The sequence below is a fragment of the Magnolia sinica genome, chromosome 14 (genome assembly GCF_029962835.1).
Source record: "Magnolia sinica isolate HGM2019 chromosome 14, MsV1, whole genome shotgun sequence".
Taxonomy (NCBI): Eukaryota; Viridiplantae; Streptophyta; class Magnoliopsida; order Magnoliales; family Magnoliaceae; genus Magnolia; species Magnolia sinica.
This window is the reverse complement of record NC_080586.1, coordinates 14,383,316-14,527,494: the sequence shown is the minus strand read 5'-3', so window position 1 is coordinate 14,527,494 and position 144,179 is coordinate 14,383,316. Positions and strand designations below refer to the sequence as shown.

Sequence of the window (144,179 nt, the reverse complement as noted above, 5' to 3'; positions counted from 1 at the left end):
AGAAACTTGAGTCGACTTGAGCCTGAGATCATGATCCTAGCTCGGCCCTCGAAGGAAAGGAAACTGGAAAAGTATAGCATGACCTTTACTGAGGCAGACTCCCGAAGCATCCATCATCCACATGACGATGCTTTGGTCATCATCGTCACAATCGCTAAGCACAAACTCTTCAGGGTCCTCATCGATACAGGATCGTCCGCTGACGTTCTATTCACCCAGGCGTTTGACAAAATGAGCATCGAATGGTCCGCATTACGGCCTGTCCAAACTCCTCTCATTGGATTCTCAGGTGGACAAGTCCAACCCGAGGGAATCATTCAGCTCGCTCACTGCTGGGGACGCGCTGAACCAAGCAACAACTATGATCGACTTCCTGGTAGTCGACTAATCTTCAGTTTACAACAGTATTCTCAACCGTCCTTCGCTTTGTCTTCTCCGAGCAGTAGTTTCAACATACCACTTTTCCATGAAGTTCCCGACTGATTCAGGAGTTGGAGTCGTCAAGGGAGATCAACACGATGCCCGGTGTTGTTACGCCACCGCCTTAAGAGCTCCATTCAAAGTAGCGACGATCGAGTGTCTGGATCCCCGTGACGAAGCTCCCGAACGAGGCCAACCGGTGGAAGACCTTATCCAGGTCCCTCTGGATGAGTTTGACCTCTTCAGAACCGTTCGAATTGGTTCGTCCCTAACTCCACCGCTGAAAGAGAGGTTGATGGCCTTACTGCGCCGATACGCCGACGTCTTCGCATGGTCATACGAAGATATGCCTGTGATCGACCCTTCGATTATCACTCATTGCCTCAACATTGATCCGACCTATAAGCCGATTCGACAGAAGCGGCGTGCCCTCGGCCCCGAGAGGTATGCCGTCATCAAGGAAGAGGTCAACAAGCTCCTTAAGGCCAAATTTGTCGAAGAAGTGTACTACCCCGACTGGGTAGCTAACATCGTGCTCGTCAAAAAGGCAAATGGGAAGTGATGGGTTTGCATGGATTACACCGACCTAAACAAAGCCTGCCCGAAGGATAGTTTTCTTATCCCCAGGATCGACCAGTTGGTCGACAGTACTGTGGGGCACGAATTACTTAGTTTTATGGATGCCTACTCAGGATATAACCAGATTGTAATGCACCCCTCTGATAAATCAAAAACTACCTTTGTCACTGATAAAAGTCTTTATTGTTACCGATGGATGTCATTTGGTTTAAAGAATATAGGGACGACCTACCAAAGGTTGGTCAATAAAATGTTCACCCAACAAATAGGGCGGACGATGGAAGTATACATTGACGACATGCTCGTCAAGAGTATTAAAGCAACTGAGCACATCGCCGACCTCGAAGAGATGTTCCTCATCCTCCAGAAATACCAGATGAAGCTGAACCCAAGCAGGTGCACGTTCGATGTAGTCTTGGGTAAGTTCCTCGAATTTCTAGTCAGCCAGTGAGGAATCGAGACAAATCCATATAAGATCCAGGCTCTGCTCGATATGGACTCACCAAAGAAGATAAAAGATATTCAGCGGCTGAGCAGAAGAGTCGCTACGCTTAATCGCTTCGTGTCCCGAGCCACAAACAAATGTCTTCCCTTCTTCAAACAGTTGAAGGGTCGGCGGATGGTGAACTAGATAGAAGAGGGTGAGACAGCCTTCCAGTAGTTTAAACAGTACTTGGGATCGCCATCGCTTCTCTCCAAGCTCGAGCCGGGCGAAACAATGTTGATTTACTTAACAGTATCCGACGCAGCTGTAAGCTCGGCTCTGATTCGTGAATATGAGGGGAAACAGTTTCCAATTTACTACATCAGCAAAGCACTAGTCCCGGCAGAAACATGATATCCAACTTTGAAAAAAGTGGCCCTAGCGCTGGTTATCTCTTCTCAACATTTGCAGCCGTACTTCCAAGCCCATTCAATTGTTGTTTTGACCGACCAACCGTTACGGCAGATACTTCAGAAACTAGAAGCATCCGAATGCCTCACTAAATGGGCGATCGAACTAAGCGAATTCGACATTCAGTACAAGCCCCGAGTCGTAATCAAAGGACAAGCAGTAGCCGACTTTATCGTTGAAGTCACACAACAGTCCGAGCCAGTCGTGGCCGACCCTCACCAAGTTGATCTGCCTGGAAGCTCGGTCGATGCTCCTACTTCAGAACAATCCGATTCCGCTTCCCATCCCGCACAACCCCATTGGCGACTTTATGTTGATGGTTCATCCAACTCTAAGGTAAGCGGGGCAGGGGTCGTCCTGAAAACTTCCGATCATACATGCATGCAGTATGCCTTGAGACTCAGACTTCAAGCTTCCAACAACACATCATAATATGAAGCACTACTCCTCGGACTTCGTTTACCGGCCAGTTTGGGGGTCACTCATCTTGATGTATACAGCGACTCACAGTTGGTCGTCAATCAAATATCTGATGCCTACCAAACTAGGAAAGAGCCGCTGAAGGCTTACCTCCAAAAAGCAAAGGAACTTATCGGCGGTTTCCAACATTGTACCATCATCCAAATCCCACGAGCAGAGACTGCCCAAGCCGACTTACTGGATAAGCTCGCTACAGCTGACGAAGATGAGATCCCCAGGTCCGTCCCAATCGAGTACATCACCAATTCGAGCATCGACGAGACCGAGGCTGCAACCATACTCCCCGTTGATTCAGGACCCTCTTAGGTTGATCCTATTATTCGTTACCTTGAAGCAGACGAGCTACTTGAAGACCGAGCTGAAGCTCAACGACTAAAGATTCGATCCGCCTGTTACACCTTCCTCAACAGGATATTATACAAGAAAGGATACTACGTACCTCTGTTAAGGTGCTTGTGACCAGACGAGGCCGACTACGTCCTAAGGGAAATGCACGGAGGTATGTGTGGAAATCATTCTAGAGGACGATCCTTGGCTCGTAAGGTCATACGGCAAGGGTATTATTGGTCAACCATCCAACATGATGTATAGAAGCTCGTCCAGAGCTATGACAAGTGCCAAAGGTTTTTAACCGTCTCTCGACAACCACTCGAAGAGCTCACCCCTATGGCTGACTCATGGCCTTTCGCTCAGTGGGAGATAAACATCATCGGATCTTTTCCTATGGAAAAGGGACAGATGAAGTTCGCCATTGTTGTCATAGATTATTTCACCAAATGGGCAGAAGTTAAACCATTGGCCAAGATAACCAAGTAAAAAATCGCCAACTTTGTTTGGAAAAACATCATCTGTCGATTTGGTGTGCTTCGGACCATCATCTCCGACAACGAGAAACAGTTCGATAATAAACAGTACCGAGAGATGTGTGAGAACCTCGGAGTCAGAAACGTATATTCGTCTCCATGCCATCCTCAAGCGAACGGCCAGGTCGAAGCCGTCAACAAAATCATCAAACAGCATCTCCGGACTAAACTCGACTGAGCCAAGGGAGCTTAGGTCGAGGAACTTTCGAAAGTTCTATGGGCCTACCGAATATAGCACGGACCGCAACAAGGGAGACCCCGTTCTCCTTGGCATACGGATCAGAAGCCGTCACCCCGGTTGAGATTGGACTGTCGACCGCTCGAGTAAGCTCGTTCGATGAACAAGACAACAAAGAACTCCTGGCGCTCGGCCTCGATCTCTTGGATGAACATAGAGAACAAGCTCAGCTCCGGACTATTGTCCGTCAATAGCAAGTGTCGCGATTTTATAATGCCTGGGTTAAAGTAAGAAGATTCCAAGTTGGGGACTTGGTCCTTCGAAAGACATTCCAAAACACTAAGGGCGTGTTTGGCTAGACCAATCCCATGGGATTAGGAGGGATGGAATCGGTTTTAAGGTAATGATGGTGGTGTCAGTGGACGGTCGGACGTCCCATGGGATTCTTACAACCCGGGACCAAAATCGCAGGCCAGTTTGGATACTCACAGGCATCTTGGACGAGTAAAGTGATGCCGTTTGGATGCACATGGGATTGGACAGAATACAGTGAGGCATTCTTATAAGTCGTCCCATGCATATCTACCTTTGTCGGTATTGATTGTACGGATTTGACTTATTCAAAATGGCTTGGCTACCCCTCTCAAACCAGCCCCCTTGCTGGTGGTCGGTGCTGTGTGGGACCCATAAAGATGTAAGTGTTTCATCCATACCGTCCATACGTTTTTATAGTTCATTTTAAACCACTACAATAAAAAATTTGGCCTAATCCAAATCTCAAACGGACCACGTTACATGAAACAGATTTTAATGAGTTTTATGCATTAAAAACTTTGTGGGCCCATAAAAGATTTGGATGTAGCTGATCTTTGTTTTTTCCCTTCATCTGCGTCTGTTGTATGTACTAATCAACATATTGGATATCATGTGAACAGTACTTTGGGGATTTAGATGATTTTAATGGTGAATATCCATTTTGGCAGTTTTTTTTGGTGGTGTGGTCCACCTGAGATGTATATCCTTATCATTTTTTGGTATAGAGCCCTGAAACTGAAGTCGAAAATGGATGAACTGCATCAATTAAGATAAGTACATGAAATAAACTTGGTAAAGCAGGAATTGCATTCTATGTAACATAGCATGATGGTATGAGTAAGTCCAGTATGATGATTGTTTACTAGGGAAATCAAGTGACTAAAGTTTGATGACAATATACAGAATAAAAAACACAACTACAATACCCGTTAGCAATGCAGCTAACATTTTGCCCCTTGACACGTCGGCATCATCCGTTGAAGTCGCTCGAGAAACTACTGTTCAGGTCATCTGTTGGGTCGACGACCATGACATCCCCCAGGAGGCGAGCCCACATCAATGTGTTACATAAAACCTGATCCATTGGAGAGCTCCACTTGCTCTTTGCTGCTTGGAAGAGGGGTTCTGTAAGGGATTTGACTGTCTTTTCTCGCGGTGAACATCGCGTAGGTTAAGCAGGGGACCGAACGGGCGACTGTATCAGTGTGGATGTATCAGATAAACAATTGTCCGACATTTCACCTACACAAAATAAAATATTATGTGCCCTGTTATTCAAACAATCAAACCACCCAAGTTCACATGTGTAAAGAAAGTCGGAGAGTTTTAAACAAATTATACAGTTGATTAACAGGAAGCAAAATAATCCTTGTCCACTCCATTTAGTTACAACACGTTTGGTGTAATGTACTTCAGACGTCAAGACAGAACTTGCAAAAAGTAAATAATAATGTAACGGCTATCTACTGTACTATCTTGTCCTACTATTACATTGCACATCTGCCCACATTCGCTCTGCGATGGCATCCCGCACCCTAATCTACGCTTCTTTCTCCATTTGATTCGATCGAAATAAACATTGTTGCTCGTCATGCGTGGAGACCTCGGTGGGTGTAGGGTTACCCTCCACCTCGCCTACTGATATACCAGCAGCCTGTAGATCTTCACCGCAATCAATATCAGATAGAATGAAATTATATAAGATAAAGCAAGCAATGACAACTTTCCCTTGTGTTTTAAATGGATACTGGATTGCTATCTTCAGTATAAAAAATCTACCCTTCACTAAGCCAAAACAATGTTCAATTGCATTCGGCGCTTGGGCATGACGATAATTAAACAGCTCCCTCATGTTCGACGGTGCTCTGCCACTTCGATACTTTTGCAAATGGTATCGAACACCGCGGTAAGGAGCCATAAATCCTAGCGAATGGGCATATCCAGCGGCGACTACGTAAAATTTTCTTACACATTAAAACTAATGTTACATTAAGCGTATCAGATTGAACCATTAACTATCAAAATGTATTCCAGTGTAACGATTATAGTGATCTAATATTTGGACTGTCAAAGGATCATCAGTTCGAGTCAATGCATTGTGTAGTACCCTCGCGTCTAATGCAGAACCTTCCCAGCCGGCTAGCAGATATAATATCAAATGAGTAGGCTGTAAGAACATTTTGGGACAAAACCCCTTTCCGGTTGCGGAAGCAAGCATGATCGGGTGCTGGAACATGCGCTGGAATATGTGTACCGTCAATTACACCAACACAGTCTGTGTACCGTCAATTACACCAACACAGTCCTATGGTGTGTTACATGTGAATTAAACTGGCATGTATTTGTAAATTGATGAACGAAAATGAATAGTATAGTAGCTAAGAGACCTTCGAAAATACTTATACTTGGAAATATGAAGCCCAATTTTGATTTGTTTAGAGGTCGGTGGGTGGCTCTTGTCCGACCTATTTCACGTAAATAGGGTACAACGATACCACCGCATCAAGAACGCGATGAAAATACCGGCTGACCGTTTCACCCAAGCAAATGAAACGATGCCCTATGACACGATTGCGAACATTATGGCCCACCGTGTGTAGAAAAATAATGACTTGTTCTTCAAGATTGACATTTCGACTATCACGAAGAAGTGTCTTCTCACGGAGTTAAGAATATAGAAAGAAAAATGCTTCTCGACTCATCCTGAGTTAGGTAACACAGTCCCGATCAGTGGCCTGAATAATTGAGTTAATGAACCTTGCCCGCTCATCATCCCCAAAATGTATCGGTTGTTTAAACATGTAAGCTCGGCAGTATTCTCCAACCGCTACCACACAAGCTGCCACCACTTGAACGACCACGGCCCTACGTTCGTCCTCCTCCTCTTTGCTACCCATTTAACTGGGTCACCTACACCTAGATGTACAATGTTGATGGTTTAATAAATATCTTCACAACTCCTACTCTTCTACTGCGTTTGGTCGGTATAATACAAAGTGCAATTTGGTCTTGTAGGGTGTTTGGCAAGTATAGTACAAAATGCAATCTGGCTTGTCATTTTCTAAAAGTTGGAGTAGCAACAAAATGGAGTAGCATTAGTGTGCAGGGAAAACCCGAGGTCACTCATAAGTTGTTCTAGTGCTGCTCCTACTTGCATTGGTTAACTTGGACACTCCAAGTGATCAATCTGAATTGTCCATTAAGTCTAGAACACATTTCATGGGCCGCATGCAAAATCACACTGATTAGATGATCCAATCGATCCTTGAGTTGGCCTTATTTTCTATAGCTATCTTCTTTCCAGACCATGGATGGATGGTTGCAAATATCAATTGCCTAATAAAAGTGATTCTTTAGAATGAATAACAATCCATGATACTGTTTTTCACAAAAAAGATGAATCAAACTAGCTATATTTTTGGGTTTTCTATTTAAAGCTCAACCAAAGCTCCTTCTTAAAATCCAACAAAAAAACAGTAATATCTGTGTTTGGGAAAATACTATTAAGCTCTTAGAAAAAGAAAAAATCTCATAAACCCAGTTCAATAATCAAAACCCAGAAATGAATTCTATAGTCTTACACTTTTCTAATAGATATTATAGCAGCAGAGAATAAGAAGAAGAAAACAAGAGATTTTAGTTTTCTAATAGAGATTACAGCAGCAGAACACAAGAAGAAGAAAACAAAAATATCCACTCTTCTAACAGAGATTACAGCTGCAGAACACAAGAAGAAGAAAACAAAAGAAAATGGTTTTTCTTTATTCTTCTTTTTGCAGATTGCAAATGCAAGATGTATTTACTTGGAACCTCAGACACAACACTCATATATGATGAGAGAAGCAAAGCACGACAACAACAATTTGAGAAAAAGTACAAATTGCAAAATGACTCTAAAAAAAGTTATTAAATAGATGTATTTACTTGGAACCTCATATATGATGAGAGAAGCAAAGCAAAGACCAACTGTACAAGAAGGTAATGGATAGCTGTCGGTTATTAAAAACCACTCTAAAAAAAGTTTGCCCAGTATTACTACATCACAACCCTATAATTGGGGTGTGAACAGTATTGGTATGCCTATTGACTTGCATGTGTTAACAGATTAGTAATTGATGGATTTTCTATGATGGGTTACAACAGACATGTCTCCTTATGATGAATGTAACATCTACAACAGCAACAAAGTTACCTAATAATTTTTACTCAGTGAAACAAACATGCTACCACTCTTTGCCAATATATAAATGATCGACTATATTTTGTGCCTGAGCTTGTTAATATATGCGCACATGAAAAACACATCACACATGTTAACTCAATGATTGCAAATGCATAGCTACTTATCTCACACACGTTAATTCAATGATTGCAAATGCATAATTATCTGTTTCACCAAAGCCATCACTATTAGTCAAACTAATTTAATTTTAAGGTAAATGTTTTACTAGGGAAAAAACAATTCAACATCTACCTAATGGCTGCTCCAAACTAGGTCATTTTCCTATTTAAAATATTTACTAACCTGTGTATTAGGTTTAATGCATCTTAACACTACCCAACCAAAGCAGATGGTGACAAGATTCACCCATATGCTAGATGGTGACAAGCTTTTTGAACCAATTATCTGTTGACAGTCATCAGTATGCTACTACAGCAATTTGAAGTTGCTTGATCTTCTTAAATTGGATTGCCGTTTATTTAACTGGCATCACCAAACTTCAATCTTAAAAAAAAAAAAAAAAAAAACAATAAAGAAAAAAGATGACAAGGGTTTGAACCATTTCACATTTAATAGTCAGCCTTCTGTATATTGCGTGACTTATATCATGTTTACATTGCCTTGCTTGAAAACTGCAGTTGTGTAGGGCCTATTCCATGTCTGTATCATTTGCTTGAAAGATTTGTGTTGTAGGAAACTAAAACATGGAAGTCAAGATAAACATTATGATTATCAGTAATATACACCATGAGAAGTTATCATGTTGGCCCAAGAGTTTGGGAGACAGAGATGCCATTCCAATGGAATGTGTTTGTCATCTCTAGACTTTCTAGGTTTTTTGTCTGTTGTTTTTTTTTTTTTTTTTTTTCTTCTTCATAGTTGTTGATGTTAGTTGGGTTCTATTTTTTAAATATAGGCCGAGGCTTGCTTTCCATCCAAAAGGGTTATTTGACGAAAGCAAGATAGCATCTTCATAGGAATCCAAAGCCATAGCACAACTGTGGTATTTGAATGGAGGATGTCCTAAAGGCACCATTCCCATCAAAAGAACAAAGAGCGGATATTCTAAGAGAAAGCTCAGTGAAAAGATAGGAAGAAGCACAAAATATCATTTTGAAGCCTCTTTTTCTTTACTTTGGTTTGCCTAATTGTTCTGTTATTTTAAAATTTTATTTTGAGAGTAGCATGCAATTGCATATGTAAAAGAAGATAAATACATAGAATAGAAAGTTTTTTTCAGTTTTCCCGACAATGCATGGGTACACATTTCCATAAAAAAATATTATAAGGATTTTAAAACAGAGAAAATTCATATGTATTGTTCTAAACTCCAAAAATTAATCACTGATGTATTGTACTGGCAAAGAGCTATTTCACGTCCAGGTGACAAACCATTGAAATACTTCAAAGAACCAAGTTCAAGTTTGAATCCTACTTTAGGTTCTTGAAGGTCATTGACAACGGATTAAGACCACATACAGTGAAGAGTACAAACAGGGAACTATACACTGTTTCCTGTTTTGTGCTTTGTACAATTTACCAATAAGAGAAATATGCTCAGCTGCAAATATTAATCAATCAGTGCCTTCAATCAAGATTAATTGACAATTACAGATTGATCAATTCAAAGCAAAGCTTCTTTCACTTTATGTGATTATTAACTATAAAGTAACAAATTTCTAACTACTTGAATGCAGTTAGCAATGCATTTCAAATAACCATATGGTCTTCCAAACAACAAATGCGTTCCAAACAGCATACCCATTTAATTCCATATCCGATGAATTTCTATCTGTCCAGCCTTGTAGTTCATATTCATTGGCCTAAAAACATGCCACCTTATTCCTCACACGGGCCACACCATGCAAAAGAATGCCCAAAACAATTGTTTCTATCAATAATTTCTTGTACATCCAGTCCATTTGAGGATACATCCAGAACGTCAGGCATACCGTTACCCACCTGATGCAAAGCTTGGCAAGCATTCTTGTACATCCAGTCCATTTGAGGATACATCCAAAACGTCAGGCCCACCGTTACCCACCTGATGTTAGCATGCGTGCTTGCATGTGGATGGACAGGGCTCCATAGGCATGTGGGTTTAGGAAAGTTGTTAGTGATGCACAGTGAGTTCGATTTTTCCAAGCGTGAAAAATGGTTTATGAAATCTAAAGGGTAAATCAGTTATTGTGATTTACCCAACCAATCCACACGACCTCAATTATTTTAAATTGGGCCATCTTGATCATGTGGAGCATTTTCATGATAACTGGTTTCCAATTCCTCAAAAGAAGCTAAAAATCCCGATCTAGCAGTGAACCCATCCAAAAACTGATTTGAAGACATGTTCATCAGCAAAAACAAGGCACAAACACAATAGAGGTTGCAAAAACCTATTTTCCATGAGTTGGTTTGGTTACCTACCTGCAAAAACTGACCATCAACACTCTAGCTATAAGACCCGTATCCTACTCTGTACCGTTCCGTATGCTTCCGCGGTCCTTCCGGTCGAATTCCGTTAACTCACGGCCTATATTCGACATTTGCGCGCCATCCTAAGCTGGGTCCTGTATACCGAAGTCGGCTCGATCCAAAACTTGTATCATAGCGACCGCACTGTTATGCGGTTCCAACGCAGCGACTCGCGCACCGAACCGATACCCTGGCTAGAAGATGTGGGCCCACGTTCATTTCGAGAAAAACACCGCGTGTTACAAATTTTAAGAAAATCTCTACAACATGTCCCATCAATCAATCAATTAATCAATGTTAAGTACAACCATACCTCAAGTACAACAACCCATCCCTCTTTTTCCACAAGTCAACCCTCTCTCTCTCGACCCATTCCTCTTTTTCCAAAATTCAAACACAACCATACCTCTTTTACAAAATTTTCAAATAAACCCATCACTCCATCACCTCTTATCATTCCCATTACCTCACTCTCTCTCTCATTTCTTAAATCTCCCAAGCAACCCAAACTCCATATGTCCAACCTCCTCACTCCCAACTCCAAGTGTGGCCCACTCTTCCCACCTTCTAATCTTCCATCTCAACCTTCCAATCATCATCTACCACCATCAAAACCCCATTAACCTCCATCAAAAGGCAAGCTAAGGAGCATAGGAGCCTAAGAGAGCAAGGAGGAGGCCTAGAGGTGGGTGATCCATCGTTAATTTCAATTTTAAGGGCCCACTTGTTGTGGGACCCACTTGATGTATGCATTGTTTAGGGAGGGCCCATAGTGGCGGGGTCCCTCCCTTTCTCACGTGTCTCTCTCTCTCTATCTCTCTCTCTCCTTTGTTATGGGTTTGGTCCACTAGATCCACACCGATTGTGGACCCACTAAGATGGATGTATTTTATCGACGCCGTCCATCTGCCTTATCCATGCCATCCAGTGGGCCTAGATGATGAGAAATCACAAATATCATGTTGATCCAATAGGTGGGCCATGTCCATGTGGGACCCACCATGATGTCTGTGACTACCCGTGTCGTCCAGCGTCCCTGGACACTAGACGTAGGTAGTGGGAAGCATGGAGTGCGTGTACTGACATGGGTGTGTACTAACGGCTAACAAAAAAAATATTTAGCTTTTTTTTTTAGTGGGCCGCTCCTACAGGCCCCACCTTGATGTATGTACTTAATCCAAGCCGTTTATCCTTCTCCTCAAATCATTTTAGGCGTTGAGCCAAAAAATGAACTCAATCCGAGTTTCTGGTAGGCCATAGTATAGCAAATAAAGTTTTCTACTGTTGAAATACACTTTGATGTTTCTGTACATCAAAACCCATCCAATATTGGACTTGACGGGTTTATCGTGAGGCCAAAAAGACCAATGGGCGGGGCGGATTTCCTTGATGTAGGCCCCACCTAGGGAAAACTGTAGAAAAATATGATTTTTTTTTAAAAGAGGAAACAACATCAGACCCTGTTGCTGCTGGTGCAGCAGCATCCTCTACCTGGTGACGGTGGCCAGGGACTCACGGCCCCAGCTATGGGCCCCACCGTGATGGGTGTTGCCGTGCATTAGGCGGGCCCTTAGGGTAGTGGGCCCCCTCCTGAAAAATCAGACGTATACAAGCTCTGGTGGCCCACATCACAGGAAACAGTGAGGATTGACGCCTACCATTGAAACCCCTTTTCGTGGGTTGCAGAAGTTTCGAATCAAATGTGAAATTTATTTTTCCTTTTCACCCAGGTCCACATGACCTTATCAGCCGGTTGGGTGAAAAATAAACATTACGGTGGGCCCTGGTCCGTGTGACCTCACCCACAGGATGGGTGGAAAATAAACAGTACAGTGGGCCCCAGGTCTGAGTGGCCTTATCAACAGGTTGGGTGCAAATAAACATTACTGTGAGCCCCCAGGTCTGAGTGACCTTATCAATGGGTTGGATGGAAAATAAACATTATGGTAGGCCCCACATGGGACCCACTGATGTATGTATTGTAATCCACACCTCCCATTAGTGTGGGCCCCACCATGGGTATGTACCTCATCTATGTCGTCCATCCTTTCAATCACCATGGGATCCACCATGATGCATGTGTCGCATCCAAGCCGTCCAACCATTTTGAAGGCTCATTTTAAGGCTTGAAATTAAGAATAAGACAGATCTAGGATCAGGTGGGCCACATTTCAGGAAATAGTGGGTCTGAACGTCCACCATTAAACCCTTGGAAATTCTAATGGTGGAAATCCTTATCACCATTTATATTTGAGTGTGGCCCATTTGATATACATGTGGCCCATGTGGTGTGGCCCACTTACCATATTTATGACCCATTGTTAAGGCCCACCTTGATTTGTATAAGGCCCGTTGTTGAGGCTGCCTTAATAGATATGAGGCCCATTGTGACGTATGCAAGGCCCATGTGATTAGGCCCAACTTGATGTATTTGTGGACCGTTGTTGAGGCCCACCTTGATATATATACGAGACCCATGTTACGAGGCCCATTTAATGTACCTGAGGCCCATGGGTAGAGGCCCAATGAGATGTACGTAAGGCCCATTGAAATGTGATTCCACCATGGTTTACGTGATGATCTTGACAGCGGCTATGCCTTGGGAGCAATGTTGGTTTGATGTCCACATTGTAAGGATGATGTTGGTTCAATGTCCGCATTGTCACTCTCCCTAGGGCCCATTGTTAGGCCCATACTGGTAGTATGTAGGCCGTTTAGGCTCATCTTCGTTATGAACAGAGCCCATCACCACATAACATGTCTAGTATAGATCCACGATTCATGATCATATGCATCATATGTATGCCTGATGTGAGCAGTGACTGGCCATAGCATATGCCTTCGGGCAGATTGTTTATGGGCTCCCTGATAGGCGGAGTTGCCCTTCATGAGTGTGCGGTACGCACAGGACTGTTGCATGACTGGTAGTGTGATTCATGCACTTCACATTTTTATGACATGATTACTATATGCCCTAGCTACATCAGGGTTATGACCTCCACAGACACATCGTGGATGCCAGGATCGGATACCGAAAATATTGTTACTAAGCATCGGGGCGCCATAGATGTCCCTGGGTGAAAATTCCTAAACCCGATGGTACCAGAGGATGACTCCAACGTCGAGACCGAGTGGATATATGAGCGTACGAGGGCCGAATACTAGGAGGTCACGTCTCCCACTGTGTCGTGGTCGGTTGGAAAGGGGTGTGGCCTTACTCGCCCGAGAGTAGGGGGCAATAGTAGGCTAAGTTTGACCAGCTCATGAATGGGTCCATTATCGACGTGCCAGATTGGTATTAGAAGACTATTGGACAGGCAGATAGTGAAGTTTCTTACGCTCGCTTGGACTGTATAGATGGGAGAGCGACAGTGCCATTTGGAGTGTACTAAACCCCGGTGATTATCCAGAATGAGAACTGTAATGATATACGATGAGGATTGGCATGCTTGAGTTACATCTCGCATTGCATGGCCGTGTTATGACCAATAACATTCATATCTTACACCGCATAGCCTTGGTACGGCTGATTGCATTCATGTACTCATCACCATGATTCCGCATTACTCTGACCTTGCATTCTGAGCACGCTTATATTGCGCACACACTTACACTACCTTCTAAGCTTTCTATAAGCTTATGCACGATCGATGCGTGCAGGTGACGCCAGGACGAAGTCGTAGCCTCGTCAGAGTTGGAGCGTGCAGTCGAGCTTTTGGAGTTTCTGTTATTATCATTATCTTGTATTTCCCTTTCATACGCATTGTACTCAAAGTTTTGATCATAGTAGATTTTGTGATAGCATTCTTATGGTTATTGTTCGTAGGTTATACTTATGGTTATGCTTATTACAAATCAAATTGATATTAGAAATCCCCCTTGTAGGATTCCAGAATCGGAACCTAGTAAATAAGTGTTAGGAACCGAGAATGGGGTTCTACGGAGGCTGTTAGCGCCGGATTCGATGATCGAGAATTTTATGAGCCCGGTTTCTGAGTTTGGGGTGTGACAGAAGTTGGTATCAGAGCATAATTTATGAATAACCGAAAACAACATCACATGTTTGTTATGAGTTTAGGTTTCGAGTGTGTAACCTTCCGATTGAATTCCCTAATGTGCGATTCTCAAGGTTGATCGGCGTCCTTATTATTCCTATAGGACATGCCGCGTAGGAGAGTGACCCGATCGACTCCGCTCCACCACCTAAGGCTCCAGCTTTACCACCTGTGGCTCCTACTCTAACTCCAAAGATCCTTGCTCCCCAGCTTGAGGATGACGTTTCTCCACCTGATGCCGGTACGGATCCGACCGTGCCTGTGAGTGCCTCGCAGTTACAGCAGATGTTGCAGGTTGTGACTGTTGCACTTCAGGGGTAGGGCAGGCGCCCAGTTGTTTCTTCAGCCTAGGTCGAGCAGGAGCGCGAGAGTGCCCTTCTTCAAGAGTTCAGACAGCTTGATCCTCCGCGTTTCTAGGATGAGCCAAATCCGACAGCAGCTGAGAGGTGACACTTCGATGTGGAGAAGATCTTCGATACTATGGTATGTACGACCCAACAGCGAGTTCGGTTGGCTGTATTCCTTCTCCAGGGTGAGGCAGAGCACTAGTGGACCTCCGTTACCCATGTCGCAGGACCTGACTATGTCTGGACATGGGAGGACTTTATCGACCGATTCGAGGAGTAGTACTTCCCTGACCACATTTGTCGTTAGAGAGTACTGGAGTTCGAGACTCTGGTGTAGGGGGACATGTCTGTGGCACAGTACGCGGCTCGTTTTGTGGCGCTATCAAGGTTTGCGCCATATTTGGTTGATGATGAGGGGCGGAAGGCCCGCCGTTTCAAAAACGGCTTACGTTACGATCTTCGAGGCCGTGTGATTGGGCACGTGCTCCCAACTTTTTAGGCAGTAGTGCAGAGAGCTCAAATTTACAAGACAGAGTGGGCCAACACACAAAGCGATCGAGATCAGAGGAGAGGTCGGAAGAGGTAGGCCCCCTTAAGTAGCTTCCAGCAGCATCGACGCCCACAAAGGCACAAGAGTCACCCACCTGCTTGATCACCCGTAGCCCTAGCAGCACCTCCAGCGCCACCCCACCAGCCATTTGTAGGGACCTGTTTTGGATATGGTGGGACAGGGCACTGCTTGTCTGAGTGCCCTCGCCCTCATCTGCAGTAGTCGAAAGGGCCACAGCAGCCTCCAGCACAGCAGCGACCTCAGAAGCAGCCTCTAGCACAGCAGCGACCCCATCAGTAGCGACCTTAGCCACCTTAGCCGCCGAGGCCCTAGCAGCAGCAGAGACAGCAATACAGGGCACCGCAGAGGCATCAACAGCACCAGGGACCTCAGAGGGGACAGGCACCGCCCCAGCCAACTTAGGCTAGATTCTATGCTGCTCAGCAGGACTCGCAGTCATCCAGAGGAGTCGTTGAGGGAATACTTTCAGTCTCTTCATGCATCGCCAGAGTGTTATTTGATTCTGGTGCTTTGCCTCATTCATGTTTGAGGATTTTTGCTAATCGACTGAATTTTCGATAGAGTCTGCTAGTGAGGGATTGACCGTATCGACGCCTTTGGGGAAGACTACAGTATTAGGCCGTTTCTGTTCGTCTTGCCCTGTTCTGGTCAGTGATATCTTTTTGCTCGGTGACTTATTTGTGATGTCGATAACAGATTTTGACGTTATCTTGGGCATGGATTGGCTTGTCGAGTACCACGTTATCTTGGACTGTTCCGCGAGGACAGTTACGTTCTACATACTACGCTTGCCGCAGTTTTAGTTTGTTGCCGAGCCCCGAGGAGAGTCATTGTCTTGCTTGATGTCCTATGCCGTTGAGGAGCCTGTTATAGCTTGTATTGATCAGTGGCCGATTGTCTGTGATTTTTTCGATGTGTCCAGGAGATTCTAAGATTACCGCCGCATCGGCATATTGAGTTCCAGATCGATCTCGTGCTTATCTCGAAGGCCCATACCGTATGACACCGATGCAGTTGCGTGAGGTGCAGTGACAGTTGGATGAGTTACGAGAGTTGGGATTCATTCGTCTGAGCAATTCACCGTGGGGAGCGCCGGTGCTCTTCATTAGGAAGAAGGATGGTTTATTGAGGCTCTGTGTGGATTACCGCGAGCTCAACCGGGTCACGATCAAGAACAAGTACCCGTTCTCGAGGATAGATAATTTGTTTGATCAACTGCAGGTTGCACAGTTCTTTTCGAAGATTGACCTGCGTTCCGGTTATCATCAAATTCGAGTCTAAGAGGAGGACATCCCGAAGACAGCTTTCAGGATGCGTTATGGTCATTTTGAGTTTCAGGTCATGTCCTTCGGACTGACTAATGCACCTGCAGTCTTCATGCAGTTGATGAACGACGTCTTCCATCCACATCTCAATTAGTTTGTTGCGGTCTTCATCGACAACATTCTGATATATTTAAGGACCCGTGAGGAACATATGCAGCATTTGAAGATCGTTTTGCAGACCCTCCGTGCCCACCAGCTGTATGTAAAGCTGAAGAAGTGCGAGTTCTGGCGGGAGGAGGTGAGATTCCTCGGTCACGTGGTGACGAGGGAGGGTGTCGCAGTAGACCCCTCGAAGGTTAAGGCAATACGTCAGTGGGATCAGCCCACGACTGCGTCCGAGATCCGTAGTTTCCTTGGTTTAGCGGGATACTATCGGCGTTTCATTGAGGGCTTCTCCCATATTGTAGCCCCGTTGACCAGGTTAACTTAGAAGGGCGTAGATTTTATTTGGATTGACACATGTGAGTAGGCATTTGTGGAGCTGAAGGACCGTCTGATGTCCACTCCTGTCCTCATTCTTCCCTCTGGGAGTGATGGATTTATTGTATTTACCGATGCCTCACGTATTGGTTTAGGCGTTGTCCTGATGTAACATGACAGACTTGTAGCCTTCGCATCCCGTCAGCTCAAGGTCCATGAGCTGAACTACCCCACACATGACTTAGAGCTGGCAGCAGTCATTTTCGCACTGAAGGTGTGGAGACACTATCCCTATGGGGTCAGGTTCAAGCTCTTCTCTGACCACAAGAGCTTGAAGTATCTATTCTCTCAGTTTGAGCTGAATATGAGACAGAGATGCTGGATGGAGCTTCTAAAGGACTATGATTTTGACCTCCAGTACCACCCAGGCAAGGCGAATGTGGTGGCAGATGCCCTCAACTGTCAGTCACGAGGCCTGGTGGCACATATGATAATTCAGGAGTGGAGGATGCTCGAGGATATAACAAAGTACGACTTCGAGTTTGGTCTACAGTCTTCTATCGTTCAGCTATCGAGCTTGTCGGTTCAATTCTCTTTTGTCGCAAGGGTGATCGAGGCTCAACAGACAGACGAGTCGTTATAGGATTATCGAGCAGAGGCAGCATCTGAGAGTCAGACAGATTGGCAGATTGGTTCTGATGGTAGACTTCGCTTCAGAGGTTGATTATGTGTCCCGGATATTCCTGAGTTACGCAGAGATCTTATGACCGAGGCACATCGATCGCGATTTTCTATCCACCCTGGCTCGACGAAGATGTATCGTGATATGAGGAGACAATATTATTGGGCGGGGATGAAGCGCCAGATCGTCAGTTTTGTGGTCGAGTGTTACACATGCCAACGTGTTAAAGCCGATCATTAGAGACCCCCTGGTCCATTGCAGTCATTGAGTGTCCCTACGTGGAAGTGGGAGCACGTATCTACAGATTTCATTATGGGTTTGCCAAGGACTCAGTACGGTCATGACGCCATTTGGGTTGTCGTGGACCGTCTGACAAAGTCTACACATTTCTTTACGATTCGTACGACTTGGCCTTTGGACCGGCTTGTGAGGTTATTCATTAAGGAGATTGTGAGACTGCACGGTGTTTCAGTCTCGATTGTTTCTGACCAAGACTCGAGGTTCACGTCTCAGTTTTGGAGGAGCTTTCAGAGAGCGATGGGGTCTATTTTGCAGCTCAGCACTGCGTACCATCCGCAAACCGATGGCCAGACTGAGAGGGTCAATCAGATCATTGAGGACATGCTTCGAGCCTGCGTGATTGACTTCGAGGATAGCTGAGATGAGCATCTGCGATTAGCTAAATTCGCATACAACAACAGCTATCAGGTGACCATTGACATGACTCCTTTTGAGGCATTGTATGGCAGACCGTGCAGATCTCTGAGTTGTTGGACTGAGGTCGGTGAGCGGCGTCTCCTAGGTCCCGAGCTTGTGCAGCAGACGTCAAAGGTTATCGATATCATCAGGTAAAGGATACGCACAGCTCAGAGCTAGCAGAAGAGTTTTGTTGATTGCCGGCGTTGTCCCTTGGAGTTTGATATAGGGGACCACGTGTATTTCAAGGTCTCGCCTATGAAGGGCGTAGTTTGATTTGGAGCGAAGGGCAAGCTTACCTCGAGATTTATAAGACCTTTTGAAATCACTAAACGCATTGGCGTCGTGGCCTATTGACTTGCCTTACCATCTCAGTTGTCTGACTTCCACAACATTTTTCACATCTCTATGTTGAGGAAGTGTGGGTCAGACATCGTTCCAGTTATTGATTGGCAACCGTTGGAGGTTCATGAGGACGCTTCTTATATTGAAGAACCAGTTCGTATCCTTGATCGGAAGGAGCAGGTCCTCCGGACCAAGGTCATTCCCTTGGTGAAGGTTCAGTGAGGTCACCATTCTATTGATGAGGCATCATGGAAACATGAGGTTGAGATCTGAGAGCGTTATCCCCATCACTTCGATGATTGATTATATAATGTATCTTGTATGTTGTCTCCAATTTTATATAATGATGATGCCTTGTTTCTTCTTTTATCATGAATTATGATTACTTGTAATGATTGTAAATTTTGAGGATGAAATTTTTATTTGGAGGGGAGAGTTGTAAGACCCGTATCCTACTCCGTACCATTCTGTATGCTTCTACGGTCCTTCCGGTTGAATTCCGGCAACCCTCGACCTGTATCCGACGTTTGCACGCGATCCTAAGCTGGGTCCTGTATATCGAAGTCGGCTCGATCCGAAACTTGTATCATAGTGACCGTGCTGTTGCCGCGGTTCCAACGCCGCGACTCGAGCACCGAACCGATACCCAGGCTAGAAGATGTGGGCCCACGTTCATTTTGAGAAAAATGCCGCGTGTTGCGAATTTCGAGGGAATCTCTACAACATGTCTCATCAATCAATGTCAAGTACAACCATACCTCAAGTACAACAACCCATCCCTCTTTTTCCACAAGTCAACCCTCTCTCTCCCTACCCATTCCTCTTTTTCCAAAATTCAAATACAACCATACCTCATTTACAAAATTTTCAAACAAACCCATCACTCCATCACCTCTTATCATTCTCATCACCTCAATCTCTCTCTCTTCTCAAATCTCCCAAGCAACCTAAACTCCATACGTCCAAGCTCCTCACTCCCAACTCCAAGTGTGGCCCACTCTTCCCACCTTCTCATCTTCCATCTCAACCTTCCAATCATCATCTACCACCATCAAAACCCCATCAACCTCCATCAAAAGGCAAGTTAAGGAGCATAGGAGCCTAAGAGAGCAAGGAGGAGGCCTGGAGGTGGGTGATCCACCGTTGATTTTAATTTTAAGGGCCTACTTGTTGTGGGACTCACTTGATGTATGCATTGTTTAGGGAGGGCCCATAGTGGCGGGGTCCCTCCCTTTCTCACGTGTCTTTCTTTCTCTCTCTCTATCTCTCTCTCTCTCTCTCCTTTGCTATGGGTGTGGTCCACTAGATCCACACTGATTGTGGACCCACCATGATGGATGCATTTTATCGATGCCGTCCATCTGCCTTATCCATGTCATCCAGTGGGCCTGGATGATGAGAAATCACAAATATCATGTTGATCCAATAGGTGGGCCACGTCCATGTGGGACCCACCATGACGTCTGTGACTACCCACGTCGTCCAACGTCCCTGGACACTGGACGTAGGTAGTGGCAAGCATGGAGTGCGATACTGACATGGGTGTGTACTAACGGCTAACAAAAAAAATATTTAGCTTTTTTTTTGAGTGGGCCGCTCTTACAGGCCCCACCTTGATGTATGTACTTAATCCAAGCCATCCATCCTTCTCCTTAGATCATTTTAGGCATTGAGCCAAAAAATGAACTCAATCCGAGTTTCTGGTGGGCCATAGCATAGCAAACAAAGTTTTCTACCGTTGAAATACACTGATGTTTCTGTACATTAAAACCCATCCAATATTGGACTTGACAGGTTTGTAGTAAGCCCAAAAGGACCAATGGGCGGGGCAGATTTCCTTGATGCGGGCCCCACCTAGGGAAAACCGCAGAAAAACATGATTTTTTTAAAAAAAAAGAGGAAACAGCATCAGACGCTGCTGCTGCTGGCGCAGCAGTGTCCTCTGCCTGGTGACGGTGGCCAGGGACTCACGGCCCCAGCTGTGGGCCCCACCGTGATGGGTGTTGCCGTGCATTAGGCGGGTCCTTAGGGTGGTGGGCCCCCTCCCGAAAAATCAGACGTATACAAGCTCAGGTGGCCCACATCACAGGGAACAGTGAGGATTGACACCTACCATTGAAACCCCTTTTTGTGGGTTGCAGAAGTTTCGGATCAAATGTGAAATTTATTTTTCCTTTTCACGCAGGTCCACGTGACCTTATCAGCCGGTTGGGTGGGAAATAAACATTACGGTGGGCCCTAGTCCGTGTGACCTCACCCACAGGATGGGTGGAAAATAAACAGTACAGGGCCCCAAGTCTGAGTGGCCTTATCAACAGGTTGGGTGCAAATAAACATTACTATGAGCCCCCAGGTCTAAGTGACCTTATCAATGGGTTGGATGGAAAATAAACATTATGGTAGGCCCCACATGGGACCCACTGATGTATGTATTGTAATCCACACCTCCCATTAGTGTGGGCCCCACCATGGGTATGTATCTCATCTATGTTGTCCATCCTTTCAATCACTATAGGATCCACCATGATGCATGTGTTGCATCCAAGCCGTCCAACCATTTTGAAGGCTAATTTTAAGGCTTGAAATTAAGAATAAGACAGATATAGGATCAGGTGGGCCACATTTCAGGAAATAGTGCGTCTGAACGTCCACCATTAAACCCTTGGGAATTCTAATGGTGGAAATCCTTATCACCATTTATATTTGAGTGTGGCCCATTTGATATACATGTGGCCCATGTGGTGTGGCCCACTTACCATATTTATGACCCATTGTTGAGGCCCACCTTGATTTGTATAAGGCCCGTTGTTGAGGCCACCTTAATAGATATGAGGCCCATGTTATGAGGCCCATTGTGACATATGCAAGACCCATGTGATTAGACCCAACTTGATGTATTTGTGGACCGTTGTTGAGGCCCACCTTGATATATATATACAAGACCCATGTTACGAGGCCCACTTGATGTACCTAAGGCCCATGGGTAGAGGCCCAATGAGATGTACATAAGGCCCATTGAAATGTGATTCCACCATGGTTTACGTGATGATCTTGATAGCGGCTATGCCTTGGGAGCAATGTTGGTTTGACGTCCACATTGTAAGGATGATGTTGGTTAAATGTCCACATTGTCACTCTTCATAAGGCCCATTGTTAGGCCCATACTGGTAGTGTGTAGGCCATTTAGGCCCATCTTTGTTATGAACAAAACCCATCACCACATAACATGTCTAGTATAGATCCACGATTCATGATCATGTGCATCATATGTATGCCTGATGTGAGGAGTGACTGGCCATAGCATATGCCTTCGAGCAGATTGTTTATGGGCTCCCTGATAGGCGGAGTTGCCCTTCATGAGCGCGCGATACGCGCAAGACTGTTGCATGACTGGTAGTGTGATTTATGCACTTCATATTTGTATGACATGATTACTATATGCCCTAGCTACATTAGGGTTATAACCTCCACAGACACATCGTGGATGGCAGGATTGGATACCGAAAATATTGTTACTAAGCATCGGGGCGCCATAGATGTCCCTAGGTGAAAATCTCTAAACCCAATGGTACCAGAGGATGACTCTAATATCGAGACCGAGTGAATATATGAGCGCACAAGGGCCGAATACCAGGAGGCGGCATCTCCCACTATGTCATGGTCGGTTGGAAAGGGGTGTGACCTTACTCGCCCGAGAGTAGGGGACAATACTAGGCTGAGTTTGACCAGCTCGTGAATGGGTCCGTTATCGATGTGCCGGATAGGTATTAACAGACTATTGGCTAGGCAGATAGTGAGGTTTCTTATGCTCGCTTAGACTATGCGGTTGGGAGAGCGGCAGTGCCATTTGGAGTGTACTAAACCTCGGTGATTATCTAAAATGAGAACTGTACTGATATATGATAAGGATTGGCATGCTTGAGTTACATCTCGCATCGCATGTCGTGTTATGGCCAATAGCATTCATATCTTGCACCGCATAGCCTTGGTACGGCTGATTGCATTCATGTACTCATCACCATGATCCCGCATTACTCTGACCTTGCATTCTGAATATGCTTATATTGCGCACATACTTACACCACCCTCTAAGCTTTCTATAAGCTTATGCATGATCGATGCATGCAGGTGACGTCAGGACGCAGCTGTAACCTCCTCAGAGTTGGAGCATGCAGTCGAGCTTTTGGAGTTTCTGTTATTATCATTATCTTGTATTTCCCTTTCATAAACATTGTACCCAAAGTTTTGATCATAGTGGATTTTATGATGGTGTTCTTGTGGTTATTGTTTGTGGGTTATGCTTATGGTTATGCTCATTACGAATCAAATTGATATTAGAAATTCCCTTTGTAGGATCCCAGGATCAGAACCTGGTAAATAAGTGCCGAGAGCCCAGAATGGCGTTCTACGGAGGCTGTCGGCGCCGGATTCGGTTACCTACTTACAAACGTTGACAGTCAATACTCTGGCTATGAACGACGGGGAAGAAGAATGACCTGATCTCAACCAGCAAACAGCGCCCGTCAACACCCTGGCTAGTGAAGGAGGGGAAAAGGACTCACCTCTCGATCTCTTACCTATCCCCATTAACCAGCATCTCTCAATTTATAATCACATGCACGACAACTGTCGCTTGGAGTCGTCCCTTCCATCACCCAACCCATCTCCTGCGCCCGCCGTCTGAAGACCGTCTTCCATATCCATTTGCAAATCCATGTGATATGGAGGGATGACGAAACTGGCAGAGGGATTTGCCAAATCTGACTCAAGGATAACCCGCGCGGTTTACGAGGGCGGCGCCATTCGACTGTCTAAACAGTCGGTGGGATGGGATGTTCATGGATAACCCTCGAAAGTCGTCGTAATTCCATATCCAGTGCCCGGCCAAACACGCCCTAAAGAAGTCGGCGCAGGCACGTTGGGGCCCAATTGGGAAGGACCTTACGTAATTGCAAACACCATCCGACCTGGCACATATCGACTGGAAGACTTAACCGGCCAACTACCGCCTCACCCTTGGAATGTCGAGCATCTCAAGGTCTATTATCCCTAAATAGATCAACAGACGAAGCATCGCTCGAGTTCTATTGATAAACATGTAAGAAATTCATAATCATGTAAATCAAACAATTGCATACAAGGAAAAAGTGTATTCATTGATCAGAATAAGATTTACATCGGAAGCGTATCATTATGTACATCAATATTACATTAATAAAGAAGGAAAGACACAAAATGTATAAGTGTCAAGGGTCGGCGGTGTCCGGGATTGCAAATGCTCTCGAGCTCGGCGCTTGGCGTGCTTGAAGTGCCTGAAGTTAAAAAATGGAGCAGAAAGGAATTTTTCTCCGCAAATCCAACTTCATGGCTCGGCCGCTTCATCAGGAGCCAACTTAAGAGCAGCCTCGGAAGTTGCCTTGGGATCAATCACGGCCGCCGAAGGACCAGTTACAGCCGACTCAGCCTTAGGATTAGCATCCCCCTCAGCGCACGAATCACCGGATCCCGACCCGCTCTCGTCGAAGCCAGAGAGGTCGAGCTGAGGAAAGTTCTCCCTCATCAACTTCACACATTCAGCATAATCGCCTCGGTAGATACGATCCCACTCCTCCGCGAAAGATTGGGATGAGAGAAAGGCTTCCACAGCCTCCGCCCGTCCCTCATCCTGTGCTTGATCTTGCTGAATGACAAGAGCGGCCTTGGTCTCTGTTCTGAGCCGATTCGCCACCTCATAAAGTCAGACGTACTCGGCGTGACACTTATCGTATGCCGCCCTAACCTCTTCCAATCGCAAGGTCAGGCGAGTATTCTCCGTCGCTGCCTCATCAAGGGACGTCATTGTCGATGCTAAATTGGTCATCACAATAGCAACTCGAGCCTCGACGGTCGCCAGTCGAGCCTCTGCATCATTTGCACGCTTGTTGGCATTGGACAGCTCGGCGCCGGCCCTCAGCGCACATGGCACGAACTGCAAAAAAGAAAAGAGAAATTACTATCGGGTAGAAAAGTCGAATGAAGAATAAAAGATCTCATTCATTTTGGCGAGCATCCGCTCCATGGAGGACTCAAAGAGGCCGGTGAAATCCTCCTTGGTCCTCTAGCGACTCGCCCAGTGGAGGATCCCTTCGATGCTCCAAAGGAAGCCCATCATTTTTCCTTCGGCCGTCTCTCCACTAGGGGGTTCATCCCCTTCTCCTTCCACTCTCCTCTCAAAGACCTGTTCTGCAACAGGTCCTGGGTCGGAAACCGCCCAAGACTTGGGCGGAACCACCTTCGCCACCTCCGTACCCTAGTCCGCGACTTCTATGACGGTCGAAGGAAGAGGAGCAGCCTTCCCTTGGCTCTTGGAGACTGCCTTCTGCCTCTTTAAAGGCCAAGTGTCAACCCGGGGTTCGCCCCGAGGAGGAGCCCTCACCTTGGAAGGGGGACGAAGAACCGGCCGAGCTTCAGACATTTTTGCGTCAGAAGTAAGATTCAATAAGTGTCAGCAAAAAAAAAGGGAGAAATAATGCCAAGTACTAATGCTCAGCTATCGGTCATACCTATCGGAGCAAAGTCTAAGCCCAACTCAAAAAGACGCTTTGGTTGGAGAAGTCTTTTACAAGACCTCGTCTTGGAGTCCAACGCTCTCAGATCCTTGATTCGAGCCTCCGAGCTCGATCCAACTCCTAGACGGTGATCGGGGAGGAATGAAGGAACATAGACGGTCAGAGGACACATTAAAAAGGTTCAACTAACTAAGAAGGAAAAATAATAAATGACAAGTCACCTGGCTCAGAGAAAGCCTGGGGAACAAAAGGTACGAATGGCTCCAACCCGACCATCTCCTAGCGACTATAAGCCTAGAACCACTGATCCCTCCAGTGTTTGTTGGAGGAAGGAGGGTCGATTATCAGAGCTTCTCCTTTCTTTCACAAGGAGCAGAAGTAATACCAGCCAGGCTGCTGAGGATTCGGCCGCACTTGGTACAGATGAAGGAACTCGTTTATGGTCAGCATTGACTGGTCCATCTCGGCCCATAGGACTGCACAACTGAACAAGTCCCTCCACCTGCTCGGAACTATTTGCCCCAGAGCCAAACCGAGAGAGCCCAGAAGACGTCGAGCAATCTCCTGTAGCGGTACAGTGCGACCTGAAAAATTGCGACTGCCCCGGGAGGGGGTCGGTCGGGCAGTTCATTCGATCGAGGAAGGCTAAGGCCAATGGGGTCAGGAATATGATGTCCGACCCGGATTCAAAACAAGTCGTCCTCAGTCAAAACTGAGGGTACTGGCCCCCTCGATCCTTCCTCGGTCGTGGCTCTTTCAGCCGCGGTTTCATCGACCTCCTCGGCTTCGTCATCCTCGTCCACAGCAAGAGGGTTGAGCATGCCTGGAGAAGTTTCTATCATGGCCCCCCGCCTAAGAGACGAGTCAAATGCCCTAGCAGATGCCACCGGCCTTTGTGCCGGGGACTCCATTACCCTTTGCAAATGCTAGAATGCGACATCAGCACCGGCCACCATCTCCGCCAGCAACGTGGGTGGTTCAGAAGCAGCCTAGAAGCTGCTCGTTCCACCCTCGTCACTATACACTCCCTCCCGAGGGCTTATGGAGCCTAACATTGTTTAAAGTTAAATGAAAGGGAGGGAGAAAAATGCTCACCGGAGTTTATAACGACGGCCAAAAAATGCAAAGAGGGCAGAGAAAGCTAAGGCAGAGAGCAGAAAAGAAGTTGTGTGAAAAATGGGAATGGCTCTGAGGCTAGGGCATTTTCTTTTATAGTTGTGCCACATAACGCATGCATTAAATAAGGAGCCGACTCGACGCCTCTTCGAACTCCCCGGTCCGACACGTGGCGTCACGCCACACGCTGTACGGATCCGCCATCAAATGCCCTGCCACGCGCCTATCGCTCATTCGCCCCACCGCTGATACAACGGCCTCTCGCTCGTGCAGCCTCAAAAACTAAATCGACGCGTGTTCAAGATGAGGAAGTCTGCTTCGGTATTCGAGCTAGCCGTCATACCAGCAATAAACGCTCCATCATAAGCTCGGATCACGCATAATCCGACCCAACACCGATCTACTCCTCGACCTCTGCAAGTAGGCACAAGGAGTAGGGGGGCTCACTGTTGGGGGAAAAATGTGACAAATAAATAAGTCGGCTTATGGAATGGACCACTCTACTAACATGGCCCGGATTCACCAAGCGCCGAGCATGGCCGAGGTCCATATGTCCAGAGCCATAAGGCGAGACCTCTAAGGAGGCCGGTACACCTTTAAGGACACTCAAAGGGTCCTTCGGAGGCCGTTTCATACCGACCCAGTTCATGGGTTGGCTATTAATCAAGCACAGGCCAACCATACCCTGGCCTGACTTCAGTCTGGCCTATCATCTAGGTCGCCCATGGGTCAGCCATCCATCCGAACATGCCGATACTCCAAGATCGGTCGACGATCGGCCGAGCTCCGTCAGTCATTCCCATCTGGATGCTTAGAGTCGAGCTAGGGAGTTAGCACAATATCAAGATCCTCTTCCAAGATCCTCGGAAGATAACTTCCGATTCCAAAAATCTAAGAGATCGAAGATCTCAAGATCGTCTTGGATAACGATCAATCCCCTCCAAGGAAAGGTTCCAGAACCACGGGATCACATCTCCTCTATAAATAGAGGAACTATTTACAGTGAAAGGTACGAACATATATTCATTCTTCACCCCTAAACCTTTACCATTAGACCCAGATTCCAAGCCTAACTTAGGCATCAGAGGGTCCCTTGAACTAGTCAGGGTCTCCTTTGTCCTCTTCCTGTGCAGGTACCAGGTATTCAAGTGCTGAAAGGGGGTGAGCCGAAAGCTGCATCAACATCAACTATTGGGCGGCTGAGATTTTTCGGGTCTCCCCTTCTACAGGTGGCCCATGACATTAGCTTTCTGCATAAGTTGATTCATGTGCCCACTAGGCAGGGCTGCAATGCATCGAGACTAATGGACGCGGCTTGCTTGCCAACCGTCTACGGTCCCGAGCTAGGTGGGGCCCACCATGATGTTTGTGAGAAATCCATTCTATTCGTCTATTTTGTGAGATAATGTTAGAACATGAGCCTAAAAATGAGGTGGATACAAAACTCAAGTGGGCCACACAACAGGAAAAGAGGAAAAGGTGAATGGCCACCGTTGAATCATTCGTGGGGCCACAGAAGTTTGTTATGTGTCAGGCTAATATTTTTATGTCTTTTGTTCATCATAGTGGGAATAAACTTATGAATGGGTTAAATGGCATATAAACATCATGCTGGGCCTATGAAGGTTTCAACGGTAGGCATTTCCCTCCCCAACTTGTAAATGTTGTATGGCCCACCTGAGTTTTGGATCAGCATCATTTTTTGATACATGTCCTAGCATGAGCTGGAAAATTTTGGATCCGCATCATTTTTAGGTCTATGTCCTAACATGAGCCGGGAAAATGGTTGAACGGAATGGATTTCTCGTAAAGTTCACCGTGATATATTGACTAAAATAAAACATACTAGATTGTGCAGCCCCTATGGCAAAGTTGCAATTCCGAAATCTAATTGGTTGAACAATCCCAACCTCTGATGTGTGGACACTTGTTCATGGAAATAAGACTTGGATTTTTTATTTTATTTTTAACTGTCATGTAGATGTCTACATATCTGATAGCTGGATGATAAAATTGCTAGCTTCAAGTCGGACCTGTGGCCACACTATAATACTTAGCCGAGATTTGATCACATGTGTTACATGTATGCATGTCAAAATGAACTGAAGGCATTGTGACCTCAATCGTAAAAATAGATAGTTTAAGACTGAATTTAAAAAGATCGGCTATCTATCTAATCACTAATTATAAGGGATTATACGATTTGAGAAGGAGAGGATTAGTATTTTAGATGAGTTCTTTTTGTCTTGGAAGCAAAGACTTTTTATCGATCAATCTAACCGTTAGTTTAGAACACTTTCGATGGGCTACTAAGCAAAAATAACACCATTTGAATGTTCCAATCCATCTTGATTTGGCATTTTTTCTATAGCCTTTCTTTAGAGATCAAATTGTTGATTAGACCTCGTTTTGTATAAAATATATTAAGGTCCATTAATCAAATGGTTAGTATTGGTCAAATGGTGTTATATTTGTACGGTAGCCCATGAAAACTGTGTTGGACCTGATGAACGATCTGGATCATTGGTAAATATGACAGCGTAAGTGCCTTGATGCAACTAAGATCACTGTAACTTGGAAGTGCTCTCAAAACATTGGAGTATCTCTCTTGCATTATATAGGTATATCAATGGACACGGTGAAGCAATTGCTTGTCCGGCCCGGACGATTTTTCTGATGCAGGCTTGACATGGCCCATCTGACCGACTTTCATTCCCATGTCTGGATTTGATCCATATTGCCACGTGTATGGTTTAAGATGGGAGGTTGTTAGGTCATGGCAACTCTGTATGGCACTGATTGGGTATTCCGTGCTAGGAAGGAGGCTACGAGTGTATAAGTTCCATCCACACTGTCTATTATTTTGTCATAATACAAAGTCCGAAAATGAGATAGATTCAAGGCTCAAGTGGACTACCCACTTGATACCTCATTTCAACACTAAGGTCTTGGTATCGATTCCCTACTGGGGTGGCTAACAGTGAAGTGTGAAGTTACAGTGGGTGTACTAACAAGCTAACCCAAAAAAACAGAAAAAAAAGAGGGAAAAGTAGAAAAGTGGACCACAAGATGGAGATTAAACACTTACTGCTGAAATTTCTTAGGAATCACGGCAGCTTTGGATCAAGCTGATATTTGTGTTTAACCTTCGTCTAGATTCATATGACCTTAGGGTGGATAGAGTGGAGCCTTGTAAGTAGGGAGGTCAATGGGCTGGGCCCGGGTTGATCTCGGCAGAATTTGAACTATCTTGCGCCGGACTGTCGGGACAGGCCTATTCAAAATTCTGATTTTGCAGGTCTGAGGTATGGTCCACTTAAGATTTATATCTAGCTCATTTTTTATTTTTTTTGGTTTGTTCCTTAAAATTGTACCGAGAAATGGATAGACACCGTCGATAAAACTCATGACCCTTAAAGCCCCTTTCCATTCCGAGCTTGGGGTGCGGGTAGGATGATGTATCGATTTTATTCACACGGCCTATCTATTTTGTCGTAGAATAAGTAAAAAATGAAGCATATTCAAACTCAATTGAACCACACCACAAACAAGTCATAATGCTTGTCATTGAAACCAACCCATGCCCCCTTTGATGTTTATTTGCCATCCCATCTATCTGTAAGGTCATAGATTTGGAGGAAGGGAAAACACGAACATGAGCCGATTAGTGAGACGCCGGATCCAGCGAGGTGATAGGATCCTTGACTGTGGGGCTCACAGTAATGTATGTGCCTTAAATCCATACCGTCCAACAATTGTAAAAGATCATTTTATGATATAAAAAAAAAAATTGAAGTTAGTCAAATCTTAGGTGGACCACACCACATGAAATGGTCGTGATTGAATCCCTCACCATTAAAATTTGTATGGATTCTATCAAAATGTTTATTTGCCATCCAACCTCTTGATAAGGTCATGAACACCTAGATGAAGAGACCACACAAATATCATCGTGATCCAAAGCTTTTGTGGCCCACAACAAGTTTTTAATAGTCAATCACCACTATTTCCTATACTACGGTCCACCTGGGATATGGAACTTCTTCATTCTTTGAATCATGCCCTAAAATGTGCTCTCAATAAGGATAGACAACGTGGAAGTAGTCAAATACATCACAGTGGGCCCCACAGTCAGGGGTCCCACCTGATCTAAAACTTCCGTAGCCCGTGAGAAATTTTCAATAGCAAGCATTTAATCCCCCACCGTGTGGTCCATTTGAGCCTTGGATCTGCTTCATTTTTTGACTTACATCATAAAATAGTACGGAAAATTGGATGGACGGTGTAGATAAATACATCAAGGTGGCCTTCAGAGCCTCTACCTGTACCGAGGTCGGGACAGGCGCGGGTTGGTATGTAATCCGCGTCCATTTTTATACCCTTGTGTTGGGAATCTGTCTGTTCGACTCGACTCGATTTACTTCTAACGGTTTGCTCGTTGGAGGGATGGAGGAGAAGAAAGAAAGAAATCAGTAAAGAAACGAGAAGCAGGTGTGTCGACACACGTGTGAAACATCAGAGCTCTCCGTTAGGTGGGCCACGCTGTCTAGATCATCTGGGCAATTGTTTTTCTTTTCTTTCGTGTTCTTTTCTTCTTGACAGAGGAGAGAAGAAATGAGGAGGAAGAAGAGAAAGTGACCCGGGCGGCTCGCCTCAAAACCGGCCGGATCCAACGGTTCGTCATTTGGGCCAGAAAACCCGTCCCACTCGGGCGGGTTGCTGTAAAATGGAGGGACCGGCTTGTTTTATCGGCGGTCCCTGTCCAGAAAGCTCTGATCGGCTGGTCCGGTCTGGGTTTCAAAACCCTACTCGTGCCTCTCTTTCCCTCTCCTTCTTCTGAGTAATGCTAAGACCATTTGCGCTTTTTAGTGGGGCCCATTGTGCACTGATCCAGACCATCCATCTCCCAAAGCCAAATGGATCGCAGGGTATTAGATGGGATTGGGTGGGATAGAATTGCATTTGGTCCCGTGTAATTCCATCCAGCATTTGGAGAGGATGGGAATGGTTGGGATTAGGTGGGATGGAATTGCATTTAGTCCCATGGAATTGCATTTGGTCCCATGCAGGATTTCCGTGGATTTTGAAATCCACTACACATGTAGGCCCCACATTGATGCATGCATTTATCCATGCCGTCCATCCATATACACCATTTACACGTGACATTCTGGTTATATATGTGTACAAGTGAATGACATCCGTTGTGAAATTGGTCCGTTGATTATAATTCCATGGTCCACCAAACATGATTTTGCTTAATTTGGTGTTTTCCATAGCAAAAATTTTATCCCAAACATGGGATTGGATGGCTACAATACCATGGTATTCCCATACATGCAATCATTGTGCAATAATGATGCTAATCCCATCTAATACAATTCAATCCCATTCAATTCCACAGACCAAACACGCCCTAAAATCTCCAAGAGTGGAAGATCTTAGCCACACCTATCGTGGGCCCATTTACTAGCAGGATACAAGTTGAGAGGTCAGTTTTGACATAAGAATCATGGAATTGGATAGTTAGATATAATGACTTTGGTTTTTTTTTTTTTTTTTTTAAATTTTTAAATCATAATTTGAGACGCTTCTGCAGTTATCAAATGGCTTCATTCGATTTCTTCGAGGGAAATTCTTGTAAATCAATTATCCATTTGTCGTGGCAAAGATTCATATGGCATTTATGTAATAGGAGAAGATCCTTGACCCACAAACCAAATCCCCTAATCTAATACTTTCTGAAATTAAGTCAATATAAATGGAAAAAGAAAAACACCTTCTAAAATGGAATGATAAGAGCATAGATGTGTATCTTTTTTCTATTTAATTTCTTATTTTTTGTAAATTTAAACGTTTTATATGAATTAAATTGTAGAGAATTGAATTCCGGACCCCATACAATATGCAATACAGCGGTGGATCAACTTCTTTCAGGAAAAAAAAGGGCACTTGAATTCCAGGCTTAAATTTTATCTCCATCCGTATTGGCTCACCCCAACATGTGAGATGGGGTGAACTGGTTGATGGGGACATCACGCGCACACGCGCACTCACGCCGCCCCCCCAACGTACATACGCAGAAGGAGGACCCGATCATCGATTTGGCTCAATGACGACGTCCAGAGAGGGCCTCTTATCTAGAAGACTAGTTTTTGTTCAAAAAAAGTGGGACCGATAGTTAAGAAAAGCCCATCATAGGATCTCATGATCGTGGCCCACTCGTCGGATTGATTTCATATTTTAAGTTTTGCTTATTGTTATTATTTAGAACATTGTGAATGCTTTAGATTTCTCTGTTTGGTTTTTATTTTAGTTTACTTCTTCGCTAAGTAATAGGTTACGCACATGGTGCGAGTTTTTGGAATATATGGTTTTCTTATAAATAGGCACCCCTTGTAGCTTTTTTTATTAATTGAAGATTAATAAAAAAATTCTGCGTTTTCCTACTCTCTGAGTTGTGAAGCCTAATTCGGTGCGAAGCCCTCCCTTCATCAAAGGGTTAATTACCGTGGTGCGAAGCCACATCTATCCCGATTCGTCCCCATCCATCGTCATCTCTACTACCCATTTTCTACCATCCCTTCTTATCTCACTCCATCATCTATATTTTGAATCAATCATCTATTGTAGCAATTCTTCTCCCCACGTCAGAATTTCAGAATCTGGCCCTACAGGAGGGCTGAAACTTTGGCGGAGCACCATGCACAAACAGTACATCGGATCGAGCTGAGATTTGGGGCTTTTGGAGTCTATCCCTAGCCGACCAGGGCCAAGGTGGCCTTTTTCTGGATAGTGGGCCCCACATACGTGCAGCTGGAATCACATGCACGTGCGTCTGGGTCATTATTGTTGTCCAAGCGTGCGGTACTTCTCTGGTTTGTCTCTCTCCTCTCTTTCACTCCGCTTTCACCCAAAATCCCTAAACCTAACCCTAAATTACTCAAATCTCCAATTTTATGCCCCTTTTCTTTCCCTAGGGTTCCTCGAATTGGAATTTCTGAATCCCTTGGATTAGGGACTGATTACTATGCTTGTGTGGATGATTATTTTTTATCTTTGAGTATCATTTGGTTCATAATTTTTATTGATCCAGCCCTATCATGTGTAGGCCTGGAACCGCATAGAGTCCCTTTAATTGAATGTTTGGACTTTCATGTGGGATATAGAATTTAAGTAATTGTTTCTTAACTAACGTGATCTTAAGCCTGAAATCTCACATATCATATTTAATTTTCATGTCCTGTATCAAATTTGGTATCAGAGCCTAGGGTTCTTGTAGGGGAATTCATTACATATTTAGGGTTTGGTTGTTCATGTCCATTACGTATCAATTCTCATCATATATGGCTGTTTAGAGGTCCATAAACCCTAACATAAGCTGTTGAAATTTTCTGTTATCCCTTTATTTGAATTATTTTAGAAATTAACTTAGTTTTCTATTTCTAGGTTTAGAAACTTTCCTTTTCTGTTTTTTTTTAGAAACTTTTCTAATTTTTTTTTTTTTTTTTTTTAAGAAGCTTTCCTAATTTGTTTCTTTAAAAACTTTCCTAATTTGTTTTTTTTTTTTTTTTTGTTTTGAAACTTTCCTTTTTCATTTTTAGAAACTAGGTTGCTTTTTTTTAAGAAACTTTCCTAACTTGTTTTAAAAAAACTTTCCTTTTTCATTTTTAAAAACTAAGTTGTTTCTTATAATAATAATAATAAAAAAAATCTTATATTTTGACAACTATATTGCTGAATTTTGGTTGGCACCCTATACTAAACATGGAACAATTGCAAGAGTCACTAAACAAGCTGTCCCAAAAGTTGGAGTTTATGATTAAGCGCTTGGAAATGGACCAATGCTTTGAACAGCTTGATGTACGCATTACCCGTCTAAAGACCATCGCCAAAACAAACCCCGCCATTGGGGTAGATGTCCAATCTCAGGCAGGTGGCCTAAAGGATAGACAAATGAATGGAGTTGGTCAAGGAATCAGTTATGGGTGTGCACCCGTGCACCCACCCCATGAGAGACATCAAGACCACTATTTTGAGGGGTACAACATGTGCAGCCTTGTGGCTGGAGAGAGTGCACCAGAGGCTAGTGTAGATTTACCCACCGAGGTCATTCCAGTAATGGATGAGTTACGTGATGTCTTTCTTGATGATCTACCGGATGAGTCTCCCCCTAGGAGGGATATAGAGCACACAAGAACATGGGACACCGTAATACCTACAGTCGAGTTTGTGTTTAATAGTTTTGTTGATAGGTCCACTGGTCTCAGTCCTTATGAAGTCATTATTGGTTATAAACCTGAGAAACCTATCGATCTTGTCCTTATATCACTGTCCTACATACCGTCAGAGCCTGCAGAGTCTTTTGCGCATCACATTCATTCATGTCATCAAGAAATCAGGCAGAAGATCACTAATAGTAATGAACATTACAAATTTTCTGCAAACCAACATAAACGTTTCAAAGAATTCAATATTGGGGACTCTGTGATGGTCCGCATCTGGCCCGAGCGGTACCCTCCGAGAGCCGTTCGTAAGTTACACGCGCGTAGCGCTGGTCCCTTCAAAATTATAAAACGAAACGGTCTCAATGCGTATGAGGTAGATCGTCCACCTTCTATGGGAATTAGTTCCACATTTAACGTGGAGGATCTAATTATTTTTCAGGGGACCACTAATACTTTATCCGGCCCTTCGTTTACATGTCCTCATTCCCCATATTTATCCCTTGAACCATGGCCCTTTCCCGAGCCATTTTTTCAGCCTCTATCTCCCATACCTACTCCTCCTGACCTTTCTTCCCAACCTTTACCTCCCATACCTACCATTCCCGACCCATTTTTCCAGCCTCTACGTCTCATACCTATCCGTCCCGACCCATTTTCCCAGCCTCTACCTCCCATACTTACTCTTCCTGACTTTTCTTCCCAGCCTCTGCCTCCCATACTTAGCCTTCACACACTCAGAGAGGAAGTAGAAGATATCTTGAACCATAAGATAGTTTCAACGTCGGACGATGGGTTTCAGAAGTACCTGGTTAAATGGAAGTCACGCTCAACTTCAGACAGTACGTGGCTCACTGAGGAGGAGCTTTAGAGACTTGATCCTGATATCCTGGAGTGGTTTAGGAGTTTTATTTCGCCAGTGGCGAAATCTTCGTAGCCGGGGAGAATTAATGTGGACATCACGCGCACATGCGCACTCATGCCGCCCCAACGTACATACGCAGAAGGAGGACCCCACCATCGATCTGGGCTCGATGACGACGTCCAGGGAGGGCCTCCTAGCTAGAAGACAAGTTTTGATTCAAAAAAAGTGGGCCCGATAGTTAAGAAAAGCCCATTATGAGATCTCATGATCGTGGCCTACTTGTCGGATTGATTTCATATTTTAGGTTTTGCTTATTGTTATTATTTAGAACATCGTAAACGCTTTAGATTTCTCTGTTTGGTTTTTATTTTAGTTTACTTCATCGCTAAGTAATAGGTTGGGCAAATGGTGCGAGTTTTTAGGGTATAGGGTTTTCTTATAAATAGGCACCCCTTGTAGCTTTTTTCATTGATTGAAGATTAATAAAAAAAAAATCTGCATTTTCCTACTCTTTGAGTTGTGAACCTAATTGGGTACGAAGTCCTCCCTGCATCGAAGGGTTAACTACCGTGGTGCTAAGCCACAAGTATCCCGATTCGCCCCCATCCATCGCCATCTCTACTACCCATCTTCTACCATCATTTCTTCTCAACTCACCCCATCATCTGCACTTCGAATCAATCATCTATTGCAACAATTCTTCTCCCCACATCAGAATTTCAGAATCTGGCCCTACAGGAGGGCTGAAACTTCGGCGGAGCACCATGCACAAACCGTACATCGGATCGAGCTGAGATTTGGGGGTTTTGGAGTCTATCCCTGGCCGACCAGGGCCAAGGTGGCCTTTTTCTGAATAATGGGCCCAACACACATGCGGCTGGGATCACACGCACGTGCGTCTAGGCCATTGTTGTTGTCCATGCGTGCGGTACTTCCCTGGTTCGTCTCTCACCTCCTTTGACTCCGCTTTCTTCCAAAATCCCTAAACCTAACCCTAAATTACTCAAATCTCTAATTTTATGCCCTTTTTTCTTACCCTAGGGTTCCTCAAATTGGAATTTCTGAATCCCTTGGATTAGGGACTGATTACTATGCTTGTGTAGATGATTATTTTTTATCTTTGAGTATCGTTTGGTTCATAATTTTTATTGATCCAGCCCTATCATGTGTAGGCCTGGACCCGCATAGATTTCCCTTAATTGAATGTTTGGACTTTTATGTGGGATATGGAATTTGTGTAATTGTTTCTGAACTAACATGATCTTAAGCCTGAAATCGCGCATATCGTATTGAATTTTCATGTCCTGCATCACTGGTCCGTATTGGTGTTGATAGGGCCATGATGACCCTATATAATTTTATTTTATTTTTTTGAACTTGTTTCTTCATTTCAACCATATAAGAAATTTGAAAACTCATTTTACACTTGATCTAGGCCTATTTTGAGGATTAAAAACAAGATTTGAGTTATGTGCAATGAATCAAAGCATAATGAACCATTTTGGTTAAATTGGAACAAATGAAAAACTATCAGTCTTTTTTTTTTCTTGTTCTATTTCTTCATCTTCTTTTTGAAATATGTTAATAATATGGGTTGTGATTTATCAATCATGCTTGGTTTGTGTTTGAAGCCTATTTGGTTGACTTTCAACAGGTCAAGCCAGCAAATAACATCTACAAAATTATAGACTAAAGAGAGAAGAAGAGAAGAGAAGAAAAGAGAGAGAAGAGAGTTGGGAGAAGAGAGGAAAGGTGAGATAGGGTTAGACGCCCACCCTCTCTTTATATTAATATTAAAAAGTCAACATGGCAAAAATACCCTAAATAACAAAAGAAAAAATACTATACACATTCCAGTCTCTAGACTAAAATAAAAAACTTATAATAAGAAGAAATAACTAAAAACAAAGTCTAGGTGGGTCATATAGTGTACAACTCACATTTTCATATCCATTAACACCCCCCCTTAAGCTATAACATAAATGTTGTCAATGCTAAGCTTATATATGTGTAGATTCACAATGACTAAGGGCCTTGCTGAACACATCAACAAGTTTGATCCTAAGAGCGGACGTATGGTGTAAAGATTTCTCCATTGGAGACCTCACATATGAAGTGACGGTCGACTTTAATATGTTTGTTTCTCTAATGATAGACCGGATTGTTTGCAATGTGAGATGTTGCTTGGTTATAAAAAATGGCTGCGTGGATAGATTCACCGCAAACCCCATTTCTTGCAGCAGCTTCTTGATCCACACTAACTCACAAGTACTATGAGTCATTGCTTTATGTTCTTCTTTAACGCTTGATCGGCTCACAACACTTTGCTTCTTACTCTTCTACATGACTAGATTCCCTCCCGCAAACGTACAGTACGCAGTAGTAGATTGCATATCTGTTAAAGAACTGGCCCAGACTGTATTAGAGTACCCTATGATCTGAAGATGATTATTTTGTCTGTATAAAATTCCATCTTCCGACGCTCTTTTAAGATGCCGCAGAGGAGGTCTATATGGAGCAACCACATGCGCTTCTTTTTAAGGGGAGTTAGAGAAGTCGTGTGAACTGAGCAAGGCGATTTATGGGCTGAAGCAGTCATTGCGATTTTCTCTTTCATTGTTTGCTTCACTGCTTATTTAACAATGCTTCATGGTATGACTTAGGAATAAAATAAGAGGACATGGATAGGCCAAATCTACAAAAAGTGGGAGATAAGTATTGAAAAGACATTTGGAGATAAGGTGATTAATACACACACGCTTCTCTTTTCTTAAGGCAATAGGAATATCATACCTATCTTTAGAAGTCATTAGATCACTAGGCACAGGAGATGATATGGTGGATGGCACAACATGATTGGCCGCACTATCTATTCGTTTTCATCGTGAGTAGACTTTTAGTTGAGGCATAGTGGGAATGGATGAATTAGCTGAGGGAAGAGATTGGATCATGTCTTCTTTAACCGCAATAGGTACTGGCATAGCTTTTACATCAAGTGATTTACTGTCGTTTGAGAAGAATGGAGTGGACTTGAAAAAGGTAACATCTGCACACATATTTATCTTTGAATAAAAGGGTTGTAACAATAATAATGCCTTTGTGTTCAGGATACCTAAGAAATATATTTAATGGCTCTAGGATCTAATTTATCGTAGCCTGATTCCAATTGAAGAACTAAGCATACGCATCTAAAAACTTTGGGAGATGAAGAAAACAACAAAGCATCTGGGAGTAAAACTTCATGAAGCATTTACCCATTTAAATAGTCGAGGGCATCTAATTTATGGTAGCTTGACTCCAATTGATGAACAAAGCATACTCATCCAAAAATTTTGGGAGACAAAGAAAACAACATAGTACATGGCGTAAAACTTCATGAGGGATTTACCCATTTAAATAGTTGAGGGCATTCGAGTTATACAGGAAAAAAAAAAAAACACATTGTGAGTATTGCATCACTATCAAAACTTTTGGGAACGTCCATATGAAGTAATAAAGCACGAGTTACCTCAAGCAGGTGATGATTTTTTACCGTTCTGCAACACCGTTTTGTTGTGGCGTGTGAGCGCATGATGTTTGATGCAATATTCCTTAGCACTATCTGAGTGAAACATAAATACTTTTGAATTAAATTGATTTTATACTTCCATGTGAAAGGTCTTAAAAATAAAGAATAATTCATGCCTGTCTTTCATTAAATAGATAAAATCATTTGCGAAAAATCATTGACACATATAATAAAATATTTAGACCCCGATCTACTGGAAATTTTAACCGGTCCCCAATTATCTGAATGGACAAAAGAAAAAGTAACCGAACTATGCTTTTCCACACGTGGTGGAAAAGGAACACGATGATGTTTACTATGTCCGTGATTTCACACCCTATAACTGATATAGACAATAGTGAATGAATAATGCATTTTTGAATCTTCAAGGATGGGTGACTGAGACAACAATGCCATTGACAAGGAGGTATGTTCTTTTGTGTTGTTGCCAACAACTTCATGGTCAAGATAATACAATCTATCATGTTCATGTCCTTCAATTTTCTTTTCATCTTTAAAATTTGGAAAACACAATACGGAAGATAAAAGATTATAGAGCAGTCAAGTGTTTTGGTATGTTTGCTAACAAACAAAAGACTTAAAAGAAAGTTAAGGGATATAAATTACAAATGATAATGTGAGGGGAGAACTTGGATGAACAATATCCATTCAACATACTTTGGATTGTACCATTTGTCAAAGTGATAGATGAACTCGTTAACAATGTATCAATGGAGAGGAGAATGTACTAGACTCACTTGTTATAAGGTTAGATGCTCCAGAATCAATCACCCATGGAGGAGGGAACGCGGATCCTAAACAAGCCATACCTGAGGTCACAAATGTAGCCATAGGAGTGGAAGTAGTGGGAACATGTTGATTTTGTATATTTTGTTGCAACTTGGAATACTTTTTTTAAGTAAGCATGAACGTTTCTCCAGATATACATGGTCCATGACCTCCTCTTATTTCGCTGAGTATTTTTCTGATACAGAGTAGCCACTTCCTCTTCTATTGCCTGCATCCACCCCTTGTGTAAGTATGTTTCCTAACATGACTTAGGAACAGAATGATAGCCTGATAGGATAAGATGAGGTAAATTTATGGAAAGTGAGAGATAAGTATTGGAAGGACACATATTTGGAGACACTGTGATCAATGCACACACACTTATCTTTTCTTAAGGCAATAGGAATATTCTATTTAGAAAAGTCACTGGATCACTGGGCTTGGAAGAGGATATGGTGGATGGTACATCATGATTGGCTGCACCATCTATACGTTTTTGTCATGAGTAAACTTTTAGTTGAGGCATAGTGTGAATGGAAGAGTCAACAAAGGGAGGGGATTGGATCATGTCTTCTCCAACCGCACAGTTATACAGCCCACCACTCCACATCTTTTAACAACATCATTATCAAAGAATAGCCTGGTACACTACTGAATACATGTTAACATAAAAGGTGATAGATACTTTGTTTTACATTTTTGACTATTTTCCTAATGATTCTTCTTCTTCTTCTTCTTCTTTTTTTCAATTTTTTTGGGCTAAAAAAAAAATAAAATCACCCAACACAAGCCCGTATTGTCCAATACAGGACTTATATGATTCGTTACAACACATATGGTATTGTTTTTGGGCCGACTGATACGCCTCAAGACACCAATATTCAAAACCTTGTAACAAATAAGAAAACATGATAAATGCAACATCCACTAGGAATGAAGCTTCTAATCTAAACATCCAACAAGAAAAAAACTAACACGTAAGCAAAGTCCTAGCAAATAGGAGAATTTGCGGGAAGTCAGTTTGTGGCCGGTCGTGAGATAGGGTTGATGGCTGGACTCTTGGGGACCCTATAGCTGTGGATCTTCTGTCCTGCCTGTGTCAAATGTAATGATCCATACACTCTGCAAATTTGGTATTTTAAAGGTGTCGATTTTGGGCTGTCCAATGGTCACCAGAGAACTGTTTGGTTCAGATGCTGCCTGCATCAAAATGCATATTAATTTGAAACAATGCATGCCATTTCTTGTATGTGAAAGTCTTTTTCAATCACATTTTAAGATAGATGAATTTCTATGTTGTCTATTTAGTCAGCAATAAAAGTGAAATGGCTGATCGGCAACAGCTCGAGCAATCGCATCCGCTCGATCAACAGCACCAGCAGATGCAAACACCGTCGAAGGAAGACATGATAGCTTGTGTCATGGCATTGGAAGCAGCATTGCTTCCATGCTTGCCTGCAAGAGAGCTCCAGGCAATTGACCGTTCTGCCCACCCTTCTCATCAAAGTAAGCAATCATTCCCTATGTAACTCTTAATTAATGCTTATAGTGACGAACAATGCCTGAACATTCCTTGTGTAATTCTTTTAGGCCTTTGGTCTTTATTTCTTGTTGGTATGGCAATCTTTTTACTGCTTTTGGTAGCACATGCATTAACTTATCAACTTATGGTAATCTGTGAGAAATCTGTTTCCTGGCGATAAACTTGTATTATGGTGCAGTTCTATTACTTTTTCTGATTTTTAGTATTTAAAGTTTAAACAATGAAAATCCTCCTTTGAGGTTTATCTTTTTGGTCATCTCTACAAGTGGAGAACAACCATCATCCAAGTTACAGAACTTAATTTCTACTAATCTACGCATGAGTTGAATCATGCTTGACTCACTATCTAGCCAAAGTAACAGCTGAGCAGGAAGCCGTCCCTCACTGAAACCTCCCAATGGGTTAGTCAATATTAATATAGAAGGGAACAAGGGAATACCTACTCTCTCTAGTGCCATACAAGCTTTACCAACTCTGCTCGAGCCAGTGTACATCCTACTTGCACCGCCAAGTACTATACTCAATACTTGGAATGCAAGAGAGCACAAGAGAACACCAAGAGAGTGAATGGGGAAGCTTGTATGGCACTAGAGAGAAGATTACAAGTCCTGATGAGTGAGTTTCAAATGAGGAGCTCTCCTCCCTTGTATAGGCACAATAGAACTCATGGCTAGGATTGTGCTATGTGGCATTCATCCAATGGTTAGGAACTCTCTAGACAACTTCTAAATAATTCCACACAACTCTGTTTCCCACACCCTCCTAGAGATTCTAGAATGTTCTAGGATTCTCTATACAATTTTACAAGACTCTAGACTACCCTAGCTGTCTCTACACACTGTGCAATAGAACAGGCCTCATCTGTACAAAGTGAGCTAAAAATGGCCGTCATGGGAAACTTCCAAGGACATTGAGCATAGTTGCAAAAGATGTAATACTCAAAACAGACTTCATGGTTGCCAATTGCTCTTGAAGCAGGCAAGTAAAAGTTACCAATACTTGTTGCTTTCCCTGTTTTCTTGTTGCTTTTGTCTTTCATTTGTGTTTCTTTCCGTGTTTTTGTTTCTCTTGGCTGTTTTTGCTGCTGTGTTTTCAATAAAATTATCAACTTCAAAAAAAGTTATCAGTACTTGTTAAGTGCTCATAACTTCATACCTGAGATTCTGCATTTGCTCCTGAACTGACCTTATTTCCCTTTATAACTTAACTGTCACCCAAGTCCCATCACAGTTGTACCTCTAACCATCAAATCCACATTTTCCTAAGCTTTGTGATATCACGCAGATGTTGGTTTCCCAACTAAGCAATGAATCACCATATTTGCTAAGTAGGTGCAAAGATAAATAAATTTTGAAGGTTCCCCTATACCAATGCTCTAAGAGAGAATTGATCACCTACAACCAATCATAGGCTAAGATAGTGTATGACCTGTTTTTGCAAGCATTTTGCTCTTGAAAATATCTAAGATTTTCAAGGGCCAAAATGGAAACAAACATTTAGTGGGCATAAAAAATGGATTGTACTGTATTGTCGTTTGTAGTTGATCAGTTCTCGTTTTAATAAACCGAACAGTCATCAAAGTGCTTAGGTTTAGTTGGATACATTTGAACCACTGGTTTGATCTTGTCAGACTGTGTAAACAGAAAAGGAAGGAAAATAGGAAAAGAAAGAATAAAGGTAGGAACACAAGCATTTAGTCAAAAGGATTGGAGGTTAGGATCTTCTAATCTTGAAGATTTGGTTCACCACACTGTAGGTCCTTATGACCAAGGTTATGGATCAACAAACATGTACCCAATTTTGGATTGGCTTGAATCGCTGGTTTGATCTGGTCAGACTGTGTAAACTATTTTTAAAATATATATATATATATATATACAAAAGAGGAAGGAAAATAGGACAAGAATGAAAAAAGAAGGAACATAAGCATTTAATCAAAGGGTTGGAGCTTAGGATGTTCTGATCTTGGAAGAATTTTGGTTTACCACACTGTGGGCCGCTGGCAATCTGGTCAACAAACATATACCCACTTGTTTGGCTTGAGAGGCCCATAGTCCACTGGTTCGAGAGAGGGACGGAGGGTTTGGATTACCAACAAGGTCAGGGGGCATAGGGTTGGGTAGTATGTGATCTGAGTATGGTCAGGATTGTGGGATATTTATCTATAGGGTGAGGGAGAGTTTGGATTACCAACAGCTTAAAAGGGCATAGGTTGGGTTGGTGAGTAGGGAAGGATTTTGGGATATTTATATCGGCTATAATAATTAGTTACTGGATAGAAAGCTTTAAGATTTTCTTTTTAAAGATTCTTCAAATGTGTATGTAAAGAAGTGGGTAGTTCAACGAAAACCATCTTGCTCATCCCATCGAACGGCTGAACCATCCAAATGGGATGGTTTACAGGGAATTGATGATTCGATTGCATTTGGACCAGAGAGTTCCAATCATAACTTGTTTGGACTGGATGCTCCAGTCTGTTTTCTAAACATTGCTTTCTATCTACGGATGACACTAATCTAACAACCAAGGGCCTCCTTTTGCTACTGCATTGTCCTTGAGAGAGCGTCAGAGGATTCCTTTCTAGGACTGAAAGGTTTACATTTGTTGCTTTTATTACATCTGCTCAACTGTTTGGAAGAAAGCATATACTTCAAAACTACTTCAGAAGCATTGAATGGATATCTTTTTCTTGTGAGTTAATGCCAATGGTTTCACTTGCTGTACCTCCGTAGCAGAATGAAGACTTAGATAAAGATAGGTAAATGACATTTGGACCGTGAATCACAATCGGTTTAGTGTAATGGTTAGTCTTTTGGGAGGGAGAAGCTGGTCCATGTTCATTGTATTTGTGCTAGGGGTGCAACCTGGGTGGGTTGGGTCAGATTGAGGGTCAACCCAAGCCCAACCCAACCTCACAGGACCCAACCCACAACCCGACCTGTCCCAATTGCAACCTGAGGTGCCCAAACCAACCCCAACCCAAAGTCTTCTATACTTGACACAACTTGACACTAAGGTGTTTGGATTGCAAATTATCAACTTGACACTGTAAAAAGCGTCGTTACAATTTTACTGCCATTGTCTAAACATGTGATTCGGCGGTCAAATGCAGATGTCTTAGGCGACAAGGAATTTGTAGTTATTACAATTTTATATTATATTGCAGTAGAAATCTCCTATCCAAACACGCACATCAGTGCATTTTTTTTTTATATGATTTGACATTAAAGTGATGTATACATATCATCATTACAATTTTACTATGATAAACCAAGCATGGCTATTGTCAGTCAAATGTAATGTATTCAAGAGACATGTAAAAGAATTTGTAATCATTACACTTTTATAGTTTGTTACTGATTTAATTTGCAATCCAAATGGGCCATAAATACACACGATTATTGTGTAACCCGACCTAACTTGATCTATATTTGCTCAAACCGAACCCAACTCAAATCTAAATTGGGTTGATGTTTTCCAACCTGAGGACCTTGACAACCCGACCCAACTCTACCTGGACTCGAGTGGGGTCACAAGTTGCAACCCTACTTTGTGTGGCCATCGAGGACCCCTCTTGGTGATATTATTGATCTTGTCGCCCCTTGAAAAGCTTGTCTTGAACAATTGCTTGCATGGTTCAGCATATTGAAATATTTGTTTACATGGCCCAAGATAAGCCATGGCCGTTATTATTATGTGAGCTAGAACTATTCGAGGGTCTTTGCATGGATATAGGCATTTTCATTGTTCTGTTGATCCTACAGCAATGTTGAAAAATAACCTTTGTTCGATTTGGAAATGGATTTAGTAAATGGAGAGTCCTGCTTGGGCTGTGTTTGGATGCACCATTGAATCATATGTAATACTTCAGTTCAATACATAGAAAATGTCTCATTTGTAGTGAGGGACTAGCCCACATATTGCAATTACTATCATCTCAAGTTGGGGTTGGACTTGAAACAAAAGGAATTGTGAGGCAGCAGCAAGGCCCTCTAATGCAGGGGCATTTTCACACCGGGCTCGAGTGAGGTTGCTTGTGGGATGTAGGGGCACACTCGGGGCGGGTGCGGCCCACGAAGGAGGTCTCGTGTTCGAGACTCCTCACCGGGGGTGATTAATGTGCATTTCACACCAGGCTCGAGTGGGGTAGCCCGTGGGATGCGGGGACACACTCGGGGTGGGCGGCCCATGTGATTTGGGGCCCATGAAGGGGGTTCGGCCGAGGTCCTAACCCATGCGATGTGGGGCCTGGGCTATGAGATAAAGGGATTAATTCACCATACTCTAACAGTTCGAGCTTTTAGAGCAAGTGGTTAATTGTCCTGCATCAAATTGGTATCAAAGCAGGAGGTCTCGTGTTCGAGACTCCTCACTAGGGGTGATTAATGTAGGGGCATTTTCACACCGGGCTCGAGTGAGGTCGCTTGTGGGATGCAGGGGCACACTCGGGGTGGGTGCAGCCCACGGAGGAGGTCTCGTGTTCGAGACTCCTCACCGGGGGTGATTAATGTGCATTTCACACCAGGCTCGAGTGGGGTAGCCCGTGGGATGTGGGGACACACTCGGGGTGGGCGGCCCATGTGATTTGGGGCCCATGAAGGGGGTTCGGCCGATGTCCTAACCCATGCGATGTGGGGCCTGGGCTATGAGATAAAGGGATTAATTCGCCATACTCTAACAGTTTGAGCTTTTAGAGCAAGTGGTTAATTGTCTTCCATCACCCTCACTGGGGAGCATAAACAGAGTGGGTCTAGCCTGACTTCAGTCATTTCCTCACCATTGAATTGAATTAATGCAAATAAAGCCTTCATAAACATGCTTGGTGCCAATCCTTTCTTACCATCTCAAGTTAAATTAAAAGGAGTAACCTATAAAGTGATTTGCTAAGCATACATGCCACACGTGTGCCAGCATGGCATATAGGTGCCAGATCTAATCCATCCATTTGGTTAGTCTAACCTATCCAATATAAGCATGTGGGCGTCTATAATGGAAACCGGTGGATGTGTCAGAAAACTTTAACCAAGTTTTTCAGGGCCATATATTTATTTTGCAAACTGTGGCCCACCTGACTGGTGGGTCAACCTGATTCTTGGGCTAGGGCTGATCATACTGGTTCTGATGGATGGATTGGATCTCAGACCTATTATGCCATGCTAGCACATGTGTGGTGTGTACATGAACTTCATAGCACATGCGTGTGCTTAGCAAGGCTTATAAGCATCCGTATAAGCACAGGAATTGGAAATTTGACTCTTGCTTGTGTCACTTGAAAGTACTCACTGGTTTAGACAACGGCATTGTGACTTATTATCCTTCTAGATTGGGGCCTTCTATTATTAGTGTATGTACCTGATAACTGACATGTTCCATGCCGGGCTGTAAAGTTCTTCATCATCCATATATGGGCTTTGTGGGGAGAACGGAACAACCGATGTTTTCAGAATAACAGTTGGAGGGCCATGAATGTGTTTGGGAGGGCTAAATTTGATGTAATTGAGTGGGTTGCAAATATAAAAGGTTTTCAAGATTGTGATACGTTGTCCTCCTCTTTGGGCAATGTTGTAAATAGTAGGGATTTCGTCTTTGTTAAATAAATGATCATATTACCGTTCAAAAATAAAAAGATGTATGCGAGTGAGATGGGAATTATGATTAGTCACCTCCCTCATGCATCAGATGTTTGTACCATACAAATTTGAACATCGGTTTTTCTTTTTTCTTTTTTCTTTCTTTTTGGTTTATTGCAGTTGATGTTGAAAGGCATGCAAGAGATTTCATGGAAGCGGCGAAGAAGCTTCAGCTATATTTTATTGGTCTACAACATGAAGATCAACCCACCAAGGAAGAAACGCTTAGAAAGGTGGTTGATGTTGTAATCTTTATTATTATTATTAATTTGTTACTTTAATGATGTATAGGATGAAGGGGAAATCTTCCTTTAATTGCTGAAGTTGGATTCTTTGGTATTTCTGTCATATACTTCAATAAGATGTTCTCTGTTGATGGGGCTTTGAATTGTGTTTTCAGGAGATTGTGGCAATGGAAGATGAGTTGAAGATAAAAGCTGAGATGATTAAGAAGCATGAGAGACTGATACAGGGATGGAGAAAAGAATTAAAAGACCAACTTGAGAAACATATCACAGAGTTGGAGAGGGTGTAATTTCTGTTCTTGCATGTATCAATTTCGAGCACTCTGGTCAGAGTAAACTGCCATTAATGGTTTGTTTTAGTAAATGTATGGTTTTCTTAAGGAAATCAGAATTTGATATTACCACTCTCAAAAACTGGTTCAAGGGTAATTTGGTCATTTCAACTCCCAAGGATATGCAGTTCCTCATGTTTCAGTAGGTACAGGTGGGCCATGACATGGATCTAATGAGGCCCCCACAGACCGGAGGTTACGTTTTTTGTTTCTTACCGTTCATTTTTCCTGGTGGATCCAAAACTCAGGTGGTATGGATTCAGTGGCCACCGTTTGAAATATTCGTGTGGCCACAAAGTTTAGTTTTCAGTGTTTTCACTCCGAATGACCTTATAAACGGTTTGGATGGCATATAAACGTCAAGGTAGATCGCAGGAAGATTTCAACGGTAGAAAACTCTTTTCCCTGTTTTCCTCTCGTACGGCGGCCTTGAGTTTTGGATTCACCTGATTTGTGGCATCATGTCCTAAGATGATGAAAAACGGATGGACGGTGTGGATTTCTCGGAAGCAAATTGGCTGGTGTACCACACACCACCGATGTGTCTGGTGTGTTGACGTCACCAAGTTCTGGGGGTCCCAATGTCCCATCAAGAGGCATGAGTTATATCTAAACCGTCCGTCCACTTTGTAAGCTCGTAGTAAGGCTTGAGCCAAAAAATAATACAGATCCAAAAATCAAGTGGACTACACTGTAAAAAGCAGTTGAGGATTGAACGCCTACCATTGAAACCTTTATACGGGTCACAGCAATTTTGGATCAATTTGATATTTGTTTTTTATCTTCATCCAGGTCTGTGTGACCTTATGAATAGATTGGATGGAAAGTAAACATTACGGTGGGCCTACGAATGTTTTAACAGTGAGAATCATTGTACCACAGCTATTTGTGGTGTGGTACATTTGAGCCTTGGAAATTACTCATTTTTGGAATTAAGATTTAAAATGATCTCACTAAATTGTTGAACGGTGTAGATATTATAAGTACATCGTTATTAAGTCCATGTAACTTTGATATCCTTTTAACCGTTTGTACAACCTGGAGATCGAGGAGCGTCAGCGCTCGTCTTCGCACGAACTAACAACAGTTAGGTAGACTCGCTACGGAAGTGACGTCACTGAGTTCTGTAGGCCACCATGACGTGTGTTTTGTATCCACACCGTCCATCCATTTGGAGAGATCATTTTAGGAAATGAGCAAAAAAAATTAATTAAATCCAAATCTTGAGTGGACCCCACCACTAAAAACAGTAAGGGGAGTGATGCCAATCATAGAAAACTTCTAATAGCCTCGAAAGTTTTTGATCAAGTTAATATGTATATTTTTACTTATTTCATGTCTTCGTTAACTCATAAAAAATTTGGATCTCAAATAAAACATCATGAGGGACTTTTGGAAGGTTTCAACAGTGGGCGTTACTTTCCTCGCTGTTTTCTGTGGTGGGTCTACTCCAGCTTTGGATGGCCTCAATTTTTTGTATGATATCATGAAATGATCTCTTCAAATGAATGGGTAAATGGAATAGATACAACAAATACATCATGTCGGGGTTCACGAAACTCAGTGACGTCGTGACTTCAGTGGTCAGTCTAGCTAGTCAACCTGTCAGTGGATAATCCGCGTCCGGATCTGTGGACGTGGGCCTTTCGCATTCCTGCACTAAAACCTATGTGGGCCCACCGCGATGTTTATCCATCCGTGCATCCGTCTTTTTAGATCAATTTAGGACGCCGGGCAAAAAATAAGCCGGATATAATACTAAATTGTTCGGAAAACGCAAGGATTGTACGCCCACAATTTAAATATTCCCGGGGCCACATAAGTTTTGAATTAAGATAATATTAATGCTTTCAGTTCACATCAGTGGGGATGATGTTATCAACCGTGTGGATGGCATATGTCGGAGGTTTCAACGGTAGAAATTTCTCTGCCCACTTTCTCCTTTAGTGCGGCACACTTTAATCTTGGATCCTCCTCATTTTTTGTGTCAAGTCTTAAAAATGAGCTCACAAAACGGATGGACGGGTAGATTTCTCAAACATCACGGTGAGCCCCACCTAGGTTTCAGCGCATTAAATCCGCGTCCCGGATTTCTCGTGAAATTCACGGTGGGCCCCACCTAACATCCCGGTGCAGGAGTCTCCGCTCGAGACTTCCTAAAAAATAGATAAATAAAAGTCCTCACGTTACTCGCCTCTTTCAACGTCATACGCTGGTTTTCGGTTCTGACAAACGGAACCAATCAGTTACTAATCTAGACACTTGGCCTGTTGAATCCCACCATCGATGCACTGGACCCAAAACATCACTCAGATTGGATGAGAATCTCAGCGACATATTTTCAGTTGAATGATGACCGTTGTATTTCTCGTCAACCGTCAGATTAAAGTTATTCTATTAAGACGAGTTTTGGGTAACGGTGCATCCACGGTGGAAATCAACAGCCAACGGTCTAGATCATCCAACCATGAGCGCCAATTGACAGAACAGAAAAACCGTCGTACACCAGCCGCGACTTGGCTGGGACCCCGGAACTAGCCATACGCGTCCTAGCCTGACCGTGGGAACCACCTCGACATACGCGTTGTATATCTCCGCCGTCCATCCGTTTTGCCAACTCATTATATATCATTATCCCGAAAATGAAGCAGATAAAAGTCCCACATGGACCACACCACAGGAGACAGTGGTAATTAAATGCCCACCATTAAAAATTCCTAGGGCCTACCATAATATTTTTTTTCCATCCAACCTTTTGATAGGGTCTGATGAAGGGAAAACACAAATATCAGCGTGATCCAAAACTTTTAGGGCCCACAAAAAGTTTTTAATATTCATTCACCACTGTTTCCTATGGTGTGGTCCACCTGAGATTTGTATCTGCTTCATTTTTGGGATCATGCCATAAAATGAGTTGGTGAAAACTGATGGACGGCGAAGATATAAACGTATACATCTAGGTGGGCCCCACTATCAGGACACCACCCACATCCTGTGCTTCCTCGCCACTCCCGAACTCCATAGAAGAGGGAGAGATTGAATAGGAGTATGGAACATGGAGTAGTCTAGCATGGATGGAAGGATGGGATATTCCGCTTTGGTTTTACTGCTCTTCTTCGACCTGCTGCTCGTCTCTTCCACCGCCTCTAGTAAATACCTTTTCTCTCTGCTAGGGTTTTCCTTTAATTACTACAGTTTTAGTAATTCTCTGCTTTTCCATGGTTTTCCCCCCTTTTAACCTAACAATTTTTCTCTTCCTATATCGATTTCCATGGACGGACCGGATTGATTTAACATGTGTGGGATGGACCGTACAACCCCACTATTGTGGAACTAATGATCTTAATGCCCTCTCTCTTCTACTATTAATACAAGGCAAAAACCCTAAAAGAGCACTTTTTCTTTACTCAATAGCAGTTTAGGGTTTAGGGTTAGTGGTGACCCATTATGTGAAAAGACCAATCTGCCCATAACTTGCTTGTATCAGTTGCACTTATGGATGATTCATGGTGGCCTGTAAATAGGGGTGTTTTAGTCATTACACCTTAAGCATTGAAGTTGAAATAACGCTAATTCCGATGGCTGTGTGATCATAGGGTGCGTGTTTGTAATCAAGACGGACGCCATCTGGGCCTCTTCTTGTGTACGCTTGTGGATGGGCAGTTGTAGAATGGGGTGCGATTGTATCGGTCCCGCATGTGGATGGGCAGTTGTAGAATGGGGTGCGATTGTATCGGTCCCCCTTAGCTTGAAAGAACTTGAATCTTTCGTGTTGATGTCAGTGTACTCTAAGAGTTTCTGGTTCATGCGTTTGAAATCTACAAATTGTCCAATCTTGGTTGATCTCTCCACTACGCAGGGAACTTCTAATACCTTCCCAGACTCATCTAACCATCTGATCATCCAACACATCTTCAGTTGCTTCTTCAAGTTGGCACAGTACTTCTATCACCTGAATTGCTCTCTTCTGCATTCTCATTTGCCTGATGCTTGATATGAAGGATTTGTCTTACACATTGAAAATAGGTTGATCTTTAGTTTGGGTGGAAGTTCGATGAGATATGCTTTATGTTCCAATGGTTTCTTTAGGGACCCACATTCTTAAATGTAGCTTGTTGTAGGATCCTGACAGGAATCATTCAGCTTGAGGTGAACCATCACCTTGTCACCTTGAACTGAACATACTGTCGGCTGTAATTCTCATTATTAAGAGTGGTCTAACGCCTGGTTTCCCTGTGCATCCCTTTGAAATACTGCACACAATCCTCAGCTACTTGCTCAGTCTGTTTGCAAGCAGTAGACGTACTGAATTGATAGTTTGAGGTTTGAGCCCACCAACAATTTCAAAACTGGATCACCCTGTTGTGTGATTGACAGTGTTTTTGTAAGAAAACTCTACTTGGGACAAGACAAGATCCCACATGCTAATGCGATATCCTACGAGACATGACAGTAAGTTTCCAAGACTTTTGTTGACCATCTCAATTTGGTTGTCAGTCTATGAATGGTATATCTTGGCCCAAAGTGTCCTCTAAAAGTAACTCATGAACTTGACATCTCAGTTAGACACAACGGTCATATGAATTCCGTGCAAGTGGACCACTTTCTTAAGCCATGACCACATTATGTCTTCAGTAGCCCCAAGACAAAGTCTGTATTGAGATATTCTCATGTTCTGTTTAAGATTGGTAATTGTGTCAATACTGAAATGACCACCGAGGTCTCTTGAACGCAAATCATGCATACCACCTCTTGCAAAGAACCCATCATAATGCATGATAGAGCGAGTGTCATCATGTAGTGCAAATAGAGGGTAACCGGTACTAGCTCATGGTGATAGAGTGGTGAAAACATTTTCAAAATCTTCATTGACAGCGTATTTCCTTTTAATTCTTTGAATTCCACAACAGAAGCAATGTAGCCTAAAGGTGTCTTTTGCTAATCGCATCCGTTACCTTGTTCTCTACATTCACTCAATGTTTTAGGTTAAAAGTGTAGTCCACATTATATGCAATCCATTTAGCATAGTGCACACTCAGTTTCTTTGCAAGTAGAACTCATAGAACTCAATCGTTGTAAGTAGAGTAACTTTTATGCTTGTCATTGAGTTTCTCTGTGAAATATGCTACCAAGTTTTCTACTTGGTTAAGAACACCACCAATGCCCACATGAGAGGCATCACACGACACCTCGAAGACCTTAAAATATTTGGTAGTCTGATGATAGGCGCTTCAGTCATTCTCTACTTGATTTTTTGGAAGGCAATAGTCGTCAATTTCATCCAATCAGAAGGTCTTGGCTTCATACACAATGATAGGAGTCATAGTGGAACTAAAGTTGTTAATGACTTGCGATAAAAAGGTCAGTAGTATGTAACGACCTTGGACTTCGTGTATGTTCGCTGGAGTTGGCCAATCAGTGATGTGTTGGACCTTCTTTGGATTAGTCGTAACCTCTTCAACTAACATGATGAATCTAAGGAAGATCACATGAGTGCTCATGAAACTCAACTCTTTAAATTAGTGAAAAGCTTCTCTTAATGTAAAATCCTTGTAATTTGTTGAAGGTGACTCAAATGTTCGTTATGTATACAGCGGTGGATTTCCAAATAAACGGTCATAACACTTGCATCATTACATGGATGAAGGTCTTGAACACGCCGGTTGGTTTGAATAGCATAACTATCCGCTCGTACAAATGATCCTTGGTTTTGAATGCCATTTTCCATTCATCTCGCAGGTGGATCCTAATATGGTGATACGTGCTCCTCAAGTTGATCTTCGAATAGATTATAGGGTTGGGCATCATATCCAACGTATTGTCCAGTCAAGAGATGAGAAAATGATACTTAATTGTTATCTTGTCAATGGCATGACTATTGACACCCATTGACTAGTTGCCATCATTCTTTAGTTAACAACACCATAATGACATGTAGGCTAAGGCTGTCTGATGCAGGACACATGATTTAATGCTAGCATGCAACATGAAGATTTTGAAAGAGTCCATAAAGTAATTCAATTAACAAAAGATGCTAACCCACCAGGTAATTAAGAGTAAACAATACGCAATAAAATCTTATTTAACCTAAATCACACGTCCGCATGGTAAGAAATCACATAAATCAATTAAAACCAAGCCCGATGAAAGGATAGAATTCTAATTTAGCATAAGCACGTTCCACACTCAAGGGACATATTTGTAGGTTTTATGATTAGGGTTAGGAATGAGAAAATCTGAAATTCAGAAAATTAGGGTTTATAAGATTAGGGATTTTGGAATTAGGGTTTTTAAAAATTGGAGAAAATATGAAATTAGGGATTTAGGGTTTAGGGTAGCGTTATAGATGGGGAATTAAGGGGTTTTGATGCGGAAAGCAATGGAAAATCAAATGATTGAGCAGTTGTTTATATACGGTTTGCCTAGGGACTCTCACGTGTGGGTCGTTAGCTAGAGTTTTTGGTCTCAATGGTTGATATCGATTGGGGTTGAAGTTTGATGATGAAATGTTGAAGAAAAAGATTATTTAGATGGTCTTATATAGGAATGGAAGAAGAGAGATGAAGTTTTTTTGGGAAAATACCTCTTTTGGATATAAAGGAAGAGAGAAGGAAGATGACAGATGAAAGCTTCGCAATTCCGTTGAATGGGTAATGGAATCACACCACACCCAAGTTCCAAATCACATGGAGTATTCTTCAAATCACATGAAGAAGATAAAACATAGTTTTTTTTTTTCCTTCAAAATAATGGCATTAGGGCTTTAATCACACACTCATCTTTATCTTTTATAGGATCAGAAAAAACCTTTTACAAAAAGACGCTCTTAGATAAGATTCTCAATATAAAGATGCGTAATAAATTAAAAGTTGTTTCTAACTTCCTAATCTCAATACAAATATAAGGTATACCAAAATAACGAAGCATGTAAACAATCCAAACAACTAAACTATTTTGTGGCCCATGGGGGTCCACAATTTAGATGTTCGATGATGATCCAATGGTCTGATCATCGTGTCCACCCAATCCAACGGTCTGATCATCGTGTCCACTCAATCCAACGGTCTGATGTGTCCATCAAGCTCCTATATGTAGCCCACGTGCATCTTCCCAACATGGGGTCTTCAAAGATGTATGAACATGCATGTGGGGTCTTCAATTTGCCCATGTAATGGTTGTTTAGCCATAAGGAGACTGGCTCATCCCCCCTTCTTTAGTATGGTGCTCGGATGTCCACATCACTGTCATGAATAAAGCCTTTTGTTAGTAAGATAAAGTATTATTGAAAAGGTGCCAAGGTGGTGCCTAAAAGGTTACAACCCTATCTAACAAAAAATAAGATACAATTTTTCAAAGACGCATCACAGGAAGCCCATTTGACAACATGAGATATCACCCTATTGATGACAAAGTAAACATCATTCCTAATATTTTTGAAGCATCACCCCCCCCCCCCCCCCAAAACTGACCAAAGGGCTGATAGAATCGCTAACCGCCATTTCGCCCCAGCTTGCTTATGAAGACAAACTCCATGGCCCGCCTCCAATAAGCAGTCCACCGAGGCAACCATAGACCATTGCACCTTGAAAGAAGAGTACAAAATCCCAAATCCCCTTAGTAAAGGAATAATGAATGAACAAGTTATTGACTATCTTTGCATTGCCCATACATGAAACACAAATGTTCAGGATCACCATTCCTCCTTTGTGAAGGTTGTTGATGGTCAAAACTCTCTTACTCCCCACTAAGCATGCAAAGGCCACTACTTTTAGAGGAGTCATGTACTGCCATAACATCGCTGTCGGGGCTTGACCGTTGAGCAAGTGAGAACGTAACATCTCATAGAAGGAGCTAACCAAGAAACAACCCACACTTCCTTTCACCACACCACACTATCAAGCTCCCTAGTGGATGGGTTTATCCAAAGGATTATTTGAAGGAGTAAAATAAAATCTCCTATTTCTCTATCTAATAAGTTCTAAGACACGGGGGCAACCACACCTCCAAAGATCTACTAATTGACCAACATTTCGCAATTGATGTGTCCTCACCCAATGCTAAGTGGACAAGTTTCAGAAGCCCATTCATTAAGGAGGACTTCGACGCCCAAACATTCTTCCAAAATCTAATCTACTCACCATTTCTTATTGAGAAGCCTATCCTTTCCATGATTTTTGCTTTCATGCTAAAGACACCCCTCCACATTCTAGCCTATCCTGTCCACCATCCCTCCTCTTCACAAACATATTTAGAGGCAATCGATTTTCTACAAAGGGAACTTTCCTCCGTCCCAAACCACCGCCATCATTTCCCTAGAAGTGCTACTAGGCACAGAAAGTCCCTTATAATCTTTTCCTAACTATTTAATATAAATTTCGGGCATTTGAAAAAGGGTGGCATATTAGAAAACACTGCTTTAATTAGCATAATCCAGCCTTCCAATGACAAATATCTACCTTTCCATCTTGATAGCTTCCTCTTGACCCTTTCCACCACTTTGTCCCATAAATGCTTTGGAGGCTTCTCAATACACAAAGGTAAGCATAGGTATGTAGAGGGAAACGAGCCCACCCTACACCCAAACACTCCAGTTAGAATCTCCCGCCTCCCTCCTGTCCATCTTGATCCCCAACATTTCACCCTTGCAATGTTTAACTTCAAACTTGAAACCGCTTCATAACAAGTGATCACCTTATGATGAAAACTTGGTGAATTAGGGCCTATTACATTGAAATACAACAAAAAGGAAATGAAAACTTGAAAAAATTGAAGCTTTAGCCTTTTTCGATTTTTCCCATAATGGTCCATGCTGTTTTGAATCCCATCAAATCTTTTGTTTAATCCCCAAAATAGGTCAAAATCTAGTTTGATGACTTTCTAAGCTTCCTCCATGGTTCATCATCATCACCATCTAAGCCCTATCCCAACTAGTTGGGTTCAAGTCAACTACATGAATCCATTTCCGCCGTTCCACTCTGTTAAGGCCCATAATTTCAAGTAGACCATAAGTCTTTAGTTCTTTTTGTACTAACATTCCACTCCTAACCGGTCACACTTCTTGGTCTCTGTTGCACATGACCAAACCATTTGAGTCTACTTCCCTTGATCTCACCTATTGGTGCTATTCCTAAGTTCCCACGAATGAATTCATTTCTAATTTTATCCTTCCTTGTCTTGCCACTCATCCATCTCAAGATCCTCATTTCAGTTATACTCATCCGATGAACATGTGGTTCCTTAACTGCCCAACATTATGGTCCATAAAGCGTGGCTAGTCTTATAACTATTTTATAAAATTTCCTTTTAGTTTGAGTGATACATTGTGATCACATAAAACTCCAGAGGCACATCTCTATTTCTTCCAACTCGTTTGAAGTCCACGGGCAACGTCCTTCTCAACCCCTCAGCTCTCATGAATTATCGACCCAAGATATTGGAAGTGGTCATTTTGGAAAACTTATTGTTCAATAATCTTAAGTAATTCCTCATTCCCACTCCTATTGTTACTAAAATGTCACTTCATATACCTTATTTTAGTCGTAATTTTAAATCCTTTTAGATTCTAAAACATCCCTCCATGCATGTAGCTTTGTGGAAAAGGCATATGATCATGTGGGTTACGATTTTCTAGATTATATGCTCGGGAGATTGGGTTGTGGCCCTAAGTGGAGAAGAAGAATGAAGGCTTGTGTTCAATTCGTGTCCTTTTTCGTTTTGGTTAATGGATCACTGAAAGGTTACTTTAAGGTGTCAAGAAGTCTAAGACATGCTTTGTATTTGTTCATTGTTATTAGGGAAGTTTTTAGTATGATGCTTCGCAAAGGAGAGGAGAATGGGCTTTTAGTGGGTTCAAGACATCAGCAAATGGTTGTTAGATTAGTTATCTTCATTATGCCGATGATACACTTCTTTTCTGTGATGTGAAGGAGACTTTGGTTGATAATCTTCGGAAATTAATTGTATATTTTGAAGCTGCACCTGGATTAAATATTAATGTGGGCCAAGGTTGAGCTATTGGGGATCCATGTTTGTGATGAAGACCAAGTCCTCTTAAAAAATGATTGTGATGAAGATCTTCGTCGCTTTGCGAGCATCTTTGGATTTAGACCAAGTTCTTTTCCATCGACTTATTTAGGGCTTCCCTTATGCATCGGGAAGCCAGCTAGGCATCTTTGGAACTGGGTTCTTAAAAGAATAGAAAGGAAACTTGTTTCTTGGACGAGTCACTATCTTTTCACGAGCATCTTTGGATTTAGACCAAGTTCTTTTCCATCGACTTATTTAGGGCTTCCCTTATGCATCGGGAAGCCAGCTAGGCATCTTTGGAACTGGGTTCTTGAAAGAATAGAAAGGAAACTTGTTTCTTGGAAGAGTCACTATCTTTTCGCGAGCATCTTTGGATTTAGACCAAGTTCTTTTCCATCGACTTATTTAAGGCTTCCCTTATGCATCGGGAAGCCAGCTAGGCATCTTTGGAACTGGGTTCTTGAAAGAATAGAAAGGAAACTTGTTTCTTGGAAGAGTCACTATCTTTTCATGAGCATCTTTGGATTTTGACCAAGTTTTTTTCCATCGACTTATTTACGGCTTCCCTTATGCATCGGGAAGCCGGCTAGGCATCTTTGGAACTGGGTTCTTGAAAGAATAGAAAGGAAACTTGTTTCTTGGAAGAGTCGCTATCTTTTCACAGGAGGCCGTCCGACGCTTAACAATGCAACTTTTTCTAATATGCTTGTGTATTTTTTATATCTTTGTTTAAATGACCCAAAAAGGTGATGGACCGGCTCAATAAGATGAGGGGTTTCTTGTGGAAAGGTGCTTCTGATGGTATGAAGTTTTGTCAAGGGGTGTAGAGATGAATTTGGCTCTTCTTAGTAAATGGATTTGGAGATTTGGGTTGGAAGAGGAGAGGTTATGGAGGGAAATTGCTGCGAGTAAATATGGGGTTTAGGAGGATTGTTGGTTTGTGAAGTGTTCTTCACTTTATAGAGCTTCACATGTTTGGAAAGCGTTTGCAATGTCAAAACATCTTGTTAGACGGAGAATTATTTTTTCCTTGGGCGATGACCATCTCATTCGTTTTTGGGTAGATATTTGGTGTGGAGATCATGCCCTTCAAGACCTCGTCCCAAGAGTGGCGACACTTGCTACTGACTAATTCATTTCCTTGGTAAAATGTTATTTTGCGTGCAGTGGTTCAGAATCACCTTGTCGGAGGCATATGTCGGACGTGGAGTTGGGGGAATTTGCGAGGCTTTTGGCCCATCTAATGAGTGCTTCCTCTTCCCCTTCTCAATCAGATTCAATGATTGGGTCACCCTTCTGGAAAGTTCTCTGTTCGTTCTTTTGTCGAGTATTTAGGCGATGACCGCACCTTTTCTTCCCCTCCTCCCCCTTTTCATTCTTGGTTCTATGCAGCTCCTCCTAGGGTTGCAATCTTTGTTTGGCTTGTGGGGCAAAAGAATTCTCACCATGGACAACCTCCAGAGGAGAGCTTTGATTCTCCCCAATATATGATTGATGTGCAAGACGAACTTTGAATCGATCGATCATTTGTTTTTACACTGCTCTTTTGCTTCTAAAGCTTGGGCCCATTTCTTTGGCTTGCTTCACGTGGATTGGGTTATGTCGAAATCGGTTGAAGATTTCATGTGCGCTTGGCATGGAGCGGGCAAAGCCGAGAAAGCTAAGTGGAGATTGATTTTGATGGGGATTTTTAGGGCTATCTTGGGGGCTAGAAATGGTCAATACTTTCAGAATGGAAGTAGGGAGTTAGAGGAGGTTATTAGGTTGATTAAAGGGCATGTGTCAACTTGGGTTGTGCATTTAAAGGCCGGTGTGCTCGGCAATCCTTTTTTTTTTTTTTGCCTTTAGTGCAGTGTGGGGTTGTATTCTTTTCCTGCTTTTGCAGTTTGTTTATAATTTTTTTATTACCTTTTTTTTATATATAAAAATGTAGCTTTGTGTTTACTCCACTCATCTTGTCAATCAAAACTATGTCATTTGCAAACAACATATGCCATGGGATCTCTTTCTGTAAATGCCTCATTAACTCGTCCATAACCAACGGTATGGGCTCAATGCCAACCCCTGGTGCAAGCCTACATCAATTGGGAAATCACCTGTTTCTCCACTAGTGGTGCTCACATTTGTTATTACTCCCTCATACATATCTTAATCATGTCAATATACCTCTTGAAACTCCTCTCTCCCAACACCACCAAATTAACCCTCTAGGGGCCCTATCTTAAGCTTTCTCTAAGTCAGTAAAGATGACGCAGAGATCCTTCCTCCTCTCCCTATATTTCTCCAACATTTGTTTAAGAAGGAAGATAGCTTTATTGGTAGACCTCCGTAACAAAACCAAGTTGATTTTCTGATACATTTGTCTCATGCCTTAGTCTTTGCTCAATTATTTTCCCCCAAAGTTTCATAATATGGCTCATACGTTTAATACCACAATAGTTAGCACAGCTCTATATGTCTTCTTTGTGCTTGTAAATATGTACCATGGTACTTCTCCTCCATTCATCTGGCATTTTGGTCGATTTTATGATCTTGTTGAACAACTTTGTCAACAAAAATAACACTATATATGCTATGCACTTCCAAACCTCTATTAGTATACCATCTGGTCCAAGGGCCTTTCTTGTTTTCATCTTTCTCAAAGCTTCTTTTACTTCAAATATCCTAATCCTACGGAAGCATCTATGGACTCCAACATCATTTGAGTTTATACTTTATCCCTATATTCCTAAAGTGGTTGTCATTTAACAAGTTCAGAAAATAGCTTCTCCCTCATTAATGTTATTGTCTTTGACTAATATCCTTTGGCCATCGCTCTTAATGCATCTAACGTGATCCAAGTCCCTAATATTCGTCTCTCTCATTTTTGCTAGTTTGAAGACATCTTTCTCACCCAATCTATTGTAATGATCATCATAAACCTTAAGTTCAGCATTGTTACTTTCTTAGCAACATTTTTGCCTTTTCGATATTGTTCAGTCCCTTACTAGGCTTCGAAGCATGAACGTTTATCATGAATAGCTTTTTCTACAGTGTCATTCTGCCATGAGTTTCCTTATATATGATTGGCTTTTCCTTCTAGATACTCCTAAAACATTTTTTGCCTCTTTCCTAATGCACCTAGCCATATCATTCCAAATAACATATACTCCTTCCTCGACATTCCATTTTCCTTCTTCCATTATTATTATTATTTTTTTTCTAAATGACATTATTCTCTCCTTTTAAATTCCATCACCTAGTTTTTTGACACCTTTTGATTTCATTTCCTTTCTTCCATCTCTTAATGCAAACATCCAAAACCATTAACCTATGTTGCGTGGTGAAACGTTCCTGGTATAACCTAATAGTCCTTACATATTGATCCTTATGTCTTCTGAAGTAGAAAGAAATCTTTTTGGCTTATATGTGATCCACTTTTGAAAGTTATTAAATGTTCGTCTCTCTTTAAAGTTTGTTTGCTAGAGCTAGATTGTATGCCATAGCAAAATCAATGATAGCTTCCCTCTTCTCATTTCCTCTCTCAGAACCATATCCACCATGTACCCTCTGATATCCTTTATTTTCCTACATGACCATTCAAGTCTCCTCCTACAAATATCCTCTTTGTTTAGTATTTCTTGCATTAGTTCTCTGTATCTTTCCAAAGTTGTCCCTTGGTTCCATCCTCTAACCCTACCTGTGGTTCCATCTCCTCTGCTGACATAAGTTTTATTAATAAATTCCTACCACTCTCTTAACATCTACAACTTTATGCTTGAAATCTTTATCTACTGCTATCCCTATCCCATTTCTATTATTTTCATTTCCCATATACCAAAGTTTATATCCACTAATTTCTCATTTAGCCCCTTCGACTTGGCTTCCTGAACACAAGCTATGTTAATTCTCCTTTGTTTCATCGTATCTACCCACTTCGTACTCTTATTTGTTGTCAATGCTTCTATATTCCATGTGGCAAGACAAATCCTATTTTCCCGGGTTAGCTTCTTTACCGCATACTTCCAGAATGACTTGGGAACTTGCCACTTTTTTTTTTTTTAGGGAACTTGCTACTTGTTACAACAACTGGGCGTTGTTGCAGTGTCATGTCTTGGGTTGGCCTGTATTGGCCATATTGGAACCATATCGATGTCAATATGCCTCGTATCAATCGATACAACATTTCCTTTTAGGGTGGGCCAATTCGGCCCTGTATTGCATATTGTATCAGGCCTATACGGATACGATACATCTGTATCAGTATGATTCCAATATTTCAAAACTATGCCTAGAACCAAATCTGTTGCATGTTGGATATCATGCATGGCTCGGTTGGAACCAAATCTTGAAATTTGGACATACTGATTTTTTATTTTTATTTATAAATGTTAATGATGAAATTTGGATAGAATGTCTTGAAGTTCAGGTGGTGGTGTTGAAGATTCCTCCACTGGTTTTGGTCTATAGTCATGCCTCTTAAGGGTGTACATTGCTCCTTTTCCTAGCTCTCATTCATGAGCTGTGTCATTCAAGAGACTAAGGAAAGTATGAAACACTTCCTTTCCTTCTCCCGAGGCTCATCATCCTGCGTGGAATTAAGTGTAATACTCTTTCCACCATAAGCAAGGTTGTGTGTATTCGTGTGACCCAAACGGTCAACTTTCCTGCGATACAGCCATGGACGGTCTAAGAGGCTATAGCTGAGCTTCATAGGAATAACATCTTACTATAGGGTTTCCTTTTAGTGTCCCAACAAGAAGTTCACCAAGCACCTCTTAGTTACTGGAATGGATGTGTCGTTAACCTAAGCGACTTTGTACTGCTCTAGGCACTTTTCAGTTTTGTGCTTTAGCATGTTGATCATACCTTTTGAGGCTATATTCATGTTACTCCCTTCTTAAAAATTTTGCATAATTTAAGGCAAGGACAAGGGTGGAGCCTTTTTTCGGGTTTTAGGATTCGCCACCTTTAAGGGTGGTTAAAGGGAAGACTTGTTGGATTCCCAGGGTGGTTCTCTTTGATCATTGTTTGTGGGGTTGTGGGATGGTCTCTTGTCATCCTTTCCCCTTGTATGTTTTTGCTTCTTCTTCTTCTTCTTCTTCTTTTTTTTTGTCCTTTTTTCTTTGCCCTTAATAAATTTTGCATTATCATTCGAAAAGAAAAAGGAAAAAAAGAAGAAGAAGAAGAGGAGGAGGAAAAAGGAAGTATCAGTGCAAGGACAGGACCCTCAACAAAAGGCCCTGTCCCAATGGAAGGTACTAATAAATTATTGCTTAATCCTTTGTTAAAGGATCTCTATGTGGTGATCCTCCTCTATTTCATCGGACCAACCTAAAGGGTTTTGTTAAAAAAACAAAATGTCTTGTTTTGAATCATAGAGAACTGATATTAACAAGTTTTAGCGGAACTGACATTAACAAGTTTAATCCTTTGTTAAAGGATCCCTATGTGGTGATCCTCCTCTATTTCATCGGACCAACCTAAGGGGGGTATTTGGTCATCATATTAGGACGGATTAGACGGGATAGACTTAATCCCACATTTTGAGCCGAAGCTTGTGTTTGGTTAGGCAGTCCATTGGTGACAATTTGAAGCTTTGGAAACCGTGCCAAAGTGTTGAGGATTGAAGAAGGATCTGTTGTATCTATTTTGGATTTGCAATATCCACAGCCATATCCAGCTATGGATGTTCAAAGAGAATTTTGTTGACGTATTGCATGGTGTGCCACCATGACGAATGTGTTACATCCATGCCGTTCATCCCTTTTACGAGATCATTTTAGGCCATGGGCCCAAAAAAGAGAGATTCAATTCTCAAGTGGACCACACCTCAAAAGGCAATGGGGATTGAACGTTTACCATTGAAAATGTCTTGGAGGCCACAGAACGTCTAAAACAATCTGATATTTGTTTTTCTATTCCTTCATCCAGGTGTATGTGATCTCATGAACAGGTTGGATGACAAATAAACATAATGGTGGGCCCTATTAAGGTTTCAACGGTAGGAATCATTGTTCCCACTGCTTTTTGTGGTGTGGTCCACTTGAGCTTTGGATCTGCCTCATTTTTGTGCTCATGACCTAAACCGACCTCTCCAAATGGATGGACGGTGTAGATATAATACATACATCAAGGTGGGTCCCATAGAATTTGGTGACGTAAACACACCACGGAGGTTGGTGGTGTGTGGCACTCTACGCAACCCGCTTCCAAAAGCTTCCTCTCTACGAATGAAACATCCAAACATGTATTCCTAATATCCTTGGATCACAACTCCAAAACTATACATTCCAAACATGGAGACGAGATTTGGTATATCACTCCTAATCCACCGACAATACCTGACACTCCATAATTATTACACTGCCAATTTCATCCCACTTAATCCTGCATAATCTCATGTACCAAACACCCCCTAAAGGGTTTTGTTAAAAACCAAAATGTCTTGTTTTGAATCATAGGGAACTGATATTAACAAGTTTAAGCAGAAAATGGTCTTATGGAGTTCAGAATTGCATTCGTATAGCATTTTTCTATTCTTAACTGAGATATATTCTTATTTTGGAACTCATGCAGCCCCGATGGGTGATTCACTGCCCACCTTTCTTGTTGGTATTATAGGGGAGTTGTGCTGTTAGTTGTTGAGGTTTGTCAACTGGGAAGGATTAACCTCCATATTTTCCGTCCACTCTCTTCTATGTTGACAATGACACATTTTTATTTGGGCCTCTGAAGCATTAACTCTATTGAATTACATCATCATACGAAACACTGACTCTAAAGCGGCTTCTAGTTGGCAACATTTTATTAGCACTTAATAGTTTGGACTGATGTATACTGTGTAAGGGTTTTTTCTCTAAAGAGCATTCTGGGGTACCTCCCGTTGCTTGTGGAAGCTAGTAGCTATTATAAAAGATCAGAGAATTGAACGTTTTCAAAGAAATAGATTGTAGAGCATCTTTGTTCCATCTAGCTTCTCCTCCAGGAACAACACCAAAATCTTGGCCGGCTTTCTGGTGAATAATCTCTACTTTTTAATGAGATAGACGATGACACACTGGTAATGCTTCCACCCTTATGGTGGTATACTTCCAAAACCCGACGAGGGACTGGTAACTGCTACCACGAAATCTTGCAGGTGGGTTATGCAAAATGCTAATAACTCTCCCAAGTGGTACTCAGTGGATATAAGATCAATCTGAAAACAATTGAGCTGAGCATACGATGAAAGGACCCTACTGATGATCAGCAAGGATGAAAAACTCTACACAACCTTCTTTATTATCCTATTTATCAAAATAAGGAAAAAAGACCTACTTCACTATCCTTCTGACCACAGTTTATACCCTGCCTGCAGTATTTTGTTATTTATCCCCACAAACATGGGCTGGTGCTACTTATACACACTTGTTACGGAATGTTTTTTGCACTTCCTAATTGATAGGTGGGATATCATTTTCTGTAAGTTTGTCACTTAACCATTGTTACATTATCACCCCATAAATTATGGTTTTTTTTTATTATAAATAAAATAAAATTTAAAATACAAGTAAATGCACAACCATTTGGAGACAGTCATTGAAGTGGATTACAGCTCTTACCAACTCCAGAAATTATATTCTGAGTCTTGTAAGAGCTAATAATAGAACTCAAATATTTTTATGTTGAGGACTGAGGGATTAAGTGATTTTATTGATGGCTCGTAGCAGATCATATACTCGTTAATTTTTTTAATTTTTTATTTTACTTTGAGACTGATTTTATTATGATGTCGAATGCAGGCAAATCAAGTGGAGTGTGCATCTCGCAGGGTGGTCGTTTCCCTCCATTCTCATCTGAAGGAAAACCTCCTAGAATAGTAAAAAAGGGTCCCAAAGATTTAACCCTCTGCAGGGTGTTTCGCAAAAGAACATGTTGCGATGCAGCCCAGACGCATCCTGCGTTGCTATCGATTAGACGGCTAGCTTCTGCTGGGGAAGCCACCGAAGAATGTTTGCATTTATGGGAACTGTTGGAATGCTCCATCTGTCATCCTCGCGTTGGAGTTCGGCCTGGACCACCTCTTATATGCGTCTCTCTTTGTGATATGGTTTTACAGGCTTGCTCAAGTGCATACTTTTCTACTGATGCAAAAACTCAGGTTTTTATTATTTTCAGATACTCAAGACTATTGAGGAGCCCTGCTATGGCTACTCGCGCAGGTGCTGAGTAGCCATCTGAATCTTACTCTCCCCACACTTCAACTTTTACAACCATCCATTTCAATTCATACATGTGTGGACCATCTGATTAGTAGACTGCCCTGAATCTTGGGCCATGGCACCCACCTGATAAATGCTTTGGATCTTACACATTTGCGTGTTGGTTTGTACTGTGTAGGAAGAGAAGGATTCAGATGGCCACCACACTCTTGAGCAGCCATCACATTTCAACTATCATGTTCTGATTAGATGTTTTTCTTATCTCAGGTTCTATCACCATGTGGATTAAGCGACTTTGTTTGTGGTAGAGCTACTGAATGGGCCTCTAATGGTACAGAGCTCTGCCAACTTGCAGGTTTCTCTGTGCACTTATCTAAGGGGAGCTATGACGGCACTGAAGAAACCTTTTGCTATGGTGGGAAAGCAAGTCTAGACTCAATTGCTGATTCATGGAGGACAGAATCTGGGGTGCCCCAAAAAGATGAAAATGTTGGAGTGATTGAAGATTTTCGCCAATGGGTGCAGGAAATGCCATTTAGCGAAAGGGTTTCATGGGCGGTTGGGGGGATGGTGCTTACTGCAGGCCTTCTGTTTATAAGGTGATTTTCTCCTGTATACGCAGATTCCTTTATATTATGGTTCTTTCCTTGCAACTTTTTAAGCTGATTTTTTTTTTTGGGGGGGTGTGTGTGTCTGGAAATCATAGGTCTTGGTGCATCACCAGGTTATTGACTTGTAGCTATGTAGTAGGCATGACACATGGACATCAACATTGACACGTGTGTCCAATTGTTTTGGACATAACTCATATAAGAAACCTTTTTTAAGGACTAGTATGTCTTATGTTTTGGATTCTTGTATATACAAGTAATTGATCTTTAGGTTTATTGTTGTAGTTGTTTTTATTATTTATTCTGGGTTATTTATTTTCATTTTTATGTTCACACACACACATATGTTGAAAGGTTACTGATGAGTACAACACTTCACATACACATTTGCGTACGTATCAGAGGAGGCAAGCCGCACCTATTTGCTTGTGGCTAGGCGAGTACCTGTGATCGTGTTGAAGACCCCATGTGCATGTGTGAGTATCTAGAAGACCCCACACTGGGAAGATGCACATGGGCTGCTTTATAGAGTGATCTAGACCGTTGGATTAGAGGGACATGACGATCGGGTCGTTGGATCACATGATCGGGCCATTGATCGTAGATTGTCCAGACTAATTTTCTTAGATTTCATCAGCTTATAGGATTTAATTTTGTTTATGTTATGTTTGGACAACATTATGAGTGTTTTTAGTTGATTTTAGTTAGAATATAGCTATTTTCGTCAAAATTCATAAAACATGGTGTTTATTGTAATTTTTGAACTTTCTTGAAGCTATAAAAGAGGGTGGGCATGTGGCCCTCTCCCTCATTGGATTTAAGGACTGGTATGTCTTTTGTTTTGGATTCTTGTACATACAAGTAATTAATTTTTAGGTTTATTGTTGTAGTTGTTTTTATTATTTATTTTGGATTATTTATTTTCATTTTTACGTTCATGTGTGTGTGTGTGTGTGTGTGTGTGTAGGAAAGTTATTGACAAGTACATCACTTCCTGTACACATTTGCCTACCTATCAGAGGAGGCGAGCTGCACCGATTTCCCTGTGACTGGGCGAGTACCTGTGATCGTGTTGAAGACCTCATGTGCATGTGTGAGCATCTGGAAGAACTCACACTGGGAAGATGCACATGGGGCTGCTTTATGGAGTAATCTAGACCGTTGGATCACATGATCGGGCCATTGATTGTGGATCGTCCACACTAGTTTTCTTAGATTTTATCAGCTTATAAGATTTAGTTTTGTTTATATTATATTTGGACATCATTATAAGTGTTTTTAGTTGATTTTGGTTAAACTAGTTAAAATTCACAAAACATTGTGTTTATTGTAATTTTTGAACTTTCTTGGAGCTATAAAAGAGGGTGGGCGTGTGACCCTCTCCTTCATTGGATTTAAGGACCAGTACGTCTTATATTTTGGATTCTTATACATACAATTAATTGATTTTTAGGTTTATTTTGTAGTTGTTTTTATTATTTATTCTAGATTATTTATTTTCATTTTTACGTTCATATATATATATATATATATATATATATATATTGAAAGGTTACTGACGAGTACATCACTTCTCGTACACACTTGTGTACGTATCAGAGGCAGGCCACACCGATTTCCCTATAGTTAGGCAAGTACCTATGATTGTGCTGATGACGTCATGTGCATGTGCGAGCATCTAGAAAACCCCACACTTGGAAGATGCACATGGGCTGCTTTATGGAGTGATCCGGACCGTTGGATTGGAGGGACGTGACGATCGGGCCATTGGATCACATGATCGGGGCCATTGATTGTGGATTGTCCACACTAGTTTTCGTAGATTTTATCAATTTATAGGATTTAGTTTTGTTTATGTTATATTTGGACACCATTATGAGTATTTTTAGTTGATTTTAATTAGACTATGGTTATTTTCGTCAAAATTCACAAAACATGGTGTTTATTGTAATTTTCGAACTTTCTTGGAGCAATTAAAGAGGGTGGGCGTGTTACCCTCTCTCTCATTGGATTTTGTGATTTAAAAAAAATAAATAAAAAATAAAATAAAAAAATAAAAAAATATTCCATTCTTCTTCTTCTTTCATCTTCATGAGATTTGAAGATACTTCCATGTGATTTAAAAAGTGTTTGGTGTGAGGCTAATCTTCATCAACAGAGGTGTGGGGTCTCCATAAACCCCCACATCACTGTCTTTTTTCCCCTCCATCAAGGTATTTTGTTCAAGTTCTTTGATTCTCCGATCCTAAGCCTTCATCTTCTCTTAAACATATCTTTCCTTTATTTATCTACAATCCCAAACCTTAAGACATCTAACCCATCCATCTCACGCCACACGTGTGACCGTATGGTCAACCTTTCAGGTTGGCTTTACGGCCACACCTTGTCCTTTTTGGCTTCCTTTTACCCTTAAATCAAAACCCCCTTTCCTCTCTACTAAAACCCTAATCGTAAATCTATAAATCCCTAACTTTCCTAGATTTTCTCAATTTCCTAAAACCTTAATTTTACCGTAGGTTATATTAGGTCTACTTTAAAATAGACTATACCCTATGCTAATGGATGTAGGGACATCTATTAGATCCTAGTTTCCTTTTATTTAATGATCTTGTGTGATGATGTTGGTAACTTAGGCTAGGATTATGCATGATGTTCTTTTGGTTTTCATGGTATTCGTGATGATTATGGCAATGTTTGTATTTTTTTGTTAATTACCTTAATTCTGCTACTTGATATCACATGTTATTTGGTTCATGCATTGGTCCTACATCAGTTACAATTTTATTAATAAAGACAGAGATGAGAGATCTAAGCCAAAAAAAAATACAAACAAAAACTTTAAGACCATACAACTGCTGAAGTTGAGCACAGCTAGCGAGACACTTTATAGAGGCTGCCGAACATATAACATCCAATTTTGCCCATCTAAAAACCACATTCGGCAACTTGCACCTGTTACGCAACTAGTGTACCAAGTATCGCTATCGTTACAAGTTTTGCTAGCCAAGGATATGGAAACAATATCAATATTGCCGATAATTAGAAATGCGGGGAAGCATGGAATTTTTTAATGAAACTTTAGGAGATGCTAAAATACACATATTTGCATATTTAGGAATAAAAAAAATTTTGTAAAAAGAATGCATACATAATAAGTTTACATTTAATGGGGGCTTAAAAGCTTGTGTTGTCATAAGAAATCAGTCCAACCATCCCATCTATCCATCCAACCATATATCTAACTATCCAACCTTCCGCCCAAACATCTGTCAATATTTTAGAATATTGACAATACGATATTTCGCCGAGAAATCGTCGACAACTAGAAAGGAAACAAAAGAATGTGGTCCCATGTTGTAATAACAATTATTTGCGATATTATGATCAACAATTTGAACATTGCATAGAACCATGCACCCATAAAAAAAATTTGAAATGGTTTTTTTTTTTTAATTATTTTTAATAAATAGATTTTTGGCGATATTGTTACATTGGCGATATTATTGAAATATTGCTGATACACTAGCAATACTAGCGACGCCTAGAATTTACACGGTCGAAAATATTGGCGATAGAAGCTACAATTGAATTTATACAGTAAAAAATATTAGTGATACATTGGCAATACTTAGCGATACATTGCAAAAACTGGAATTTCTGATACTACTAGTGTTATCAGTATCGTTGAGCTAGAGATATAGATAATATTGGGGATATTTCGACAGGATACTCCGAACAATGTATGTAACCATCTACAATTCTTTTCTGTCCAACTAACTTGAAGACAGGCTAGGAGTGCAAACTTCCAAAGTCTCCTCACTTTTGGTACTGGTGCCTCTGCCCTCCCAGCCTAGAAACATGACCCCAATGGATCTGGCATCACCCAATAGAGGCACAACAATTGCAACATACTCCTGTAAAATATATTTTAAAATATTTTGTGGATGCATCAGTGAACTGACTTTTGTTCGGGTTGTTAGTGATGATGGCAAGTCCCTTGAAAAATCATATAGATTGTTACCCCCACCATTGTGGTGGTGGAAGCTTAAAGTGGATGGTTTATCAATGGACAAAACCATGATATCTGGGAATCGAGGTGTGATGAAGATCATAGAGGGGAAGCTAGTTGGGTTAGTGTTTTCCACCCTAGCTGGTACTGGATACCTCAACACAAGATTAGGGTGATAATAACTGGGAGAACCATGTTTGTTAACTCTTTTGAATGGCCCCTATGTTGAAGGTGATTCTCCAATTGCGATTGTGTCAGCCGCCAATAATTGTGTTGCTTCTAGGAAGCTTTAATTTGTTGTTCATGAGGTTAAATTCAAACACCCTTGTTAGTGTGCTCCTATAAGCAGGTGCCAAGGGAATCCAACACAGTAGTGAACACACTTGCAAAGGAAGGGGTGTTGCACGATTCCTTTGTATTGTGCACCTTTATACATTACCTTGACCAATTTTTTATGTTCTTGTCTAACAATTGTATAATCGCGTGATTTTTGTTGATGATAAAGTAAGAAAGACTACTTTTCCAATACCCTGTATATATGTCCGACACCATCACACATGCCAGTGTTCAAGTAACATAAACATGTACTCATTTAATCACGGCTCTTCATTTGAACTCCTGCATTTGTTCTTTGACCTTGAAACTTGGTTTCTTCTTCCACTTAATGTTTTGATTTTTTTGATTTTTTTATTTTGTTAGCCTTTTGTCTTATTAATTATTGCATATTTCTTACCCTTCAAAAAAATTTATTGCTTATTTCTTGATCTTCTCAACAATTTATGCAAGCATTCCTTGGTTTGGACAAGGTGGGAAGTGGCCCATTCTTTTCATTGATAACCATTGGTTTGGAGTCTCTCAGGCTATTTGTAGCTTATCTTTTGTGGTTTGTATGCAGCAAAAGGAAGAGCCACAGTCATCGACAGAAGCAAGCAGCTATTCTTCGCACTGCTAGGAGGCTGGAAGCAAAGTTCAACCAGCAGTCTTCCATCGGTCAAGGAAGTAAGAAGGGAGCTGGAAGATAAATGTCTCCTTTTGTCAACTAATTTTTCGTGTTTATTCTATAGCATCAGTTTACATTTCTTTGTTGTACTTGTAGTCCAAATTATTTTTTTTTCTATTTATATAAAATGACCAATTAATTTAATCCCTAGTTTTTTCTGAAAATGTCGGTGTTCTTAGGTCGTTAACCTCCATCATTGTAATGATCGTTGCTGATACTACTGTTTTGTTATCATTGCTATTACTGTCACCATTATCAATATAGAAATCTCATAGAATGATATACTCTTTGATTGAATGGCATCAAAGGTAGTCCACTCATGTGAAAATATGAATGTTTTTTATTTACACTAGTAGCTAGCATGGGAAACTGATTGGGAGTATGGTCGAGTTGTAAAAGCTAAAAAATAAATGTTGTTTCTATTGAGGGAGTGAGCCCCCATGAAGCTCTTTTTATCAACTAAAATGGCAGAGAGATAATATGTTCTTTGTTAATTCAAAACGTGTCAAGTGTTCTCTGGTAATTTAAAAACACATTTTTGTCATTTCAGTCCCTTGTAGGGTTATTTGCATGCTGCTTCCTCAACATGTTTAGTTAGAAGATGTTTGGTCTTCTATTGAAAGCTGCCTGAAACAGCTCAATAGCAATCCAAGTAAACTTGAACAGATAATCTCTGAAGAGAGAAAATAGGTTTCAAACCCCACAGTGATCAAAATTTTCCAAATTAACTCAATGGACAAAGTCAACTTACCAATACCTAAAACCAGCTTTGGCATTTCAGGTTAACAATTCAACAGTCTCCTTCTAATTGAAATTTCCAAATCCCTTAATGCATAATATCTTTCATTTGTGTCAGAATTCTATGACTTTGTAAAAATGAATAGCTTAGTCTTTGGTCTTGCAACACTTGAGCACATCTTTTTTAATCGTAAGTTACCAAAAGTATTATTGAATATAGATGCGCTGTGGCTGTCAAATATAGGATATAGTTACGGACGGGTTTGGCAGAAAGGCGATGTACCCAAATATTTCCACTTCCACCTGCCAAAGTATTTAAATCTTATAATATTTGACTCTGAGCCAAATTTTATTAGATCAAGGTATTCTTCCGAATAAGCTGTCCGATCCCACAACTTTAGTGCATGGTGTTTGGTCTTCTGACAATAAATAGGTTGTTTAGATGTTGTGGGAAGTATGTGGAGATGCTGTGGTATTCACAACAGCGGGATCCAACCTATACTTGTATTGTCTTGGTGTTGGTAAATATCCTTAATTCCTGAAAAGGTGTCAGTTTAATCTTTTAAGATTCATTGCGAAGTCCAAGATTTACAGCAAATAGCATGTATTGCCAATAAATCAAGTGTGCAATCAATAATCATGATCAGAAATGGAGATAGAAGAATGCATCAAATCTGCCTAATCTACACTTCTCATGTGCTATCCTTGAGGATAAATGTAGGTCCTCAAGGATAGCTATGCTTGCAGGGATATGGTTTTTATGGCAGGAAAGGAACAATCAGTGTTTTAGGAATCGTTTGGGGCAATTAGAGGAGGTTTTTCATAGAGCGAAGCTGCCTGTGATAGAATGGGCAGTGGTCTCAAAGGCTGTTGATCGATTTCCTGGTAGCTGGGCTGAGCTATAATGGCTCTTGGGTTTGTTGTATAGTTTCATTTTTTGTATATTCTGGCTGCTGCCTTTCTCTTAATAAAATTTGACTTCAATGTTAAAAAGTAAAAAGAAAAAGAAAAAGACAAATGTAGGTCCTCGTCTACTTCTAGCCTGTCCGTTAGAATTGATATTCTTGTCGCTATTTACGTTGATTAACATCACAAGAACTAGGCTTAAGAGTATCATTGTCGCAGGATCACAAGAACCGGGCTTAGGAGTATCATTGGCACAGGGGTCCCATACATCAGTAGGTCACTGAACTCTCACTGGAAGCGTACCTTGGATCCCCAACTTCACAAGTTAACAAAGCTCAGTTTAATGATACTGATGCTAACACGATTGGCAAATACTCCGCCTAGAAAAAAAAAAAAAAAAAACAGATATGCATCTAGGTTTTGAGAAGATGCCGTCACAGTTCTGTTTTTCATGCCCAGAAGCTTTATATTTGACAGAACAACATTTTATTGAAAAATCTCCTTTTGCAATACTGGTGTAATCTCTCCTAACAGCATGAGAATTCCATCTTTGTATTCTTCCATCATGGTTTTGGTATCATGAGTCGGGTCTGATTAAGTAATGACCATCAATCTTGTCAAATCGCATATGCAATTGTGTGCAATCACATATGCGCGCATAATTTTTTTATATCCTCGTACACATCTTGTTTCATAAATTCTTCTTGACGTAGTATACTATCGCATCTCTTTCTCGATTGTTTATCCATATACTCCATGATTTTCCATTGGATTTCTGGAGTAATTTTGTCACATGTACTTGCATTTGACTTTGGTGTATATGCAAGGTGGTGCTTGTGCCGCACAATACCACTAGAACCCATATACTCACATAACTCACATACTATGTGAGTCTTATCCATAGCACTACGAGAGTGCCATTACTTCCAGTATGGGTCATTCGACTTAGGTTTCAAAGAGGAAAGATTGGGAAGAAGACAGTGTATTGATTCTTCTTGTTGTAACTTGTAAAAACTAAAAACTAAGGACTAAAATAAAGACTAAAGAGTAAAGATTAGAGAATAAATGCCACAAGAAAGATGGGAGAGGGAGAGGGAGAGGGAGAGGGAGAGAAATAAAGCTACACTTAACACACTTCCACTAGTACTTGACTACTTGTAGACTTGTTGTAGTCTTGTTACTCTTGTAGAAGAGAAGAAAGGGAGAGAAAAATAGAAAGAGAAATAGAATGTAGAGATAGAGAGGGAGATAGAGTAGAGAGAGAGAGAGAGACTTGTAGAAGAGGAGAACAAAACAAAAGAAAAAAGAGAGAAAAAAAAAAAGGGAAAGAAAAGGAGTGAGTTACACACTTGGAAGAGAGAGAGAGAGAGAGAGAGAGAGAGAGAGAGAGAGAGAGAGAGAGAGAGAGAGAGAGAATGAATTACACTTAGTCACTTACACAAGTTACAACAAAATAAAAGAAAGAAAAAAAGAGGAATTAAAATAAAATAAAGAGAGAGAGAGAGAGAGAGAGAGAGAGAGAGAGAGACTTTGTTCACTCTAGTCTTTAGTCCTTGTCCTGTAGTTGAGACTTGAGACTTTCTTCACTCTAGTCTTCGGTCACTCTTGTCCTGTACTTGTAACTTGTAACTTGTAGGTTGGCTTATAGCTTATGGCCTACACTTGAAACAAAATGTAAGAGAAAGAGGAAAAAATGTAGAATGTGTTATGTAAGAGAAAGAGGAAGAAAGTGTTATGTAAGAGAATAGAGACTTTATTCCCTCTCTATCTCTACAAAATGTAAGAGAGAGGGAAAAAAAAAAAAGAGATTTAAAGAAAGAGAGGGAGAATAGAGACTTTATTCACTCTAGTCTTTAGTCCTTGTCTTGTAGATGAGACTTGAGACTTTCTTCACTCTAGTCTTCGGTCACTCTTGTCCTATACTTGTAACTTGTAACTTGTAGGTTGGCTTATAGCTTATGGCCTACACTTGAAACAAAATGTAAGAGAAAGAGGAAAAAATGTAGAATGTGTTATGTATGTAGAGAGAATAGAGAGAGAAATAGTGATATTAGAATATAATATGTATGTAAGAGAGTGCTTGAATGTATTGTTGAACACTTGAACTTGAATCTTCCTTTAAAAGAAATATTAAAATTAGAAGAATGTAAGTGAGAGTGCTTGAATCTTGAACTTGAATCTTCCTTAAAAAGAAATATTAAAATTAGAAGAATGTATGTAAGTGAGAGTGCTTGAATGTTGAACTTGAATCTTCCTTGAAAGTGCTTGAATCTTGATCTTCTAACTTCAAAGGGAGAGGGAATGTGTGTGTGTGTGTGTGTGTGTGTGTGTGTGTGTTTGTGAGAGGGAGAGAGAGAGAGAAATTAAGACCACTTGGAATTAAGAAATGTAAGAAAAGAAGAGAGAAAGAGTTTTGGGGGTGAGAATATTGCAAATGGAGGAGCTTTGGAAGCCTTTTTATAGGCAAAAAGTGTTTTTTTTTTTTTTGCAAAAAATAAAAATAAACTAAAATAATGTACCAATGGTAAGATTTCTGATCGTTGGCCTATATGCAATCACATATGCTTAGTGTTTGAAGTATCAGTATCACTGCAAGTTTCGTTAGCTAGGGATATGGAAATAATATCGATATCGCTGATAACTAGAAATGCGGGGAAACATAGAAAAAAAGGTGGAATTTTTAGTGAAACTTCAGGAGATGCTAAAATACACATTTGCATGTTTGCAAAAAGAATGCATACATAATAAGTTTCCATTTTATGGGGGCATAAAAGCATGTGCCGTTGTAAGAAATCAGTCTAACCATTCCACTTAACCATCCAACCTTCCATCTAAACATCCATTGATATTGTAGAATATCAACAACACATGATGTTTTGCCAAGAAATCATCATCAACCGGAAAGGAAACGAAAGATTGTGGTGTCAATATCATAGATGTTGCGATAATGATAATATTGAGATATTATCAATATTATCCATGACAAATTGACATTGCATACAACCACGTGCCCAAAAAAATGATTTTTTTTAAATAAAATTTTTTTTGTTGATATTGATACGTTGGCGATATTATTGAAATATCGTTGATAGACTTGTGATACAACCGTCACCTATAATTTACATGGTTGAAAATATTGGCAATACGTTGGTGATATCGATACATTGGCAATACAAGTATTAAAGCCCCTTGATATACATTGAAACACCATCCCCATTTGCATTTTTTACCTGATTACAACCATCCTTATGTTGTTGATTACTATGTGTAAGCATATATGTTTTGATTCTCAAACCCCACATCAGAAAGATGGTTTATCACCAGTCTTGCTCATTCCTTGTACATAGCAGCGAGAGATGAACATTTTCTTGTCTCTTTTAGATAGATCTCTTTTAGATATCTTATTTGTTTTGATTCTCAAACCCCACATCAGAAAGATGGTTTATCACTGGTCTTGCTCATTCCTTATGCATAGTAGGGAGAGATTAACATTTTCTTCGTGATTCTTTTAGATGGATCTCTGGACGAGATTTTTTGAAGTTTGGCTTATGAGCAATCTAACCCGAAACCAAAAGTTCAGTCTACCTTGAGGATTTCAAGCCTACTTTATCTTCTTGCTCCTTTGATGTTATATATAGAATACAACATCAACTAAATGGTTTCAAGCGTTGCGATGACAAAAGATAATGTATGCTTGTGTGGCTACCTTTCACAGTTGGGTTTTATCTCCTTCAGCTTCTCCTAGTTAGCAGATTTGAACAGGGCAGCAATTCAGCAGACCACATGACTTAGTGGTTGTCATTTTCTTTTCTTGTTGTTTTTATTTTTTATTTTTTATTTTTTATTTTCTTTCATTTATAGTTGAAAAAGCAAGACCCAAGCCTGTTTTAACTTGGAATTTCTCAAGGCTACGTGTAGGACCACCTATACAGCTTTGGTAGATGTAGCTTTTTGTCCTACATGCAACTTGCAAAGGGCTGCATGAGGAAGCCTCTTGCTTTGTTGAAATGGAGAGCCACAAAGGCCTTGCCCTTGGTGAGAGGCAACACCATATGCATATAAAGCTTGTGTGAGAGTAGATATCTCTATAGGATGAATGAGGAAGGCAATGATGCAATCAGAATTTTGATAGCTTTGAGACAAAACAACCTACCCACATAAGGCCTACGTCTGGTCCCCTGTTTCTCTCAAAATTGCTTTCATCAGATGACATAGGCATTGAATCAATGGCTAGAAAACATGGATGGTTCTTACATATTATACTAGAAAAGGTCTAATCTTTGATATGGGCCATCCATCATGTAGTTCCACATCTTTGATTGTCCATCTTTGCAAAAGTCACAGTCCTTGATTATACTAGAAAAGGTCATTATTGGCATCGATGGCCCATCTTGTAGAGCCCACCTTTAATTGCCCATCTCTCCCAAAAAGGCTTTGCTTTTATGATATACTTTTATGATTAATGGCAATGAAAATGGATTATCCATATTAACTAATACTTGGAAAGTTTGATCATTAAAATGGACTGTAGATCCTCTCAAAATTCACTTTGGTCGGCAGATGAGTGGCTAGGAAAGAAGGATGCTCTATATTGACTATACCATAGAGATAGTATCATTTATATTGACCGCTCATCATAAAAGGGCCATCTATGGTAGCCCATCCCTCTCAGAAACAGCTGTGATAAAGGGGATTGTATAACCATCCTAACAGTGGCTTGAAAAATCAGTTCTGTACTTGAAAAAAAAATGAGCTTTGTTGTACACATTGTTTTGTGCATTGGCACCCAAGGAGTGAACCGGGCCTCTTTGATGGAAAGCTCAGAACTCATACACGTGTTTTATTGGCACGTGCCACATGTGTGTGGGTTAAGAAAAACTCTCATGAAGATGGATCCTTCCTCACCCAAGATTATCTGTACAGTAAATAGTCCAACTTGAAGTGAGGAGGACCACTGAATTGATGAGCATGCGTGAAAGCAGCAACTTGTCTTGTATTCTGCAACTTCTTTTTGAATGAAAAACAAAACATCCATCTCAGATCTCATCAAATAGGCCAGGCTGCTTCAGTACAAATGATCATATAAGAATCCACATCTAGGCCCACCTAAACCCACTTAGGGACCAACGGGTTGGGCCGGGCTGAGTGTGGCCAGCCTGTAAATACTTGAACTGAAATGTAAATAAGTTGGGATTGGGTTGGCTTACTTGATAAGCCCTTTACAGGTCAACATAATTTTCATTGTTTCAATGCAAGAAAATTTTCTTTCTCATACAGGATATTTTAAGAAGATATGCGACTTTATTATTTGTCTAATCCATTTATGTACAAAAAAATTAAAAAATAAAATCTCGTTTTCAAGAATTAATAAACAAGCAGTAAATGTGAGGAAAGCTTATCTCTAGTTTACTGCATGTGGGAACAATGTTACTTATTAGTCTCACATGTGCCAAATGTGTTGTCATGTATGACTATCTACATTCAAGTTACCTACATACGCTCCCAATAATATTCAACTATCTTATATATGTTATATGTGTCAATATACACATGTACTTATAAATGCTACATGTGCTACCATTTATCTTAAGCTTCCCCACATATGCCCTTTGAGTCACGTCCATTTCTACTCCTTGCTACAAAGTGTTTGAATTGCCTGTAAGACAATGGGACCTAAATACACAACTTAGACAAGCTGTTGCAGACGCTATGCTTATGGCCCCTAAAATGAACAGTAAATATACAAAAGCTAGGATCCGTTTTCCTACTCGGGGACTTAAGGTCACGGAACGTGTCACCCATTGGCCCCACATGCTAAGATCATCCAATGATCAGTACCGCGAATGATTCTCACCATCACTAAGTTCAGATGAATGGAGAGGATTGAAAATTAAACTTTCGCCGACTCACGATTGAGCTCTAGTCGGCTCCAGAAAACAACTGTGATAATCAAGTCAAAAACAAAATAAAATTTCAAGCAGGCATGGGAACGGCCAGGCCTATTCAAAATATCGATTTTGCCTAGCCCACGCATGGACCATTGATAACCTTAAGGTTGAGAACATCATCAATGCATGATTATTAGACCATAGCTTATTCATTATATCACTGAGAACATGGATGGTACAAATTGTTGCAATATCTCAGTATGTGGGCCCCATTGGGGAGTCACATGGTAGTGATCCTAGCCCTAGACAGACAAAACGAACACTTGCAACTTTAGAGGCAGTGCTCAAAGTAGATATATGAAATGTGGTGCACCCAAGTCAAAAAGAGCTGCAGCAACATGGCCTCTCCTTCTCTATAAATTCACTATCTGTGCAGCACTTCAGAGCACATCAGTTTTCCATTTGATCATCGGTTCAATTCCCCTTATCAAAAACAAGCCAATGGCCTTGAAATCTCTCCTCTTTGGTTCTCTCTTGCTAGTCGGGGTGGCAGCCCCACTGGCTGTTGCCCAGCTCGGCGGGCTTGGGAACCTCCTCGGTGGACTCATTAACATCCGAGGCACTATTTTTTGCACCGTCAATGGGAATGCAAATGGCACATCAACACCTGTATTTCCAAGTCGGTTCAATTTTCTTCAAGTGTAGTATGAAGATTGCATTCACATTTTACCATTAAGCATGCTTAGGATAGAGTAGTATGAAAGATTATCAAGGACCAGACCACAATTAAATGTTGACGAGTCCAAATCAAATTCATGTTTTTTGAAAATTTTGAGTGTGGTGTGTGTGTGTGTGTGTGTAGCCGAGCGTCAGCTGCGCACCAGTTCGCACAGAAGTTGTGCGAACTTTTTTGAGAACTCATCATACTTGTTATGACTCCAAAGTCTGAACGGTCCATACTTTTTTGAGAACTTCATGCCCACACACACACACACACACATATAGCATTATCGAGCTGTGTCAAAGCTTTTTTAACCTAATAGTGTCTCCACAAATCTAGTGTTGTGTTTTTCTTTTAATACGAATGTTTTGAATTCAACATGGTATTAGAGTTCAACATGGTATCAGAGTGTGAAGATATTCCTATAAGTGGTATCAGAGTATGTGGAAAATTCTAATCATTCCCATGACCTCTTAGTTGTGACAAGTGAAGCCCATGATTTGTTAAACTAGACCATTGGTCAACGGCATCTGTACATGGATGGGCAATGCCCCGAATATCTCCTGGCGACCAATCGTGGCATTTTTTTAGTTGAATGTGGGTTGTTATATTTCTCCTCTTAACCATCTCAATGAAATTTTTTTTTGGTGCATAGTCCATCCATAGAGGAAGCAAGTGGCATTTTTTTAGTTGAATGTGGGTTGTTATATTTCTCCTTTTAACCATATCAATGATTTTTTTTGGTGCATAGTCCATCCATAGAGGAAGCAATTGACCGATGATTTGGATTATCAAACCATGGGCCCCACTAAACAGAACTAAAAACCCATACATGCCGTGCCATGTAAAGGCGCATGTTTCATATGGCGCATGATTTATTTTTATTTTTTCGTTTTTGTGACAATTGTATTTACTCTACTATGCACTGGTTTTTTCAGATGCTCAGGTGCAACTACAATGTGGGAATACAGTGACATCCAGTACAACCACCAATTCTGCAGGATTATTTACTATGCTGTTGGACCCCTTAACGACGCTTCTATCATCGCTCTTGAACGATTGCAAGCTGGTTGTCAACACACCTCTCTCCACCTGCAATGCCATGCTGCCGACCGGCCTTCTGCAGTCGCCGTTGCAGTTTCTTGGGAAGACCCTTCAAGGGATTTTGGGCATCCTCAATGTGGGCCCCGCCGGCTTTTCACTTATCCCATCTAACTAGGATAGGGAATGGCACGCTTATTGTAATTATCGCTTATAAACCAGAAGATTAGATGGTAATCTTCCCTTTGCTAGTGTTCTTATTATCAAATAACGCGACCGGTCATCGTCAATGTGGATCCCGCCAGTTTCTCCATTTCCTTTTAAGGATTAAGGGATGGCCCGTTCGTTTTAGATATCCCTTCTAGATATGAAGAAGATTATTGTATTGTAATTTCTGTTTGTAAGTGTTCTCTTTGAGACATAATATCAACCTTGTTTGCTGTTGTGGTCCATAGCATGCTGTCTCAAAGTGATCATTAGCAAAATGTCGAATGGCAAAGAATGATATAGGCACTGTTTGTGTCCACTCCAGTTTTGATCATTAAGAAGATGGTCAAAACTCGGTTAGAGAAATGGAAACACCAAAAAGCCGGAGATTGAAAAGTTCATGTTTAATACAGTTTCGATTAAAAAATAAACAACTAAAAAGAGTGAATTGGTCCAACTTCTATCACGCCTAACCTGTTCATGCATATGGGGATTGCGGAATTGGTTAAACAACCTTTTATGAAATGCCCCTTCGCTAGAGAAATGTGAGAGAGTTTCTTTGAAATATTTAGAATGGAGTAAGTGATGCCAGGATCCATTGAAGGCATTTTTTTTTTTCGAGCGTGGCATAGGAGAGATGTAAGGGAAAAAAGGAAAAAAGAAAAAAGTAATTTGGACTGAAAAAAAAGTGTTTTGGAGGATTTTCTCTTAGTGGGAATTTGAACTTTTTGATAGAAAGGAACAATCAATGCTTTCAAAATCGAAGTGGGTTGGCATCGGACGTGTTTAAAAGGGTAAAAATGAATGCTATAGAGTGGGCTTCATGTATTAAGTCCTCGGTTGATCGTAATCTTTCCCGGTTGTATTGGGTATTGTTGGTGTAATAAGCTAGTTTTTCTTGGCTTCCTTTAATAAAACATCATTATCCTCATAATAATAAAAAAGATGACAAACAACTCTATAGGCAGCTGTGTGATAAAAACATAAAACCTCAAACCAAATGAATAGAATTCTACATGCATGAGTAATAATATACAAGATTATCAAATGGTGGGTCAATACCTTTCCTTTACTTTGTTGATCTTAAAATTTTGAAGCAATCCTTGTGTAAAGGATCTGTCTCCAGTAAAATTTCTCCTACTCAGCCTCTATCAATAGATGTCAACCTCCAATCTGTCTTTTTTAATTGCCCTCAGAAGTTTTTTTTTTTTAATAATAAATAAACCGTGCTTAAAAAAACATGTTTAATTCAGTTTGCCCAAGAAAATGTGGTTGTTGCTGCTGCTGCTGCTATTCTCATTCTTATTACCATTTTAGTTGTCTTCCTTCTTATGAAAGATATGGAATCTTACACACCGAGGCAATTATACAATTTTTTTTTCAAAAAAATCTGGAATTTAAAGTAGAGTTTCGCTAACTCTGATCAAACCTCATGCAGTCGAGAATAAGCTTTGAAAATATCACTGAGTAAAAATTTCTGACAAACCAACATTACTTGACTCCCATGCATGGCCAATGCATATTACAATGTGTTGGTGTGGATGTGTGCGAGTCATTCGATTTCATTGCTTGATACATCCACAGCAAAGGCCCCATCAGATGAACAACCTAGATCCATCAGTGGTAAATATTGGAGCATCCCATTGTGAAAGTGCTGGAAACATTCTATTACAAATGAAGACCCAGCTTGATGACAGACTCATTTTCAACTCGTCCGTCCATAGCAGATCCACCAGGTGAACAATCAAGATCTTGTGAGATATCCAAACAGGACCCAAAGATAGCATAAAATCCATCAATCACACAAAATGAACGGATGGCTAAAACAGCACCATACTTATAATCGGCAACCTTTTCATAGCTAAAAAGAAGTCGGCAGACAATCAAGGGCTGTGATTGCAGGAAAAATTGGGTCCAACAATCCCACCAACATCAAAGTCATGCCTTCCTAGCAGCACAAGAAATGGACATTATCATGATATAGTGGAATTATGTTGATCCGGCACACTTTTCAGACATCCCAACACAACCTAAAAAATCCAAATTGCAATCCAGTAGAATCTCTTTTTTCAGAAATACAGAATGTAAACAAGAACTTCCAGAAGGTAAGCTTTCCTAGTTATAGCATCGGAAAAGTTAGCAAAAATTCCACCTGAATGAAAATGATACATTGACATTTTCGATCGAGTTTGTACTGTGACCTGAACAAGTAAAATGATAATGATGAAAGGAATGAGGATCTAACACGTTCAAGATCAGTACCACTTTTAACCTGTAATAGGGACGCACAACCATCATCCAAGGACTGGAACTTCCTCAGTGGGGCCTATTTCTTTGCATATGTAACAAGCATTGGGTTCTGCGGTGTTATCTTGAAACCTTGAAGTCCCTGCATCGCGACTGTCGACTGCATTTCGTCCCCATATTCGACGAAAGCGATGCCCGGCTTCGCTTCCACCATCCTCACTTCCTTAAAACCAGGATACTGGCAGAACAGCATCTGCAACATCATCGGGGTTGTCTCATGGGGTAGATTCTGAACAAACAGTATGTTGTTTGGTGGGGCCGGTGCCTCTGGGAGCATTGACTTCGCACCTCCAGGATAAGGCAACTGTGATAGCTGTTTCATTTCAAAAGCAAAACAAAAGGGAGAAAAAGAAGGAGAAATGAGAAAAGGATGTAAACACAACACTGTAATCTTGATAGCTGGTTGTAGTTGTGCACTTTCATCAGATGGCTAAGATTGTCTGATAGGTGAGATATAATGGTGGGGCCCACCAGATCAATTTCTTAGGTTACTGAAAAGCTGGCCCCACCTGTACCCTTCAATGGTCTAGCGAAAAACAGAAGACTCTGTTTCAGTTGAGCATGCATCTGTAAAGCCTCCATCTCAAAGAAGACATAGACTAACCTATATCTGCCGTATGACGAAGACATTAAACAGAAATGCTCCACTGGTTTCAAAGCATGGTTAGTTATAGTGCTCCTAGTTGCATCGGGAACATGGACAGTCCAATGGATCCATCTAAACTGTCCGATACACCTAGAAAACTTTTCAAGGCCAACCATGCAAAAGTAATAGTGATCGGATGGTCAAATCCATCCTAGATTTGGGCTAACTTTTCTGCAGCCATCCATTTTTACAACCCATGGATGGGATGGTTAGGATTGCCTAATGTTTTTTTTTTTAAGGGTACGATTGCCTAACAGAAGTGATTCTTTAGTATCGTAAGCAATCCATGATGGTAACAATCAAATAGATGGATCAAATTGTTGGTTAGACTTAGACCTATTTGGTACAAATGATCTTGACCGTCCATTTTTGAGGCCAATGATCAGATGGGGAAGATCATCAGATCAGTGTGATATTTGCATAGTAGCACATGAAATTTGTGTTGGACCTAATGGACAGCCTAATCAATTGATGGGACTAGGTGTCCAAATGCAACTAGGACTGTAACTTATAGTGCTCTGAGAGCACTGGAGCATCAAAAAGGTGAGCAGGAGGGACAAATGTGCTTACAGGAGTTATGCCATAGGCACCAGCATAAGCAGAATTCAGACCCACTCCGGCTTGATTGGCATCATGGTGCTGTTCCCTTCGCTTTCTCTCCGCTGCATTACAGAAACAATATGACTTTTCATAGAATTCCAATTAATCCTTGTCACCAAAATAATGCAAGATAAATTAACAAAGCAATCAAAGGAATTAACTCTCTACAACAAACCAAGATAGATGTATGATCATGGCCTGAAGTCAACTAGCTGATGATATGATCATTACGAGTTTCGGTTCTCCATTTTAATTAATACCTTTTTCTAGAATAAGCATAGCATTCAAACAATTAGAGCAATAAAACATTAGGTACTGCCATGGAAACTTACATCTGGAAAGAGAAAAGGAACCTGTGATTAAGTCAAAATATCAGGAACCATTCTCTTCTCATTCATGCATAGAAAAATACTGTCTGGAGAGAGCGGATCACATGAAACAAGATTTTGTGTGTAAAGACAAGATGTGTATATTATAAATAAGTGGAGGTATTTAATGTAATAAACCTATCAAATTAGTTATTGAATACTTTAAATGTATACGAATTTGGGGGCAGGGTGCCCCCGCACACACACACACACAGAGAGACACACACAGACATGCATTTATACATACATGTCCGTGCGTGTGTATGTGTGGGTGTGCATTTTATGAGTTGTTGACTAACCATTGCTCAATGACATCTGAAATCCAGGACAATGGTTCCAATTCTGAGTATTCCCTTGAGCAACTGGTTGAGAAAACCTGGCCTAGTTCATGGAGCAGCTGAGCCAGCTTCTTCCCATGCTTAAGAAGGCATGGCACCATGGCACTTTAGTTACAATGCAGGCATTAGCAAACTAACATGTTAGAACTCTCAAGCTAGCTGGAGACTTCTTTTTAAGGGAACGATAAATTTATTAGAGAAACAGAATAGAAGATACAATCAAGGATAATGAGAAATCATGTGAAAAACCACAAGCTCCCAGTTCACATCATTAAAATCCCTACAACATTTATTGGCCCCTTATTCCACTGGAAAACCTCTCTTGACTCGAGAGTAATTGCAAAAGCTCCATTGTTTTGGCCCCGTATTCCACTCGAAAACCTCCTCTCTTGACTCAGAGAAATTGCAAAAAGCTCCATTCTTTCTATCCTTCCAAAAGGATCAAGCATCTCTCCTTCTTCTACCTAGCCAGAGACTGTACCAAGCTGTAAAGAAATGATGAATGCAATTAGGCATCATCATATCTAATCCGAAAGTGCTGGAAAGTTTCCACCGAAGGGCCATCAAAATCTCATAATGCATGAATGGGTGGTTGGCTGTCGCCTTGTTATGAAGACAGACAAGATATTTTAGTTATTATCATGTTCCTATGCCTTGACAGTAAGGACCTTGTCCCTTTCCATCAACCAGCTGAATGCGATAATTCTAGGGGGTCTTGGGCCTGTTGCAGCAGTGCTAGAGCCATGGAAGGAACCCTCCAGAAATGCACAAATGGAGCTTACTTTGAATGATCCTCCTCTTTCAATCCTCCACCACCAGTTATTCCTCTCCCCAAGGGCCAGCCACTCCACAAGATATATGAAACTGTTTGCCTCCTCATCAAGGTATCAATAACGGTCACAGTGGTCATAACGTCTGGTCTTATGGCCATTACGGCCTTGTAATGGTCCTCTGTACTTTATGTCTCTGCTTAGATGCCCTCAATCTATTATCTTCAAGATTGGCAAGCTTAGGAGAAATTTCTTGTGGCAAGGAGACTCTCCATCCTCGAAGTTTCCCTTGCTTAATTGGGACAAGGTCTGTAAGCCATTCTCTCAGGGAGGGGCTGGCATCAAAGGTTTGGAGTTGGTTAACTCAGCTATTTCAGGGAAGTGAATCTAGTGGTTTCTCTCTGGGGAAGACTGCTTGTGGAAAGTTGTTGTTCTCGCTTGGCTCGCTGGCAGGAGACGTATTCTCACCATAGACATTCTCCAGAAGCGAGGGGTTTGTCTCCTGAACATGTCTTCTCTGTATGCAAGTTGCAGAATCGGTAGTTCACCTTCTCCTGCACTGTCCCTTCTACATTAAAGTCTGGAATGGGGTTCTGGAGCATGCAGGGATTTGCTGGGTGTTCCCTTACTCATTAGAGGCCCACATTAGATCGTGGGAGGTTGGAGGTGGAGGGAAACTCAGCAAAAAGAGATGGAAACTCACTCTTCTTGCAGCTATGTGGTCCATTTGGCTGGAAAGAAATAACTACTGCTTCAACAATTCCAGCTGTTCTGTCAGTTGGGTTCTTTGTTCCGTCTTTCATTTAGTTGGGGAATGGACTGCGGGCTAAGCTTAGTGGGTTAGGTTTGGGCTTGGGGCAGAGACCCCGCTCTTGTAATTTTTGCTTTCCCTTTCATGGCTCTCCTAGGGCCTTTTGTTCTCTTTCTTTCTCTTGTTCTGTTTTTTCCTTTTCCTTTTGTTTGTTCTGTTTTTGGGCTTTTTGGCCCTTTTAATATAAATTCACCTTTCAGGAAAAAAATAAATAAATAAAAATAAGGAGAAAAATGTATCAGCCTGCTACAGGCCTGTAATGGTTGTTACAGCCATTACAAGGCCATTTTTAGAACAAGCATTACAGCCCCATATTGTGTAACGGCTCCCAGTCTTACCATTACATAACCACTTTTTAATACCATGCTCACCATTGAAGGCTCTCCTGATAAAGTGATTGAGCATTTCGAAAGGAAATTGTCTAAATGGAAAAATATGCATCTTTCTTTGGGTGGGAGAATCACATTAATCAAAGCGACAATGTCTAATCTTCCAGTATATTATGTCACTTTTTAGATGTCCGAAATCGGTGTTGGAAAAGTTGGAGAAATTCAGGAGGAATTCTGTGGAAGGAAGCAGAAGAGAAACATAAATTTCACCTTATGAAATGAGAGCAGGTGTGCCAACCATGGGACTAAGGGAGAGCAGGGATTAGGAAACTAGAGTCGTCGAATTTAGCACTCTTGGGGAAATGGGTTTGGAGATTTGCAGAAGAATAGGGATCGCGTTGGAGAGATATAATAGGTAAGAAATATGGAGTAGATGGAAGGGGGTGGTGGACTAGGTCTTCTTCATTATATCGATCATCCCATATTTGGAAACCGGTGGCATCGCTAAAACAAAAACCTGGGAAGGGATAGGTTTTAATCTGGGAGATGGGAGAAAAAGGTAGGTTTTGGGAGGATGTATGGCTAGGGGAGCATAAATTGTGTGAATTATTTCCAAGGTTAGCGAGGATAGCTACAGAGGCAAATGTGAGGGTGGCTACATGTTTTCCGATGAGGGAAGAGGAAGTAGTGTGGACTCCTCCGTGTAGGAGCTTGGAGGAAGTTGAGCTTGAAGAGTTTGATAAACTTCAAGCTATGTTATCAAAAGTGCTTCTGGATTCTTCAAGCCATGACTCACTTAGATGGTTGAAGGATAAATCGGGTAAGTTTTCAATGAAGTCCCTCCATTGGGTGCTTAGCGAAAATGATATTAGCAATGGGATCTCTCCGACGTCATATGTGTGGTGCTACGGTGCTTCGTTGAAAGTGGCGGCGTTCGCTTGGTTAGAGGGGAGGAAAAATATTCCAACTCTGGACAATCTCGGCAAAAGGAAGATGATTCTGCCAAATGCTTGCCCACTTTGTATTCAAGATGCGGAAACTGTGGACCATCTCTTTATTCATTGCTCTTTTGCAAAAGAAGTTTGGGATAATTTCTTCCAACCATTCGGAGTGTCATGGGTGTTGCTGGGTGCTATCGATATGTTCTTTTTTTCATGGCATGGTGGGGGTATTGGGAAAATTGGGGGAAATTTTTTTGCCATTTAAGCTTGCAAGCGGGAATTTGGGACTTGTGGCTAGAGATAAATGATTGCTGTTTTAGGAATCGCAAGGTGAAAGCAATAGAGATGTTTAGAAGGGCAAAATGCCACGTAATGGAATGGGCGCTAGCTTCAAATGTCATTGCCCTTTTTCCAGATTGTTGGCGGGGATTGTAAATTTTCTTTGTATACTTGTAAATAGGGGCCTCGGCCTTTTATTAATAAAATTGTAAATGCTCAACAAAAAAAAAATATTTGAGGGCTCCCCTAAAGACTGCCACCAAGATAACCTGCACTCTATTGAGTGATAGCATTGAGAGGCCATAACACCTCTCTCACTAACCACCTAGAACAATCTTGGGCAGAGGTTTAATACAAAGCATTGTCATTGCACCATGTGTCCCATAACAGAATCCTATATCCTGCACTTTCCCAACCACAACCTTGGAGAAAACGTTTCTATCTTCAATATTCTCCACTACCCCAAAAGCCATGTATCGAGAGGAAGCCTTCATATACCATACCAATAGCCAAGACCCATGTTTGTAGGAGATCACCTGTTTCCGTGTGCTATCTACCTTCAAAATCGGATCTCCACAACCATTTGCCAAGTAATGCAATATCATATTCTTGAGAGATTTTATTCCTGCTCCACCTTGGTTTTTCAGCCTACACACTTACCCCCAACAAATCTGATGGAACTTGATTTTCCTCCCACTCCCTGCCAAATGAGTTCTCTCATTTTCACCAATCCACATAGAAGACTGGCATATTTGCTAGCAGAAATTGATTGAGTAGATATGAATACCCAGCCCCATGATGTAAGTAAACCTTGGGTCATCTGGGGATAATCCTTTAAACTTCTGCAGGCTAAAACTTTAAAAAAAAAAAATTTAAATGAAGCGGGTGAAATTAGATCAGAGAGAAGGCATTGTTGACAGTGCATAATTTTCCAAATTGAGAATAGATCTGTCTAATGTGTGTTGTTCTCCTATTAATTCTCTCGTTGACAAAGCACATATCACATTCCTTGGTTGATTCCATAAGTGTTTTCCATCTGTCCCTTCACTCTTTTTTTTTTTAAATGGCTAATGGAGATATTATTAAAGAGTATAACAAAACAGGAAGAGCTACACCAGCAATGGGGGAAGATACAACTGAATACAGGAAAAACAGGCCCAAGGACCTCTCAAATGCAAAACCATGACAAAGACGAAACAAAGATAACCCAGCTCACGAATTCGACTGTTCTGCCAACCTCATGAAGGCCACTGCATGCCACTCCCTGCTAGCTAACTGGTCCACTTCTTTTTTAACCTCTCTGGGGATCATTGAGAAGGCTAAACCACACTGGAAACTCAAATCAAGAACCTCCTCTATAATGTCAGCAATCCTCCAAGGGATCTACCTGCCAAGGCCCATGAAATAGCATTCTTTGACGTTCAATAGGCCCAGAGCGCGAACAGGGGAGGGGCTTCTCATGCCACTCACGCCCAGAATCAATTGTCTTCCGACTGATTAATGTCTCTATTTGTAGCTTCTGCTTGGCCGGGGGATAATAAGGTGCCCAAAATCAATGATTTATCTTTCACTTCTTGCATAGGTACGCCACTTTCTTGCTCTTGAAATTAGGACCGTTATCAGAGAATCTTTCTTGTGGAAGCCGGCAGATAATGTGACTTTTTTCTTTTTCGTGCGACCCCTTCTACCTTCGAAAGGGTTCGACCCATTTGGTGAAATACTCCGTTGCCACCTTCACTGCTTGGAAAAGAGTTGCTGCCTCGGCGACATTGGAATCAGGAATACCAATCGAAACCAAGAAATCTACCAAAATCATGCCCTTGTGATCTTGTGCAACATCCCTGCCCCTGGCCCCAAACAACTACCATCAAAGTTGGGTCCCTACTCATGGCTTGGTGGTAGACTCACAAGAGTTTCAACACAGAGGTCATGGGTTCGGGTACCCACGCATTGCGGTGTGTGTGGGTGTGAGTGTTAAGAAAAAAGAAAAAGAAAAAAGAACTACCATCAAAGTTAATCACCCCAGAACCCCCTAAATCTAGCATCCAATTGAGCCCTACCATACTACAAATGCGCTTCACCCTATCTAGCTAACAATTGGTACCATCATCTTCCTTCTCTACCCAGATGGACAAACAAAATGTTTATCCAAGAGGCAATGTCCCAACACCCAAATCTCATTGTAGTAGACAATATAACTTTAAGCCTTTTTTGTATACTTATGGATGCCCAGGCAATAACATTTGAAGATTCCCCTTCCACAATCAAGGGCCTGGAGAAGTTCTTATGCAAAGTTATCAACCCTTCCGTAAGGGCTAGCTGCAAAGCATCAATGAGAACTGCCTCCGACATCACAAAGGACTCCAACAATATTGCGAAAGGCCCAGATTCACTTAAGAGTAGCCATCAAAATTTAATTTCCTAATCATCTAGAGGGCATTTCCACGTAACCTTTGTTGCTGTCATCCGACTTTCACCATTTATAAACATGGATCAATGTTTTAACATGTCTGAAATGCAAACCCATGCACTTCTCTGTGGCTAACCACCCATTTGAATTAGTCTAGACTTTTTTCTGCCACTTCCTCGGCTGATTTATTTATTTATTTATTTATTTTGAAAGATAACAATTATATTAAAACAGAAAGGAAAAAACAAAAGAGGGCTAGAGGGGCTGCCGAGGAGGCAACCCGGACTAGACACCTAGAAAATTAAGATCATAGCACTTTAACACTTTCGACTGGGCCGGCCATTCAATAACTTGGCTGCTGAATTTTTTACATATCCCAAAATATGACTAATCTCTTTCCAAAACCCCCAAAATAATGTTTGCGTTTGCTGTCTGGCTGCAGAAGAAACGGTGAATCATCTTCTGATTCATTGTCCGTATACTTATTCCATCTGGGCAGATATCCTCCTCTGCTTCAACGTTCATTGGTGCTTCCCTCATGAAGTGGACACTCTCCTCAAGGCTTGGCATGGAGTTCGTATAGGAAAACAATCCACTCGGGTCTGGTGCATAGCAATAATGGCTACTTGGTGGGCTGTTTGGATTGAGCAGAACAATAGGTGTTTCCAGAACAAAGCGCGGCTCGCCCACTTTTTGTCTTCCCGGGTTAAATGCATGATAGCGGAATGGGCTGCCCATAGGGATGGGATTAATGTTGATTTTCTTTCTTTTTAGGTTTATGGTCTCTGCCTCCTCAGCAGATTCCGTTTTCTCCTTTGTTTCTTTTTGATCTTTAATACAAGTTATCTTTCAAAAAAAAAAAAAAAAACCCCCAAAATAAAGCATGGGGGAGCATTTGCCACAAAACCCTTCCCGGCTTTTTAAAGGGGCAAGCATAATCTTACTCTAGAAGCAACAACAATAGTATTGAGCACCGATACAACGTTGAGTTGGGAAACACCCACACTGTACACAGACCAATGAATGACGTCAGTATTGGGCACTGCTGATCTTCCAATCAAGAATAAGGAGAATGGATATTCATGTTAGCCATGTGCAGGTATGGTTATTGGTTACAACAAAGATTAGGTAAGGGGGGTCCTCCTCGAAACCCAGATTCTCAAGATATGGGCACATGGATTTGTTGGACCTCATTCATATAATGTGTCGAAGCATTCCCCAACAGTATCATTGGACGGACCTGCAGCCCAGCTGGCACTGTTCACTCTAACTAGAGGGTCTTGAGTTAAGAAACCAAGTAGGTTTGGATTGGGTAGATGCATCAGGGATGGAGAATTCCTTATCCCAGTAACAGAGTCAGCTCTCCTGTTTTCTTGAAGGATGGAAGTATCATAGATGACCAAATCACCCTGATTGCCCTTGGGAAATGCTGTCTTCACTTATTTTGAATCATTTTTATATTCAGACAGTTACAGCCATCGTTATCTGTAATCCCTCCCTCAATTTTGAATAACTTTTACATTCAAAGAAGTTACAGCCCTCCCTCCCTCCAGCATGATATAAAGTAAAGATAATTTTGATAAGAAAAGATGGAAACACCACCAAGAAGTGCAGCTGGTCCCAAGTCTGGATAAAGTAGTAGGATGAATTTTGGTAGGCAGCCAGTCATAGACCTTATGCCAATTGCCAAGCAATTGTGAGAATCCCTGTTTCACATATGAAAGGTAAAATAGTGCAAAACCAACCCAAATAGGTGGGAGAAGCTATGATGATTGTGGTTTTAATCAGAAAAAGGACAAGCTACCATCATTTTTTCTAAGAGAGTGATAAATTTATTAGCAAAAGAAAACAGAAAACAGGAAAGCAATGATGAGGAATCATCAACCCAACACAAAAGGCTGAGCTGCCCTTTTGTCAAGAAGGTCAAAATATCAGCATCAAAGGATTTAAGGACTTAGCCAATGCAAACATGCTCAATTTTTCTTTCATCAATGCTGCTTGAACGATTGCAAAAGGATCTATTATATTGCTCAATCGACCATAAGCCCACCAAAAGCAAGAGACTGCACAAAACCCTCATTTTGGCAACACAGCAGCCTCTGACATGCCAGAAAGGACCCAATACAAAGAGGCATGAGCATGGAATATCTCGACAAGCATCACTCAAACGGCTCATGAGAAGTCACATTGCATGAATAAGTGATTCAACAATTCAGCATCCCAGAGATACATGATGCAAACGTTGGGAATAACCATCTTCCTGCTCCAAATGTGCCCCATTGAGACTCGCTCACTTGTGGACAAAGAAACACTATGAGCTGAGTAGAACAATTTAACTGAGAAGCATCTTGACTGCTCAACTGTCCTCACCCATCCATCCCTTTCATCTGTAGCAGGTCTAGCAAAATCATTTCTTCAACCTCTTCCTCAGCCACCACTTAATGGCCCAAGATGTATCAGGATCCCATGAGCTGCTTGCGCCAATTTCGGGAAAGCAATGGTAAGAGTACCAGCAACACCAAACATCCTCCTAAAAGCTGATTATGGAACTTCCACCAAGAATTTGATAGAATCCTATCTTGAATATCGAAGGTTAAATAAGATCCACAAAGCCAACCCAAATAATTGGGACGAGGATATAATGGCGATGATTTTAATAAGAAAAGCTACCACCATATTACCAGGTACAAAGCACCAACGAAGTCAAGCTCACAATTAGAGAATCATTCAACATGTAATGAGATCCTACAGAATTACTTGTAAATCCATAGAAGTGAAAAACATTTAAAGAACATCTGAACAGTGTACATCAATTCCATATGACTGAGAATAAAAAAACGCCTAGATACCCAGCTGTGAGCAATTTAAGTGAAAAAGATTAGAGATGAAATCGACTAAACCATATCTAACCTCTTTCATCATGCCTCTTTCGTCTTTCTCGTGGAGCAAAAGTACCATCAGCCTTTGATATTACATCCGACTTGGTCTTTGCATATTGTATCCTCTGTCCATGTTAAAAATTGTTGTCACATTTCTATGTTGTAGCATAACTTGGTGAGTCTTCAGGAACACTCAACAGCATGCAGGAAACTAAATAAATTATCAAGAAGCTCCAAAAAAGGTGATGATGCAAGACGCGTGATCTAGACTAAATATGATGCAAACAAATTATAAACGGATTGAGTGAAAATTTAAAGCATAAAATATACTAACCTGCCACAAATCTGAGAAATCAAATAAACAATAAAATTCATATTTCAAGCTAAATCACAATCCCACAATAAATTAACCATATAAAACATGAATTTCAAATGATCAATGGAAGGTAGAACTTCCACTTTAATATAGGCTTAGGTGATGCGGACATCAATGGTGCACCCTAGGAGGCGTCGCTGACAGAGTACCAAAGCGGGGGACTTGATGTGAATGGATGTCGGGTCCATCAGACTCATTTTCTGATACGCTACGAGTGCAGGAGTGGCATGACCGCACCCTAACCGTAGGCCCATGGGGCGGATTTCACACCCTGTCACGCGGATGTTTTAGTTTTAGGCATCTTTTTGTTTTTTCCCTTGTTTTCAAGGGCTTTAGTGCACTTTTTGTTTTTTTTTTTTTCCATGGCTTACATATACACTGTGAGAAACTCTATTTTATTAGTGAATGAATGAGAATTCGTATGCTTTCTTCATCTTTTACCAAAGAGATTAAGGTTTCAGGATTGGCCCTTGGGTGTTGAGGATTCCACCCCAGTTTCAAATTTTCATTTTTTCTAAATCTTCGAGGTGCAAGAAAAGGTAAGAATCAACCTTCTTCTTTTCTTTGATACCCTATAATCCGTACTATCTTTCATCTCGAACCCATCTCTTCTTCATCTCTGGATATTTCCTTTGGTTTGAACGGAAAAGAGGGATGACTAGTCAGGAAAATCGGATCCAAACTTGATTATGAACTGGCTTATGCTAGATATGAGATAACCTCATATCTCTAGGTCCACCCTTTCTTACTAGTTATGTGATTTTATGCTAAGGAGCATGATCCTGACGAAATAATTTCATCTTTGTGTTGAAATTTGCTTAATCCCCTTGATTGAAAAGAGTTAGTTGATTAATTCTATTATTCGAATCTCTTCAACCTAATTATACGCGCATCTAGGGTTAGGCCATCACGTCCCTGCATCATTAGGTCTAATTCAAAGGGACTGATTTGGTCTCTCTAAGGTTAAGGATATAAGAATTTGGGGTCAGGGTTTGAGTATGTAAGGTTAGAGATTTGAAAGAAATTAAGGCTTTGGAAGGATTTAGGATTTTAGGATTTTATACGAAATAGGTGATTAGGGTTTCATAGGGAATCGGGGATTAGGGCTTAGGAAAATTAAAACTAGGGTTGATAGATGAATAGGAACTAGGGTTTTAGGGATAGGAAGAAGGATTGACTAATTTATATGGACAGGCAATCCGTGCGTGTGGGGCTTGAAGGAGATGGATGGGTTGGGCTTTGGTGGAGAGAGGGATAAGGGAAGATGGGTTTTACGTAATGGGTTTAGATTTAGAGGAAAAGAATAAAAGGATTTAGGTTTGGAGCAGAAAATGAGAAAGATGAGAGAAATACCTTTTTGAGGAGAAATAAGAGGAAAGATTAGGCTTCACACCATCAATCTTCATTCACAGGAAAAGAAAGCTTCAGTGGAAGCAGAGAGTTTTCATTCAAATCATCAGTCATTTACTAGCGCCCCCCCCCCCAAAAAAAAAAAAAAAAAAAAAAAAAGATTTTTTACAAAAAGACACTTGCAGATAAATTTTTCAACATAAAGATGCTCAATGAAATAAAAGTTGTTTCTAACTCCCTAATCTCAAATAAATATCAAAATAAATCTACCACGAATAATCAACTAAATAAAATAAATAAATCGAAACATCTTAAAGCCTACAATCAATGTGATCTAAGATCACAATGATCCAACCATCCAATCTAATCGTCCTTAAGATCCAATTGTTCGATCAACGTGTCCTTGCAATCGAACAGTCCAAACTCCTCACTAAGCAATCCACATGCATTTTCTTGGTGTAGGGTCTTCGAAGATGCACGATCATGCATGTGGGGTCTTCAATGTGGCCCACCTGGGTCCATGTAGTGGTCACCAAGCCAAAGTGAAACTGGAGCTGATATCCTCCTCCTCTGGTATACCCTGTAAGGTGCTTGGATGTCCTCGTCAGGTGAATTGACTTATGGTAATATGTTAGAGAGAGTGCAATGTCTTCAAGGATGCAAAATCTTCGAAGCCCCTTATTTTTCAATTCTACATTTTGTAGTTCTTTTGGCCAATTTTAGCCCTGTACGTTGTCTTTGCTTTGTATTGAGTGATGAGAGGGTCACTTGATGTATTCGTCCTCCTTGCTCTTGCCTTTTGTTTTAACAAAATCATCATCTTTAACAAAAAATAATAAAATAAAAGAGCAATGGTCTGCATTCAGCCAGAAAAACACACAATAACTGGATGACTAGAGTTACCAATCACTGCAATCTTTGGCCTATGCCCATTCATGCAATCGTTTACCAAATCAATAGTCCTAATCACTGCACATGTTTTCTATGTGTACATTCGAAGTTGCGTACATTATTAAGCTTCTATGATATGAGGTGCGCATTTTTTTAATGTTAGAATTTTGTTGTTGAGTTCAAACGAAAGCATCTAAAGATGTATCATTGACGCTTGTACTCGTGTCACAATCATAATTTAAGAATGGGGGTATATGCAAACGGCATTGTTCAAGTAAGTTTATAAAGTTAAGCCATTATATCATATTTACTAGTCTCCAACATTGTAAATTAACCATGCTTCCATGCATCTTTTGCATTTAATATCATCCTCATGGTGCTATAATAAGCCTTGGTTTTTCATCTCTTGGACCACCCAAGCAATTTAAGACTTGTTTGGTAGCAATAGAAGTTTAATGCTAGAAAGCCTATTATATCAAGCTCATCTATGTCTTGTCTGGCCAATCTTGGACTAGTTAATCTCGTGTTGTTTGTCTAGCAACAAGGCAAGGTTGTTTGGCACATGTGGTGCACATGCACATTGAAAGCTTAGCAAATGTTGCACATGTGTAGTGCTTGAAAATATATAATAGCATATGTGGTGCATGCGGAATGCTTGAATATGTGTAATAGCACATGAGACATATGTGGGCGCTTGACAATGTACAAAGCATAATCAACACATGCATCGCATGCACAACTTGGGACATGTGGCAAATATGATACATGAAGGGCATAAAACATTAAATGTAGCATATTTATGGCATTTGAGGATGGACAATGGTGCTTTTGGCACATATGGCACGTGTACCACAAGAGTTGGTCTTTACTAGTGTTGTCAATATCACTGAAATTATTGATAATAATTAGTTGATCTCATAATGCAGGGGCATTTTCACACCAGGCTCGAGTGGGGTCGCCTGTGGGGCGGGCAGGGCCCACGGGGGAGGTCTCATGTTTGAGACTCCTCACCGGAGGTGATTAATGTGCATTTCATACCGGGCTCGAGTGGGGTAGCCTGTGGGATGCGGGGACACACTCGGGGTGGGCGGCCCATGTGAGGCGGTACCCATGTGATTTGGGGCCCATGAGGGGGGTTCAGCCGAGGTCCCAACCCATGAGATTGTTGGACGTAGGCCGGTGGGGCCCACTGGTGAGCAATCACTAGTGGGTGGGTCCCATAAGTTTAGGCATCTTCCGGCCTTTCTCCTTTTCTGTTATATTTCAAATTCAATTTTGAATTTGATTTATGATAGGAGATAGGGATAAGACCGGATGATATGGTCTCATCCAAACTCTCTTCCTTTCCTATAAAAAGGGATGAGCTTCTCTTGTTAACGGTATCATATACGAAATACCGAGAGTATACGGAGAGAGACATATTGTGCGCGAGAGTCTGTCCATTTTGGCTTGTCCTTAGGACGATCTAATCCATAGATCGCAATCCGGGGCCACTTATACCGTAGGATCAGAGGTGTGAATAGATCCATTTGCTCCAGTAGTAGATAGGCGGACCGTTGGAGCATCAATCTTCTACTTTGTGAGGGTTCCAAAATTCGTGTAGACCGTCAGATCTTGAGGGCTCACCTTCCGCGCTTCCCTACAGTGGTATCAGAGCATATTTAACGGCGGATCTCCGATTATATTCATCTAAAAAGGTAAGTAACCCATCCTTTCTTTTTGGATTGGAATCCATGTTTATGGTGAATTATATTTTGCAAACATGTAAATCCAATTATGATGGACCAAGGTGATCATGTAGACCTTTATGATTCCATACACCTTATGTACACCAATAGTTGTTGTATTGAACTACACCTCTTAAATAAAGGCATGCTCACCTACGCACCTACGCACGTGCGCACCTTTGCACATGTGTAATGGATGTCGAATCCAAACGATCCATAAGATGCGGAATCCCATGAAACCTCAGGGGGTGAATTTTCACCCAGATCTAAAATTATAGTGGGCCATAGCAAAAAAGAAATTCAAATCAAGGGAAGAAACTGTTTGAATTTTTTGGCCCACCAAAGTTTTGGTTCGAAGTAAAAATTGGTACCAGGGGATTTCATGAGATTCTGCTTCATGTGGACCGTTCAGATTTTCTAGACTCTTAAGAAGTGATGAGTTCTCAAAAAGGCTCGTATGTAGTATGTACGACCTGGTTCGCAGGTAAGCGTTCCGCTACTTAAATATAGCTGCAAGTGAAGTCTCTCTCCATACTTGTATTGAGATGTCACACACTCTATAGCTGCTATGCAGATGTACACGTCTATACACATGTTGACTGCTGTGCAGATGTACACATTCTGCACACATGTTGGCTAATGTGCACATGTACATGTCAATACACATGTTGGCTGATGTGCGCATACACGTCTGTATACATGTTGATTGCTGTGCAGATGTACACATTCTGCACATATGTTGGCTAATGTGCACATGTATATGTCTATACACCTGTTGGATGATGCGCACATGTACACGTGTTGGCTGTACACGTATTGGTTATTCCGAAAGATAGCTTCTGATATATACATATAGCTGCTATATATATATAACATGTACACGTTGGCTGATGTCCTCATTCTGTACACGTGACAAGATAATGTACATAAGATGTTGTATTGTAATTCATGCATGTACATCTCACCACACATACAGCTATTGTTGTTGTATTCAACTACATCACGTGATAGATGCTAGACAGCTATTGTTGTTGCATTCAACTACAACACGTGACAGCTATTATTGTTGTATTCCACTACATACATCACCAGTATCAAATGTACGTTGAATTGCCTGATGTGCACTTGAATGGGCTGATGAGCACACGTGTTGGCTAATGTACACACGTGTGTTATATATAGCTGAAGTACACGTGTTGTACACGTGTTGGCTATCTGTACACATGTGTGCATATGTTAATTCTTACAACACATGTGTACACTGTACACATGTTGGCTATCTGTACACTTGTTAATTCTTACAACACGTACACGTGTGTACACTATACACGTGTTGGCTATCTGTACACGTGTGTGCACGTGTTGGCTATCTTATAGCTGATGTGTGGTGAGATGTACATGCATGAATTACAATACAACATCTTTTGTACATTATCTTGTCACGTGTACAGAATGAGGACATCAACCAACATATACATGTTATATATATATAGCAGCTATATATATATATCAGAAGCTATTTTTCAGAATAACCAACACGTGTACAGCCAACACGTGTACATGTGCGCATCATCCAACAGGTGTATAGACATATACATGTGCACATTAGCCAACATATGTGCAGAATGTGTACATCTGCACAGCAACCAACATGTATACAGACGTGTATGCGCACATCAGCCAACATGTGTATTGACATGTACATGTGCACATTAGCCAACATGTGTGCAGAATGTGTACATCTGCACAGCAGTCAACATGTGTACAGACGTGTACATCTGCATAGCAGCTATAGAGTGTGTGACATCTCAATACAAGTATGGAGAGAGACTTCACTTGCAGCTATATTTAAGTGGCGGAACGCTTACCTGTGAACCAGGTCGTACATAAGTTGGATAATCAAGTTTGTAAAAAATTAAGTTTTCAGAATAACTCGATAACTTGGATAAGTGCGTATGTTAGCCGAGTACTCCAAGTCGGGAGTCAACTCCATCCGGTGTGGTCATGCGGACTAGGACAAGCATTGCAAAGTTTGGGTTATTGAGTACTAGTTAGGTGGTCACTTAGTACTTAAGCACCTCTGAGAAGATTACGGTGATCCAGCTGGTCTCACGCCTCTGATTCTTTTTTATCGCGATGTTTGTTTTTTGATTGTTATTAGGCAAGTTAGATGGACAAATCTTTTGTGCCTATCCCACAATGTGATTGAGTGGGAGATGTTGGACGTAGGCCGGTGGGGCCCACTGGTGAGCAATCACTAGTGGGTGGGTCCCATAAGTTTAGGCATCTTCCGGCCTTTCTCCTTTTCTGTTATATTTCAAATTCAATTTTGAATTTGATTTATGATAGGAGATAGGGATAAGACCGGATGATATGGTCTCATCCAAACTCTCTTCCTTTCCTATAAAAAGGGATGAGCTTCTCTCGTTAACGGTATCATATACGAAATACCGAGAGTATACGGAGAGAGACATATTGTGCGCGAGAGTCTGTCCATTTTGGCTTGTCCTTGGGACGATATAATCCATAGATCGCAATCCGGGGCCACTTATACCGTAGGATCAGAGGTGTGAATAGATCCATCTGCTCCAGTAGTAGATAGGCGGACCGTTGGAGCGTCAATCTTCTGCTTTGCGAGGGTTCCAAAATTCGTGTAGACCGTCAGATCTTGAGGGCTCACCTTCCGCGCTTCCCTACAGAGATGTGAGGCCTGAGCTATAAGGTAAAGGAATTAATTTGCCTTGCTCTAACAGTTCGAGCTTTTAGAGCAAGTAGTTAATTGTCCTGCATCAAATTGGTATCAAAGCGGAAGGTCTCGTGTTCGAGACTCCTCACCGGGGGTGATTAATGCAGGAGCATTTTCACACCGAGCTCGAGTGGGGTCCCCTGTGGGATACAGGGGCACACTCAGGGTGGACGGGGCCCACGAGGGAGGTCTCATGTTCGAGACTCCTCACCGAGGGTGATTAATGCGCATTTCACAACGGGCTCGAGTAGAGTAGCATGTGGAATGCGGGGGTGGGCGGCCCATGTGAAGCGGTACCCATGTGATTTGGGGCCCACGAGGGGGGTTCAGCCAAGGTCCTAACCTATGAGATGTGGGGCTTGGGCTATTAGATAAAGGGATTAATTCGCCATACTCTAACAGTTCGAACTTTTAGAGCAAGTGGTTAATCGTCCTGCATCATCCCAAGTCGACGATACAGATACATGGTGTAATATAAAAATACATTATATCAATAATATCCCTGATATCATGTGATATTTTTTATATCATGAGATATAAGCAACAAAACTTTGAAATAAATACATTATATTGCCAAAACATGCGATAATACCGAAGATATTATTGATAACATCAACAATACCGGCGTTAATAACATCTGTGAAATTATAGAAACTAAAAATAAATAAACAATGTTTTCAAATATTCCTATAGGTGTTAAATTATTGCATTATTTCTTAATAATTAGTGCATTAAAATCATATATCAATTAAACATTTTTGTCTAACAACACATAGTTTGGGCCCCTATACAACAAAAACCCCTTATGTATAATTGTTTTGTTAATCTTTTGAGCTGTAAGTGTGTAATCATGTCTTTTAACATCTCTTAAAGTTTCACTGAAAAATTCTACCCTCCTAATGTTTCCCCAACGTTTCCCTCATACAAACAATACGTTTCCCGATATGGCGATATCTGCAATATTAGGGCCTGTTTGGATGCCTATAAGTCACTTACAGGTGAAAGTCACTTACAGGTAAGCCGTTTGGATATAAATTGTAAGTGACTTACAGGTAAGTTAGTTTTTCTATTTGGATAACCTGTAAGTTACTTACAGGTGAAAAGTTGTATATTCGCACCGAGCAAAGATTGAATTAGGGAATTGTTCCAAAATGTTATGATCATATAAGAATGAATAAGATCAAATATGTCATTTTATAAAGCCCATCAAGATGAATATTTGAGCTAATTATTAGGCCAAACTAATCATCAAATGGGCCATAAAAGTGGGCCCATGAATTCAAAATATATATAATATGAAGCAATAACTCAATTTAAACATTGGGAATAAACTTAAAAACATTAATAGCAAATATAATAATTAAAGTACATTAACAATGTCTTCTTTAATAATAAAAAGTGCATTTAAAATTTGTCACTTGGGAATCATCCTCTCTAACAATAAAAAGTGCGTTTATATAAATCAAGAAATACTAAAATTGTTAGCCGGTAATAAGACTAATAGGCTTTTATTTTCTTTTTTGATAGGCAACTGGAAAAGGCTAGAGTATTGCCAATGCCAGCACATATCCAATTCTAACCATGATGACATATGCTGGAATGGCATGAAAATGGGGCATTGATACGTGCACCAAATGAGCCCCATGTAGAATACCTAGCCAAAATATCGATTGGCAAATAGATGAGACATTGATATATGCACCAGATGGGCCCCACTGTGCACTTGACCCAGCCGAAACATTGGGCCGGTCCGCTCATTGGGTGAGCTACACATGTACATTAAGCGCAGAAGGTTCGTGATTTGTTCTAAACCATTATTGCTTTCATACATGGTGCAACAGTTCCATAGTTCGGTCACCCACACTAGACTCGAGCTTGCATCTGCCCAATGTCCAAACAAGTAGACACATCCAGGCTCTACTATATTCAATATTGGTGGCTTGGATGATAGGCCCTGCCTGGCCTAGCCATTTTCCCACCCTATCATGAGAGTGCAAAACTAGATAGTATTGGATTTTATAACTTTGTATCAAGCATGAAATTTTCAGTTATATACATTGCATGCTCAATTCCATTTAGAACAAATATTCTAGTCTATGAGCAAAACCGAAAGCCACGGAAAGTATCCAAACATTTACAAGAGATTTGGATCTGCTTAATCTCAGGTGGACCACACCATTAGAATCAAGCAACACAGCCAATGGCTCCATTAATTACTCACAACTGTTTGTTGGGGTGGGGTCCACATGAGATTTGGATCTACTTAATTTTTGGGACCACATCCTAAAATGAAAATGGATGTACGGAGTGGATATATAACACATCATCAAGGTGGGCCCCATGGTATACTTTTATTGTACTAAGTAAACTCAGTAAACTCATTTAGGCCCACTGTAAATGTGTGCGGCTTATCCAATCCGTCCAGGTGATGTAAAACCCCATGAAACCCCCAGGGCCCAACTTTTAATTTGATCCAAAACTTTGGTGGGCCATGAAAAAACTTACAGTTTCCTCCCTTGATTTGCATATCTCTTTTCTACGGCCCACTAGAGTTTTAGATTAGGTTGAAAACCAGTCTCAGGGGGTTTCATGGTATGCTACATCACATGGACCGTTCGGATTAGAGTCCCATGACATGTGTGTAAAGTTGCACACGTGCGCAGCGAGCAGGCCTCCACATTAGTAAAAAAAAAAAGGGAGGTTGCAATGAAAACCCTACCGTTTTGGGGAGGAGGAGAGAGGGAGAGCGGTAGTTGCAGAGAGAGATTGCAGAGAGGGAGAAAGAGAGACAGGTTGTAGAGAGGGAGAGAGAGAGATTGCAGAGAGGGAGAAAGAGAGACAGGTTGCAGAGAGGGAGAGACAAATTGGTGGGTTGGTGCGTTTCTCCCTCTTTCCCTTGTTTTAAAAATCCTACCGTTGTGCCTGTAAGTGACTTCTCACCCCCATCCCCCTGCAGTTTTTTGGTAGATTTGTCTGTAAGTGACTTACAGGCTGTAAGTTACTCATAGGTGAATTTTCTCTCCCAAACACCACCTGTAAGTCACTTCCCTGTAAGTCACTTCCCACTTACCCAACTTATAGGCATCCAAACAGGGCCTTATCAATGATTTTGACCCTAAAACTTGGTTACTCAGCTCAAAACTGGGCCAATCAACTCAACTCAGAGAAACCAAGTCGAATCCATATGAAATTTGTCGTTGAGCTCAACTTGATTCAGATTTAGCATGACTCATTAGTCGCCTTGCCTACTGGGTTGACTCAACACAACTCATCAAGACTTAAACCCATTCACTCATTGTTTTTAAATAAAATGAACGAAGAAGTAGAAGAGATTTGAATTGCAACCTCAATTACATGTGGCAACAGCGTCTACACCTCTCCCCACGCCCAATTTTGATTTTTGTTGCTTATTTTTAGTACTCATACAATTCGTAGCTATTAGCCTATTACTACTTAGTACTTACTAGTAAGATACTATTTTCAATCAAACTATTAAATATCGAGTTGAGTCGAATTGAGTCTGTGAGTCGACCCAACCCGGCTGGATGTTGAGTCGAGTTTTTGAGTTTCTAAACTATGTTCGTTACATGTTTCCATATCCCAAATCTCTGATAAATGTAATGATTTTTTAATACTAGTAGGAATAAAGAAAACCCTCCAACTGTCACAAAATATGGGCAACTTGTCCCATTTTTAGTTTTTGTAGGAATAAAGAAAACCCTCCAACTGTCACAAAATATGGACAAGTTGTCCCATTTTTAGTTTTTGTAGGAATAAAGAAAACCCCCCAACTGTCACAAAATATGGACAACTTGTCCCATTTTTATCGGGTCTCATGCAGACAAGTTGTGGGAAAAGCTAGGAAGAGAGAGAGAGAGAGAGAGAGAGAGAGAGAGAGAGAGAGAGAGGTGTCCCTGACTACTTAGGTTTGGAACTTCTGCTGCTACCAAAAGAGACCCTTAGGTAATATTATAAGCATGAAACCTTGGTCAAGGTTGGAACTTTTGCTGCTACCAAAGAGACCCTTACGTAATATTTTAAGCATGAAACCTTTACTAGCACAACTAGCCTGCATGATGTGCAATTCAATGAGATTGATGAATATCAATGAAACCGACACGGTACAATAGCAAACCCTACACGCAAGTAGCATATATTATTAGATTTGGGAACAAAACAAGGCATATCAAAAAGAGATTCAGGCAAGCTCGCCAATCCACCACACCATACTTGTGTATTTACAGTTTTCGATCATGATTTATGAAAATCAATGGTTTCCTCACATGGAATGGAAACTTTAAACAACAAAGACAGGCTACAAGCAAATATTTCCATCAAGCAGTGACATAAAAATACAACTGGATCAAAATTCTAAAGAACAAGGTATATAAATCCTCACTTCACATGCATGTTCCCTATCCCCAAGTCAACTCACACTTACCATTGGCTTGTCATAGAATGGAAATCCTTGCATTTGCCTAAGCGCATTGGTTGCTGATGAAACATCCTCAAACACAACCCAAGCTTGTCCTTTGTGTTTCAAAGTCTTGAATGCGAGAACCTCCAATATCTTTCCAAATTGAGAGAAGACAGCAAGAAGAGACTTTTTGAGCTCTGAAAATATGAAGTTGTTCAGCTTAAGTCAAAGTGAATCAAGCCAAAAGAAACCAAGAATTCTTTAAAATGACAATTTGGCAAAACCCAAAACCTCGGAAGGCTGCATTGCTACAAAACTAAACTGAACTGAACTATTAAAATTCATTTCTGAAACTAGAGCCAAGTCCCTTGAATAGCAGTGGCATTCAGCTCAAGTCCAACTTGAAAGTAAGGTAATTGCCATCTGGAGCCAAGTACGTCAATATGAATACCATGGTAGTTGCAATTTTGGAGCAAAATCCCTCAACATGAATAATACTTGCAATCTGGCCATTTTCAGTTTTTCACTCATTGATCTAGAATTAGGCATTTCCATTTGATAGTGCAACCTAAAAGAATTGTCTTACAAGAAATTATTTCCATAGAGAGGGTCAAGGCACATCCCTAACTAATTCATCATCATAGTAACATGAGTCGTGGTTACAAACCATGAAATAGTTAAAAAAAATGTAAGCATGTAAATGAAACTCTAGTATTTCCACAAAAAAGAAGTGTTAAAGTAGATTAGGACAAATCTAATTATGGTAGATTATTTCCTTGTTAGTACGATGTATATTTCTTAAAGATCTCCTACAATATCTTTCAGATCTTCTCTCCCCCTCTACATAAACTCTTGCTACAATCAATAAAATAGAAAAACCCATCTCATGTTTCACCACTCTCTCATTGGCTCTCTCCTTCTACTTCCTCTCTCTCCGATCTCTCTCCTCCATTGTAGCTTCTTCATCTCCTTCTTCAAACCACCTCCTCAAATTGTCTACCATAACCTAGTCCGCTTCGCACAACAAGATCATGCCATCTACAAACTAAAGATAACATATTTGCAACCCTAAATCCACCACCCTTAAGCTGCAAATCAAGTTAGTCGCTTGGCCTTTATCCAACATTTTTTTGAGGGCCTCTACCATAACCACAAACAAAAAGGGGGAGAGTGGATCACCTTGCCACAAACCCCCTAATGCCTTAAAGAACCCTTTGGGAGAACCGTTAACTAGCACCGAAAGAGTTGCCAATCGGATACATTCATTTGTCCATTTTCTCCACCTTTTCCCACACCCTAATCTCCTTATCATGTAATCCAAAAATGCCTAGTCCATGCGATCATGGCCCTTCCCTATATCCAATTTGCAAACAATACCATTCCTTTCAGCTTTGTGCTGAGCATCAATGCATTCGTGCACAATAAGCGAACTATCTAGAATCTATCTACTCGCCATAAACGCCCCTTGAACTTTGGAGATGACTCTACTAGAGCCAACCTAAACTTAAAAGCAAGCGTCTTAGCCAAGATCTTGTACGGTCCTCCAATCACGATGATAGGCCTGAAACTTTCAAGCATTCCACACCTTTCGCCTTCGAAATTATAGTAATGAAAGAGGCTCCTAATGAAAATAGGCAACCCATCTCATAGAATTCTGACATAAAAAGCCCATCACATCTAATTTGACTACATCTTAAAATATATGAAATCATTGAGAACCAATCCGGAACCAGGGCCTTGTCCCTACCTAGAGAATCCACTACCACCTTCACTTCTTCTTTCGAAAATGACCTCTCCAAAAGAGCATCATCTGCAACTGAAACCTGATCGAATTCTAGATTGTCTAGCCACGGCTTCTTCCAAGCTCCCCCAATAAGCAAGTCCTTATAATACTAGACAATGTTCTCACAAACTTGCTCATTCTCCTCAACTCTCCTACCCTCCACCAAAACAATACTTAAACCAGTCGTTCCTAGCCCAAGCACTCGCAATGTTGTGGAAGAAGTTTGTATTTTTATCACCCTCCTTAAGCCAAACTGCTCTAGACCTCTACCCTCCATTTGATCTCCTCATCTTTCATGTGGCTAGAATACTCTTTGGCTAGGTTTATGAGCGCCCTTTTTTCCTCTTCAGAAATGACCTCACCCACTTCTTTAATATCTATAGCTTGAATTCAAATTATTGATATCTGCCTCCCGGCTCCCCAAAATCTCCTTGCATGCCTTTTTTTTTCTTTTATTAGTTTCAACTTCTGGCATAGCCTAAACGCCACGTAGCCTTCGCCCACCAAGGAGCTCAACCACTTCCTAACCAAGTCCAACAAACCCTTCACCTCTAGCCACACAAGCTCAAACCGGAGAGTCTAGGGACCCAATCCTTCTCTTCCACCTCCAACAGGATTGGAGAATGATCCAACGTTACTTTGGAAGCTCTTGTTGGTACACAAAAAGAAACTTATCTGGACCAAAGGAGCAGAAAACATCCATCTAAACTTGACACCACACCTCAAAATATAATTGAAACATAGACAGATCCATGCCACCACTCCTCCTTCATCCATTGTCTCGTATCCCAAGAAACCACAATCCCACCATTAGTACCCGCAACATCTAACGTGACCCAATCTTCAGTACTTATTCCCCACACAAAATCCTATACCAACTGGCCAAATACCTAGACCTTAGTTTCCTGTAGAGTGATGATTCAAGCCTTTGATTTGAAGCATACATCCTTCACCTTTCTGCATTTCTCCTGACAACCCAGCCCTCTAACTTACAACTGAGGATCTTCATTGGGACACCAGAATGGTACAAGAAACTTTTAAGTAGAGGATTGAGTTCTTGAAATCATTTTAATTGGCAATGCTAAACCCTACCAAAAGAGTGCCAAAGGACCTGAAAATATCCTAAATACCCCGAATAAAACACCATACATTTTATCACACTCTCCCTCCCTCATTCTAGAAATGAAAATGTTCCACACCAACAGATTCAGATCTACAGCCATGGGTCCCAATGCACAAGATATCGCAGCACTTACCAACACATACAATTAGCTCAGCTCCCTCCCTCAGTGTGTGTGCTCATATACATTCCAGAATTCCATCCAATCCATGCTCTTGGATGTGCTTGTAAGAGTACAACAAGGATTATCCTTTATAGTATTATAGGTAGAGTTATGAACCCTAATTATTCATCAAGAAGATTTACTAACTTTAAGTGACAAGGTGAAGAACGTTTCCTTTCAGACAGAAGCAGAAAGATCTTCCCTTTTGAGTGAAAAAGATTCATTATACATTGTTCAAGCAAAAAAAAGGGTGGGGGGGGTGTGGATTTTTTTCCTAATTCCAAGCCACTCATCAGATGGGACCCACCGTGTAGACGCCTGGGTCCAAAGTCAGGGTGGGAGACTGTACAAAAAACAAGGGCAAGTTAGAAAAACACATCCAAACAATCCACATTCAACGTGCATGTGTGGCACGCCTGACGAATCATGGATGTCGCAAAGTGACATGCATTGACACATGCGCCTAGATTTCTATTATGATCTATGTCTGCATTTATCAGTGACCCAATTGCACAAATTGAGAGACTGGCAGTATGTGATTCAATGAAGTTTAATTCCTAAATCCCAATTCAAAAGGGGAAAAAATTTTAAAAAACCAAAATGCAAGGAGAGAGGGATCTGAACGAGTTCTTCGACACAATGAGATGTGATGAACAGAACTCATATATTCTCGCGGGGAAAAAATGCATAGTATCTAAATCGACCAAAGCAAGGGATATGTGGAGAAAGAGGAGGTGGGGCCCACCTTCGAGCTTGATTTTCTCGTTGAGATTGTTGATGTATATGGTCATGTTCGGAGGGATATCGCCCGCGCTGCTCATCTCTCCCTCTCTCTCCCTCTCTCTCTCCCCTCTTTTTTGCGCCAAAACCCAAGGGTTTTTGTGGCAAATGAGAAAATCTGAAGATCGAGTACACGGCCCTCGTAAGTAGGGGTCTCAATGGGCCGGATCGGGCCTGTAAATCCAAATTTTAAAAATGAACCGGCCCGAAGGCCCGGCCTGAAACAGTACAATTTCCGCGCTGAGTAACCAGGCCCGGCCCTCTGACAGCCCTACTTGTTAGTGAGGCTATTTGATATACATTGGAGAGTATTTCGGTTCGTACTCGCGCGTGTGAGCATCGTACACGTGACACATTTCTACTCAATCATAACCGTCCAAATCGTAGATCTTAATTTTTATTATTGGAAACCAGGAAATTATACTTATAAAATTATTTAAATGTTAGATTGATGACTACGATATTAACGGTTAGATAGGAAATGTTTGATGGTCCAAATTCAATAAACAAATGTTGAGTAGTCGGAGGTCAGGATTGTCCGATCAACACGAATTTTCTGATGTGATGTATCTGATCTGGGGCCCACGCTTTGGATGGTTGGAAAATTGTGTACATGTATGCTCCGTGGGGCAGTGGCTATGTGCATCTATATGGATGGATGGCAATGCGCTGCTGCTGATATTCGACTCTTGGATTTATTCTATATCCACGCCGTCCATCCGCCTTTCCGGATCCAAATCTCAGGTGGACCATTCAACAGGAAGAGTGGTGATGGATCAAACCATCCATTTTCCCATCATCCTTGCCCTTGAGCATGTGCAAGTAGCGGCATTCGTTGGACCCAGACCATTTACATGATGGGACCCATCGTGGACAGTCCATCATCCTAATTCTCCCATATTCACCCCTTGTTTTATTTTCCCGTTGAATTGATGGTGTTGCAGTCTTTCGCGACAGCCAACTTGCAAGCCACGGGAAGTATTAGGATCCTCTTATCCGGTAGATCGGTTGGGCATGAGTTCTAGAGCTGTACACAAGTCGAGTTAGCTCGCTCAGTTCGACTCAGGAAAGTTTAACTCGTTTTGGCTTAAAATTAGATTCAGAATGAGTTGACCTGGTTTTTGGAGCTCGAAAATTTTTCTAGCCGAGTTCAAGCTTACCCGAGCTCGACTTGACTCAGTTCAAACCTCAACATGAATTAACTTGAATCGAATCGGCTCGGTGACTCGGTTATTTTTATCTTAATGCTGGTCACCAAGTGTTTGATGAGAATGACTCGACGAGTGTTATTTCAGGTGTGTACAGTCTCCACAAACTTGACTGGTGGTGAGGAAGTAATGGATAAGAAACAAATTATTATTCAAAAATAATAATAATAATAATAATAATACACTATAAGATTGCCCTAGTATCTTATTTTTTATGCTGCTCGCTGAGTGTTAGATGAAATACATGTATTGTTATTGTTTGAAGATGCATTCATGTCTTTGAGAAAATGTTGTAGAGGCTCAAACTAGGCCTAAGTTGTTTATTGAACTGAACCGAGCCAAGTTCAAATTGCGGTTAGTTGCTAGTTGAGCCAAGCCAAGCTGTGCCAAGCTCGAATCGGTTCGACTCGTGTATAGCTCTAGGCATGACCAAAGTTCAAACCCATCAGACAAATGGAAGCAGATTGCGTAGTACTAAGTAAACTCTGTGGGGCCCACCATCATTCATGCATTTTATCCACTCTGTCCATCCATTTTACCAGATATTTTTAGGGCTTTAACCCAAAAATGAAGCATATCCAAAGATCAAGTGAACCATAATACCAAAAACAGTTTGAATTGAATGTGAAAAGTTCTTGGGGGCCTATAAGCTTTAAATCAAGCTGATTTGGTGTTTTCCCTTCATCCATATCTGTGTGGTCATATGACTAGGTTAGAAGATAAATAAACATCACTATGGGCCTTAAGAAGGTTTCAAAGGTGGAAATCAATACTTCCATTGTTTCCAATGGTATGGTCCTCTTGGGCTTTGTATATGCTTCAATTTTGGGCTCAACCGCTTAAAATGATCTTGGAAATAAAAAAAAAAAAAAAAAGAATAGACGGCGTTAATATACCACTCTCACTAGTTGACCCGTGACTGCTCTGTATGATCGGGGTGCTTACCCTTCAAATTGATCGACTCTGGCATAAGATAAGCAGAGGGGGTGTTCTGGGTGTCTGGGACAAAGAGGATGGTGGAGGAGGACGACAGGGTGCCTTTGTTTCTTACTAGTTGTCCTCTTCTTTTGGTCAATTCACTCTCTCATTCTTTTTTTCTCTTCTATTTTTGTTAGTTTTGACTATCCCTTTCATAGCGAATGTCATTCGTTACCGACTGCACGGATTCCTAGGCCTTGACAAATGACCGGCCACCTTTGACGTTAGAAGAGCAGGAGGCCCAGGGCATAGCAGGATGAACCAATGTGAATGAGTGTAAGCTTCTGATCTTTTTGCTTCCAGGCGGTACACCCATCCCCATTAGATGTATGGAGATGCTTTTGTCTGAAAATGGGAGTCATTTTTTTTCTCCCCGACCTTGTTGTGATTGCCTTCATTTAGTCGCCCAGCAGAACAAGCACCCTTTTGGATCTTCATTTCAATGTTGAATGATGGCAACGCGCTATGGTGACTCTAATAGGCTTTTGACCATTTCGTCTGTTGACGCTCCGAATTAAAGACAAATGCCCTAGCTGTTGTCGCAATGTCAAGCCAGTAAAGTCCAATTTGGATATTATTGAAGGAGAACATGGAGGTTTCAGTCGTGTTTGCTTCGAATCAAATGGTAACCGTCGGAAGTCACTCATAACAATTTCCCTTGAAAGGTGATGATTTCAAGACGACCTTCCTTAGTTTAATTATTTCAAGAATTACAAGTTGTATAGATCCCTGATCAGGCATCTCGTAAAGACAAGGAGACTCTTAAAAAACAAAAAAATGGACATAGTTATAATCTTCTAGATTAACGGGTCGTCCAACTATCAACAAATTCCTAGGATTTTAGGTGGAATGAGGATTGTCATTCTTTCTGCTTCTAGTGGTATAATGGCAGATCGAGAAGCTCGAGGCTGCTATCCCAATAGGCCAGCGGGCGGAACGAGAAGAGGGCCTGGCAATCATACCACTGCGGTTGAAAAAAGTGTGTTCTCTTCGCCCTTCAGATAACACGCACTATAGGTCATCCACGACCTTCTTCGTTTTAAGTGGTATTACCAACCATTATGGAGGAGTAGTTGATTCAGTAATTTCTAGTTCTCATCTATCGGGTGTTTCATCCATTTTAGGTTCTATCAATTTTATAACAACTATCTCCAACAAAGCAAATTCGAGAGTTAAGCGAGCAGGTCGCTGAGCTAAAAGATGCCAAGAAGGGTTTTCGCTAACACATTTCTAAATGTTATCTTTATATTTTAGCAACTGAACGGGAAGTTGTTTAGGACAAGATCGGATACCTTTTAACATCTTGAGTCAAGAATTCTCGTCATGCTTTTCCGTAGCTCTTTCCTGGATTCGTTGTTGATTCCTCTTCTCCACGTTCTTATCTCGGGTGTATATTGAAAGTTTAGTGCAAGAACCAACCCTACTAGATATGAATTGGAACGTGCACCACTTGGTTGCCAAATCATGCCTTAAAAATCCACCGCTTTGATCGACACCTCCTTCGATTCTAACGCCGCCAGCAAACGAAGGCTGAAGAGAAAGCCTACTAGTAATGGTGTGTGGGAGCAGAAAGCAAGAGGGGAAATGAAACGTGGAGTAGTTGGCGCAATTAGAGTGCTCCCTGCTGCTTCGCTGGGCATTACCCGTCCCTGGCATGGACGCGAGCTTCTATAAGAGAATGATAAGCTCTCTTAACAAGAAAACGCGAACCACGTGAAGCCCACCCGAGTTCGTTTTCTAAACACATCAAGGGCAATTCGAACTCTCTCCCGAATTTTATCATTAGGGAATTTCTTTAGGGCAGTGTCGCTGCACCAGCTCTCTCCTCACCCCCTCGGGGAGAAAGAAGACAAAGATAAAGAAACTTTTCGTATGATGGGTAAATATTTCCTACGGTTCGGAGAAGACTCAGCTGTTAGTTAGTACCCTTGGGTTTCAGGGTGGGCCCTTTCGCTCTATTTTATTATATACGCTTAGCGAAAAGAATGTTTTTTGACATAGCTATACCATATACTTTCATGGTAGGCCCAACGGAGTTTACTCAGGACTCATGGTGGGCCCAACAGAGTTTACTCAGGACTCATGGTGGGCCCAACAGTTTACTCAGTACGATAACAACATATTGAGTAACTCGGTATGCAATTTGATTTCCAGACAAACATTATGATCATCAAATTGTGGGCCCCACTTGAGCCAAACTCAAGCGCCAATTGGAAATTGAATCAAGAAGAGTGGATGCAAGGCAATATAGATCGTTAATCTAAAGCACCTTTTGTGGCTGAGCATAAGAGCAAAAATTACTAGAATTGGATACGCTGTTTAGGATGGTAAGTTGCTTTGCTTAAGTTACTTATGCTTTTCTTAATTTCTAGATATTCAAGGGACCACTATTTATGTTGAAGCCATCTTTCCATTTTTTACCTCTATTCCGTTACTTATTCATGTGGGGTCCATAATTAATATTTTGTGTCCATCAATGTATGGCCTAAAATTGTGGTTTGCACCACACTAGATAGTAGAAGTATGAAACTGTATTTATAGTCTTAGAGGAGGGTGAATAGGACTTTTCGAGTGATTGTACCAAATAAAAACTTATATTGCCTTACTTAAATGATGTACAAATAAACTTAGCAAGGCAATGTAACTCTAATGGCTTCCTAGCCAGTTAGAAGGTCCAATCACATAGGCAGCTTAAGATATTTCAATAAAGCAACTAACCTATATCATACCGAGCTTGTGTGTGGGAAGTGCTTCTTATCAATCAAATAACATTCATTCAATCATGTATAAGAATTTAAGCATTTAAGCATATATATAAGCATGATTAAATAGATGCGCAAATGACAATCCCAAACACAAGCATGTGTAGTAGTTCGGCTACATGCCTACTCCACTCCCAGCATCCACACTCAATCACATAGTGTACCGGATTTCACTATCAATGGTTTTAAACAGGTTCACCAATAATCTTTACAGTCCTACACTAAGGGTACAATTTATGCTATCTGCAAAAGCAAATGTCCTACACCTAGAGCCTATGTTTAGGCCCACCAGCTAAGATCCCACACAAGGCATCTATAGTTTAGGCCCACTGGCTAAGGTCCCACACAAGGCACCTACCGTTTAGGCCCACCGGTCAAGGTCCCACACAAGGTACCTAACGTTTAGGCCCATCGGCCAAGGTCTCACACAAGACACCTACCTTTAGGCCCACCTGCCAAGGTTTCACACTGGGAACCTAATCGAGTTTGTTAATAGCAAACTCTTATCTTTAATCCTATACGAGGAAATAGACTAAAATTTGAACTCTTAACTATGACACTTACTTGTCGGATAGAGTTCTCTCTTATAGCTTGTCTCGGGTTGCTAGTTCTTCACGCTCTCATGCTTGAATCATGTTCTTGGTGCTCCCCCGATTGCATAGCTTGGATTTACCTGTTGGCTCAGCTTTATGATAAAAAACCTTGCATACGATGTACCTAAAAAGGAACCAAGGTTATGAAAGTTAGTTGAATCTCCTACCTAGGATAAAGAGTGGATTTCCTAAGGGATTCAACCTATGAACACTTTAGAGTATCAAAAAACCAAGAATATTCTTATTGGTTTGGTCTTTGTACTCTAGAGAAGGCACGAGTTCATGTTCTTCATTAAATAGGAGCTCTGAATGCTCGTAAAAGTGAAGAATCACAATGAAAAGAACATGAACTCGTATAGATAGAGTTTAAGTAGGCTAGGATAAGCTTGGGATACAATAGAGACTCCATGGTGCCTATTTCCACTATTTTTGTAAGTTTCTGCAAGCCATATTTATAGGAGAAAGCTTCCAACAAATATAAAACGGCTAGTTTACGGTGCTACCGAAGTCAACTTCGGTATCACCGAACTTGCTTCGGTGGTACCGAAATATCATTCGGTAGTACCAAATTAATCCCTCAAGTTGCTGACCAAAATCTGTCTATTTCGGTGGCATCAAAATTGTTCGTCGATAGTTATCGGTGTCACCGAATTATATGCGTGAGGTTACTGGACAGTTTTGAGTCCCTTTGGTAACATTGAAGGTATTTTCGGTGGTACCAAAGGTGACATTCGGTGACACCTTCTTACTATCGAAGGTAGACAGATTTTCCTGTTTTTGTCCTTTTAATCATTCAATAACTTGAGACTTGCTTAAGCCAAGATATGGGATATAAAATTTGGACTTGGGTTTGGCTTAAAATAGATGACCTAGGAGGGTTTTTCTATTTGAGTTGGAATCATCTATTTGCAATGCTTTAAGATCGCAGAAGAAGTTCTTCGTCTTCAACGTAATTTTTCTTGCTTCAGTTCTAGTTGAGTCGCCAATCTTCACTTGCCAAGAACTCATCCAACTATAAGACATAACTACTCATGTAATTGACAAACATGAGTGCAAATAAGTGCACTAACATGGCCAACTTTTGATGAAGATCGATCATTATGTTGGGTTCACTTTGGTATGTCTTCATCGTTGACTATCCATCATATGGGGCCTACCTTTAAATTCAACCATCCACCTTGAGAGCCCCGCCTTCGATGTGGGCTAGTGATCATGCAGGGTCCACCTTCGATGCAGGTCATCCATCATGTCGGACAATGGATGTAGATTGCTCATCATGCAAGGCCCACATTTTGATTTAGATGGTTCGATATGTGGGGCCTGCCTTGATGTGGGTCATCCATCGTGTGAGGCCCACTATTATTGTTAATTGTCTGTCACATGGGATCCGTCATCCATGTCCACTGCTTATCACATGTAGCCCACCTTTATTGCGGATAGTTTATTATGTGGACCCACCTTCAATGTGGGCCATCCATCATGTGAGGTCCACCTTGGATGTGGGCCATTCATCATTAGGAGCGGACCTTTGATGTGGGTCATCCTTCATATGGAGCCCACCTTTGATGTGGATCGTCCATCGTATTAGCCCTACCTTGGACCATCCATTGTAAGGGACCCACCTTGATATGGATCACTCATTATCCATGGCCCATCTTGACATGGGTCATCCCTCATGTGGGGCTACCATCAATGTTAATTGTCAATCATGTGGAGTGCACCTTTTTGATGATGCCCTACATGTGGAGCCCACCTTTGATGTGGATAATCCATAATGTGGGCCCGCTAACATGGGCCATCAATCATGCAGGGCCATCTTTGATATGGGTCACCTTCATGCGGAGTCCACCATCCATGTTAATTGTCCATCATGTAGGGCCCACCTACAATGTCCACTGCCAATCATGCTGAGCCCACCTTATGTGGATCAATTATAGTGTTGGCCCCACCTTTGATGTGGCCACTCATAATTAGGGCCAGCCTTTGTCTTGAACCGTCCATTATAAGGGACCCATCTTGATATGGGTCACCAATCATTTGTGACCCACTTTGACACGAGTCATACAACATGTGGAGCCCATCATCATTGTTAATTGTCCATCATGTGGACCCCACCTTTAATGTAAACCGTCCATAGTGTCCCACCTTCGATATGGGCTGTCCATCATGCGGGGCCACCTTTGACATGGACCTTCTATTGCACGGAGAGATAAGAGAGAGATGAGAGAGCAAAAAAGCTTTTCCCTTTTCTTTTCCTTGTCTACAAGTTTCTAATAAGAGCTACTTTTGTATGTGTGTTAAGTTGACATAGCTCCCTCGAATGATGAGATATTTCCTGGTTGAATGTGGCAAACCACCATCCAACATTCTTTAACCTCTGATCAGATATTTCCTGATTGAATGTTGCAACCACCATCCAATATTCTTTTTAATCAGTCCAATGGATAGGGGCCATTACTCTCAGATCAAGGGCCTTTCAAATGCACATCTAAAAGAAATACCAGCAACACATCAATAAGAAAAATCCCTCTCATTGGATGGTTAGGTTTGTTCTGGGTGAGTATTTTGGGGATGGTCAATCCAAGCGGACCTACCAAATGAACAGTCCGGAGTCCGGTGATGAAATGCACCAATCACATATAACAAAGAGGGAAAGAAAAATAAAAAAACAAAAAAAAAACCAATCACCATGATGAAATGCACCAATCACATATTACCAAAAAGGGAAAGATAAAACACCAATCACCATTGAGATTCATATTTTCAACGAGACTGGTCTCATTGTTCCATTCCACTGTAAAATAATTAGATCAAGTTTCCACAAGGGTGCATTTGGTTGCACCATATATCACGAAATTTCATGATTAATCAGTCTAGTTTATGATATCTTATGAAATTTGGTGCAGCCAAACACACCCTAAACTAATGTTATTTTAATAATCTATTTACTTGAGTAGAGTGTAAAAAATAAAAATTGAAAAAAAAAAATCAGTCATATAGCATCATGTACCACAATTCGTGCATGAAAATGACAAATCACCATATGAATCATGGTTAAAATGCTCCGAGACTTCTGCTGCAGATCTGAATCTCGTCTTGAAATCTTCAAGCTCCCACCATTTGACCCATAGACATCATCAAATTACAACCGTGGGTTAAAGAATGCAAACTCAATAAAATGACCAAAACCAAGAACGGCGGCCAGGGTCAAAAAGACACTTTGAAGCTAGCCAACTGTCTTATTCTAATAAACCAAACAAGAAAAAAACAAAAAAAAAAAACAAAAAAACAAAAAACAAACAAACAAAAAAAAAAAAACCATCTTCATTTTGCTATACAGAAGACACTGTTACGTCATTAATGTACAGATTGTATATATTTTCTAACAATTGAAAAGCTTTGACTTTGTGGAGGTCTTAATCACCATTGGTTGGGTTGAAAAGCTTCCCAAGCTAACCCATTGAAAAACAAATAATCCGAGCTCCTCCAAAACCAAGTTCACCTAACCTGCTTGTGAGTTGAATCACATCCATGGAAAACAACAGTGGTCCTTCATAAATTTTTTCCACCTTTTAGAACCTGCTTGATAAAATACGATGAGGAAATGGGACATCAATATCTTCTGGTGTCAATACAGAGGAAAACAAGTGCAGAATACATTACACTATAAGCTACAAGCATCTTATTAGGAATGCTACTTGCAGTAACCAAGACCAGATGCCCCACATCTGTGATAATGAAGTCGTGACTGAGAGAGAGGGTCGTTCATCAGCTAGGCTTTACATAAATGTACCCCTAGAAGCAAATGTTCTGGTCCACTCATCATGTGGGCAACACATGTATGAAGACAATGGACAATTAGAAAAGGATAAACACCAATCAACTTCAATGTGTGTGTGACCCACCTCACAAGCACACAGGCCTCTGATTTGGGAACATTTATAGAGGCACCCCACATGAACCCACATGATGAACAGTAGGCTCTCATACACGCGTGCTATGTTGGCACTTGTGAGGCAGTTGTGTGTGGCAGGTGCAGATGCTTGACTGCAGGTAGCATTTTTCTTCTACATAATCCTTTCAACCATATCAGATATCAGATCTTGAGTGTCTCACCTTGTCTTCTCAAACTAAACCACAATATAAAAATACAAGCCATTGGACTAGTAAATGTGCATGTCATATGGAATCATGCCATGAGTACAATCCATCATGTTTGACAAAATTAAGATTTACCTTCTTATTTGTGGCAGCTGGTGTATTTGAACTGCCCGATGCCGACTTCTTTTCAGCTGGTTTCAAGATCTCAAATGAACAGACTAGTGAGTCATCAACACTTAATAAAGCACCTGCATTATCAAACTCGCCACCGTAGTTTGGGGCTGAAAATATTGTAACTAACCGCCGTTGCCCAAAAAACTCATATCCATCCTCCACCACCTGAACTTTTCAGTGTTAGCTAGGAAACATCAGACAATCTAGAATCAGGAATAGAATATTGAGGGTTTTATTTGCCATGGGCACGCCAATGAGGCACGTGTGTGCTAGATCCAGGTTGTTCAACAATATATGAGTCAAGCAGCCTAATTTTGGTTTAGGGCACGTTCACAGTGGGCCCCGCCATGATAAGTAGCCTGGTTCTCTACACATATGACACATTGGCACTTGCACTGCGAAGAAAACTGAAAGTCCTCTTGATATGGATCTCCTTAGCATTTCCCTGACACAGCTTACAATGACAAGATGATTACTGACCTGATGACCACGGCAAATGAGGTCAAGATCATTCTTGTCCAAAAATTCAGCAAGCACATCAGCTCCAAAGGTACATGATACCCCTCTATCACTATCTCCCCACCCTTTAATATCATGGTTAGGATCGGACCATAGCAAATCACATAGGAGACCGCTATCTGGAATCTCAGTGGGCCTTTCAATGTCTCTTATTTGAGAGAGACTACTCAACTCTGGGGAAATACCCCCATGCATGCAAAGAATCTTGTCTTCGATGAGTGCAGCAACAGGTAAGCAATTGAAGCAATCAGTGAATATCTTCCAGAGTCGAACATTAAATCTCCTTTTACACTCGTCATAGAATCCATAAATTCTATTGATTTTCGCATCTTCATGGTTCCCCCTCAACAAAAAGAGTTTGTCGGGGTACTTTATTTTGTAGGCTAGAAGCAAACAGATGGTCTCTAAGCTTTGTTTGCCTCGATCTACGTAGTCCCCGAGAAACAAATAACTTGCAGCCGGAGGGTAACCACCAAATTCAAACAACCTTAAAAGATCAAGGTATTGTCCATGTATATCACCTGTCAGAGACCTGCAATATTAGATCGGCCAAAAGTATTGAAAGACAAAATAGTCAATTTAATATGGATGAAGACATAGCATAAGACAGTTTTGGTTTTCAACACGTTCTAAAGTTTGTTACAAACATCTCCAAGTAATTCGAAATTTAGCAAACCCCTTCTACACGATAGAAAATGGACATGAAGTTTGATGTTTTATGCTTAAGTTTAACTAGAGTCATGGGTTTCTTTTGGGAGAGGTTTTTCTATAGAAACTATTTCTCCCACTATGTAAGTTAATTAACAAAAACGTAAAATCACAGGCATGCCGTTTCCCTTCAATTTTATTGACAAAATAGAAAATCACTGTAACATTAGGAAAAGCATACACCAAAACAAGTTTTCCCTCGTGACTTGAGAGAGTCATGTGACAAATGTAAAACCACTTGAGGAAGTCCATTGCAGCCTCAGACATGATCTAGCATGGAGTTTTAATTGATTTTCTCTAGATTTAATCTTTTAAAACTTCTCGCCTATTATTCTTGGGCTAGATGAGAGATTTTGGGTTTTCTTTGAAGCAAGAAACAGAGGCTAAAATACTAAAGCTTAGACAAGATTAGATCACAATAGGGTGCTTCTATATCAAGTTGGGTTATCCCAAGCATATAGATAATTAATGTAAATTTCCTGTAGTCAGGGATCCTAACCATATTTTTGTACAAGTTCTCAGTTTCAGATCATTCAAGATACTTTTGACAAGCTACTCATTCTTTATTTTTATTTGTTTACTATTTATTTTTTGAGAGAGAGAGTCGTTCTTTATTTTTCCTGTTGATTGAATTAATCCAAACTTCACCCAAACAATCGATATCTATGGTCTCGAGGTTATCAATAAGAATCTAGAAACTTTTTTGGGCTGACTAGACTTGTTTGAGCTTGTACTAGGATCAAGACAATTATGAGATTGTGGCATTAAAACTTTCTAGACAAAGCATACAATGTCAACTGAGCATGCTTGGCCTAAAACACAGCATATGAGGGGGCTACTTTTTGGCAACCCTAATTGTTTGTTTGGTGGGCCACATGGTGGATGGTAGATACCCCAAAAATCTCCCACATCATATGATCCTAACCTTTTTATTATTATTTTTTAAATTTAAGAGCAACTTCATTAAAAGGATAAAAGGAGCTACAGCAGAAGAAGAAAACAACAAAGAAACAAGAAAAACCAGAAATAAACAAAGCGGCTTAGGTAATAAGGGGCACCCCATGAGCCTAACCTTTTTATTATTATTATTGTGCCCCATTAAATGTGAACATTTGGTTCTGATTCTCCATTTCCAGATAACTAGAAAGATATGATAGGGTAGAAGATAGATATTAGGGCATGACCCATGAGCCTACCAGATCAGCGGCTTAGGTAATAAGGAGCACCCCATTTGTACCATTGTTGGGTTAAAAAAGAAAAAAGTCATCTCAACTCCAAATAAATATATAAAGTCTTCTTTTCTTCTTCTTCTTCATTTTTTTTTTAAAAAAATTTATTTATTTATTTATTTTTATTTTACAGTTTTTAGGCGGAAAATGTAAGTTTAGAAAGAACAATTGTTAATGAGCACGTAAGAAACCAGTCAATAACACAGCACGACATCTCTACATGCTGTCTCCTTTGCACTTAATGCAGGCACACGTGATGCGACTCACGAATTCAGCAAAGGAGATGACTCAAAATGTCAAAAAAGATTTAAGAGACCGTGTTTGTCTCAAAACTTGGTTGGAGACCTTGTTGAATTGGTCTAGTGAACCCTAAATTACTTTCCCCTGCCATAAATATATTGAATACGATGAATTATCTAAATATCAAGAATTTCCCTTGCCATAAATATATCGAATAGGTGAAATATATTAAATAGGATGGATTATTTATATCTAGAGAATAAGATGTATGGCATAGATGTGAATATCGGTGTCATATCGGCTGATACGGCCGTATTGTATCCATATTGGCACGAGACGTATCAGCCGATACAGGGCATATCAGCACCGATACAGGATACACCCAAAAAAGCCCAATTTTGAACCTTTTTATTTATTTATTTCAAATTTTCACTCATGTCTCTTCTCCTTTTGTTTCATTTAAACCATGAAGGAAACTTAAAAAACTCATTCTAGGCTAGATATAGACCTATTATGGGACAGAAACAAATTATTTGAATGGGATTTGACAAATCAAAGCGAAGTGGACCATTAGGGAAAAAATCAGAAAGAGGAGTAAACCTTCACTTTCTTTTTAACTTTTTGTTGTATTTCAATATAATGGGCCCTAATTCTCCAAATCATGCTTGATTTGTGTTCAATTAAGGCCCATTTAGTTGATCTTCAACAAATCAAATCAATAGACAACATTCTCATCAAAGAATGGTCCAATAATACAGCATTACATGTCCAAAATACGAAAAAGAAAAAAAAAATCGCTTAATTCTTTGGCTTAAATTTATATTTTTTTACCAATATCGATACACGATGCCTACATTGCATCTTTTTTTTTAGCCGGGCGGCCCACTACACCCCAGATACCGATATTCAAAACCATGATGTATAGCAACTTTATTAATATAGTCCATTGCAAACAACTATGAAATCTAAGATGGTCCAAATTTTCTGTACTTCAAGCTTAGCAACAGATTTAACAAATTTCTAGTTTACGGTTGAAATTTTGGAAGAAAATCGCTTGACCAATTACAAAGAACCAACAATTTTGCAGCCAATATTTCATGAACATTTACCAAAGTTGCATCAACTCTATATCTTCTGATGAAGCCACACTACTATTGGAGCATTGCACCCCAGGAGAATCCATTGTGGGTTCCAAAAAGAGAAATAAACTGATTTCATGGTATTCACAAACATATGCCTTATTCCTGTATTTATAATGTTGTTATAAAACTTTCCTATTCTAACAATTGCACAAGCAGACTTCAAATAAAACGGAAAACTTTCTTGCCAAGATCTAAGCAAAATAGATAGATGGTAGGAAACTAATGGAAGCTAATCAGTCCAACTGTGTGACCATATCGGGAATGTGGATCTATATACATGTAACACCCTGATTCTCATAACCCGAGGACGATCGCTCGAGTACCCGAGGGTTATGTCATGAAATAAAACTACCATTCAGCTAATTACCAACACAATTCATAACGACAAGATATAACCGCTGTATAAACTAATAAAATGAGTTCAACATACGTGAATAAAAGTCACAACAGGGGATTTTTAATTACAATTTCAAATAAGCAACATGAAGATAATGTCTAAAAACGAGAAAGTAGATAAATCCTATATCATCAGTTAAGCTCTAGCGGCTCAACCATATCAACATATTGTCCTTCTTCTCCATACTCCTCATTAGCTGCACAAGAGGTTCTATCATACCTGTATCTATTTGGTGCAATCGCACTATTGGGTGAGTGAAAACTCAGTGGAAATTTCCCACAAGGATTCATGCATATCATGTCATTCCAAAACAGTTTAAACCAATCATATTCAATCACAATGAGGATAATATAAACTCGAATGTACATGTATGGATGTATGAATATATGCCCAAGTCACGAATTTGGGGATGCACATCTAGCTGTCAAAATAAAGGGTCGCCCAAGGAGAACTAGTCACCCGGAAAAATATTCAAAGATATGCCCAAGGAGGACTAGCCACCCGGAAAAAACCATGCAGGTGAGTGCGCCCAAGGATATCTCCTGGAAAAATACACGGGGTACACCCGAGGAGTGTCTAATCCCGGAAAAGCCTCATGAAAAGAAAGAGCGCCCAAAGTGACCCAAATGCACATGCTTTATGAGTTTAATTGATGTGATAGGACTCACGGCTAATCAAATAGAGTATGGCTTACAGTGAGCACTCGGAAAAGCCAATATGTTAAGCGTGGATATCATGTACCATGATACTCACATACATTTAACAAGATTACTTTCATAAGTATGATCAAAGTTCACGGTCTTTTAATAGAGTATCAAACATCCACATGTGAGCCCAATATAAGTCCATTCACTTGCTCTATTCCCAATGAGGGCTCATAATTATAATATTTCAAGTATGTAAGTTTAATACAAATTTGTTCAACATTTCTCATGAAAGGCAACATTCTACACCTAACTTAACCCTTGACATAAAATATCATGACCCTTATCATTACTAGTAGGATTATGCCCAAAATCAAGCCTCTACTAAAATATCATAAAGTCACATTCCAATGTTATAGTTATCAACCGTGGGACTTGAGTAAAGAAATTTTAGTGTACTAATGCATGTCCATCATATTCTCATGAGAAAACTAAAGAGCTAACCTATTATTAATGTCACTCTAAAACTTTGGTTAGAATCAAAGTATGACAAATCTACTTTACATGATGAGTATTGTGGCAATTTACCAATGGAATGAAAACAAGGATTCTTACATCTAATGTAACTAGTGGGCGTGTACATGCATTTAAGACAATTTCATATGTGGCAAAACGAATATGCTAACATCCTTATGAGATGGATTAGATTGACCAAATTCAGGTATTTCCACATGATATTTCATTAAAATTAAAGGAAAAACACTACTATTTGCACAGTAACAATGTCTTTATACAACTACTTTAGAAGCCGTGTGGGATATCCCTCACCTTGATTGAATGAGGTGAGTCTATGAGCTCCTGGTTTGAGATTGATTGAAGGAAAATGTCTTTCAAGTATATTAGTTGCAAACAGCCCCTGAATAAGACATTTATAAAATCCCAGTAAGTTAGTACCGAGTTACCTCGATGGGAATTTCCAATTAACCATCCATTTGAATGTGGGGTTTAGGAAAAACACCTATAGTAGAAACAATAGTTGGGTCCTCGGGTTGATGAGGTTTCTCAAACTCTCTTGTGGTAGTACCTGCCATCCGTTTGAGGGTCTTTTTTTAGAACCGACTCGGTCGGGAGAAACTAGCCCGTCTACTATTTTTATTGAATTGATAGAGCTTTAAACTATGGTTTGTAGGGTCTTACCTGATCAATGATTTTCCTGATTAGTCGAGGGGGTTTGAGTGAGGTGTTTTGCTCCGAGTTTGTCGAATTCAAGGGACGAGCAGCTCTGACTCAGACTCAGTCTCTTGGTTGCGTGCGGATCTGACTTAGCAGAGTGCGAACCGAGTTAATCCACTGGTTTAGTGTAAACTGTTGGGTGAGTAGAGTTAGCGTAATACCTGATAACCGTGACAAGAAGTTGGCTTCGTGACTCAACTAAACAACTGAGTTAACCTCAGCGACTCGGATTGAACTTGGTCAGTTGCGTTGGGCGGACAGTTGAGTGGAGAATCGTGGTGTCTGCAACAGAGTTGGTTCGGCCATAGGGTCAGGCTGGTGGTTGGGGTAAACGGTATTCTCACACTCTACCTCCCATCTCAGCCAGGAAACGGGTCAAAACTGCCTCTGACTCACCTTTTTGAATGGCTGAGTGGAGTAGCAACAACGACTGGAAACTCATTCCAGGAGCTGGCTCTCTTTCTCTCTCTTCTCCTTCCTCTCTCTCAATCTAAGCAAATAAACGGGTCAGACGCAACACTAACTCGCTCGTTGGAGGGCCGAGTCGAGTTGCTACAGAGGCCTACAACTCACTCCGGCTGCTCTCATTGTAATACCCTCTCTCTTTACTATCATTTCCTCCTTTCTTTCTTGGGATTCGCCCTAGTAGAACGGCTATTTATAGCCTTCCTGATTGTAGAAAACCTCAGCTAATCACTAAGATTAGTGCTAAGATAATGTCTATTAAACGAGAACGAATTGCTATCAGGATCTCCTCATTTCTCGGATCTTGAGTGTGGGCCTCGGAGTTGATCTCTGATAGGCATTATAGGGGGTGGGTCATGAGATGGACGGCTTGGATTTGAGAAAAGATCGGCCCATCAAGATCCGTTGCTGATGGTCAGATCGGGGAAGAGGACCCGCTGATCATGGCGTTTTTATATTGGACGGGTGATTCATCGATTTGAGACGTTCAGAAGGTCTTGATGGGGTCCATTAAACGGTGGGTGTAGACGGTGTTGATGATGGTTGTCTTAAAACGAAGGTGGTGCGAGATGTGGTTGTGACTCGCCAAAATCTCATCCTTCCTTACGAAATTTTCGGCCAGCCCTAGATTGGACGCTCCGGATTGCTTGGATGAAGCTTCTGGAAGGTGGAGATCGTCCCTACCTGAAACGGAAGTTTTTCTTCTTCCTTTACGTCATGTAGGGCTCCATTTTCAAAAACTGTAGGTCTGACTCAGCTTTCCTTCACGAACGTGGTCTCTGTCCGACCTTCTCCAACGGTTGGATTGGTCAGAGGTATGTGGTTGTAGCTTCCCTGTCAGCAACTTATTTGTGCGTTGCAGGCTGGTTTGCTAATAGAAGTGGTGCGGTTGGTTTTCAATTGTTAATCTCGCCATGGTCGTGGTCGGTGGGACCCTAGCTATCAGATGAACGGTGTGGATTGGGCTATCGTATTCGGAAAATAGTTATTTTCACCCCCAGATAGACGGTCAGATTGAAATTCCAGATCTCACCTACGATTGTTTGCGTAACTCTTCTGCCTGCTCTGAGCCGTGCGCAGGCGTCTTCGGATTAGGTCAATCTTCTCTGTAGTTTCGTGGACTATCTCTGGTCCCAATAAGCTCCTCTCTCTAACTTCCGCCCAACAATGTGGTGCTTGACAAGGTCGTCCATATAGAGCTTCGAACGGTGCCATGCCAATGTTGGTTTGAAAGTTGTTGTTATAAGCGACTTCTGCGAGATGAATATGCTCGTCCCAACTGCCCTTGAAGTCTAACATACAGGCTTTCAACATGTCCTCTAGCACCTGATTCACCCTTTCAGTCTGACCGTCTGTCTGGGGGTGAAAATAACCATTTTCCCAATATGATAGCCCAATTCACACCGTTCATCTGATAGCCAGGGTCCCACCGACCACGACCATGGCAAGATTAACAATTGAAAACCAACCGCACCTCTTCTGTCAGCAAACCAGCAAGCAACGCACAAGTAAGGTGCCGACGAAGAAGCTACAGCCACATACCTCTGACCAATCCGACCGTTGGAGAAGGTCAGACGGAGGCCATGTTCGTGGAGGAAGGCTGAGTCAGACCTACGGTTTTCGAAAATGGAGCCCTACATGACGAAAAGGAAGAAGAAAAACTTCCGTTTCGGGTAGGAACGATCTCGTAAGGAAGGATGAGATTTTGGCGAGTCACAACCACATCTCGCACCACCTTCGTTTTAAGACAACCATCATCAACACTGTCTACACCCACCGTTTAATGGACCCCACAAGCCTGATGGACCCTATCAGGACCTTCCGAACGTCTTAGATCGATGAATCACCCGTCCGATATGAAAACGCTATGATCAGAGGGTTCGCTTCCCCGATCTGACCGTCAGCAACAAACCTTGATGGGCCGATCTTTTCTCAAATCCAAGCCGTCCATCTCGTGACCCACCCCCTCTAATGCCTATCAAAGATCAACTCTGAGACCCACACTCAAGATCCGACAAATGAGGAGATCCTGATAGCAATTCGTTCTCGTTTAATAGACATTATCTCAGCACTAATCTCAGTGATTCGCTGAGGAATTTTCCACAATCAAGAAGGCTATAAATAGCCGTTCTATTAGGGCAAATCCCAAGAAAGAAAGGAGGAAAGGATAGTAAAGAGAGAGGGAGTGAGAGGAGCCGTAGTGAGTTGCAGGCCTCAGTAGTAACTCGATTCGGCCCTCCAACGAGCGAGTTAGTGTTACGTTTGACCCGTTTATTTGCTTAGAGAGAGAGAGAGAGAGAGAGAGAGAGAGAGAGAGAGCCAGCTCCTGGAACAAGTTTCCAGTCGCTGTTGCTACTCCACTCAGCCATTCAAAAAGGCGAGTCAGAGGCAGTTCTGACCCGTTTCCTGGCTGAGATGGGAGGCAGAGTGTGAGGATACCGTCTACCCCAGCCATCAGTTTGACCTTAGGGCCGAACCAACTCTATTGTAGATACCACGATTCTCCACCCAACTGTCCGCCCAACGCAACTGACCAAGTTCAATCCGAGTCATTGAGGTTAACTCAGTTGTTTAGCTGAGTCACGGAGCCAACTTCTTGTCACGGTTATCAGGTATTACGCCAACTCTACTCACCCAACAGTTTACACTAAACCAGCGAATTAACTCGGTGAATTAACTCGGTTCACACTTTGCTGAGTCAGATCCGCACGCAACCAGGAGAGTAGGTCTGAGTCAGAGCTGCTCGTCCCCTGAATTCTACAGAGCAAAACACCTCACTCAAACCCCCTCGACTAATCAGGAAAATCACTGATCAGGTAAGACCCTACAAACCATAGTTTTAAGCTCTATCAATTCAATAAGAATAGTAGACGGGCTGGTTTCTCCCGACCGAGTCGGATCTAAAAAAAGACCCTCAAACGGATGATAGGTCCTACCACAAGAGAGTTTGAGAAACCTCATCAACTCGGGGATCCAACTACTGTTTCTACTATAGGTGTTTTCCCTAAACCCCACATTCAAATGGATGGTTAATTGGGAATTCCCACCGAGTCAACTCGGTACTAACTCACTGGGATTCTATAAATGTCTTATTCAGGGGCTGTTTGCAACTGATATACTTGAAAGATATTTTCCTTCAATCAATCTCAAACCAGGAGCTCATAGACTCACCTCATTCAATCAAGGTGAGAGATATCCCACACAGCTTCAACATTTCATGGAGTTCTAAAGTAGTTGTATAAAGACATTGTTACTGTGCAAATAGTAGTGCTGTTCCGTTAATTTTAATGAAATATCATGTGGAAATACCTGAATTTGGTCACTCTAATCCATCTCATAAGGATGTTAGCATATTCGTTTTGCCACGTATGAAATTGTCTTAAATGCATGTACACGCCCACTAGTTACATTAGACGTAAGAATCTTTGTTTCCATTCCATTGGTAAATTGCCACAATACTCATCATGTAAAGTAGATTTGTTATACTTTGATTCTAACCAAAGTTTTAGAGTGACATTAATAATAGGTTAGCTCTTTAGTTTTCTCATGAGAATATGATGGACATGCATTAGTACACTAAAATTTCTTTACTCAAATCCCACGGTTGATAACTATAACATTGGAATGTGACTTTATGATATTTTAGTAGAGGCTTGATTTTGGGCATAATCCTACTAGTAATGATAAGGGTCATGATATTTTATGTCAAGGGTTAAGTTAGGTGTAGAATGTTGCCTTTCATGAGAAATGTTGAACAAATTTGTATTAAACTTACATACTTGAAATATTATAATTATGAGCCCTCATTGGGAATAGAGCAAGTGAATGGACTTATATTGGGCTCACATGTGGATGTTTGATACTCTATTAGAAGACCGTGAACTTTGATCATACTTATGAAAGTAATCTTGTTAAATGTATGTGAGTATCATAATACATGACATCCACGCATAATATATGGGCTTTTCCGAGTGCTCACTGTAAGCCACACTCTGTCTGATTAGCCGTGAGTCCTATCACGTCAGTTAAACTCATAGAGCACGAGCATTTGGGTCACTTTGGGCGCTCTTTCTTTTCATGAGGCTTTTTCGGGATTAGACACTCCTCGGGCGTACCCCGTGTATTTTTCCAGGAGATATCCTTGGGCGCACTCACCTGCATGGTCTTTTCCGGGTGGCTAGTTTTCCTTGGGCGTATCTTTGAATATTTTTCCGGGTGACTAGTTCTCCTTGGGCAACCCTTTATTTTGACAGCTGGATGTGCATCCCCAGATCTGTGACTTGGGCATACATTCATACATCCATAAATGTACATTCGAGTTTATATTATCCTCATTGTGATTGAATATGCTTGGTTTAAACTGTTTTGGAATGACATGATATGCATGAATCCTTGCGGGAAATTCCCACTGAGTTTTCACTCACTCAATAGTGCGGTTGCACCAAATAGATACAGGTATGATGGAGGAAGATGGCGCCTATGATGGGACCCTTGGTGTAGCTGATGAGGAGAATGGAGAAGAATGACAGTATGTTGATACGGTTGAGCCGTTAGAGCTCAACTGATGATATAGGATTTATCTACTTTCTCGTTTTTTGGACATTATCTTCATGTTGCTTATTTGAAATTGTAATTAAAAATCCCCTGCTAACTTCTCACTTTTATTCACGTATGTTGAACTCCTTTTATTAGTTTATACAGCGGTTATATCTTTTTGTTATGAATTGTGTTGGTAATTAGCTGAATGGTAGTTTTATTTCATGACGTAACCCTCAAGTTCTCGTACTCGAGCGATCGTCCTCGGGTTATAAGAATCAGGGTGTTACAATACAGATGAATACTGCTCAAATGAGAGGTCACAATATGATTGGACCACTTGTGGGACCAACCAATCTGATATTTGTGAATAGGCTGTGGCCCCACCCTTGATTGCCCATGTCGGATCATCACGATTGAAGACCTGTATGCATCAACTCGACACTGAAACATATAAAGAATTGTATTCTCAACTACAGAAGAAAAAACATCATGTAGAGACAGGTGGATACATTGGTATGCAGTAGGAAGCAACAATACCTTAAGGGCCTGTTTGGTTTGGTGTAAATACATGTAAATCATGGTAAAAACATAATAATAAGTAGTGGCTGCTGTTTGAAATATTGGAGAATTTCATCTCAACCTTGTAGAAGCAAAAACTTTGTGGGCCCCACCATGATGTATGTACTATATCTATGCCATCCATTTATTTTGTCGGATCATATTAGGGCATGAGCCCCAAAAATGAGGCAGATCCAAAGCTTAAGTGGACCACGCCACAGAAAAAAGAGGGTTCCACAATGCAAGTCATTATTCCCACCGTTTCCTTTGGTGTGGTCCACTTGAGATTTGGATCTGCCCCATTTTTGGGCTCATTTACTTAATGATCTGGCAAAATGAATGGATGGCATGGATTAAACACATACATCATCGTGAGGCCCACAGAGTTTTGCCATGTAGGCATGGTAAAGACTTCACACAAATCCAGTGATTCTTTGAATTGTGTTACCTGTCAAACCTTGCGTGAGCAAATGAGAATGTCAATAATTATTACTTATTTACCTTATTTTACCACCATAAAGTGAACCAAACAGGCCCTAAGTGTTAGATGCAGTACATTATTGGAGATGAGGTTAGAACATATTAACAATAAGGATTGGAGATGAGTTTAGAACATATTAACAATAAGGATTCCATGGAAAGGGAAACATAGAGGAAAGAAATGAGTAACCCAAAGAGATACCACCATTTGAAGCCTAAAGCTAGGCCTAGATCAACTAAGCCTTAAAAAGATGTGTTTGAGATGATGTAATTGTCGTGATGGGGACATTTTGCAAAGATGGGAATGAAAAATCAACACAAGAGGCTCAAAGAGATGAGCTTTGAAATATCAGCTCTTCCTTAACCAAATCTATTGCTAATGGTGAAACAAATGAATGGCTCCAACAAGGTAATGCACTTGGTACTCTCTTATTCTGCTTTTAATGAGTGGAAACAAAGAAGAGTCAATAGCAAGCCAAGCGGCCCAACTCAAACAAGGGTAGAACATCACAAAAAGATTAATGCAACTAGAATTGAACTATTATAGAAATTTGAAAATGGCATACCAAATGTGCAGCTCAAAGTACAAAGAAAATAAGGAGATAGCCATGTGGAATCACTCCACATGGGGTCCGATGGAATCACACCAGTGGATTTCTAGGTCATTGTAGAGTTCTAAATGCATCGCATGAATAGAATGTTTGATTCACAGGAAAACATTTTTTTATATTTAAAAATATACTAAAATCTGTTTATACTTTACGGCCTCCATGTACTTTTTACAGGCCTAGTACATATGAAATAATATGGTACTTGAGGTCTTATCAATATGAGAGACAATCCTAATTACATCCAAACTCTTATCAAAATCTCAAAATAGCATAAAAAATACTGTATCATTACTCACATTGATGTACCATTACGGTATCACGTTATGAAAAAAATGCAATCATGGGAGGTGCATGCGTCCCAAGAATGGCTTCTTTCCAATAGCTAAAATTTTTTGACGCCTTCTTTTTTCTTTTTGTCTTTTTTGAAAAGTCACAGGTTATATTAATAGAAAAAACAAAAACATAAGATATGAGGCTGCACTGCCGAGGGAGCGACTTAGCCTACTACACGCCTAAGAAAAGCAAATTACATCCCTTTAACTTATCAACATTAACCGCACACTCAACTACTAGCAATCTAGCTCTAGAAGCTACAGATTCGGGCGAGTTTGAAGTACCGTTGAAGCATCTACCATTTCTTTCTTCCCATACTGCCCACCAAACAGCAAGAAGGGACATTCTTAAATTCTAGTCACATCATATATATCATCCACAACACAATACCCAATCATTCATATATATTGTTACCATCAAGTTGATTGACATTTTGAGAATCATATATCAACAATCCAAGAAATGAGTGAGGTGATAATTTTTGCATGAAATGTTCCATTTTCCAAAATTTTTATAGCAGTCACATATGCACGAAATGGGGAGAAAGAATCTTGGTAATCATGAAGTCAACACTAAAATAATAAACAGAATACAAATTTTTAATTAAGTACTTACAATTAATGATATCAAACTATTTCATGACCATTCCCACAATCTCTGCATCATGTCCACATGCATGGAGACACTTGTACACAAATGCTGATTCCCCTCAACTTCATCGAACATTAGCAATGACCCTAAAGCTTTTAAATGACATGTCGGACACAATCATTGATTCAGACTGTCCATTTCGTATACCACTAATGGTATTATTAAAGCAGAAGTCATTGCAACTGTCCATTTTTTATCAGGCACAGGTTTGATGGTCAACGTCATCTGACCATATGTGCTTTTTTAGAATCATAAGCAATCCACTCCATGGTGAGGCCTATTTGATAGATGTTTTAAGATGATGATTGGGACTATTTTTCTTGCTTGATCTTGACTGTCCATTTTTCATGCTATTGATTGGATGGCTAGCATAACTGTATTAGTGTTTTTTTCTTATCATGACCTGCAATCAGAGGTATGGGGCAAATTATGCCAAATTACAGTCAGTCAGTGACTAGATGTACCACATAAAGTTTTAGGGATGTTGTTGACAAACCCAAAAAACAACTAAACAGGAAAAATAATACATCCTGTCAGTGATTTTCGTATTACTTTTTTTTTTTTTTTTCTCACACGGTTAAGATCTCTGACCGGTTTATGGCCCGAGCCTCATGATGAATGAATGGACATGATCCCAATTCCCAAATTGCCGATAGAATGGAATCTGCAGCCAAACGGACAGTACCCTATTTGATATGCATGCATTGCTGGATCCCATTCCTCCGATTTTTCCACCCAAACCAGTCTCCTTGATTAGAAACGTTCCAGACTTTTCCACCCAAACCAGTCTCTTGATTGGAAACGCTCCAGATGTCAATTTCACAAAAAGTTGTTCGCCCAACTACCTTTCCTTCAAAATCCAAACCCACCCTAATAATTATTCCTCTCATTTTCTGCCATTGTAAATTTCAATTTCAAGAATTCCCATCAAATTCTCAATAAATCACAAACCGAAACAACGGAATTCAACGCGCCACGAGAACATACACATGAATTCAAAAAAATACACGGTGAAGATGGATCGAAGAAGGCAGAAATAGAAATAGAATCACTGACCGCAGATCTTGATTGGGGTGCGGAGCTGCAGTAGATTGGGCTGGGAGAGTAGGATGTGCCGGGCGTTGACACACAGCTGCCGGATCTCAGACTCCGAAAGCTGAACCTGCTTACCTCCTTTCCCTTCCAGAAGCCTGCGTATGATGTCATCCAAAACAGCACTATTTATCCTATCCATCTCCATCATCATCCCAATACCAGAAAAAATTGCAGAAATAACGAAAAAACTGCTTCCTCTCAAACGATTTTATGGATATGGTGGCGTTGATGTCGTCTCTCGTTATTTCGCCCGCCTCGTTTGGCAGACGAGCGGATTGCGATTTTCTCCGTATCCGATCTTATTCTGGGGAATGTGGGAGCGAAGGGGTTCGTGATTTTGGAATTTGGGGAAGGTTGGTTTGATGTTGAAGGTTTCAAAACGCGTGAATTGCATCCTGTGGGGAAGAATTTGGGCTATTTTGCAGCCGCGCATGTATCTCAACGCGAAAAATTACAAGCGCTCTCTTACCGCTCGTGCGTACACCGCGCTCGTGTTACGGATCTGAGACGTTGGTCCCGTGGGGAAATGGATCGGTGGACTAAAAAAAATGGGCGGATGAACGTACTAGATATATCGCACGTGTATACAATCTTGACCCATTTCATTACCGGTGCTTTATCTGGGGAATAATTACGTACATCTAAGGAATGTTAATTTACCATATGTTAGAGCTGTGTGGAGCCCACCCGTAGTATTTATCTTGAATCCAAACTGTACATCCGGTTCGAACCCTAGTTTTCGGTGTACATGCCAAGATTTAATCGGATCCCGAATTAAGGCGGAGACAACACAGAAATCATTCTACAATCACGCGTAAAACTAATGGCGCTTAAAAGTCTTAGAATAGCCTGATTTTCGGTTTTTACCTAATCCCGATACTTCTCACCTGAAGAATGGATTGGATGACATCTACATAACACGGTGGACCCCACATTTCATTTGAAAGTTTTTATGGTGGATGTAGACCTCCCCAATGTCCCATCACACGGATGGAATACTCCCCGCCACCCGCCGATGGCTGATGGTCGGTGCATTGTGGGCCCTATCATGATGTATGTGTTTCATCCATGCCGTCCATCTTTTTTTTTTAAGATCATTTTATGATACGAGATAAAAAATGAGGTATATCTCAAAATCATGTAAGACTACATTACAATAAACAGTGCAGAATGAATTTTGACTATTAAAAACTTTTTGGGGGCCATAAAAGTTTTGGATCAAGATGATATTAGTTTTTCCCTTCATCTGGGTCTATATTACCTAATAAACATATTGGATGTCAAAAAAACAGTACAGTGGGCCTTAGGAGGATTTTAATGGTGGATATCCAATCACTATTATTTCTTGTGGTGTGGTCCACCTGAGATATCCCTCTAATTTTTAGGATGAAGCCCTAAAATTATCTTTGAAAATGGATGAACGGAATGGATTAAACACATAAATCATGGTAGGGCCCACAGAGCACTGACCGTCGGTCACGGGGTCGGTGGCAGGGAGTAGCCAATCCGTTTCCTAGCTTAGAATAGCGGACGCTGACTTCATGCAAACGCTTTCGCTGGAAGTTACGCCCTGTAAACTCAGGTGGGGCATTAATACCATTGAAACCTCTATGAGGCTGACAGTGATATTTACATGACATTCGTACCATTCGTAACGTCATTCCTACTGAGATAGCTGAAAACATAAGCATTATCCCGATCCCAAACTTCCGTGGCCCCACAAATATTTCAACGGCCAAAGTCCAATCATCTCATTTGGGGCTCACTTTAGAGATTGGATTGGGATCAAATTTGATATAATGTTCAAAACTAATCCCGCGAAATGGATAGATGAGGTGGATTTCTCACAAACATTACAGCCTCGGTTCACAAGTTCAAGAAATTCCTGAAATACGGGTCCATTGAATCTCGGAAACGGATTAGCTACTCCCCTGCTACCGCCTACCAGCCCTGATGGTCGGTGCTCCATGGGCCCACCATGATGTATGTGTTTCATCCATGTGGTCCATCTATTTTTTCTAGATCATTTTATGGTATGGAACTAAAAATGAGGAATATCCCAATCTCAAGTGGACCACATTACAGGAAACAGTGTTGAATGAACGGTGACCATTAAAAACTTTTTGGGGCCATAAAAGTTTTGGATCAAGCTGATATTTGTTTTTTCTCTTCATCTGGGTCTGCATGACCTAATAAATAGATTAGATGTCAAATAAACAGTACATTGGAACTTAGGAGGATTTTAATGGTGGATATCCAATCACTATTGTTTTCCTGTGGTGTGGTCCACTTGAGGTTTACATCCGTCTCATTTTGGGGTCAAACCCTAAAATGATCTTTAAAAATGAATGAACGGCATGGATGAAACACATAAATCATAGTGGGCCACAGTTCACCGACCACCAGCAACTGAGCTAGTGGCAAGGAGTGTAGCCAATCCATTTCCGGGATTCTCATAAACTCGGTGGACCCCAAATCTCGAATGTCTGGTGACTGCCATTGGTTGCAAAGAGAAATTTCTCCATGGACCTTGTTCTCTCGTGAGGACCGTTCGGAACTCGTTTTTGGTATTGCGTATACGTAATCCAAGCCACATAAGCCAAAAGAAGGGCCGCCTAGAACAGAAAAAAGTGGGAAGGTTGACCTGAGTTGTAAAATAGCTTGACTTTTACGTTGGGTTCTTTAGGCCCACCTAAATTTTGGATCGAGCATATTTTTAAACCTAGGGATTTCATAGGTTGAGACATGATAAATAGGTTGAACATGATCCGCACATCGTAAGAGGTTAATCAATTTTTAGGACTGTTCGACAATATTTTTGGTTGGGATTTTTGTGGTAAGGTGCGTATGCACATGTTAGAACCAACGGTGCAGCTTGATTCCAACTAAACAACTTAACCCCAGGTGTCAATATAGGTAGATACGATGACTACGATGGTATATGATGGTGATATAAGCAAATGTGTCGCCTAGTTAGCTACTCTGCGACCGATATGACCGTGATTTGAGCAGATTTGACACATATTCAGCCACTTATAAATTATATTTAGAGAACGATCATGTGATAATCAAAGGATGGAGTTCTCCTTTCGAAAATGGATTTAGTTTTGTCTTACAAAAAGACTTTTTATACCTGGTGTCTTCAAACTAGAATGGAATACTCATATTTGGTTGCTGGCATGTGTAAGAAACCTTTCTGAACGATGAACTTGTTGAATTGAAAATGGATAAAGTCCAATGTGTGGGCATAGAGTTGAATTACAACTAATTGATTACAACTAAAAGATTTTTTTCACTACTACCATAGAGCTAAGGCTTAAAAGAATGTAATAAGTTAAGACCAAATAAATTTGGTTAGATTTGTTGGATTGTTATGAGATGATTTGTTTTGTTGATTTTCTCTTTTATTTATAAACTTATTTGTTGTGCAAATACTTTGTATTTGTCCTTGCTCTTTACTTAAATTGTTACATTAGTTAAAACGTTGCCACATCGGTCTTTCAAATCCTTCTACTTCTTTATATTCTTTTAACCGTTTCACTTCTCTCATCTACTATTGGTCTTTTGGACTTATCGGTTGCACCTCGTCATCAAAGAATGTGAAAAGTACACACGTGCATTTGCCCTACTGCAGAGGTTTGCCCCTGAGCTAGCTTGTTGTTGTATTGTGGGTAGGGTTGTCAACGGGCTAGGCCTGGGCTTGCCTTCAGCCCGGATTTTGAATTGTTTCATGCCGAGTTGATGGGCCAGCCCCATTCAAAATTTGATTTTGTCAGGTCCGAGCTTGGCCCATTGACATCTCTAATTGTAAGACAGATTATTTAAAGTTTTTCCCTTAGTTATTCCATTCCAAGATATGAATCCTGACCCTTTTCAATGGAAACCTTACCTAACTGGTCGTTGCGATGCCCACTCCAACTGGTCATTCTTACGATGACTTGAGGTGATGTAACTTAGCCTTATTGGTCTGGTTGGTCGAACTTTGCGTAGGGCTCAACCAACCTTTCAGTTTAACGTGTTGTTGAATAATTAGTATAAGCAAGCCGATTAATAGATAATGGTGTTCTCTCATAGAACATTTTCATTAGCTGATTAAGATTCTTAACTTGTAATCTTATTCGTTTTAAATTGACTTGCATGCTATTCAAAACATCCGCTATGCTCTCCAATAACATAATGTTATTTGAGAAAGACCTAACCTCCTGAGTCATCTGTATTGCTGGCCCAATCCTATAGGCATGGACTTGGCTTGTCACTATACGCACTCATCCTATTCGAGCTCAGGTTCTGCTTAAATAGGCTCAGGTTCTATGGAAATATGAGTGTCCAGTGGTATTGGTCGATCTTGAATTTCATTAAGCCTTCATATTTTTTAGCCATATTAATATACTATTGAACTAAAGTTAGCATATGCGTCCCATTAGGCTACTAAAAAATGGTGTTGGTTTTGAATTAGACCACATGTTATATATGTGTATAAGTATGTGTTACTCGTGCTAAAGATAATATTAATTGAACTCAAACTAAACACCTTGTAACCCGAGGCGCCAAATAGATCGAGAAATTGTGTTGTTTATCCAACCATCAATCATGAAAGATCATTCAATTTGTAAAGGAAAAAAGTTCGTCCTTCTAATGAGTTATTTTTACTTAAGTAAGGACTTTCAATTAAGCGCGTGATAGCTCTCTTAGTTCAATAATAATTTGATATTAAGAATACATACATACATACATACATATATATATATATATATATATATATATGGGTTGCAACCGATAAAATAATATATATGTCACTATATTTGACTTATAATTTATTTATTTTTTTTAAAAAAAAAAACAGATCCAACGAGTGTCTTATCCAGAGGCAAAATAGTCATCAGACATGGTTATTTGGCTTATCTTTTTACCAACATTGTGAGAAAAACAGTCATTTATAAAATGAACTATTGTTCATCTAATCGGTGAGTCTCATGAAGAGAGAGGATCATGGATGATTGACGAATTTTCGACAATCTTGTAAGAAAGCAGAATGTAGATGATAAAAGGTTTCATTGTCTAATTAGGACCCCATAGATGAGATAACCATCATGGAACGGCCAATTGTTAATCGAACTTCATAAACTCAATAAGTAAAGAATTTTCTAAGCTTATAAGCAAGAAAGCCTTATCGACAATCTATTTAACTGTTTAAAAATCTTCCCAAAGGGTGAAGCTATGTTATTATTCTTATCGTAGTGAAATGAAAGGGCATTTGACTAAAATAGTAAAAAAAGATAAGATAAGATAAATGACAATAAAAAGTATATGGCAATGTAAAAGTAAAATAAGGTGTTGGCTTAGATTGGATTGGAGAGCATCAGGAGCTATTTGTTTTTGTTGAATTTATAGGCTTAAGAAGCGGCTATTGAAGAGCAATCTTTAGTATCATGAAATATTAAGCTAGATGGTTGTACAATCACCTGCAAATCTCTTAAACACTCATGTAAGTGTGGCCTTTCATATTTGACCATAAACACAAAAAGACACCGCACCAGATATGAAAGTCTTCTACTCACCATCTTTACTAACTTCAATAAAGAGTGGACCATTGAGCCATTACAAAGGATAATCTGACGGACCGGATTGTTCGATTAAACTGATTTGACCAGAGTAAAGCCAATTAAAAATGAAAGAGGTAGAAGGGCGCCAAAAGCCTATTCGCCTTGGCAAGAAAGGGTCCATAACTTGGCCCAAGAATGATCAATGATTTAGATAAGTGGGCCCGCGATTAGGGCAGTCGACGATTCACAAAGAGTGACCACAAATATACTTAGTCATGACACTTTTTTTCTAACTCCAACGGTAGTAGGGCTCACCTAGATTGGATCAATCAACCCCTCAGCACTTGGCTGACACAACTACCGAATCCGATTAACCTAAAAATGAACCAGAAAAAGCAAATCTCGACCATATATTATAAGTCCCACAATCCAAAAATTTTCATGCAGCTACTTAGGAAAAAATTTGACAAAAAATAACAGAATGACCACTTACATTCCAAACTTGTACCCTCATAGCCCTATGTTTTGACATTTTATCCTAATAGCAACTACGAGGGTAACCTCTAAGGCTACAGGTGGTCCGTCAATGACCACCTATCTCATCTATATAAATTGCATCAAAACAACCATTCTAGGGATGAAAATATAAATTATCAAAGGTATTAGAAAGTACGTATGGTGATTATGAATGCTAATTACAGGGTTTTGGGTTTGTAATTGTAAAAGTTCCACCTCAGTTCAATGGTGTTGATCCTCTGAACCAGCTTAAGTAGCAGCCAATTATTGAAGTTGTCCAAGGTGTGAGTAGTGATACAATCGGGGATGTTTGATTATCTATTTTACATAAAAGAGTATCTGATTTCTCCAATTTTCTCACATCTTGAAGTCAATCCAACTCTAAATCCATACATTTAAAAGATCGAGATAATTCCTGCACTTTTTTTTACTTAGCTTCCTTCTTTATCTACTTTAATTTTCTTTTATACTTGTATATACATGAAGAGTCGAATCTCCATATAGTAGGGCTAGATGTGATATTGCTAAAGTTCAACTAAAATTGTCTAAAATTTTGATTAACCATGATAAGCAGATATTGTTGATGTCTAAAATCTGTAAACAACAGGGTCTGTCTATGCCAACGAGCAGGTGTCAATGCTATCGAAGTCCCATCAGAAAAATCTGAAAAATCCATGTTTCATTATTGGAACATTTTAGTGTTCTTACTCGATGTTTTAGAAGGTATTCTATGCTATCGAAGGTGTTCTATGCCATTGATAGATAGTTGATACCATCGAAGTCTCATCGAATGTCCCATCGAGCGCATACGCAGAATTGCATGCATGATTTGTTTCCTATTCCGATTGTGATACTACATAGTATTATATATATTAGTAGTATTCGAGATTTGGGATATAGAAGAAGAATTCTAGGGCTTTCTAATTCGTTCCTAAGGATTCAAAGGGCATAACTTGGGCTTGTGACGTGGATTCAAGGCTTGTTCGAATCGATAATACTCTATCTCTTGTAATTTCTGCTTTCGTAGTGTATTACTAGTAGATTTATGCCGTGGTTTTTTCCCATAAGGGTTTTTCCACGTAAAATTTGGATTGTTTGTATTTGGACTTGGTTTACGATTGGTAGTACTTTACTCTTGTTTTGGGGTTAGCTTGTTAGTACACACCAAAAAAAAAGTAAAGTACTACCAATCGTAAGCCAAGTCCAAATACAAACAATCCAAATTGATTCGTCTATGTGTGCTTCTGTGATTCCCCAACAGTAGAGACCACACAATGTGTGCGTGAAAAATATACCCAACTCCTTCATTTTCTATAACTGAGTCCCTTACCTAGGAATCGGCTATAGACCAAACCTTGAGAGTAATCCGGAGTAAAAAATCTTATGAATTTCTAAATCTGAAGTTGTTTTATGGCATTTAACCAGTCATAGATACCGTAAGTTTTTTTTTTTGCTAGTGGCAACTCCATCATCCTTGTAATATTGCACAACCAATAAAAAAAAATAGCATTACAACTAATTCAAGTTAAAACATAAGAGCACCTAAATGATAACCATTATTTGTCAATTGTAGCCCACATGTGTTTCCGTGCATTGCGGGTAATATTTTAAGCTATAGAGAATGCTTTCTCCAGTAATTTATGTGATTGTGTACATTTTCTTTAGCCATTACCTTAGTAATAGATATTCTAGTCTTGTTACGTGTAGATGAAAATATTGTGTCTGTTGTTTTACTGAAATTGTTTTTTTATTAGACTTTTACATTTAATGCTTTGCTAGATTGTTCATTTTTGTTAGACTCTTACATTTAATGCTTTGTTGGAGAGTTTGCTTTTCTTAGACTCTTGCATCTAATGCTTTGATGAAGAGTTTGCTTTTGTTAAAATTGCATCAAATACATTTATTAATCATTTTTCCTCTTAGCTTAAATTTCACCGCGTATAATTTGTGATTAGCTTATCTTATTCAACTAGTTGACAACTAACATGTCTTCTCATTCTTTTCTATGACCATGATGGTTGTGGCGACCGTTAACAACGGTGGCAACTGTTGGCTATTGGTGTTTTTATTATGTTTTAATGGTAGACTTCGTTATTTTGATGACAAACTTAATCTTATTCGAGATGGTGTTTCCATGCTGTATCTTCTAAGCCATCTGAGATGACCGTGTTAGATTGGATGTAAACAAATACTTTAGTTAGTTAACTCTTTGTTTTAAATATGAGCAGTCTATTTAACATTTGTTTTACTAGACATTGATCAGGAGTTTATATTGTTCTAATTTTAAAGATTTTTTAAGCATCCACATTTGTCTTCATATTTAACAAAGTAACAATTTAGATCAACAAACACAACATTTGATCCAATATTGATTTATTGTACTATATTATATTTAGATGTATTTTAGCAAATAAGAAATGTTGGTTGCAATTAACTATAGTGTATTCAGATATCTTGTCTACCTATCCCATATTTTATTAAGCGAGACATACCTCTATATAAAATATATAAAGAGTTATAAGAAAAATGAGCACCAAAAGTGAGATGAGACCCATCGTGATGTTTGTGAGAAATCCATCACATCCATCTGTTTTTAGCTCATGTTAGGACATGATCCAAAAAATGAGTTATATCTAAAACTTAAGTAGGTCACATGATAGGAAAAAGTGAGGGAGGGAAATGCCTGCAATTGAAACCTTCCTAGAATCCATTATGATATTTGTATGCTATCCTCATCATTCATAAGAGGTCATTTGACAGTGAGAATTCAATGATTTTGGGGTTATTTGGAGTCTTTTAGGTGTGTCTGAATCGTTCATAAGAAAACATAAGAGGCTAGTGAGGATTCAGAGGTTTTGGGTTATTTAGAGGTTTTGAGTTTTGGGTGTATTCGAGAGGTTAGATTTTGGGGTATTTGAATATGAAGAATTTCTCAAAATCAATAACTTTGAAAATATAGCATTTTACTGAACTTTCAAATACAAGCCTCTATTGAAACATTACATATCTCGTTTATAAAGAAGAGATTTGTTGGGTTAGACAAAAGAGATATAATGCGAGTAATCGAAAAAATAAATATAAATTGAGAGAGAGAGAGAGAGTTAACCGCCATTGTGGGGGAAGAGAGAGAGAGAGAGTTAACCGCCATTGTGGGGGAAGAGAGAGATAGTCGCTATGAGAGAGAGAATGGAACAGAGGGCAAGAGGAAGCCAACATGATTATGATTGCTCATCACCCTTTTCGCCAGATATGATGGTGGGGAATAAGAGACATGAAAAAGAGTATGATTTTTTTTTCTTCTTATGTGTTACTTCAACACCATTTAAAAGACAGATGTGACTCATCTAGCTCATGTATTTACTTAGTTTTGTGGCAATCTAAACCATTCAAATCATTAACATACCTATTTACCTAGTGTTGTAGCAATCCAAACCATCTAATCACTTGCATGGGTATGGGTAGAGAATGATAAAAAAAAAATACACTTAGAATATAATAATAACAAATTGATTTTTAACTTGTAGCTCACCTAAGACTTGGAATTACCTCATTTTTATCCAAAGAAAATATTTCAATTGACTTATTATGATAATTATTTATAATATAATATCATTTTAGGTGTTATAGATTATTTCCTGAATCAAATTTAACTTAGTATGAATACATTATAAAATTATTTTTTTTTACAAAATCCATATTGCAAAACACAAATTTTTTTCTTCTAAATGAAGGCTACCAAAATTAACTAAAGATTATAAATCACTTCAATTATAGTAAATCTTGTAATAAAGAAAAATGAGGTTTATAAGCCTCGCACATATTCTTGTTCGCATGCACATTTCGACCAATGAACATAACATCATGGCAGGTTAGTGGGAGATTTAATTGGTTCTTAAAATTGGGCTTAACTTGAATATCTCCATCAAGAGAAATAAGGCAGGTCTAAATTCCATCCATGTATAACTATGAGCAATTTGATTTTTTTAAAGACATTTAAATTTTAACCATTATGGTGACTTACGTGATGAGTAGAATAGATTTAATTTTGTTTATTTCAATCTTGAAAGTGAGATACCTTATGCAACAAATCTATTGACAACTTGCCATGTTGGCTCATGTTTACTTGTGAATTCATGGTTGGGGGGATGGAAGTGGGGTTAGAAAACTTCACAATCAAGATGAGGGAATAACCGCATTTATTAGGTTTGAATCACATGGTGATGATCCATCCCCACATGTGACATAGATGTACAACTATCTTGATCATCCAAACTACGGGTCCCATTGTTAATGGATCATATGATCACGCTGATTGAAAATTCATAACCACTAAATTAATGCCCATCGAGTGTATGTTTAAAAATAAAATATTGAGTGATCAGAATTCAAAAATA

General features: G+C 40.7%; 5 protein-coding genes and 1 long non-coding RNA gene across 12 annotated transcripts; 4 read left to right on the top strand and 2 right to left on the bottom strand.

The window, feature by feature from the left end:
* Positions 1-30,933: 30,933 nt before the first annotated feature.
* On the top strand, positions 30,934-47,810 carry LOC131225309 (mediator of RNA polymerase II transcription subunit 28). 4 transcript variants are annotated; one of them, XM_058220824.1, is made up of 5 exons: positions 30,934-31,094; positions 37,274-37,371; positions 41,264-41,461; positions 47,249-47,361; positions 47,529-47,810. In XM_058220824.1, exons 3-5 carry the CDS (start codon positions 41,281-41,283, stop codon positions 47,661-47,663), a joined length of 429 nt encoding a protein of 142 aa, XP_058076807.1. In that variant the 5' UTR covers positions 30,934-31,094; positions 37,274-37,371; positions 41,264-41,280; the 3' UTR covers positions 47,664-47,810. The 4 variants fall into 4 exon arrangements, with proteins under 4 accessions (XP_058076807.1, XP_058076805.1, XP_058076808.1 ...); XM_058220822.1 differs by lacking the exon at positions 37,274-37,371 and having other exon boundaries at positions 30,935-31,094; XM_058220825.1 differs by lacking the exon at positions 37,274-37,371 and having other exon boundaries at positions 30,937-31,061.
* A 2,894-nt stretch (positions 47,811-50,704) lies between these two features.
* On the top strand, positions 50,705-71,826 carry LOC131225133 (folate-binding protein 1). 3 transcript variants are annotated; one of them, XM_058220576.1, is made up of 4 exons: positions 50,705-50,854; positions 65,495-65,853; positions 66,182-66,513; positions 71,430-71,826. In XM_058220576.1, the coding sequence occupies exons 1-4, from the start codon at positions 50,776-50,778 to the stop codon at positions 71,554-71,556; spliced, it is 897 nt and encodes a 298-aa protein (XP_058076559.1). In that variant the 5' UTR covers positions 50,705-50,775; the 3' UTR covers positions 71,557-71,826. The 3 variants fall into 3 exon arrangements, with proteins under 3 accessions (XP_058076559.1, XP_058076560.1, XP_058076561.1); XM_058220577.1 differs by having other exon boundaries at positions 65,495-65,914; positions 66,270-66,513; XM_058220578.1 differs by lacking the exon at positions 71,430-71,826 and adding an exon at positions 66,928-67,410.
* A 722-nt stretch (positions 71,827-72,548) lies between these two features.
* LOC131225135 (uncharacterized) lies at positions 72,549-73,783 on the top strand. Its single transcript, XR_009161210.1, has 3 exons — positions 72,549-72,583; positions 72,706-72,793; positions 72,994-73,783. It is a non-coding gene; the product is annotated as an uncharacterized LOC131225135 (long non-coding RNA).
* Positions 73,784-79,350: 5,567 nt separating this feature from the next.
* Positions 79,351-81,280, top strand: LOC131225134 (phylloplanin-like). The gene is made up of 2 exons (XM_058220579.1): positions 79,351-79,745; positions 80,726-81,280. The coding sequence occupies exons 1-2, from the start codon at positions 79,424-79,426 to the stop codon at positions 81,004-81,006; spliced, it is 603 nt and encodes a 200-aa protein (XP_058076562.1). The 5' UTR covers positions 79,351-79,423; the 3' UTR covers positions 81,007-81,280.
* Positions 81,281-83,079: 1,799 nt separating this feature from the next.
* LOC131225289 (U1 small nuclear ribonucleoprotein A) lies at positions 83,080-109,195 on the bottom strand. The gene is made up of 5 exons (XM_058220799.1): positions 109,032-109,195; positions 105,245-105,417; positions 93,745-93,838; positions 84,559-84,650; positions 83,080-83,655 (listed from the first exon to the last, which is right to left on the bottom strand). The coding sequence occupies exons 1-5, from the start codon at positions 109,105-109,107 to the stop codon at positions 83,362-83,364; spliced, it is 729 nt and encodes a 242-aa protein (XP_058076782.1). The 5' UTR covers positions 109,108-109,195; the 3' UTR covers positions 83,080-83,361.
* An 8,495-nt stretch (positions 109,196-117,690) lies between these two features.
* On the bottom strand, positions 117,691-134,147 carry LOC131224809 (serine/threonine-protein phosphatase PP1-like). 2 transcript variants are annotated; one of them, XM_058220210.1, is made up of 5 exons: positions 133,688-133,815; positions 130,336-130,439; positions 119,363-119,922; positions 118,844-119,047; positions 117,691-118,186 (listed from the first exon to the last, which is right to left on the bottom strand). In XM_058220210.1, exons 2-5 carry the CDS (start codon positions 130,394-130,396, stop codon positions 118,160-118,162), a joined length of 852 nt encoding a protein of 283 aa, XP_058076193.1. In that variant the 5' UTR covers positions 130,397-130,439; positions 133,688-133,815; the 3' UTR covers positions 117,691-118,159. The 2 variants fall into 2 exon arrangements, with proteins under 2 accessions (XP_058076193.1, XP_058076192.1); XM_058220209.1 differs by lacking the exon at positions 130,336-130,439 and having other exon boundaries at positions 133,688-134,147.
* Positions 134,148-144,179: the final 10,032 nt, after the last annotated feature.

Coding starts and splice junctions, on each gene's coding strand:
- LOC131224809 (XM_058220209.1), bottom strand. CDS start 133,877: ATGATGATGGAGATGGATAGGATAAATAGTGCTGTTTTGGATGACATC. Junction 119,048..119,362: donor TCATTTGCCGTGGTCATCAG/GTCAGTAATCAT, acceptor TGAAAAGTTCAG/GTGGTGGAGGATGGATATGA. Junction 118,187..118,843: donor CAGCTGCCACAAATAAGAAG/GTAAATCTTAAT, acceptor TTTATCAAGCAG/GTTCTAAAAGGTGGAAAAAA.
- LOC131225309 (XM_058220824.1), top strand. CDS start 41,281: ATGGCTGATCGGCAACAGCTCGAGCAATCGCATCCGCTCGATCAACAG. Junction 41,462..47,248: donor TGCCCACCCTTCTCATCAAA/GTAAGCAATCAT, acceptor GGTTTATTGCAG/TTGATGTTGAAAGGCATGCA. Junction 47,362..47,528: donor AGGAAGAAACGCTTAGAAAG/GTGGTTGATGTT, acceptor TTGTGTTTTCAG/GAGATTGTGGCAATGGAAGA.
- LOC131225134 (XM_058220579.1), top strand. CDS start 79,424: ATGAAATGTGGTGCACCCAAGTCAAAAAGAGCTGCAGCAACATGGCCT. Junction 79,746..80,725: donor ATCAACACCTGTATTTCCAA/GTCGGTTCAATT, acceptor TGGTTTTTTCAG/ATGCTCAGGTGCAACTACAA.
- LOC131225289 (XM_058220799.1), bottom strand. CDS start 109,107: ATGAGCAGCGCGGGCGATATCCCTCCGAACATGACCATATACATCAAC. Junction 105,418..109,031: donor CGAGAAAATCAAGCTCGAAG/GTGGGCCCCACC, acceptor TCATATTTTCAG/AGCTCAAAAAGTCTCTTCTT. Junction 83,656..84,558: donor GTGCCTATGGCATAACTCCT/GTAAGCACATTT, acceptor GAAATGAAACAG/CTATCACAGTTGCCTTATCC.
- LOC131225133 (XM_058220576.1), top strand. CDS start 50,776: ATGGATGGAAGGATGGGATATTCCGCTTTGGTTTTACTGCTCTTCTTC. Junction 50,855..65,494: donor CGTCTCTTCCACCGCCTCTA/GTAAATACCTTT, acceptor TGTCGAATGCAG/GCAAATCAAGTGGAGTGTGC. Junction 65,854..66,181: donor CTACTGATGCAAAAACTCAG/GTTTTTATTATT, acceptor TTCTTATCTCAG/GTTCTATCACCATGTGGATT.